The sequence below is a fragment of the Hirundo rustica genome, chromosome 10 (genome assembly GCF_015227805.2).
Source record: "Hirundo rustica isolate bHirRus1 chromosome 10, bHirRus1.pri.v3, whole genome shotgun sequence".
In the NCBI taxonomy this organism is placed as follows: domain Eukaryota; kingdom Metazoa; phylum Chordata; class Aves; order Passeriformes; family Hirundinidae; genus Hirundo; species Hirundo rustica.
In genome coordinates this window covers 12,385,670-12,491,485 of record NC_053459.1, presented here as the reverse complement: position 1 = coordinate 12,491,485, position 105,816 = coordinate 12,385,670, and the positions used below count along the sequence as shown (strand labels likewise).

Here is a 105,816-nt window from a genome sequence, read left to right as displayed (position 1 = left end):
CATAGAACGGGGCTCAGGAGAGGGCTTGCTCTGCTCCCCAGCCTCAGGAATTCAAAGTCCACTAATGAAAGAGTGCAGGTCTGAGGTGCCTTGAGTGCTTGTCTTGGTAAAGTGCTCAGCTACCTCCATGCATAGGAAGGGGCAGTAAAATACATCACTTAGGATTTACTCTTCAGGTGCATGGCTAGGAAGGTCAAGATGTTGTAAAACATTTGTTGCATCTCTCTGGAGATGTATGGCACAGTCATTCTGGGTGTTAAATTTTGTTTAGCACACTAATGTATCTCTAACTCTGGTGGACAGTGCCTGTAATCCTTATTTTTCCCAGCAATAGGAATAGATTTCTTTCACTTTTGGTTACGGAGATGTTGATCAGCCATTCATAAACAACAGTGAAGAGAAAGAAGGATGCTAAGGATTGCATCAGTGGTCTCTTATGGAACAGCCTATAGAGCTCCCAAAGGAAGATGCCAACAGAGGGCTTCAAGGCTTATTAAGCAGACCTGTAGAATTAAATACAGAAAAAGAATAATTGGCACAAACGCAAGATATCCTCTTTTTGAGGAATAAGGATTTATATATTTCTCCTCTTCCTCTTGGGGAAAAAAGAGGGCTACAAGTTAAATTTCCTTGGACTTTCTTGTGCTCTGGAAGGTGCAGAGAAGAAGGATTTGCAGAGCTCAGGGAACCCAGGAGTGCCCAAGACTTACAGCCTTGTAACTGATGAAGCAGCTTCTCTGGTCTATGACCATATTTATGTATATGTCTGTTACTAATAAGGACAAAATACAGCAAGAAGGAAAAAAAAGGATCATTTCATCAGTGACTGTTTTTCTGTCTGTTGCTGTCTGAAGCAAATAAAGCAGCAGTGAACGTTAGAGGCCTGTTATACAGATTAACCATCTAACATTTCTTTCCCCTTTTCCCATATGTGCCTCATATATTTCTCTTGTGGCTGGTAGTGTGGCATATAGTGTAACAAGAAGGTGTGCTACAGGATTTGTTTGCTGGCCACCTCCAGGAGAACATAATAAGCATAACAAAGACAGCAGAACATGACACACAGCTTTCTGCACACCATTGTGTTGATCCAGCATCTGTCAGTTTCTGAGAAATTAAAGCCAAGCACCAGAATTTGAATTGGAGCTCAGAACTACAGCAAAATACATGATTTTGGGTCTCATTGTGCTCAGCAGGGATCATGCTCCACAGCAGATGTACCAGAGGGAAAAGAAAACAGATGTAGGTGTGGAGAGACTCGAATCTCTGCACAGTGAAGCTGCTCCACATTGCTGGTGTTATATGGTGTTATATATGGTGTTACAACAACATTATGGGGGGGTGTTGTAGTTCAGTTGTTATTAGTAAGTGTCATTGTGTGCTGATTGCAAGCACTCAAGTGTTCAGAAGGGGGAATCAAGGATACCGAATGGGGAAAAACAATACACAGGAGTCTAATACCCTTAAGAGGATAAATTATCTTTTCCTTGAGAAAGCAGAAAATGTTAATGGCTAAATCTGCCAAGACATTTTCTAATAGAAGTAAATAAAGATGCAAAAGATCATTCCAGTCCTTTTATGCGTAATTATAAAATATCACTTCTTACTGATCCTGGCATGACAAACTGATTGACTCACTGCAGAATATTCTGGTGGTTTTATGGCTGGTGAATCAGGGGAAATGTTATTTTTGGTTTTACAAAGAGTAGAAATGAAACAAGAATGAGCTGATAAGCATGTGCCTTTTGGGATGTTACAGGGGTTGGTTTGTCACTGTATGTGGAACCATAAGTACAGTCAGTACAGATTGTAACCCAAATGTTGCTGAGGACAGAGACCTGTGCTGTGGGGCTGCAGCCCCTCACTGCCAGCCATTTGGAGACCTGGGAGATGATAAACACAGCTTCTGTCAGGGTAGCCTTTCCATATACACCACAGTGGCAGGTCTCACCACAGAGCAAGTAAAAGATCAGCTTTTGAACAACTTTAACTTATTCACCTTCCTCTTCAGCTGTTTCAACAAGGCTGTGGCCAGGCTGGTGAGATGCTCTATTCCACTAGTCCCAGGTAGCTGAAATGGCCTCTGGGGTTTTGGAACAAATCTGATGTGCTCCTCACAGCAATCTGCTGGCTGTGTAACCCTCCTTTGGTGGTTGCTTTGAAAACACTTTTCCACGAGCATGGAAACTCTGCTATCAGGATAAGCACCTAACCCAGAAGTGTAAAACATTTACTGACTGGAGAAGACACACAAAACATAGTCAATATCAACACCCTACCAGGCTGAAAATGAGTTTTCTCAATGCTTGCTGTAAGACATGAGAGAGTCTCTATGAAGTAAGCAAGGAAAGACTCGGGAGCTGGTCTGAACCAGAGAGGGGACTGCAGCAGGGCAGGCACACAGGCCAGGGCAGCCCAAAGGTGGAGCTTGAAATATGGCTGCATATTTTATTCCTGGGTCCAGAGCTCAAATTCACCACTGATGAGAATACTGAGGCATGTGCTAAGCTCTCCCAGGAGAACCTGCTGGGTCTTTTCACCTGCTGGGTGGTTGATGCAGCAGGTAAAGATGATTTATTATATGTAAAATAAAGCTCCAGATTTTTTGCTATTAAAAAAATCTACCTTAAATGGAAGGAAGTGGCAGAGGTTTTGAGGTGTGCCATATTTTGACTCTAACAAGAAGATGAATTCCTATGTCTTTGCTGTAAGGTGCCAGTAATCTGTTCCTGAGCAGGGGAAGTTGGCAGAGGTTACTGGTGGCAAGATTTGCACAGTAGTTTTATCAGTAGCTCAATAAGCCCCTTTCCTATCTCACCCCACTGAAGCTGTGTCAAACAGGGAGAAACAGTGAGGTAGAACAAGAAACCCCAAACCACTGATTATGCTATAAGACGTAGATTTTAATGACAAGAAGTGGGAATTTGAGTTTCCATCAGCTCGACTGAATAATATTTCATATGAATTCCAACACTTTAAAATCTTCTGTCACAGCCTCTTTGTCCCGTGTCAGGCAACACAAAGCTTGTGACCACTGTAGAGCTTCTGAACAAGAGAGCAAGGACTCACTAAATGGAAAGAGCTTGAGGGAAGGGGCAGAATTGTGTGAAAAGCATTTATGAAGCAGAAACTCTCCTAAGGAGGTTGCTAATGTTAGAAAGCCTCTCTGCAGTCTCAGAGGGATTGTACAAATGTTCGTACTAGTTGCTTGTCTGTTTTGATTCCTAAACGCAATTAACCACGCAGTCTGGGGACTGGAAGCCTTATGTGTTGCATTTTTCTCTGGGATGCTTTTCCAAAGATACATTTCTTGCTGCAAGGAGGAAAAGCTCTGGAGCTGCTTTGCTCCTAGAACAGTGTAAAGTAGAAAAGATCAAGCTGGACCACACCTGGCCTCTCCTGGAAATTTGTGAAGTGGTCAAAACTCAGATTTAAAAAAAATGCAAATAATCCCGTAGCTCCTTTTTCTGTAGAGGAGTCATGTAAGGGACTTTTCAAAGAGTAAGTACAATCCAGATTGCTCCTAAAGTGAATGTTAAAATAGCAGATGATTTCAAAATGGACCCAGTTTTGTAGTAGGTGGAGTTTTTCAGGACTGGGTTTGGTGATCCAGGCTTAATTTGGATTTTATTTTAGTTTACTTAAAACATTCAAATGCAAAGGAAAGAAAAAAGAAAAAGGTTGTAATATACTCAATCTCATGCTGATAAGCAAAACAAATTCTCTTTTCAGCAAAGTGGACACAACATATTCCTGCACCATCAGAATATAGTTGAAATATCTGGCTGTAAATATGGCTTTGTATATTGTTCATGCATTGAATGAGGATGTTTTTCCCACAGCCCTTCAGCTGCAGAGCTTTTTGAAGGCAGACTGTCATGTCCTGCAATGAAAGAGCCAAGGTAAATGGAATATGAGGCTAAACAGATGTCCAAGAAGGATGTTGGTGACAGCAAGGCAAGGCAAGTCAGAGGAACTTTTGGATAATACAGGAAGTTTGGTGTCAGAGCAGCATGAAAAAGAAAGGAAAAAGGGCAGTGCTATTTCATGGTCAGGTAGTTTACCCTGAGGGCTATGTCCAGAAGAGGAATGTGTAGGAGAGGTAAGGAAATGTGAGGAAAGTACCAGTAGTGCCTTGTGAGTTAACTGAGCTGGCCTGTGGTGAGGCTGGCAGGGACCCAAGCTACAGTGAGGAGCTCTTCTCTTGTGTGTCACTGATAAAGCAGTTTGATGTTCCATGGCATGTCCAAGGTACCTCCTCACATCGTCTTTCCTTTTAGAAGCATGTCAGAAATGCTGTGTTGGACTGTGCCTAAAATGTTTCATATGTTTTGAATCCAGCATGCTCAGTCTGAATCTTCAGTTGGCAGCACAGCCTGAAACCAAGTTTAATGCCTGTCAGAATTTAATATGATCCAAGTAAATAACCTTCTGTCTTGTGTAGAGTTTTCTTGTCTCATGGACGCTGTGAACATTCAGAGGAGCTGTAACCCATCTGGACGTTCCCATGACCACAATTCTGACCATGATGTAATTCCCCTGAGAGATGCTAAAACTTGTTTTTTACAAACTAGGTTCTTACAGTAGGATTTTAAATTCACATCTGAGTGCCCATGAGCCATAACCTAGTTCTAAATTTCTTTTGTGGAAGGTTGTAATTTGATAAAAACTAAAGTTAATCAAATAAGATGCCAAAATCTGTATTTAGGTGGCAAATTTTAGACAGTGCTGAGTAAATAAGCAGTTTTAAATCTTAATGTGGCCTTGAACTATATAAAAAGATAGTTCTATAAGCATGTGTTCAGACTTATCAGCTGAATAATACCTAAGGAGCACCTTATGTAACCTTCTAAAGTCTCTTTATGTAACCTTCTTGCAAGAGTATTGCTCCTTGCTTGCCCATAACCTCATTGCTAAAATCACTAGTGTGACATCACTACTTGAGAATGATATAAGTCTTTGGATTAATGGTGATCCACATAAAGAGCACTGTTACCAGAAGTGTAGATAATTATCTGTTTCATTGCATTATAGCAACACAAACAAATACTTTTTGGCTACTGAAATGCTATCAAGTGCGGATCATTAGTTTATGCAGTGTTTATGAGATCACCACAAATACCAATTAGTATGGCTGATGAAGAGGACATTATCTGTGGAACAGTGTTTGCCACCCCTATTCACAATCCATAATGGTCTAATCAGTCAGTCTGAAGTGCTGTGAATAAAAGAGCAGATCCTGGTTCTGTTTCAATGGGTTTGTATTGTTTTCAGAGTTGCACGGCACTATCACAGTTAATGGAGCTATACCAATTTACGCTGGTTGAAGAACTGGTAAATGCAATATAGGAGAAGTAGGTACTTTTAAAGTTCTTCTGCTGTTGTCCTGAAACTGGCTTAAAGTTTCTTGGTATGAGAATGTCAGCCATGAATATACAAGTTAAGGTCAGACAATGGCCAGAAGAGCAGATGTACAGGTTTTGGCAATTTCACTGGTTCTTCTTCAAATATGATTTCCAGATGTACTCCCTTTGCTTTAATTCTTCCAAGAGCTATTTGGAGAAGTTTTAAAAATATTTTATTGTCTTAGTTTTTCTGGTTCCAGTAGATAAAAACAGTCCATCTTTGTGAAGAGTACATTGTAATATCTGACTATGTTGTGGCAAAGTGCTGCAGCTTTATTTTTATTGCCTTTTCTAAAATTGGTATAAACCAGAGAAACTGAAAAGCCTTCTTGGGAGAGAGGGTGATAAAGATAAAAGAAAGCAGCTTTTAGTTTTCTCTCCAACCAGTTCCAAATGTGCCACTGTGCCTATTACATCCCATAAACACCAGGGCAAAAGCACCAGCTGCTCATTACTCTCAGAGGAAATGCTATTTCCTCTCATTTTGGCAGAAACTACCCCCCAAAAGGAAAACAGGCCTAGTGAACTGCAGCTAAACATCGAGTCTTTGTAATAGTGTTATATATAAACAATGGGATGCGAGATGTCTCTTCCGACAGCCAATCCCTGTAAAAATATAAAATACAAATGCTAAACCAAAGGGCGTAAAAGGTGTTTGCACATGAATCTGTTCCTGAAAGGAATTTCCATGAGCTCAGCCATAACTGTTACTCATTGGGTGGCTGGGATGCAGACAGGCAGGGAACTAAGCGCCCTTAATATGTTAATGCCACTCGGAGGTCTCCTGCTAATGCCAGTTAGAGAGCAAAATCTATTTTAAAAAATAGAATCAGCTGAAAAGCGCTATGTGCTGCTTTACGTTAAATAGGAGGCACATTGAAACATCATTAATATTTGAGATGCTCTTTGATTTAAAACACTCATTAGTGCTTCCAAAGTATTGGAAAGCAAACCAGAGGGGGAATCAGCACTCTCTTAAGCGAGGACTCCTGAGGATCTTTGAGTTGTTGCTCATCCAAACACCAACCGAAAGCAGCTAGAATCCATCCCACACCAGCATCATCCATTTTTATTAGATAAATTAAAAAGGTGAATGTTCTAAGCTTTTTGTTGTTCAAGGACCACAGCTGTTGCCTGCTGCTTTCATAGTTGAATGCAATTCCCTGTGACTGTTTTTGCTATCACCTCTTTTCCCAGCTTGGTCTGCCCAGGAAGATCTGAAGTACGGGTCTGGAAAGAAAAAGGGTAAATCCAGCAATTTCTCTGGTGCCAGTTGATAAATAGGAGAGACTGGCATCTGCTAATGAAAAGCTCAGGGAATAAAAGTCATAGAGCAAGGAGGATACATCAGTGAAAGGTCTTTTGCAGAATGATGTGCTTGTGGGCTAGGAAGAAAAGGCATTAAGTGACTAAGGACATGACCACAGACTGGGAAGGAAAGGTGTCAACACAGGCAAAGATCAAATAGAACTGGAATAGAACTTAAGAGATATTACCTCTGTGGCACTTAGATTATAATGTTCGGAGGCATGGGTACTCATACTAGAAAGCAAACCTCAAACTAAAAAACCAAAATGTCAAATCAAATGAACAGGATGGACCCATTTGTAGCAGAGTTCCATACAAAGTCTGCTGCCTTTTCACACTGGGGGAGGGAAAAGTGGAAAAAAAGTGAAATCACAGTTGTTACTTGCTAATAATCCAAGTAACCCGTCTAAAAGATTGTGAAAACAATAGCAGATGTTACTAGATAGAAATTAAAACACATTCAACTCAGAATGCAAATAGTTCTGAGACCGTAAGGTTTCCCTAAAGCTCTGGCAAACATTTGGCTGGATTGATATTTTGGGCACTGATCTGCATAGCATCTGATTGTGAGCTGAATATGAGCAATGCATAAAGGCAGATTTTTACTGAAGAAAAAAAAGGCTGCCTATTGCCTTCTGTGAGGCTGAGAGACGAGTTATAAAAAAGCCTTATGGCACACTGCCTCGATTTGTGTCAGCGTGTGGAGCCTCCAGCCCCACTTTCCATCCCGGAGCGCCCAGCAGCACGGTGCAGTGGGATGAGGGCTGCCCTCCAGCCTCCCAGCCTGTCAAACCCTGCCCTTGGAGGGCAGTGCCAAAGGCCCTGGGTCAGGCACAGAGCTGATGTAAACCAGGATAATCCCAATTCCCGTCAGCCTGAAAGTTTTGCTCTGCCAAAACACACACTGGCTTTTGGTTCTGGGGCTGTCAGAAATATAGTGGAAAATTCTGGTATTGCTGGTTTGCTTCTCTTCTTCTCTCCCTCAATTTACTGTAGCACATCAATGAAAGACTGGAATGAGTTCAACACTAAAATTTTGAATAGCAGTAGAAGTCGCTCCAATTTTTGGTAGTCATAAAGGCTGTGGGTTAATAAGTTGTTGCGTTTTTGTTACGGAACTAAGTCCTCTGCTGTCTGGTGAGTAGAGAGAGCATGGGCACATTTTAATGTCTTGTGTGAACGTGTGTCCTTCTCCCTTGGTCACAGTCCTTCAAACAACATTTTATAGAATTATCTCACTGTCAGACTTGATTCTCATTTCCTTGACCTTGTGCTGCTGATGCCATATTTAGCTTATACTGTATGAAAGTCCCTCTGAAAAGATTCCTGTCCCTTCTAATTATAAATGTGATAGTATAAATAACAATTTTATATTGTCTTTATATTTATAGGGTGTTGATATCAAATACATAGTTGAACTTTTATTCACAGAAAATTGCACTGCTAGAGCTTAGTGCCTATTTTATTTTTGCTTATTGACTTTAAAAATATGCTCAATTTTAATAAAAATGGTTCATACAACAATATTAATTTTGAAAATGTGTTAAAATATGTAGATTTTAAAATCAAAATAACAACTAAAACGGGCTAAACCCTCAAAATTTCATTGAAAAAAAATCAAGATTTTATCCACATTGTAGGAGAGGTTACAGTTTTTGCAAAAATGAAAATATGAAATATTTCAAGTAATGCAAACATTGGTTTTTGAGTCTTATGTTAAAAGGTTCGGATTAAAAACAGAACCTGTATGAACTGGTAATTATCCATGTACTGTGTCTGGTGCAATTTGTGTCAAAAGCCAGTCAAACATCCAGCAACATTATGGTCTTATTGCCTAAGTATATAAGACTGAAGAAGCAGGGTGTTAAATTCTCCTGTCTGATGTAAGAAAGTGTTTCCTAGCGCCGAAATCCACTGACATGGAAAGACAGAGAGGCTTTCATTGCAGCTAATGGCAGTGTACCTATCCTGTGAGTAATTACCAGGCTCCGGTCTTTGGGGCTTCTCTGCTCGTGAGACTAATGTTTATTCAGAACAATAAATATAAGGTCTATGACACTTTTAAAGTAATGTTCAGATGTGTCTGTGTAACCATGGATGAGTGGTGCTAGTAGTTTTATGCTTTAGTAAACATATTTGACTCTCTGAGTGCTCCAGGGACAGTAGTGGAGTGTGGCAGATGCTGGAGAAGCTGTAATGATTTGCAATTTTGGATGAACTTGTGGTAATAGAGAGTGTAATGACAAGGTAGCAGGATCAGCTTTCATCGACTTCTTTTTTTCTGCTTCACACAGAATATTAATGATTCATTTAACATTGATCTGTACAGATTCAGAGCACAGATTTGTATCTATAATCTAGGAGATTGGTTAATTTTTATATCCTCATGCTAAGTAAATCTTACTAGTGCTCACAGCTGTCTCTGCGTAGTTAATGACCCTGAATAAATTCCATTATAATTCCTGGATGATGCAAAGGTTTTTCATGTTCAGGAACTGAAACCTGGCCCACCACCAGCCATCAGCCCAGGTGTAAATGAGCACTCCTGTCCCTAGACTGAGTAACTTCCACAAGGTGTTGAACATTATCCACTACCAGATACTTGAAATGGGAATTTAATGCATTCATTTCCCCAGAAACAGGGCCAGTTTTCCCCTAGTCCTATGCAACACTCATGAATGTGTACTTAGCAGGATTTTTAAACATTCGCCAGCTTTATAAGAATCCCAGTCAAAATCAACTTTACTCATCATACACGTACCTCTTAGCTTGATTTTTAAACTTTTGCCAAATCCAGACTTATGTTTTCAATTTTGCACAGAAGGAAGAATTTAATTTATTTCTCTCAGTGTGTGATGATTTTGGAAGCTCTGTTCTTTTGACTTGATAAAAGTACTTTTACTAGAAGTAACCATTTAATCTGGGCAGAGCACCCGTGTGCCAAACACAGAGGGCTGGAAGAAATGTTTACTTTTCTTTGTCACAGGTGAACAGGAACATTTTTGCAGGGGGTTATTTAAGGCACTTTCAAGTTCCAAGTAAAAGGATTGTTTCTTTATTTGAAATTTTAGATACTTAACAATCAGATCCAGTAAAGTAAGAAAATGACTGTGGTTTTTGGAAAACAGCTTTCTAACCAGTAAGTGTAAACGTGATACTGATAGAATGGAGGAAAGATCTGTATTTAATCAATTTGATCAAATCTAACCTTTACAAAATTGAGCTTTGCCTGCATAAGTCATGCATACACCTGCTGTGCAAAAGGAGGAAATCTTCTGTATCTAGGAGACTACAGCCAGCTAATCAACTTTAACAGTATATTATTTTCATGTTTTAAAAAATTTTTCCTGTCTAAATCTTAGGGACTGGCTAACAAGAACACAGAGTACCTGTGGTGCCTTTTGATTTACAAGCTTCTAGGTTTGGTCCATCACTCAAATTTATCTTGTTCATAACTGCATGAACAATGAGAAATTTAGAGTTGCTATCACAAATTTATAGTAGAAGTAGCTGAAATTTTCCCTTTAGTGATAACAGTAAAGCAAAATAAATATAAAAATGGTGACTACCAAAAAAAAAAAAAAAAGGAATAATAAATGTGTTTCCTTTTGTATTATAAAAGAATAGTCTTCTTCATGTGCTAGAATTGTATTTAGGGCCAGGTTTAGGTCTTAGTTTCATATTGTCTAGCACCTGACTCTACAGCAGGAGCTGCTGATGTCAGTGGCACCATCTGTAGAGCAAGGAGTTACTCAGTGTGATCAAAGATGTAGAAACAAGCTCTCCATAATTTTGAAATGTTTTCCCATCTGGAGCTGCTGTCATAAGAACTCTAGTGGAGGACTCTGGTTGTTTTTCCTACCCAAAGTGGGGAGTCTTCAAGTCTGGTGTAATAGTGAAGCTGGACTGGGGTAGTTGTTCTGCGACAGCTGTTGAAGATATGTCCAGTGCATAAAACACTGACTTAAGTCAATGGAATCATCTTATTACACCCAAAACCTATACATTTCTAGAATAAACTAAATAAGAATCTTAAAACTATACAGAGATGATATCCACTTTTTAATTAAATGCTTAATTAAATACTGTGTTCTTTTATTTCAGAATAATTTCAGTGAAAATGCATGCCATTCTCCAAAGGAAATAGAGAACATGGAAAGAGGAGATTAAATTCTCATTTGGGATTGATTTTTTAAAATAAAAAATTGTCTAGACAGCTCCAAGTCATACAGGTAACTTGGCTAGTATGAATAACCACTGGTGGGGAGCCAGTCAGGCACTTCAGGAAGACTGGATATGTTTATTTTATCCTGAGGTTGCACAGAGAATGGAGAATAACTATTTTACTATATCTGGAGCATCTTGCTAGTGCATTCCCTACTGCTCCTTCGGCTGGTTTTGCTGGGTGTGTAGATGGATCTCTTTTTTTTGTTTACCTCTCTATGAACAGCCCCCAAGCAAGTAAATGAGAGCCATTTCATTTACTATTTCATAATTCACCTGAGTATCAGTATTTTTCATATAATGTTTGTCCTGCACTGGCTCATTAATATATCCTGTAGTGCTTTACAAAAAAAAGTGGATACATTCCTCTATTTGACACATCTAAGGGGGTAAATGATGCATTGACTAGACAGAAATGGAATTCTGATTTATCACTTCTTTACCTAAGTTTACTCTTTAATTCTTTGCTGCAGTCATTGCCTTGCCCCTGCTTGGGAGATTTCAAACCATATATTAAATAATAATAATAATAATAACGAAAAAGAGCTGGACAGACCTTTCACAGATGAATTTGTTACACTTTTTGTAAAAGTCAGAACCCAAATACTTTGACATGTGAACACATCATGAGCATTTTTCTCCTGTGCTTTTATGTTACTAGGACTGGAAAGGATACATTAGATAACATAGCTCCTCTGATAGTCCAAAAGCACCACCAGTATTTTACAGAAAATCTATTCTTACAGGCTTTCAAATAACCTGATCTAAATACATGTTTAAACCATGAACGCTTATTCAGAATGAAACAATGCTGCCTTGGTCCATCTCATGAGGAGTCTCAGTTTAAACCAGTGTGAGCCATTAGAAGTTCAATATTAAAGCAAAATTGAATTAACTTGGGATAGTCTGTTTTTCTTTTTGAGGACGTTGCCTAAAAACTCTTAAAAATGCTTCAGAAGGCTTTGCAGTTCATATACATGCAAAAAACAGGATTAGTGTATGGATGAGTTTGGGGATTTTGCATGGCAATTGCTTCTCCCCTTAACTCTTTCACATTGCCTATAAAAATACTTGGAAAACAACAGGTGCTTGAGCATTTTCAAGGCTTTTTTTGTTTTGTTTTGTTTTAAAGCATGAGAAAGCAACCACAAGACTTTTTGTTAGTTCGTTTGTTTTTCTCACAAATAGAACCAGCCTTAAAGCCACTCTTTATCATTAATAAATCAAAGAAAATAGGAAAACTCCTCGGGGCCAACAGCAACCTCCTGTAGCTCATTTCCCTAACACCAATGTAGATCTATCATTAATATATTGTCTAACATTAATTGCCTTGGTAGAAGCAACAAGAGCTATGGGTGAGCGATAGAAAAATGAGATATATTGACAGTCTGATCTAATTGCCATCAAAGCCAGGGAGTAAAGAAGCAATTCACGGACTGTATGGAGAGGTAGGGCTGCTGTATCAGAAGTGCTGTATTTGATGGGGGAAAGGGTTTGCCAGCGACGTCTCACAGAAGTGAAAGATTTATATTGCTCTTACTTTTACTCCAAACATAAACTATGGCAGAGATTAATTAGGGCTGCCATACTGCCTCTTCCATGATTTTCTTTCAGATTCTTGATTATTTTTTTTGTACAGAAAGTCACAGTAAAGCAAAATTATTTCCTAATGTTTAAATTTTGTTAGTGTTCAGAGTCAGCAAAGCAATGTGTGATCCCTGTGCAACAGCTGGAACACCTCTTGCTGTGCCGTCCCCATGACTGCCAGCAAAACCTGCGTTGGGAAATCCTGCTCACCTGTGAGGTGATGTTGGGGCAGCATGGCCTGGCATAAACTGCAGCTTGCTTAGCTCTCCAGCAGAACCTTTCTCTATTGAAACTCCATGTCTCATAAACCCAGCATTTTTAAGGGGACAGTTTGGATTTTTCACTTTGGCTTTGCCTGTAAGTGTGCAGGATGGGGGGAGCTGGGCAAAGCCACCTCTAGTCCCCTGCAGCCTCTTCCCTGGAGCTCCAGCCCAGAGCTCCTAGTGTGGTTATAGATCTGTTCACTTTGAGCTTGGTGGCTTGGTGGAAACGCCTCTTTATCCCAGGATTCTGTACTATTTAGATAAAAAAAATCAGTATTTCAGAGTTCTCCACCGTGGTCCAATACTTTCAGAGGTTTGGCACTGCATTTTTCATCTATCTTCGAAATAGAAGTCAAAGTTTCAGTGCCCAATGGAACAAGAATTCTGGGTGTAAATCAGATCAGCTGTAGTGCTGGTATTGCCTCTGTAGGCTATTGAGAAAAGTGAGATGTTTTCCATTCATGTTCTAATTAAAGCTTTTTCATTCATGCATGTAGATTCAGCATTATTGCTACCCTTGCTTGGCACTGTAGTACAGAGTGTGTTATTGCTGATCAGATGACTGGTTTACAATTCATAAAATAATTTATGAAACAGCTCAGATCTCTTGAGCCTGAAGCCTGGTGTTAGAAATAACTTTAACATAACTAGAATAGCTGGGTGCTTTTGAGATAGAAAAACTCTGAAACCCTCAGGCTTCATTATTGAAAGAATATATTTTTTCATTCAGCTGTCCTGTTAGAGTATTTTGGTGGTCTATGACTACTGTGATGGAATGATAGCAATAGCATGACAAAATCCATAAGACTGGTTAGAGTAAATTTTTAGGCCACATAAGATATTGCGGAAATGATAGAATGCTAAGCAGACAAAATAAATTAGAGTATCATCTAATGGCTGACTCCATTTGATATCTGTATACATTTAAATGTCATTTTGGGTACACAAGCAATTTGTGGAACAAGCAGATCAAGGCATTTGCAATAGTGTTTTTTGAAAATAAAATGCACTACAAGAATTTGACAGTGTTTTACGCTGTCATTTTTAATGATGTTTTAACAGTGTCAGTTTTCACTTCAGTTTTGAATATTATTTATTAATTTAGCATCCTTATTGCATATGGTGAGCCAATTTTACTTTGAAATGAAAATGAAAAACTTCTATTTCAAATATGTTCTTAAAAGATTCTTTTTTTCTTAACATAGATTCTTTCTTGTTGTTTTCACAATGTCTACACTGATGTGATGAGGTAAAAAGCTCATTTCTTTCCAAATGAATATATAATGATGCTAGTACTAAAACAGTTAACTGGATAGCTGATATTTACAAAAATCTTCAAATGTAATGACTTCAAGTTCTTTGTTGAATATTCATTAAATATCCTTTTCTCATAGGGCTTATAAATCCTCTGAAATGCAATACATACACACTGTAAAATTTGACAGAAAATACTCGTATTTCTAAGATAAAGGGTTTTTTCTACTTTAAGCACTCTCTCAAATCATATATAATCAGGAACATTGGCAACACTGCTGCTCAGAGAAGGACAGAGTGAACATCAAGAAATCCAAATGAATTCAATCCCATTAAATGTAATGGTGTGGTAAATCTCACTATACCATCTGCTGTAGAAGGCTGAGACACTATTGGAATTCCACATCTTATTTACATAGCAGATAAGAATGTGTTGGGAGATTTATATGGTGAATGAATACCCAGAGACAAAACTAAGTTTCTAGTCTGTTCACATCTGGGGAACATCTACATCTGTAGAGCATTATACAGAAACTACTGTAAGTTAGCCTTTCTCTGAAAGGCCCTGCCACTTCATTCCAACATTACCCATTAAAGAAAAAAAACTCCAGCACAAAGTAGTGAGAAAGTTCCAGCAAACACTGGTGGGAGCTGAGCTATTTCATCACAAGAAAACATAGCCTCCCCTAATTTAGTACATATTTCCGAAAGAATTAGCTCTGAACATTGGAACAAATAGGTTGTATCATATTTAAAACATCTGTGCTGTGAGTTCAGAAATGAACCTGTGGCAAAACATTAAGGAAAATATGCCACAGATTTATTTTTTCCCTCTCTTGAGTACTCAGGTTGACACTCCATTTTAACGATTCAAAGCTTTCATTTACTTAATACTGAAACAGAGCTGAGCTGCAGCCCAGTTTTAAACCAGATGATATCACAGATGTAATTGCACAATATATGAACTACAGAGGAACAAAACACTGTACAGTAGCCTCCACCTGACATGCTCCTCTTTATCATTATATTTAATAAATCCTGAGCTTGCTTGGGAATGGCATGTCCTTTGTGCACATTGATTGTAAAACCCATCACTTGTCAATTCAGCTGAACATTAAAGTTCTAATACATCAAAAGTGCATAGGGGAGCTGACCTGGGCTAAGAAAGCATTTTATGCAGGAATATTAATAGAGTTCTTCTGCAGCTGCCTCATGTACTTCAGATTGGAAACCTCTGAACCAAAGCCAATTGACAGTAACATATTTGGAAAGGAAGATGCTTTTAAATTACCTCCTTTCCATTTAATCAGACAAGCAACCTCTGAATCCCAAGCCGTGGGTGAATGTTTAAGAGAACATTCTTTATATAGTTAGCTGAACCATGCCCAAGAGCACCCACTGACAGCTTTCCTATTACCAGAAGGACAATGAATCATGTGAACTTTGCTGACACACATGCCATAATAATTGTTACATTTTCTTTTAGAATATATCCTTGGGCTCGCTTTTGGCTTCACCTTAAAGGTGACAGCTTGTAAGCTACATAACCTAGCCTGCCACTAAATCATCAATAACAGTTCATAAAATATCCTGTGATAATTTAGCAGTGCATTGGTTCTGATCCTAATGGAATCAGACATCAGTAGTTATGCTATTTCCTCCTTGGATTCTGGATACTTCTATTGAACATTTGTTAAAACAGTTGTTCATCTACAGTGTAAATATTCCTGCCAAGCTTCATGGAAATATTTCTATCCATTATTTTTTAACGTCAGCTCTCAGCAGAAGTTTGTCTTTTCTGTTTGGAACTCACTTTGCTGCTACATAGACATCTTTGTTTCATAAAGCAGACAGAGTTATAAACATTAAAACAGACACATTTGTATTCCCTGTAGGATAATGGCAAAATTTTCCCAACAGCTTTCCAAGTAGGAACACACAAACAAGAACAACTTCTGTATTTTTCTGTCATAGCCCTGTTAGTTAAGTCTTTTGTTTTCAAAAGCATATCTTAGGCAATCCACATTCATATCTACTTAATTTTTCTGCGCTGAATGCTCTCCAAAGGATTTCCGGGCAGTATTACCATATTTTGGATGCTAAGACAGTACTAATATTGTGATTTTATGATTTTGATATATGTACTGTTACAATGTTACAAAAAAAAATCTTACTGAAATAATAAGTTTTTTACTTTTTTCTTGATCATGGTAAACATTTATCAGTAGAACCAGTGATGTTATTAACCAATAATGTTAGCACAGAAGAGATATCAATGGACTTTAGGCAGTATTTGCTATGTGGTACCCCTTTTGTACTGGATTCCTTCTGGGTTTTTCCCAGTTTGGCAGAGCCCTGGCGGGTGCTGGTGGTGGAGGTGTTGCCTGCAGGGACCCTCCTGTCCCTGCCACACCTGGCCCGTGGGGTGGGCACGTCTCTGCAGGCTCTGCCCGAGGGCTGGGGAGTGCCCAGGGCTGTGTCTGGCGGGGCAGGTGCCACACAGGGACCTGTCACCGACTGCCACCAAACCCAGCCAAGGAGGCACAAAACCTGACTGAGATGAGGCTCACCAGAGGATTTCCCTATGGGTTTGTGCAGCTGATTTAACCAGTGAACTTCTAACCCATTTAGCTGGGCTGCTTGTGCAGTCAGTAAACTGGAACGGCTCTCTCACTTCTGTGTTTCTGTATCAAAGACTTCTCTGATTAGCCCTAGATGTCTAAAAACTATTAATTTTAAATCCCTTCTTCACATTTAGAAATGCTGGGATTTGCCTCCTAAAATAATTGTAGTTAAAGACAGTGGTGTTGTCAGATACCAGTTCTATAAATAAAATTTTGGATTTCTTACTGTGCAGATTATTCTCTGAATTAATTTTTGCATAATTTTATGAGTTCCTGTAATATTTTAACTTTTGAAGTAGCTATTTTATTTTATTTCAATTTTATAATAAAAAAGAATATTTTTATTATAGACACACACACACACATTTATATATATATATTTTTATATATATATATAAAAATATCATTTTGCTGTGACAAAACATTATAATAGAATGCACAAGTCATAACTTCTTTGAGTGATCCCACTGTGTCCCATTTATATCTTTCAAAGGCGACATCATTTCTAGGTCTACCCAACAAGGAAAAAGCTATGGCTTACAGAAGAGTGTTTCTCTTGAGCATCTCCAAGAACTCTGTAGATGCCCTGTCTGGGGCTGCAGATGCAGTGGGTGTGTGGAATGATTAGAATAGGACTCCTTCTTGCTGCTGTGAGGTTTGAGACCTCCACAGTTTCATCCTGAGAGAATATGTTACCTTTTCTTTCTCCATCTCCCCAGAAGGTCTTCCAAGAAAAATCGCCATGTCTTTCCTGATTTCTCCAAATCTCTGGTCTCCACAAAAGCTTCAGTACCAGTGTTTTACCAACCATTCAGGAGTTTTTGACTTCCTGAGCCAACACCCGGCCTTCTCTGAGAACTTTTTCACTCTCTGACCAAACTCTGAGCAGCAGCAAACACCTGATGGCTCTGTCCCTTGTCACTAGGCCAATTATCTTTCACCCTCTGATCTTCCACTTTCTCCTCCTCACATTCTGTCATTTCCCTTGTGTGAGCGTCTTGTCTTCATCTTCTTTCTTTCATAACAATCTGTTTCAGATCTAATTTCACATTTCCTCAGCTTTGTCCTTGGGATAACTTACTGTATCTCATGTATGAATAAATACATATATAAATAACTGTAAAAGCACGAATAAAGAGGCCAAATGGTAACTGCAAGACTCACTGTGACCTCTTTTTTTCCTAACTTTTCCTATTGCCTTTTTTTCTTCTGCTTTTTGCTTATGTTACTTCATAATAGTGTCTTGTCCTCTTTACCTCACAAAGGCACGAAACACCTGATTTATTTGGCAATTCTATGAAAACAAAAATGATTTGATGATTTAACAATTTAATCCCATGAAAATGGAGCTCTTGTATTCACTTGAGATACCCCTTGTTTCCTTAGCCAAAATGAAGGGAAATGGTTGAGCTGCCTTCTCTAGAAAATGTGTTAAGTCCTAATGAACATTATGCAACAGGGAAACACAGGAGTTCTAAAGCCTTTCCAAGACTCAACTCCTGTTACTCTCTCTGAAGGGGTCCATCGCTGCCATTCTGGTAAGGGTAGCAAAGACTGCTTGAGAATTATACAACTTTCTGATTTATTTCTAAGACATGAATTTTTGCCTCTCTCTGGTTTGGATTTTTTTCCTCCTTTTTATAAAAGTGTCAATATGATTCACATAGTCTGATCTTTTTCAGTCTACAGAATGATGCCGATAACAAACACAGTTATCATTTAGATAGAGGTTGTTTTGAACTCTTGATCACAGGTGGAATATTTTGATGTGTTTTGATAATATTCAATATCTTTCTATTTCACAAATTTTCTGGTATTTTGATAACATCCCACTTATGCAATTGCATGTTTTCCCCAAACATCAGTAAATGTTTACTTTGCAGGAGGAAAACTTGCTTCGTAGTTTTTAGTTCCTCCAATATGAACCATGGAAGCAACTGGACTCTGTAACTTCTCTTTCAAACTGTTTTATTTGTTTAGAACTGTTTTATTTACAAACACTCAACACCACCGAGGTCTGAAAATACCAGAGTACCTTTCAACAGCTAAGGTGGAATTCAATAAACATGAGCTTTAATTTACTTCACAGCACTTTCAGTTGCTGGTGTAACCCACCACCTGAGCTCACAATGTTTAAGAAATCCTCTGTGGTCACAGAAGCACGCTGAGAACTACTGAGCACACTAAAGAGCCTGTGGAAGATCTTACTGCAAGGGGGGAAGAGAAGCAGACAGACAAAAACAAACTATGTTTGTACAGTCAGGAGGTATACTATCTATGTTTTTATAAATTTAATTTAGTTTGCAACTACTCGTGTACTCGTTTTCCCAGATGAATTATCAGACTTTTATCTTAGCTGTCCCTTACAACAAAGACAGTAACTGTTGTCTGACTTTTGACTAATCACTGTAGAACATACCCTCTAATGAAAATTATTTTGTGTGTGTACCGGAAATAATGGTGACTAGTCAAAATACTGAAGTTTTCACAAAAAATGGTCAGAAAACATCGATATATAAGTGTATTTATGCTTTATCAACAGATTTTTTTTTTGCTTTGTCTATTCTCAGAACACTGGAAAAAATTACAAAAAGTCCTGTGATAGGACTGTGTGCACCGTAGTGAACCATAGGTCAAACCTAGTGTTAATCAGAGTCCATTATGAGTTCAAGTGGTATTCATTCATCAAGGTTGTTTCTCATTTTTATGCTTCTAATATCCTTCTCTACATGCAAACTTACAGATTTTGCTTTAGGTCAGTGAGAGGATGGCCAGTGTTTTATGCTTAACCCCACCTATCCTGAGTCATGGAAATGACACGGAAGACGCTATTTTCTGTCTTTGTGGTTGCAAAAATATATCACTGTACGGTCCTGATCCTTCAGAGTTACCCTTTCAGAACAAGAGAAGGTTGGTGGTGCAGCACAGCCTCAGGACCAGGAACATTTGTAGCTCCACCCACACCATATGTGGGGTGGCTCCTTTTTGAAGAGAAAAACAGCATCAGAGATTTTGTAAGGCAGGCTGAGTACTCTGAAGTGTTCTGCAGCTATTCCAATTGCTCAATGTGGCTGAAGATGCCTGTCAGTAAAGACACTGTCAGACAGTGGAGCAGACAAGAACCCTGTTCTGCTCTGGAATATTTTCAGGTAGAAAGCCAAAGTGATTTAAAAAAATAGAAAGCATAAATTCTTCAAAACCAATACTGAGTGTAATCTTGCTTCTGAACACAACCAAAAGATAGTTTCTTCTACAGAGCAGAAGGCCACTCTTGTCCTCTTTACAGTCTCTCCTTCCTAGTGAGGATAGTGATGTTAGCTCAGAAGTGTCACTGTTGAGTAATAAAAATGTGTTTCAAGACACACAATTTTTCTTTAGTTACTATTCCACAGATTTACAAATGTTTTGTATGCCTATGAAAAATGCAATGCTCTATTCTACCTAGCCAAGAAGCACAAAACTTCTATTTTATTGATTGAGAGATGTCAGCAGTAAGCATATTAATACTTATTTGCTGTGTTTTTCCTATGGCATTCTGACATTAACTATGATGGAAAAAATCTTAGGGTATTCCTAGTGAAATAGCACAAAATAAATAGAATTCTTAATGGAAACTTAGATCTCACCAGAACCCTTTTTTTATCCTGAGATTTTAGCCATTCAGGATGGAGCCCATTAAGCAGAAGAAGAATATTGCAGAACAGTGCATGTTTACTCATTAATGAGAAGTTCTCATATAAAACTGGACATTTCTTGCAGGGTGGAATCTTTTCATTCCTGGTTTTGGGAGGGAGGAAGACAGCAGAGAGGAGGGGGAGGAATCCTTTAATTGTTAGTGCAGGTTTTAAACTGACAAGCCTCAAAGGCAGAATACTGACTCTTTGATCTTAAAAGGGTTGTTAAAGGATGGTCTCACTTGTGTTTATTCAAATGTTTGCAGGTAAATGCTGATAATCTAAACTGAGTCAGAGCTGCAGAATTTAGCATAAGTGATTTGCATATCAAGAGCCTCAAAATAAATACCAATTCAGAGATCTTAAACGTTGTCAAAAACTAATCATGAACTTGAAATTAACTTGGGGCTTGTCTGTGTGTGAAAGTCTGTGCTCAGGAAACTAAAACATCCATTGGCAACCAGAGGTCTAATAGATGTGCTTAATCCTCACTAAGGGGCTGTGGTGGCTGCAGGTATCTGCAGTGACACACCTGGTGGTTTGGGGCACACCCAGCCAGAGGGAGACCCGGCAGGGCAAAGAGCTGAGCTGTGTGTCCTCCCCACCAGACCTGCTCCGCTGGAGACATCCTCGGGAGACAACCTTTAGCTGATCCTAGCTAACAGCTGGGAGAAATGCTTCTAGTGAGTGTTCTTCTAGTCAATTTGCATTTTGCTGTTTCTGGGCAGAGTTGTTGATTCTTGAGCTACTGGATTCTTGACAAGTTTTTTTTTTTACTATTTGTAATTAGTTGTATCAAGTAAAAGTATCATAGTTTCTAAATTACTTGATTGTCTTCAAAATCTATTTTTAGCACCTGGTTCCTGCTACTTGTTTAACAGCTAATGACTTCTTGGCAAAATTTTTGTTCCCTGTTTCTTGACTGAAGGAATGTACATCCTGCAGGAGCACAGAGCAACCCGTTTGGAAGTACAGATCCTTCATACTTCCTCTCTGAGAGTTAACAAAAATTGTCTGTGTTTTGGAAGTCTTCTCTGTGCACAGATGCTGCAACTGATAAAATGAGATACTAATAATTAACATTTATCAAGTCTCATCAGCCATAAACCCAATTTAATAATATAAGATTAAAGTTTCAGCCTCTTGATTCCCTTGGAGGAATGTTTAGGGTATGAGCAAGTACAAAAGAGAACTAGGAAATTGTTTCAATTTGTGCAAAAATTTGCAAACTGCTTCAGTCTGACAGATACCTCGTTGTGTGGGAAGATTGCAGCGTCACAGAGTTGGGTCAGCATTTCAGTCCTTCTCCTTCTGTACATTTCTGTGCATTCTCAGTTTGCACCTTACATAGACAACAGCGATCTGTAACACTAACACCACTTCTGGGCATTAGAATTGTACTAATGACAGACTCCCACGAAAGGAAAAATTAGGAGCAAGAAATGGACTTTTCCAGCTGGCCATTGCTTACTCAATTCCCTCTTCAGATGTTTGTCACCTACAAGTTCTTTCTATTTTGATGTGCCTGAAGTTCGAGCTGCTGACATTACAGGTTACTCTTCAGGGAATAAAAGTGGCATGTTCAATCAATCAATCAATATAGCAACTTAGTAAATCATAAAGGGTAGGTTTAGAACAGGGTCTCCATGAAAAGTGTCTGCTGGATCCAGCTATGGGTCTTGGGCTGAGATTTTCATAGGAAAATAGGCTTTACAAAGTAGATTTGTTACCTTTTTAAAGACCTAAGTCTTAAGAAGCCTGAAGTCCTTTCTTTTGATCTAATGTCCTTAGTTGAAGTTTGATGTTAGTAGTTATGTTAAGCCACAATTTAATCTGAAATTATTTAGAATAAGAATGATTCTGAGTAACAAATAGGCTGCTTTTATAGTAGGAAAGCAATTTTTGAGAATTTGTGAAAATTCAGATTATTATTCCCCTTTTTCTGGAAGGAAGGTCTGCCAGGACCAGGGCAAAGCAGGAGTGCTAACAGAAGCACTCAGCACCTACCTAACACCAGCCCTGCCCTCTGGAGATGGCGCGAAATTCTGGCATTCGGAAAACTTTTCTGCTGGTGTTGCCATTGTTCCCTGAGCTCAGCACCTGCAATCCAGCTGCCTCCCACTGACATGACTCATTGACATTTCAACACTCTGCTTCATCCACCTTATTGACTCTACAACTGCACTGCTTTATTCTCTGCCCACTTTCCCCCGTCCCATTCTGCGCACCCTGTACACAGCTCATCTGACTCTGAAATATTCATTTGCTTTATAGGATGTCTTACTATTGCTTTTCTACTGCTCTTCCAACACCTTTTTTCTTCCCCACAACTCCTGTCCACAGAACACACAGAGTGGTTTGAATATCTGGACATTACTCCAAGTTCTTGTAAATGTAAAGCAGAATAATAACTAAGCAACAAGCTGCCACACCTGGTCATTAACAACAGCTAGTTTAAGCCTATTGCTATTTAACCATGGGTCTAATCTTAGTGTTTCTTGAGCTACTTGAGCCTTTATTTTTAATAAAGATGTTTATATTTTTGAAATAGAAGTATATATGGTATAGTTTTTCACCCAAATCGAGTGCTGTCCTCAAGTTCGGCACAATTATGTGCTCACTGTGTACAAAAAATTACTTAGAAGTTGTTTTTTCTTAATTTGTGCTAATATTTTTTCTAATCCGGTGGTCCCATTTTTGTTTAAAGTTCATAAAAACACAAAGTGAGTAATTTTGTATTTCAAAATCCAAAGCATGCTTTCAAAGATTAGGCTAAAGCTTCCTGGAATGTTCACACTAACACCATAGGGTTTTTTACATCATAGCAAGTTAGGTGCTCAAAAGAAAAGGAGAATTAGTTTGGTGTGTGACTGAAGGAAGGTCAGATTGTGGGCTGCAGTGTCTGCGTGGCAGTAGGAAGGGTTTTAGATATTACATGGCCTTCATCTGTATCCCCAAGAGTGGTTCTAGTGCAGTAATTTGTTTCGTTTCTTCCTAATATGGAATTGTAGGCTTAATACATGACTCTAGAAGAACATGATCTTTTGACAGATTTATTTTACACGTCACAGCACTGTAAATTTTATTTCAGCTGCAGTCTGATCCTATATTGCAACAAATCCCACTGGGAGATGCCGAAAATCTCAAATTCTGATACATTAAGAATTCTGAACACCTCAAGAAATTCTGCGTAGGAGCCTTAATGACATTTCTTGGGCTAAATACAAATGTGAGAAGAATATGAATAGCCAGTTGCTGGCTTTGCAGACTCACGAAACATAAGTGAAGTTATAATGTCTGGACGTCAGAAGTTTTAGTCCCAAGCACTAAGTCTCGGGAGAGTCAACAACAAAGTCTTACAGTTTTGATCCTGCCAGTATATGATTACCTTAAATACATAAGGAATTCAGCTGGCTTAATTGGTACTGCTCAACCCCCCACAGTTGGCAGTATAGTTGTAGGATCATGGCCTTAACATGGGGGAGAAATATTTCTGTGTGGGATTTCTCATTTCAGTTCAGGAGCATGGGAATTAAAAGTCCTCGTGAGTGAAACTAAGACTGTACTACCAGGTTTATGGCATTGCTTCACTTAACAGTCACTGTCATAAACCCCAGACCAGTGTGGTTCCATTGAGGATATTTTACACACTCTTTCCTAAGAATGAGTTTGTGATAAGCTAATTTCTCGCTTTTTTTTTCCGTAACTGTTTACATTAAATGATTTCCAAATTTTAATGCCTAATATGATCTTTGCTATGAGGTTTTAACAGACTCTAAATACAAAATGAGTGAATAAATTGCTAGGGAGTCTGTGGTTTGATCCCAGGAAATCCTGATTAATAGCCTTTAGTTTTTTTCTAGACCACCCTGACTACATTGTGAAAAACAGTTGACTTTTTTTATTGCTATTTAGACTGTAATTCGAGCTACTAAATTTATAACATTTTTTTTAAAACATTAAATGAAGACATAAGAATTTGTAGTTTTTCATGTGAGACCATATGCTGAACACATTTCTTGCTCTATTTAGTTCAGTCCTGTTAAAATATAATTCTCTATATTTGCTAAACATATAATATCTTTTTTTGGTATGAAGGGGTCCAGTCATAACTAGTGTAATTACTGTTTTAATAATAGTATTTATAATATTCCTATTGATTTTCATTGATCAGGACTTGCATATTTAAAAGTGAAACTAATTTACATGTGGAGCTTCCCAAAATAGGAAGTGGAAAATTAATGTTGCAGGAGAATTTGTTTGATAATATTTTTTTTTTCTCTTTAATTAATGTAACAAGAAAAAAAATATATAAACAGTATTTTAAGAACAGGGTAGTTGCACGTTATTCTTTGTTGGTTATAATATCAAATTAAAAAAATAAAAGACATACTTATTGTTGGTCTAAATATTGACGTTACCAGTCAAGGACAAGGCTTAGAGCTAAACGGAGTCCTTTGATTTTAATGACTTGTGAATCTTCAGCGCTGATCACCTTGTAGAAACTTAATTGCTGCATATACCAGATTTCCAGAAACCTGAATGGTTGTTGATGCTGGTATGGGTCTGAACAAAGGTGGGGAAACATGGCCTGTGATGTGAAACTGCTGTACAAAAAGGCTCTGTACAGAGGGTGTTTTCATTACACGTCCTGTGATCATGTGCACACAGAAAGGATGGATTTTTTCCTTATTAAAAAGGGAACTCTTTTGGTCATAGTATTTGTAGTAATAATGGATGCAAAAGAAAAGAATTAATCTTCTACAATGCTACCACAGAAGTTCGATTATTTATAAAATAATTTCCGTAGTGTGCAAAATATAACAAATCTTGTTGAGTAAAAAGTACACTATATATATATTTATAAACCTCTGACAGATTGGTAGCAATAAACAGAATAAATTTGCATTGTCTTTTCAATATGCTCAGATTTCCTTTTTTTCAAGAAGAAATAAATGATTTTCCACATAATAGAAAATTGAGTTTACTATTTCTAAAGTGCTCCTAACACAGAAAAAGGAAACATATTTTAATATTAGTGCTTATCACAGCATTTAAGGCAACACCATCCCCCCTCAAGCTTTCTACCCTTAAATAAAAAAGGAAAAATCCCATTGTTTTCCTAGGTTTGCTTTGCTTCTAGTGATTGATGTAGAATTTTACTGCCATCCAATGGCAAGGACCTATTATAGCCTAAGTAAATGTCTAATGCTTTTTGATCAAATTGCAGTCTAGGGAATTTAACTTATGCTGTACACTTGGAACTTACATCAATACATCTCTGTTCCTTACACAGTGAGAAAGAAATATGACTACAGTTTCAATTTATTCTGTGTTTCCCAATTCAATTTTACTCTGAATTACTAATATTGTGGTACATAATTACCTAAATGAATAAATCAACCTAAGCTACTCACTAAAAAGAACATTAGCGTATAATATTAATTTTTGCCTGTACCTTGTCATGTTAGTTTAAAAGATTAAAAGATTCCTTTTGCTACAATTAAGGGCATTTTCTGAGTTGTTAAAATATCCTTTTGCTAAAATACTTCTCTCCACTTTATTTACTGTGTTTGGAGATTTCACAGTTGTTATTGTACCCTAAAGAATTGCTTTATGATTCTCAAATATGCTATAGGGTTTTTTTTTGTGCATTTTTCCCCTTTTAACTCTCATACAGAAACCTCTAGAAGAGAAAGATAACTGCTTAAAACTATAATCTGAAATATATGGATTTTGGTTTACTTTTACCCTCTGTGCTTTCCAGATTCACCTTCAACTGTTAGTCCAACACAACAGTCATTCTTTAGGCTTCTAAGAAGAAATCTAAAGTTAACACATTTCATTTTTCAAGTGTTTATTTTACAGAGGAAACTACATAGATACGTCTAAAGGAAATAACTTCAGAATAAACTTGGCCAGAATATAAAGCTAAGCCTCCATCTTGTACTGCTAACTAAAACTTACAATAATTAGTGGTTGTTAAAAGGAAAAAGAAGACCTACCAGGATGAAGGATAATACATGTTTAGAATTAAAAACAAACAAACAAACAAAAAAACCCCCAAACAAACAAACAAAAAAACCCAAAAAACCCCACAAAAAACAAAAAAAACCAAAAAAACATGCTGGTATTTCTGTAGTTTCATTTTATCTGGAAGACTCCTCATGTACTATCCAAGCCAAAGGATACATTTCCAGTGACATAAAGGAGACCTAAACTATGTCCTAATTGTACTTCCTCTCACAGAGGGCTGCCTGATGTGCCACAGGTGTATTTCAATTCAATTTTTTAAAAAGCATTTTTGGCTTCTCACAAAGATGCAAACAGTGGATTTCCACTTCCAGAGTCAGAACACGTAGGAGCACTTTTGAAGTGATGTTGATCTCTTGCCATTATTTCAAGTCCTTTTAACAACTCCATTGCCATAATCTTTGACTATTACCATGACTGCTTAGAAAGAATAATCTTTGATTAAATTACATCATTAACCTGCAGCACTCCAAACCATGTAAGATTACAGGAGATGGAGCAAGAAACAGAATAAAGAGCACATTCCCAAAAGGCTCCAACAAACACCCAATGTGTTCATGCCTTAGACAAATTCTACACTTACTAAAACAACTGCAAAATTTAAACTTTCCTTTTCAAATTGAAATACATGGACATTAATCAGCACAAAGTCTTTGGGGTGCATGTGCAAAGAAAAGAGTACCATGTTTAAATATATCAAAATTAAAGTAGGTATGTATATATTGTTTGCTACTGTAGTTCTTTAATACTAAAATAATGGGTATAATAGGAAAACACAATATGAAAATTATGATAATGAGAAGTTTTTTGTGTCACTGTATTTATTTTGTAATTAATATCAGGACACCACAACTGCACCTGGAAAAGCGCTTAATTCTCTCAGTATTGTTATATTAGCAGTTTATTGGAAAATTAGGGAAACACTTCTCTATACTTTTAAATTTGAAAATAAAATTCCATGTAACGTAGATATTAATAAAATTTATAACTGGTAGAAAGCAGGGATAGATTGTCATGATATCATGACATAAAAACGTGTTTGGTTCCCTCCACCTCTCTGAATTTGGATTGTCAAAGAGCACCAGTCTTAGAAAAGCAGCGTGGGTGAGTACATGATCCTCCTTGGGAATATCCATTTATTGTTAGGTAAGTTGCTAATTATTGCTCGTTATTGTTAGTTAAGTTGCTAATTCATTCTCTAAAGTATTCCTATTGCCATAGTTCTCAAAATTTTGTGTATGTGCTTATGCAAATTTATCGAGCGAAATGTTTTAAAATTAATTTGTGCAAAATGCTAAACTTTAACTTCAATTTTAATACTTCAAGTAAATATACCTTTCATGAAGCAGATACTTTCTCTTATTCCTCAAAAGTCACTTAATCTGTTTCTATAAATGGCCAGGAGGAAAAATTTAATTTCAACCAATTCCTCTTTCATGTTTTGAATAGAATAGGTTGTTTTGGTTTTTTCTTCTTCCCTGTGCTTTGAAGGAAAGGTCTGTGTGACAGCTAACAAAGCTGCTTTGGCTTTGTAGCCCTCATTTTATGAGACATGAGATAAGCTTCTCTCTGCATGGGTCTCCACGAGTTCAGCTGGCCACAGCACACGGCCAGGCTTCAGGAAATGGAGCCTTCCCCCTGCTTCTGCACACAGATGTGTGCACGGGGAGATATCTGCTGGGGAGGGGCCCTGCAGGACACGGGCACAGAACAAAAAGGGAATGTTGGAGCTGGGTGATGTGTTCTTGGGTGAATTTGGGTCATTCCACTGCTCCTGCCAACAGAAGCAGAGCTGGTAAAGTGGAGGCCACGGAGAATGCAGCATGTAGCATTTATTAATGGCTAGAGTTGCCTCTATTCAGCTATTTCCCCCACTGCAGGAAATATCATCAGTCTATTCATCCATGATTTCCTGTGGCCAACAAGGGTGGAGAGCCTTGCAGTGACAAGAGGAGGCCCTGCCACCAGCAAGAGGGAAACCCAGCCACCAACCTTACCCTGGGAGAACTTTCTGCTCATCACCTCCCTCCTTTCACTTTCTCCATGTTAATGCATATTCAAACAATTCATCATAATAACCAGAAGGCAAACCGCCACTGAATCGCCAGCCCTCAGTCCTGAATAAGCTGCTCACAGTCAATTGCCTTTTTCCTAGTTTAATTTTCTTTGTGCATTTTATAGTGCTGTGTGCTCAGTGACAATCACTTCTGCAAAGCTGCATTTCATTTCCTCTGACCACTAAATCTGTGATCTGCTTTACTTGCCTGAAACAAGTATCATGCACAGATTTTAATTATTTAGTCATGATTTAGCACGCATGATATATGGGCATCATTATCAATGGCTGCAATATCTCTTCTTTTGGCTATTTAACATGGGGAAGATGCTCTTTGTTATTAACATCTGTTCATCAGGGACACAGACCTTCACAGCATTACTAGCACCTTCTGTTTTTGTCAGGAGAAAGGAAAGTGATCAAGAGCCTCATCAGAGCCTAATTTGGCACTGATGTGTTTTCCTTTCTCTTAACGTAGCCTAGATCTAAATTGTTCCTTAAAATTACCTTAGCTGTTAAAATGCTGCTCAATAACTAGATCTGACTAGGAGTAGACTAAGATGGTACAGATACCAGTGTATCATTATTTAAATGTTATGGTTGGGGGGGAGGGTGGGGGGTGGTTTACAAGATGAAAAATAACTTAATAAAATATGTGGTGGAATTAGAAAATAAGATTAGTGAAGTGCTTTAGCCGTGAAACCATCTTCTAGCTATGAAAAAATGGTTAATCTTATTTTTCCCCCACTAAACTCATTCCTGCTTTTCTGCAGCCCAGTGAAGACCTCACAGCAGAAATGTCCCCTTTACTTTTGCCTTGTTATTGTAGCAGTCACTTTGTTAAGCTTTTAAGGACGGATCCGGGGTTCCCAGTGAAACAAGGCTCTGGTCCTTGGCTGCTGCTCTCCAGGGCTGCTCCTGCAGCCTCTGCAGAAGGGTTTCCCTGCTCAGCTGCTTCCCAGGTGGGTCGAACCCAAAGGGATGGGTGTAACTCAAGGACAAACTGAACTGGAACTTTTTTTGCACATCCTTCTTAAGGCAAAGGTAAACAAAAAACCGGATTTCTACAAAAGCGTTTCATTCTGTGAGTGCTGCCAATACTAAGGGAATATAACAACGTTTGTGCTCCAGAGTAGGATCTTATTTCTTCCCAAAAGAAAGCATCAAAATCTGATCATGTAGATAAAAGAGGAAACTTCTCATGAATATACTCTATGTGATTAAAAGCCCAGCTCCCTATGGTTTAGACCTGGAAGACATTTTAATTATCTAACATCTTGCTATTTCTGGAATTTTTGACTGCAAATGTGTCTGACATAGTGTTTCATGGAATATCCTTTTCTCATATAACGCTTTTTTAATACTCCAGATGTACAGTAAACAACAAAAGCCTGTTTTATCTCTTATCCTTCATCAGATGAAAGATAACTAAAGGAAAAAACATTTAAAGAATATATTTTAATCATAGATGTCCTGCTTATAATCTAAAATCCCCTAACAATCACAAGTATGCTTTATCAACTGGACCCAAACTACACAGAACTGAGAAATTCAAATATTAAAAAGTACTATTAAAAAAAGCAATTAAAAATAAGCAAAGAAAAGCCTTACATTATTCTCATTTTTCCAGGCAAAAAATATTCAGATTTTTTCACATAATTACTATTTTTAATCAATTTTAACAAATATCAGTCCCATCCTGTCACAAATTAGTAGCACAGAGAGAAAAAAATTACCATGATAATCATAAACATGTTTTGGTTCTGAATACTTAAGTAAGAGCAACTTAATCACCAGGGTGATTTTCCAAATGTAATCCAGCCTATCAGATAAAACTGCTGCTAATAGTTTGCAAATCAGAATATAAATGCAGCATATGAACAGCAGATATCAAGCTTACAGTGGAATGCCTTTATATTATATTGACCATGTAAATGGTGTTTTGAAATCAGGGAATTACTATATACTACATGAGAAATATGAAGGAACTCAGACAGACTCAGCCTGTGCCAAGGGTTTGAGTGGTTTCTAAAATTACCTTATCACTTCTTAAAAGTAAGCATTTGAGTAATGTTTTAATTTAGCTAAAATATTATCAAATATTTTCTATTTCCTAGATTAGTCCCTGAGTTTAAGCGATATGAAGCAAATGAGTGACATCTATCAGGCCAGGTTTTGTTGCACAGAAGGTGCCTGTGCTGTGGCGGTGAGCGCAGTGACCGTGAGCGGGCTGGCGGAGCTGGCAGGGCTGTGCAGGGCGGGCAGGGCTCACCTGTGCTGCCCAGGCAGGATCTGCTGCTGCTCTGGGCAGACCCTGGCAGGGCAGGCTCGCTGCTGGCTCCTGCTCTGGGAGCCCTTGGCAGCTGGCACCCAGAGCTGTGCCAGCACGGGCCGTGTGTGCCCTGGGACTCCTCACTGCTGCCGTGGCCATTATCTCCAGCCGGAGCAGTAATTAATTCAGGATTTGTAAAAAAGTTTGTGAAAGAAGTCTCTGAACTGGGGGTGGGGGGATGTAAGGCAGGACTATATTCCAAGAAGAAATCACGAGTGAATTCGTATGCATTTTGTAAAACCAGATGAACCACTTTGATGATAACATAGCTTGTCATTGTGCACATATGTACATCTATACATTCATCCACCGATTCCACAGTGTTTCTTTAGTAAACCTGCTTTTTTAAAAACATTCATGTCAGACTCATTTTATATGATGGGCTTCATCTGATATCCTGGTACTTGGCAGCAAACACCTTCAGAAGTTATTAAGTTAAACATTATTAACATAAAATATTATTCTATTTGCATTGTCAATGAATAGATGCCTGCTAATAAGTAGAAAGAAGGCTGGCAGGAAATTATTCCTTTCTCTTTTGTCTGCTTCCTTTTTTCTGTTCACGTAAGGAGGAAGGGGCTTTTAGAGGCTGATGTGGTCAGCTTTCAGTCAGACAAATTTGGGTTATTTGTGCCATGGGTGTAGGGACAGGTCAGGACCAACCACCCAGGTGCAGCACCCAGGTGCAGCAACACTGATGCTGCTCTCAGGAGCAGGCAAGTCCAGCTGGTCTCCTGTCATACAGGGCCTGAGCCAATAAACCATCCAGATCTATGATGGCTGTGTCTGTGCTCATCTCCTGCCTTGTCTGGCTGTGTTTCCATGGCAGGAGGTGGAGGTGAGATAAGTTATCTTAAAGCCAGTGAGATCCAGCGGGGGTCTTCTAAGTCCACTCAGGCTACGCCCATTGAACTGAGCATGTGGAAATACTTTTTTTGGTAAGTCAGATTTCCAAAAGGCTATTTTGGACCTGAATATAATAAACTCCATGCAACCAGGTGCTTAGAGCATAATGCAAGTATACCAAATAGCTCTGCAGGAGACAGCTTTGATACAGCAAAACTCATCCTGTTTTGGAGCTACTTGGTTAGTCTAAGTGAACCAAGCCTGATTTCTCACAGAGGTGCCGTGAGATAACATGTGAACCGTGCTGGATTTGAATTCTGTAACACTTCTCTGTTTCTCTGAGCATTTGCATCAAATGTCACCAAGCCCCTCATTCTCAGTGAGGAGGGGACTGTGGAGAGTTGCTGGCACGCACACACGACACGCAACCCGCTGGGGGCTGCTGCTGAACTGCTCTAACCAATACAAACTGTGGTAGCAGTGCCTCCAAGATGAGTGAAAACAGAGGGTCTGGAGCAGCTTTTGCAAGCATCATGTTCAATAAAAATACTTACCTACTGCTTCTTACCCAAAGCACCATCCAAACTCTGTACACCTCGGAGAACGGGAATGTTTAAACATGCATTGGGGGCAAAGTGAGCTTTCAAAAACGTCTTACTTGCTAAACTCTGATTCTGATCCATAATTTCCCCCTACACTTACACAAGTTTTGCTAATTTGTGCAATAAGAGTTTTCTGAGGGACCATTCTACTTAACATTTCAGTCCACATACAAAAATCATTCACACACTGTTTTGACAATAATGCTCTGATCAGGTAACAAGTCTTTCAGCTATAAAACTTACTGTTACTTCTTAGCAAGGCACACTTATGTTAGCAAAAACCAAAAAGCAGGGCACTGAATTTATGGGGTTTTTTTCCAATAAACTTTAAGTTAATAGACTAATGACAGTCAGCTATGGAAGTGCCCAAAAAAATCTTGGGTAACCCATACCACATTTCATGTTGAAGAATTAAACTTACTTCTGAACCTGGGTGGAGAAGGTTTGGGCTGTCACTGTGCTACCCATGAAGGGTTAACAGCAGCACTGACCCTGTGCAGCTGAGGGGCAACCCCACTCTGGGTGGGGCTACTAAGCTCTGCAGGCTGGGCTTGCCTGACTAGTTGCAGGAGCAAAGGAAGGAAGTAATTCTAGGTATTGGGGAAAACCCGGCCAATTTGGAGGCTTTCCTTCTGTTCCTTTGGCTTGGAAACTGGAGGTGTTGGCTGGAAGTGGTAAGTGATTTACATGGATGTTATGGTCACAAACTTGTGCTGGGTAAAGGAAAATGGTGCTGTTTTGAAGAGGGTTGGAAATAAGGTTGAGATGTTTTTAAAGAAGAGAGTTCCTGTTACCAGGTTATCCAGTTGAAGTGGTTATCCCTGTGGCTCTCAACTTCTCTCACCTCAGGGATTCTGAGTAGTTTTAAGCTGGTTTAGTGAGAAGGGCTGTTTGGCAGAGTGGAGGGTATTCATTCAGTCATCATGAATAAGAACAGGCAGGTGTGGACCTTTGAAAGCTTGTTGGCTGATTCCCTGAAACCAGTTTTCGAAAAGCAAGTAGCCTTATATTATTGAAAGACAAAACACTCAGTCAAGACACAAATAATTGCTCTAAAATGCTTTATGTGGATACTGCAGATGTAGTGGAGATGTGGAAATGTAGGATTACAGTTTGGCAAGGGTAGAAATACGTCAGTTCCTGAATTTTGACACAACTTTGGATAAATGCTGCACAGTGTTGCAAATCAAATGGCGTTACCATGATGGGAGGCTAGTTTTCTGGTATTGGATGATGGAGCTGGGTTGACGTCATTCTTTCATTCAAAACTGAGTTGTGACAGGTGACAAAATAACATCAAAACAACAAAGTTTGTGAAGTGCAAGCAATAGTAGGTCATGTGTCAACATACTGTCTTCTGTGTGTTTTCTCTCTGCTTTGGAAGCAGCTTTAGAGCTTGAAGGGCAGCGCAGTCTACTTAATCATTGCTAATCCAAGAATTTAAAACACAGAAAAGTGTTATTTATGCCATGAAATTGCTCCAAAGGTTCAAATGTCTTATGTGCCAGCACAGCAAGTTTCCCTTGAGGTTCTGTCAAGACTGAATTTAAATGGCTTTGAGTCCAGGTAATTCCAGGCAAATTAGCTTCAACCACACTGAACCTGGAAAATTGCCTCGTTCAGGAAGTGGTGAGATTCATGCCTAGAAAATCCCACTTGTATTCTGCTCCAGGGGCCGGGTATAAATCTTTAGTATTCTCATTAATCTTTTAAGCTGGGGAACATAAACATCTGGAAGCTTGCACTTTCAGAGTCCTGTAACAACATCTCCAACTGGTTATTTCACTTCTTTTGTCTATAATAATGCCCCATTTTATTCCCCATGTATTATTCATATATACCTTAAATTTAATCACCAGCCCACTAAAGTTAAACTCACACTACACCTGAGATATAAACACCATCACACTGGAGTTGAGAACACATTATGCCTTATCCATAATTACTCCCATGCTGAGGGAAGGTTCACACCATTATTTTGTGATACCACCAAAACTTTTCTGGTTAGCAGAGCGTTTTTTCATACCTGTACAAAAAATGAAAAATGTTCTTTTTCTCCTGGGTCTTTTCTATGCAGGGAAATGCTTTTTTCATTTCATGTTCACCCTTCTAGTTAGCTGTTTTCTGCCACATCTGAAAGTGGAGTTAGGGGTGCTGGAAGCACTCAGGGTGTGTCCTCTGTGTTCCCCATGCAAAAGCACTGCTGGAGGCTCCTTGTGCTCCACAGGGAACATCCTTTGCCCCAGCCAGCAGTTTGTGCCCTGTGGTCATCCCACCTGGCAGTCCCTGTCTTCATTGGCTCCCTGCACAATTTGGTGACTTCAGCAGTGAGAAAAGACCCCACTGTAGACTTGGCAGAGTATTTTTTGAGACAGCTCTTTGGTATTGTTGGGAAGAGTTTACACCAGTGCCTAGTGCAGCAGGGTGCTGTGCAGGCCTGGCACTGTGCCTGTGCCTGCAGGGCAGAGGACTTTTCCAAAGCCCTGAACATCCCATGGCACCATGCAATCAAGCTGGCCTTGTAGTTGGATGTTCTGTCTAATTATTGGAACTTACCTGAAAGTCTTCGAGTGTTATCTGTCTCTTCTCTAGTTTTCCGAGGAGCATTTTTTTAATTTTTTTTTTTTTTTTTTTCTTGGTTCTCTGCTCTGTTCAAGTCACCATGTGTTACCCAGCTGTCTTGAGTTTTGCCTCCCTGTAATAATTACACATTTATGTGGATGTGGTGCATAGGGACACAATTTAATGGTGGACTCGGCAATGCTGGCTCAGTGCTGGACTCAATCTTAGAGGTATTTTCCAACCCAAATGATCTTTCAGTCTATGTATTATATATAACATAATCTTAGAATTCTAGAATGGCCTAGGTTGGAAGGAACCTTAAACATCATTCAGTTTCAATCTACTACCATGGGTAGGGAATCTTCCACTAGATCATGTTGCTGAAATCCCTGTCCACCCTGCCCTTGCAAACTTCCAGGGATGGGGCATCCACAGCTTCTCTGGACAACCTATGCCAGGGCCTCACCACTAAAGAATTTCTTCCTCATACTTAATCTAAATCTACTTTCTTTAAATTAAAACCATCCCCCTTGTCCTATTGCTCTCTGCCTGAGGAAAAAATAATTCTCCTTTTTTTGTAAGCCCCCTTTAAGTGTAGGAAGGCTGCAGCAATATAGAATAATAAGCAATAAATCTTGGGTTGACAATTATTGCAGGATTCACATTTATCTTTTTTCAACTCAAATTTTTGTCAGGCCACCTAAAAAACCCCTGGGTTTGAGAATGAAACAAAGGACACAAAAATTTGGGCATGAAGTAATCACCCATAAGTGGCCTAAAACCTGGCTTAGGTGCAACAGTTTTCAGTGTCTAATTAGTAAGTTTCATATTTATGCAGCTAAAAAGTGCTAGGAGTTTGAACATTCTTTGACTTTTTTTTTTTTTTTTTAATGGGAAGCAAAACTAAGTTAAATGCAGGGAAAAAAAAAAAAAAAGCTTGTGTCTGTGATAAACATGAAAATATTTGTGCTTTATTCAGCTTCCCTGTGTTTTCACTTGCTTTATATGGGGGTCATGTATGTACTTGCTGCTTTATACAGAGGTCCAAAGCTTTCTCCAATCTTTTGTGATACCTGGAATCAGTAATGCATAAATTGAGTGAGAAAGTTTATTTGAATTTGTTGTCTGGCCATAATTAAATCCACTAATATTATTCTAATGCTGCCTTTGTTACAGAAATCAGTGTGCTGAGTGCTACATCTCACCTTATGTTATCTTCAAGAAAAGCCTTTCATGCTAATGTATTTAATTATCTAGCATTCTTTTAATGTATTTGTCAAGCAATCTGAAATATATTATTGCAATACCATATCTGCAGTAGTATCTACACATAAACAAATGTTCTTCTTAACTACAGCATTGAGAATTCCCTCTGGTAGGATTCCCAAACTGCTCTGCAGGTAGCTGGCTACAGCAGACTACCAAAACAAATCTCTTACCATGATCAAGGTCAAAGCCAGGTCAGTCATTCACAGAATATTACATCTCTTCTTGGAAGCAGGAAGCATTTGATATTTGATTTCCCCATGCACCGTTCTTTGATGGATTTTCCTTTTCTTTCCTGCAGAGGGAAGAAACTGTTATGTTAAAACTGTTATATGTATTTAAATGTAATGACTGATATTTATTTAATATTGATAGTGTCCTGGAAAACCATTAAGGAAATGCATCTTGTGGCTCTGCTAAAGTATGTAGTGTGCTGATCTCCTGGAGTCTAAGCTAATCCTTTGTGGGAAAAGTGCGTTCACCTGAGGACACTACTCGAGGTGGTTTGCAATCACATCATTTATTTCAGTAAATGTTTAATCCCCAAGCAGACTTTGGCAATGATTTATGAAGGATTGAGGAGAGGAATGCTGCTACCACTTTAGATGGCCAGGTAACCTGGCTAGGCTCATTTTCCAGGATAAGAGCAAAGTTTCATTTTCTCTATTTGTATGTATCTACAGCTATGGAAAACTAACTTACTGATACTGATACTGTGGCTGAAAACTGAGCATTCTGTGTCTATGCTTCAAAATTCTTTAAATCCTATCGTTCTGGTATCAAAAATAGCAAAGAGATTACTCAATCTATGGAAGGAATCCTGTTTTTCATTTAATCATCTTCTCCCTTTTATATTCAGAGTTTATAAAATGTTTATTTTACATTGATTTTGTGATGTGTGGATTTTTATTGTTGTATAATTTCTTTATTTTTTTGTCTTGTTCTGTTTTTTTTTTTTTTGTCTTGAGTTCTACCTCCTTCACTTTCCCCTTCCCTGGTTCGTGAATGCTAGGGCTACGATGTCTTCTGATAAAAGGAATAACTAAAAATCTGGATAGGTTGTTGCTTATCTTTCATCTTCCTTAAGAAAGTGGTCCCTTGTTAGCGTGCTGCAAGTGTTACAGCAGCGGAATGGAGGGAAAACATCAGGTTTATGAGGTTAGAAATGATGAAAGACTGAGTTAATTGAAGTCATATTCCTGTCTGTGACAAGACTGGGCAGCTGTGTGTTACAGAAAGGAAAGGTGGGAAGTCTGATGAAGACTGAATTAGTGTGAATCGTGTCATACTGGATGCATTACATGAGAGCGAAGCCAAATACCTCACTGTTGCTGGTCATCCTAATCTTGCTGTGTGGAAATCCTGGGTCATGCAAATAGAAATACCGAAGATTCTTCTCCTAGCTTGACAGAGTGTGTAATCAATGATAAATTGTACTTATCTTGGCATTTTTGCCTTGTTATTCATGAGAGATGAAGACTGAAATATGAAGTAAATCCCAATACAGAGCGCCTGTGATGGATGGTTGGCTTTCTCTTATTGTTGCTTATAGTTCTTTAACTGCTAGTCATTAAAGACTAAGATGGTAGAAGAAGGAAACTGCTTTGGAAGTTTTTATGGCTCATTACCTTTCTATTTATTCTCTTAGCCTCCAGTGTCCTGGGCAAGATATTAAAAATCTTTGTTGTTCTTGGAAAAAAAGCCTAAAACCAATCTTCACTAATTTCTTTGCAATCAGTTTTATAGTTTAACTAGCCAGGAAGCTGAGGTTGAGTTCATGGATGCCAGTCGCTTTCCACAGTTATTTTTGGATAGAGAGCCCAATATTAGGGATGGGCACTTGTGCTAGTCTTTCATGAGGATGGTGAGTGTCACTCACAAAACTGTGTGCAATTTTCATCACTTGCATTAAATCAGAACCTGAAAAGGTAGAGACTTTCTTCTGTTGAGGGAACCTGTAGGTGCTGGATTAGTGCAATAAATACAGTGGTCTTTTATCCAAACAGCCTCCCTCACTGAAAGAGAAACACATAGATGCACATAATGTACCTTTTTGGTTTCTTCTCTCCAATTATGCTAACAAGCTTCATGCTGAGAAAGGATTAGGGCTGATGGACAATCAAAGACAATACTTCCTTCTTGGTAAAAAGGTGTGAAAAGATATAGGCACTGGAGTTATTAGGCATACCTGCAGGAGGCCATATGACTAAGTTAGGTCTTGAGAGACTGAAGTATAGAAATTGCTTAGTCACTAATCTAAGCTCTTCAATGACATCTTTAACACCTTTTGATTCGAAGGCAAAGCCACAATGCAAACATTCCCCTGGCAGGTTCTGCTCAGTGTTTGTAGCTCAGCGGGGCAGCAGGACACCTGGCTGAGTAAAATTCCCAGTGGGAGACCTGCACTCGCCCTGCCAGCAGGGCACGGGCACCTGCAGGTGCTGGGAAAGCAAAGCTGCAGATTAAAGAGGCAGGAAGGTCCTATGGAATAAACCCTCTGCTAATTTCATTTGGTATTCCATAGAAGGAGAGGAGCAAATTAAAAGGTAGAATCAAAGGAAATGTTAGGTAAGTCCCTCTCATACTTTTTATTAACTGTACTATTGCTTCTTTGGAGCACTTCAAAAAGCCAAGGCAAGATGATGAGGGAGAGACAAAATTTATTGCTCAATTGTATTACTAAGCAATTATGACTTACTTTTAAAAAATGAAATGCCTCTGCCATTTCAGCCTCTTTATCTTTACTCAGGCTTTCCTGAAGATACTTTACTTTAATTTCAATAAGAAAGATTTAAAGATTGAATCAATTTTACCAATTTTATCTCTTCTTTGTAGCTGGCTGTTTATTATCCCTTTTAAATGTATTCCTGACCTTTTGTGTGCAGTTCTTTTGGAGCTCCGTAATTATATCTTGCCTGCTTTCTGCCTTTGTTACTAACCTGTGAAACCCAGTGGTCTCCAACTGAACTAATCATAAAATACTATGTAAACATCTCCCTGCATCAAGGATATATATTAAGTTACATTCCACACAGACAATGCGAAATAAAAATATTGTAACTGAGAAATGGGTATCTAATACAAATGTTATTAATGTACCTCCCAAAGACTGCTCAGAGGCAAAGGTGACCGCAGGGGCGGAGGTGGATGGTTACAGGCTGCCTTCTCTAACATCTGTGTAAATACTGGAGTGGTGGCCCCTCTAAGTTACAAGGGCTGCAGTTTCAAATATTAAACTACAAAAAAGTCTGTCTGTGACTCTACTAAAGAAATTGCCTTTAGTATCTTTTCTTTTTTTCTTTTTGGCTGCTGGTATTAAGAAAAATACCAGAAGACCACCAAGGAAGAAAGGCAGGAAAAGGACATAGGCATAATGAATGAATGCCAAGATTTAATTGACACAGTAGTGGCTCATACTCTGTGTTCTCTTTGTGGAGATGTTACCCTTTGGATGTCGATAACAATAATCTTCCAAAGAACCCTATTCAATGGACTTGTAACCCCTCCAATTATTATTAAAAGGGATAAAAATGTCTTCTTTAAATCATTTTCTTTTCCCCAAAAGCCAAATGTCCTGAACATTAAAACAGCAAGGCAGAATGTTTAGAATAAGTTTTGATATCAAGGAGAGACAGTTAACTGGTAAAAATAGCTTTAAAATGATCATTCCTGTAGAGGCACCAATAGCCTAGAGGAAGGGACAAGGAGGTTTAAAATGGAAAACTGGGATGCTGAAGCCCTATGTTTCATTCTTTCTCTTGGTCTCTTCCAATTTTCCTGGCAGACTTCTCTGTAAGATTTTTTAAAATTCACATAAGTCTGACGTTTTCACCCCCAACTTCAGGCACAGTTTGCAAAGTGGTGTCACAATACCCATGTAAAAATGCAAATATGAGTGTGTGCTACAATTTATAAATTGCGTTATGTTTTTGTATAATTGTGTTGTTTTAAGAATATATGGAAGGAAAATGTAGTTGAATATAGATTCAATCTGCTATATATGTATAGGCTGGAAATCACCACTTCTAAATTTCAACATTCTGTTTTCTCTTCAATGGAAAGAAATGTTGGCACAAGGAGATGTTATGATGAGTCCAAATGCATTAATATCAGTAAAAACAAAATTAGAGAAGACTCAAAGTTTTCCACTGCAATCACTTATATGAGCTTAATATCAATTACAACTTCTGATTATACTTAATCTAGGTAAAAACTGCTTTTTAAACCAGTATTCTTAATAAATTTGGTTGAAGTGTAAGAAAAACATTAGATTGAACCAGAACTCTCTTGCTGAGCATAGGCAGTATTGTGGCATTATTTTGGAAGTTCCCTTAAATAAAGTGGCTCCGTGGTGCATGTGGAATTTTTATAAGGAAATTGTGAGGTCTGGTACTGATCTAGAGAGATTTTCAATTGACACCTAATTCTCTCTAAGACCTGAACCCACTGTGATTTTATCCATAAATACCACTTCGAATATTTTCATGTCACTCTCCTTGTGTTTTTATATTTACCTGAAAAGCATATATGGGTTTAAGTTCCAGTCTAAACTGAAGTTTTTATCTTCTGGTTTCTTTCTGTGGTGAGAGGGAAGGAACACAAGGACAGGGAAAGAAGTACAGTACAGAATTGCTCATACCCCAGTGGTAAGGTAATTTACCTGGTTAATGCAGAGGCTGTTGTTTTTTAAAAATTGGAGGTAAAAGGCAAAAAATTAGAAAGTTCACAACCATGCAGATAAACCCAATTTATGCACAGCATGTGGTTCTGTCTAGAGCTCCTGTAAGTTGTATTGATCATGGTCTCCCCTGTGACAGTGGAATAATTTATATAAAAACCCCAAACAAACAAAAGAAAAATCAACCTCAAGACGCTAAGAGAGCCCCCAAACCTTAATTTTTATGATGGCTGAATCAGTTTGTGTTTTGACAAATGAAGATCAGTAAGTTTGACTTTAATTTTAAGAATTTGTCTCCAGAAGAAGTCCAAATACTCTTAAAAAAAATAAAAAAATCTCCAACAACCCCTTCTTTCTGTACTGTGGTCTGTCAGAGGAGCCCTGGGTGGCACAGGGCAGTTCAGTGGTGATGTATTTGTGTCAGACAGGCAGGATATCCTGGTAAGTGCATCTCTTGTGCAGTGATGCTGCCTGCAGATCCCCAAACAGATCATCCAACACTGTACCACACAAAACTGACCTGGTTTTGCCTCTGAAAAAGACATTTTAATCACACCTCATTAGGTTATTTTAAACATCTGGGTCCAGAAAGGTACAAAATTACATATGCAGCTGCAACAGTGCCAGTGCTGTGTATGTATGTGATGATTTTGATTGCCACACTGGCAGAACGTTGTACTCAATTTTGGTACAATATCTTTAAGTCCATGTACAATACAGCTATTGACTTGATATTGGAGATGAGGCTCATTGCTTAGCTTTAGCATCACAGTTATTTTCCTTCCACTGTTGGCTAGCTCTGATTTCAGTGAAGCAGGTCCTGACTATTCACGGTGTTATTCAAATGAAAGTTTTTAGGCAACTCAGCTGGTATCCAACTCAGCCACAGCCAACCTAAGGAGGCAGAGAGTAAGATTTGAAATTAATCCCCTTGTGTTTTGGAATAAGTCAATCTAGTCACTGGGCTATTGCATAAAAAAGTGGCTGGCTTTTTGCAGGATGCTTTTATTGGAAGGATAATTGTTCTGGCTTATTCTGAGCTCAGCAGTCAGTGCCAGCCTGGTGTGGGACATGGGATGAGAAGCAGGAGCACTGGAGTCGAATGGCACAGAAGTGCTGTGCTGCCATTGGATGCCTCTTCCCAATGACTTTCAGACACGTAACAGGATCTCTTCTTCCTTGCTCATGAAAGAGCTGGAGAAGCCTGGTAGTGGATGAACCTCCTGCTTTCAGTGGAAATGAAGGCAATATTTTTACAGCAGTATACTGCTTTATTGACAAGGATATAAGCATACTTTTTATTGTATCAGCATTTTCCATTTCCCAAATTTTTAATTGGAAGTTAATGATGTATGGCTTTTCTAGTAACTAAATGAATATTTGAACCACTGCGAGTCGCTTTAATAATTGTTCAGCTAATCGTTTAAATTGTCTTTACTTGTGCAAAGTCATATAAATGGGAAAAATTAAAAATTAATCAGCTTGATTTACGTAACTAAAAGCTGCCATCTAATGGATATTTTTCAATAGAAGACAGCAGTAATTATGCCAAAAAAAATTCATTCCTGTAGTTTGAACGATTATAGCAATTTCCACCGGGGGATTTCGCAGTCAGGTTCCAGTTCTGGGCAACAGTGATTAATATAATGGTTATTAATGAGAATTCATTTTTGTACATCGAGGGGTGTTTGGGTGTCACTGTTCCAAAAGCAATGTGGTTAGCATATTAATTATAAAAGATAGCATTGGGCTGGTGACTAAGTAACTATATTGATTTTTTTCTCGTTTTCTGTGATGTGAAAGGTCAATTAGACTTATAGAAACAATGGAGCCTTCACAGCAGGAACCATCGTTTCGCTGTGCTGACATCTTTTTAGCCATGTACAAAGTTCATTAAATGTGCAAAGGTAGTAATGTTAAAAGGAAGCAAGTGATTGGGTCAGAGGTCACCAGCCATGGCAGGCTGACAGCCGCTTGTGGATTACGCCACGGGAGCTAAGTAATAGTGAGAATTGCCTTTCAGGTTGCCCACTGGGACTGAGGGGAATGAAGTCATAAGCAGCTAATACTATTGGGTTAATTAAAAGGAATATTGACAGCAGCTTTGTTTGTCTTGCCCAGAACGGGATGCTGTTAACCCAGTATTTCATTGGGTTACATAACATTAGCGAGTTTTTTGTCTTTAATAACAGATTGCCAAATTTTAACATCCACAGTGTTCCAGGAAACAGGTATTGAACCAAACATGTCTGACACTTGTACAGTCTTCTATTTCACTGTCTGTGTTCACACTGTTGTGTTGTTAGATGTGACCCATTCAGGTTATTTTCCACTGGAGTCAGCTCTCCCAAGTGCTCATGCCCAGGCGTTTTCACAAGATGCTTACAGGGAGCTGAAGGTCTCCCCTTCCCAGGATATCAGGTATTACTAAATATAACTGTGGTGTTTGGTGTTCTATTCACTTGGTCAAACATCTATAAAGCTTTTAACTCTTTAGCTTCAGTCACATTTACCAAAGTGAGATTCAAAGCATGCCAGGCAAAACCAAAATTACTGCACAAAGGACAAGTTTCGTAATTTAGGACTTGATTTGGTTTGTATTGTTCTAACGTTTGTGGAACAGCTGAGTAAAGCATTCATAATCATCCTGGTGACATTAATAACTTTAAGAGCACATCTGTGAAGGTTTCAAAATTGATTACCATCGCCACATAAAAATGACAGGTTTTCCTACTAAATGTTCAGGAGAATAAACCTACATTTTAATAAGTTTTCAAAGTGTTTTTCCTCACTGTTATGCTGAAGACATTATTTATATGCTAGATGTGACTAATTTGCTTGTACTCTTCATCTCAAAACAACAGGGTTTTTACTTTTCCATGCTAAAAAGAAAGGACTTGATGTGAAGTCTCCATGTAGCAATATATGTCTGATTGCTTCGAATTTTGTGTGATCGTTCTTTGATTTCAAAATGAGCTCAGAGCTGGCAGTGCAGAGATGTACAGGTAGACTTCAAAGCTGACTTTCTTCTTCCATTTTCCGTTCTGACATTACTGTCCCTTTGGTTTGTTTTGCAGAAGCCTAAAGTAATACATACTTCATTATCTGACAGTGTTAGCAGAAAATGGAAGCAGAAATATAATGATTGTCTTTATTAACCAAGATGTGGAAAGAACAGTGAAGATGGATTCACTCCTGGCATATACAAGAGAGGCACATTATCGACTGTATTTATATAAGAAAAATGTAAAAGCATGCACTATTGTGTTATAACCAGATTGCTATGAAATAGTAATTTCTGCATTTTGAAAACAGTTCTTACTGCCAATCAGAATTGCTGGGAATGGTAGGAGATGCAAAAGGAATCGTACATCCAGATTATTAGAACATCTTGTTTATGTTATAGGGGCTGGATGACTTAAACTGTGAGAAGGACAAGTTTGACGTCTGACAGAAGCTTGCTTGCCTTCTGATAAACAAAATGATCTTGCCTTTCTGCATTGCATCAATAACATAGGTGTACAGCTGCAGTCAGCTCTGTGTTGGTAGTGAGACAGCTGAGGGTGTGTACTTTGCACATTGAGCTCAGGTCATTAATGACAGTCACCTCGTTATTTCATTCAGCGACTCTTCTCCAATACCTTTCTGTGGCAATGTATGAATTAAAACCCTCACTCTGGGCTGTAATCATTGTCTTGTAAAAATCTTTACAGTCAAAGCATCTAGGGATGCCCTATAATAACAATTTTTTTTGTGGTATGTTATGTTAGGAAATAAAACCTCTCATCTTAAAGGAAGTGTCCAAGCTCTTCAGAGTTGTTAAGACCCCATAGCCCTGTGAGATTCTGAAATTTCACACACGGTCTTTGAGCAATCTTATCCAACAGCTGCACAGTTCAATGGGTATCTCAGGGCAGGGCCCTCATGTTCTAGCTTAGCATCCCAATTGTAAATTCACCTGCTCTTTTCCAAGAAATTAGTGCTGTGTTGGTGGAGGCAGGGTCCATCAAGCAATAAAACTGCTTGCTTCTGTAAAAACTGCATAGTAATTGCTCAATGGAAGCCTCAGCAGACATGGAGAAGGTGAGATGTGAAAGCAGCTTCTGTTCACAAATATTGAGTCTCTGAGGTAAAGCAATATATGCACATTCAGTGGATGAGCACTGTGCTCCAGAGAGACAACTTGACACTTGTGTTCACATCTTTCACAGTTCTCATCTGCAAGTGATAACTTTTGACACCACTGCCTGTGCGTGAAGGGTACTGATGGCCAGAGTAATGCACGGCTCCTGGCCTCGTGGTGTAAGGCTGGCACCTGAAACCAGTGCAGCCCTTCTAATGAAATACCTCCATGGGTTTGCACTCCAAGCTTACGTGATCTAATCTGAAGGCAGGTAAGTGGGTCATATCTAGTACCTAAGCATGAGCCTTCATCATTAGTGTGCCTGTTATCCAGTGTTGTGTAGCATATCTGCAGGGGTGCAATCTTGCCGCTGGGTGTCCCTGATATTTGTGGTTACTGATTAGTTTCTGCCACTGGCTCTTCTTGATAAATTCCACATGAGGAGGCAAAGACTTGCAGTAGCCTGATGTCTTGATGCACTGAAAGTATGTAATGAGTAGCTTCTTCAGGAGCACTAATTTGTATGTTTTTTCATAGATTTTTTTAAAGGATCTGTGTCTGACTTGTTGACCGAGATTTATGTACAAAAGCAGCATTACCCAAACTCTATCTGCAGCATGGGTTATACTTCAAAGCTGATGCTGCTTACAAAGCATTCTTTTGTCTCCACAGTGGATTTATTACCTGAATATCAAGCTGGCTAAAAAAAGCAATGGAGAGTGAAGGATTTTAAAGTTAATCACATTAATTCATCTCCCTTTGCAGTGACCACAAATGAAATATATTCTCAAAGTGACAAGTTTTTATTCTGAAGCAATGAGAAGGTTTTGCCCCATTGTGTGTCAATTCACTAAAAAATAACGGGTGGATGCGTGGTCTCGGTTGAGCACAGACCCCTGCACACCAGCACCGTGCGGGTCCCCATGGCTGGGCAAAAGCCAGCTCCAAAACGCGTGCTGGAGCTGCCTGGCAGATGTCCCCGTGTGCCAACGTGTCACTGCTGCTTCCAGACACGCGCTGGCCCCCAGCTGCCCTTCCGAGCCACGGCCGGCTCTGCGCTGGCTCCTCGGCCAAGGCATGAAATAGTTCTAGTTCGCTTAAGTCTGATAAATGCCTGACATCTGACAGGGAGAACCCTTTGACATCCCATGGCAGCCTGCCTTTCAAGCAGTCTGTAGATTTACAGCCTTCAGCAGATATGTTTCTGTGAGGGAATGTGGAGATCTTCTGCACTTCCCACTCTTCCATGTCATATTTCTGAAGCTCCTTCTGAACTGAATATTTTATTATTATTATTATTTTCCTCTTTTTTTTTTTTAAAAAAAAATTTTATTTTATTATTATTTTTTTTTTCCCTTTTTCTCACCACAAAGAATGGTTGGATCTTGTAAGCTGAACTCATCACTTAATTTCTCTGGACATTGTCTGGTCTAGATATTCCAGATTTTTTCTCCCCTCTTTCACAGAGTATTCATGGAGAAAGTGCTCCTTAAGTAGAAAGATCTGTTACTAAGATTACAGCTTAGGTGTAAGGTACAAAAGTTGGACAAAAATTATTCTGCTTCTTCAGACATGGTTGCTTCTCTGTGTGCCTTTCTTCTGCCCTTCAGGGTGATGTAACAATTTTTTCACCTACAAGTAACTGCCTTATTTCAGTGTTATATGAGAAATAAAGAAATTATGCAAATTACCTCCCCACTCGATTACAATGTCATGAGCTTGAGGAGAAATTAACTCATTTATTTGGGAGAAATATGCCATCTCAACAAAAGTGAATGGTGAATGGCTGCCTGTTACTTTTCTATGAAAAGATAATGGTGTAAGAAGTAAAGGGAAAATTCAGTAAATATTTTTTCTTTAAATTTCTGTTTCAGAAATGCTGTCTTAGAAATGGCATTTCTTCACATCCACAAGCCTTCTTATTGAATCTGTAAAAACCAATAGGGTTAAAGTATGTGATTTAAGCTGTTCATGTGCCTGGTGGTCCCAGGCCTCTTCACCTTCATCATAAAGATGTTTGGTGCCAAATCTTGATTTGCTGTTCTGATAAGCTTAGTGGCTTGTACAATTCTTGAGCCAGATCCTCAGGTTTATATTGGTTTCTAAATTATTCAATGGAATATGACCCAGTGTTAGATTTTTGAAAAGCAAACTCGATCTGGTTATCATCATGCTCTGGGGGAAAAGAAAAAAAGGTTGTGCTATTCATGTATGTTATGAATCTATACAATTAAAAAAATTAATTGTGAACCTCTGCAATGGTGAAACACAGGCCTATCCTCTTCAGGCTGGGTATCAATTTTCAGGTTCTCTCCACTAACCTTTACCACTATTTGTGAAAATAGAGTGGTAAAAGCTGCAAACTTCAAAAGTAAAAAAAATGTACACATTAGTAACCAAAAGTCAACAGAAGGTCTTCCCCTTGTCTTTATGAAAAGTGATACCAGAAAACAGAGATTCTGGCATTCTAAAATACTGCCTTTAAACCCTAAGAAAACTAAAATTTACATTTATCTTTTCCTTTAAATTTGAAAATTAAACTGCTTTGAATTACTTCCAGATACTTAGACCTACATACAAATGCAAACTATCATACCATTCCCCTTGACTTGGTATCCTGGCTGTAATCAAGGCTGGTATTTAAAATAAATGTCTGAGTTATGGAGTTAACTGTCCACAGGGACAGTTTTTCTCTAACCCTCATTATTTAGATTTGGCTTATATTCCACAGCATGATGTTAAGCAACTAAGATACATCATCAATGGAGGGGACATCTCAGTTCTGAAAAGCAAATTATTTAGGTATGTTTTTCAAAACTTATTATAAATCAATCTGCATTTCTTAAATGGAAAACCCATGAAATTCTGGAACAAGTTCCTTTCAAATGTGTATAGTATTGCAGCATAAAAATTCTATAGGAAACAAACTTACTCTTATTAAAGTCAGGTTTAATGTAATAGCTTCCACATACTTCAGGGTGGAAAAAAGTTATATACAAATGTCCTCAGTCTTTTGGAAAGGCTGTGACCTGCATGATATTTGAAAGTCCACAGGAGTATATAGGAATGAACACAGCAGTTGTTCCCTCATAGTATGTTATTACAAAGAGAACTGGGGGTCAAATTGCATGAATGATAAATGGAAGGTGCTTGAAATGAGTTGGTTCTTTTTTGAACATTATACATTGACCTTGGCAGTTTTGACAATTACATCCATCATTTCCAAGAATCCATTCCAGAACACCCGTCTGTTCTCTAATGTGGCCAAGTAAACAGGATTTGTGAATACACGAATCAAAGATTGATCTCCTGTACCTATACACTGATTAACAGTTGGTTTCTTGGTGCAACTTTTTCATTCTATGAATTATGCGAAGATCATAATTCACCATGGCACACCTGTAGACAAGCATGTTGGAATGCTTTAATCTTCACTCACAAGGTCTTGGTAGAATCAATAGCTGGAATAGCTGACTTCTGAGTTTCATAAGCAAAATGGAATAAAACCATTAGAAAGCCCATTGTACGCAGCAAAAATGATGTTTCACTGCCTTAGTGTTCCCCCTGGCAACAGAAATTGCTGAAGACAAAGGTGGAACAAACCAGGGTGGAACAACCTAGCTGCCCTCAAAAATGAGTCTTCTCAGGCACCAAAAAGCAAACATCAGCATTTCTCCTTGGAATTTGCAGCTTTTCCATGTCAGACTGACCATGTAACCAGGCCTTGTAATCCCCAAAGGGATCCATGCTTAGAGCAGAGTGTTTAAGAGGGCTGTATTCTCGAGTAATACCTTTCTCTTCATCAGAACATCTTGATTCATTTGAAAGATGCTGAGCTGAATCAGCACTGGTCCGTAACTCATTGGAGCAGTGCCACTCACAGAATCACCAGGGCACACTTGCTGTGTTCCTTCCAGGCCCCTTCTGCAGATTCTCTAATAAGAAGCATGGGAAGCAGTGCAAACCTTCACTGAAGATGTGAGGGGTAAGATGACTGAAAGCTTGCTCAAAATATAAATGGATGCACACTGATTCCGAAGTCCCAGAAAGGGGGCACCCAAAACTCTGTTGCCTTGGAAGGGAGCCAAGTAGGGGCCATCCAATCATAGTTTTTTAAATGGCAAAATCTGAGTTCATGGAATTAATGTAAAGGCATCAGCTATGGAGGCTAAAGTGGAGCTTTGTCTTTCTTTCTTTTTGTTTTTCTCAGAAGAGAGTCTCACTTTTGTTCCAACGAGAACTCTAATACCTAAGTAGGTGCTGGTGACAGGGTTCAGGCTTTGTGGAGATGTGCTTATTGCAAGAGGTAGACACAAGAAAGTACAATATTCTATCTCCTTAGCTATGATGAAAAGGTTTAGTAACTTCTGTATTCTGACAGGTAATTGTGATACTGGTAATACTTGATTTATTTATTTATTTACAAAATAACTTAGACTTTGAATAGATTAGTAAAATCAAAGGGAGGTTTCACTCTGCAAACCTTGTTCTTTCTTAATTTAGCCTACTATTCTTTCACAGTAATTTTTCTTACGCTTATGTGTAAAGCATTTTAGTGTCTTAAAATGTCTACAAAAAAATGGTTTGACTGGAGATTAAAACCCTAGAAAGTATGTAAAGTGGCCTTTTGGCCACTGACCTTGTGTTGTTGCAGGTTAACTGCAGATTTATATTGCATTTGTAAATGGAAACCTTCCCCTTTTTTTTGTAAGCAAAGCATTTTTTTCAGCCAGTTTTGCTCCTTAATAGAAACGTACCATTCCTTTGCCTGGGAATTTAGACTAGGTAATGCAGAGATAAAACTCTATTAAAAATACTTTCTCTTCTTTTTGACTCCTATCTGCCCTTGCATATTCTAATACCCTTTCATTTTCACAATTTTATGATGTGCCTTTAGAAAAACTTGCACAAAATCCATCCACTGTAAGTAGATCTATTATTAATTTTGTTATTAATTTCATACTATGTCCCAGGAATTGAAAATCCACTACATTTATAGTAAATGCCAGTCCTCCCCTCCTCCTCTTGCACTGAATGAACTATAAAAAGACCAAAATGGTTTTGTGACAAAGAATTAAATGGATTGCAGCAGGTGGTATCACAGGTGCCTGCTTAATTCCTGTTGTCACCGTCTGTAGCTCAGGGATGGGGAAGGATGGAGATTCCCTGACTGCTGGTCAGAATTAGGGTAGGGACAGGAGAGTCAGATTAATGGCTCTAGCTCAAGCCATGAGCCTATTACAGGGGATTGTTATTTTTAGTGGAATTAAATACATGGGGAAACACCACAGGTCCTTCCAGTCGAGAATCCCGTGACGAGAAGAGGTCTGTGCTGATGGTTTAAACAAAGATCTGTGGCATTCATTTGCACTCCCCTTGATAAAGGCAGACTGGTCAGATCAGTGTTGTCTCTCTCTTGCTGGGACAGACAGAGGCAAGGCTTCAGCAGTGAGCTCGCAGTTACTGAAGCAAGCCCGACAAGTTCAGGCTGAGACGAGCTCAGTGTGGGCCCTGCCCTGGGTGGGGCGAGTCCCTGAGCAGCTCTCCAGCAGCGCTGCGGAGTTGGGGCCAGAAGGCTCCCACTGGGAGCGTCAGGTGTCGGTGCACGAAGGACCTGCTTGGAGCCCTCCTACCAGATGGGGTGTTCTGCTAATCACTTAAATCTGCTTTAGCTGATCTTCTCATGGCATGGATGGAAACCAGATTTTTGAGTTCATTTGAGCGCGATGGGAATATCTAGCAGCCAAGTACAAAGGCTTCCCTTTAGGCTGCACGGCTGAAACAGGAAATATAGATAAATTAATTAGCCAAATCATGGCAAAGGGATGCATTTAATGTAAGTGTACCTTTTTGTGAGGATTGTTTTCATTCATATCTATCTAGGCTAAAAATAGCCAATTAAATGTGCTGTGGTCCGGTGTAAACAGCTCCCACCTTTGTACCTTAATCTCTAATAGTGATGGCTTCCAGAAAACTGATTAGTCTTTGCTGAAAGGCTGCAATAACCATCCTTGAAGCCAAAATCATCTACGATGGGCAGGGCAGCTCCCTTTGTGAGAATGTTCCAGTGTGCAGTGGTTCTGGCTGACTGGTGAAGGCCCCTTGTTCTCCGCAGGCGCTGCCCTGCCTGTGCCCCGCGCTCTGTGCCCCTGCCCGGACACGAGCCCGGGCACGGCTGCCCTTGGCTGTGTGGGCTGGGATGAGCTGCATGCAGCACGGCTCAGCCTGCCCAGGAGGCACAGCTGGGCTCCTGTTTGCTCCTGTCCTTCAGTGACTGCTGCAGGTAGGACACAGGACACCGCCACTCCCCTGTGTGCCCTGAGATTTGTGCAGGCAAAAATCATCAAGAAAATGCCCCAAACCACATGTCTGAGGATGTCTGGAGATCGAAATTTAACTGTTATTGCGCCATCTGAATCTTTAGGTCTGAGTCTGTGTGCCTTGTCACAAAGACTAAGCTATACCTAGATCCTAATTTATGTATTTGATGGAAAGTTGCTTAAGACATATATGTCGTCTGTTTTAAAGGGATTGCTCTTTATTGCATGATGGACTTGTAATCCATGAAGAAAAGAAAGAGTAATAAATAAACACACTATGCACTTTAATCCGTTCTGATCGAATTATGCCCCACATGGCTATGCAAGGAGGTTATTTAGGTAAAAATCCGAGAAAATTTTGTTTTATAATTCACTTGATTATAAATTATCTATGTATACTGTTGTATTAATATTTTGTGAAGAATGAATGGGCTTATGTTTGCATTATAACCAGGAGTCTTGCTTTAAAGTGTTCTAAATGTTTTCCCTATGCTTGGTTATTAAGGTCAAATTTTACTATGCTTCATTTTCCTGCTTTGTACATTGCAAATTGTGAAGAAATGCACTAAGCAGGAAATGTGAATACTGACTGAATACTAATTTTATTGTTCTTCTGCATTGTGGCAAAACCTATCTCCTTCAAGAGACTATTTAATTAGTTATTAATGTGTAGCTGTCTTTTTTACTAATTAAGACTCTTTGGCTTGCTCCCTTGTAATTGGGAGCTGGTTTTAAAGGGGAGGAAAGTTTTCAGTAGCTCCTATCTTGGCCTTCTTGCCTTAACACTGGTGATTAAGTTAAAATCATGCCTACAATGAAGGAATTTTATACACATGACGGAGGTACTAATAGGTAAATTCCTTAGTGTTACTAGCTGAGTGTCTTTGGTGTTAAACTCAATATGGATCAGCAGTTTGAGGACTTGGCATCTCAGGCTGAGTCTGCTGATGGATGTCCCCATCCAGGTGATGTCAGAGCTGCGTAGCTCCAAGCAGCTCAGCCCTGCCTGTGTAGGCTGCAGCCACAGTAGACAGAGAACCTGGAAAATGCTGGCTGGATTTTATGAAAACATTTGTCTGTGTCAGCTTCAGCCTCAAGCCAGTTGCTGGGCAGACATCTGAATTAAGCTAAATCATGTGTAATTTTGCATAAGAAAGCCCCAGTGATTTTGTGTAAAACTTGAAGGCCTGACTTCTCACTTAATTCATGCATTTCCAGTTTGCTCTGTAGTGCCTGTTATTGTTGGTGTTGCCCATGTGATAATGGCTCAATGCAAGATATGGGTGCTCCTTTTTGCTTGCGTGCATGTTACGTTACATATGCACAGGGATGGATTATGCTAAAGCCTATCCACTTGAGAACTTCCACCTTTTGTGGTGAGGGAGGCATCTAGAGGAATTTGGAGCATGGTGATTTGGCTCTGTTTGTTCCAACAGAAATATCGAAAGTTTAACAATGTACTGTCATATGTACAGTTGCTGCAACATAAAGAAAATTCTTTGCCTAGTAGATAGCACACCTTACATTAAAGAAAAGTTGTTTTCATACTTTTATGATGATACCTGGTATCATCATACCAGTGTGAAAGCACATACTGTTACTATTTTTTTTGCCTGCTAACTCTGTGTTAGAGTAGCTGTACCCTAAAAATACAGAAGGGCCATCTGCCTGCACAAGGACTTTCTAAAATATGTGATGTGAGTTGTGTTTTTATGCATATGCTAATCTGGATTTGGTAAATGCTGGACAGAGTTTTCTGTGCTACGTGAAGCACTGTGTTAAGTACAGAAACATTTCTTGGTTGAATTGAATTTGATGTAGCATCTAGTGAAAAGTGAGTTTAAAGCATCACTTCTAAGGCTATGCAGTGCCACTGGGCAGGGGTTAGTATTTTGAGGATGAGTTTAGAGTTCCCATGCCAATGTAGCCCTGATAATTAGATTTTTATCATTTTTCACTTCTGAAGGTAACAGCTCTTGATGACCTTACACTTCACACACATACTAGGAAATGCTGTTATGTTTTGTCTTCATACAACTTAGCACCTATATATGATTTAAGTATTTATTTACAACTACATAGCATGTCTGGAGTCTGTGGGTTCAAATATATAATATAATAGGTGATATATTTGGAGAATATAATGAAAGCAAAGAAAGCAATGATTGCAGTGCCATAATAATATTTTTTGACAAGCTGTAGATTTAAACTTTAAATTTCAGTAAATTTTCAGGTCTGGCTGTTGTTGGTAGCTAACAGCACAAGATAAAAAAGATCAATCCATGGAAAGTTTCTTTAGGTTAATACATATTATTTTATTGTGATGTTTGAAACAATGGGTTGCTTTCAATCTGTACATAGAGCAAAAATCTTTGTCAGGGATTCATTCCTCAGCTGCTGCAAGTTTGCATAGTTTACCTAAACTTGATGATGACATGAGAGTAATAATTTAGTCAGAATCCATCGTTGTAACAGTACATGTGTGACTCTCAAAAACAAATTCCAGGCAGGTTTCCTCTTTCACTAAAGCAGGCAGTTACCATGGTGATGGGAAGTGAGCAGGAGCTAGAAGAGACAGAACAATGCATGACTTCAAAGTGTTCCCCTTCCCACCAAAAATGTCACTGCTCCCCATTCCCCAGCAATTCCTGTACATCAAATAGCATGTGCCATAACACCAAGGAGTTCTAAAAAAGCAGAAAGAATAACCCTGCCTTCTGCTAAGCCAAGTGGTGCCATTCTCCATTTTGCCTTCTAAACCTTCCAGTGCCTTGGAAAGTCTTCTGCCAAAACCAACCATCTTTATTAAGAGATCAGAATTAATGTAACTCACTGCTCACTGCATTTCAATTTTAAATAACTCAGAACAATAGTATAATTAATATAAAGACAAAAGAGACAAACTAAAAGGAAGAAACTATTTTTTTGGTTTCGAACTTGATCCTTCCGACTCTGATTTACACATTAGTGCAGGCATAGAAGTAATGATAAAACTATGCAGAAATAATACTTGTTCTCAAAGGAATAGATCTTTACTATGAGATTTAAGACTAACCTTTTTCCAGACTTGCCTACAATGACGTCAAAGAGGAAGAAACATGATGGGAGCCAGGGAAGAGATTGCCCTGAGAGAGAAGCTTTGAACAAAGAGAGGAGGCCTGGGGCCTTGCAACAAAGAAAGAACTGCCTGTGAATAGATGTGGAACCCTGTGGGCAGTGGTAGGCATGGAATTTCATTCAAACATGGAAAATACGCAGTGAGCTCTTGAGAAGGTGGTGTGAGTGTACAGTGGTTGTGCTCTCTTCCACTTTGATTCCTACCAGCAGTGGGAACAGATGGTGCATTGCACCTCCTCCCCAGAAGGAACCATCCTCTGCGCTCCCACCCACCAATCCCAGCGCTGCAGAAGAGGCAGGGACCTTGGAACAAAGCTGCTTCATGCTGATTTTGTCTTGGTTTATTTCCACTGAAATGATTTGCATAACACTAATGTAAAAGGGCTAGAAAATGATCACATTGTCTTTGGGAGAGGGAAGAAAGTCTCAGGGCAAGTATGGGAGGGTATATTGAAGATGTATCCAGTTTCAGAAGCTGAGCCAGTCAAAAAGGTTAACTTCAAAACTGTCAGAAAGTCTTGCTGTAGCAGATATCACCAAATAAGTTACTTAGGGGTAAATAGATCTTTGAAAATCAAGCAATTTCTCTTGAGGATGTATGTTTTAAGGCATGCATACCAGGAGACTTCAGAAGTCAAAACCATTCACCCAGCTCCTCCATATAAAGAGTCTCTCTGACTCTAACAGAAATTTTGCATTAAACAGGAGTACACTCCTGTCAGTGTCATGAAATTATCCTGGCCACAAACACATTGGCTAGCCTGGAAGTGAACTGGATCCTGGATCAATGCCCATTCAAGTTAATGTGAATATACTGGAGACTTTGGTTTGAATGTAAGTGAACATCTAGACAGATTTGTTTTTTTTCCAGAAGTCTTTATTGTCCAGAACCTTAAGTAGAATTCAAGAGATTATCAGGCTCTTTTGCCTTATAGAGCCTTTTTCCATGGTTGTACTGATGTTTTCTAATCAACTTGTTCTCGCTATCTCTGTTCTGGTATGTGTGTGATACCAGCTCACAAGAAATGCAGTAGCAAATGGTTAATAGAGAAATATTATACACAGTGCCTAGCAAATAACTAGCAAGTTTTTTGTTTGTTTGTTTTCTTTTTTTTTTTAGACTTTATACAACTGCATAGTGGAAAAAAACATCAGAGAAGCACTTGCCCTGTGTATGACAATGAAGAGCAGATTAGCAACTGGCTGTTTGTCGTGAGGGCAGCAAACTGATCATCCTCTTTCTCGTTGTTTTCATACTGTTCTGTTTTGTGAGCTGGCTTAGCTGGGTGCAGTGGATACCTGTGTTGCACTGCACGATTTTGGGTTGTACAATGGGTGTAGAGCACCCTCTGCTTTCTTTTGCTCAAATGACACTCCTGGGCTTGAAGAGAAGGGTGTGTAGGGGGGATGTCGAGGCTGTTTTCCTGTAGATTTTTGTACTGAAATCAGAAGAAAGAATTTGTCTATAGGGTTCATTAACTGTTGGCCTCTGCTGGCAGTAACCCATGTTATATAGGCCACCATTGTGCCATCCTCAAAAGAACTCCCTGAAGGAGGCAAAGTCTAGAAGGAGAATATCTACTCTGAAGTTTCCCACCTTCCCTGAACTGTATCTCCAGAGCCACCCCAGGAGGGGAGACTGTGGCTTTGAAAAATAACACCTTTGTTATTCCAAGTGTTAGAGATGAAGCAGAGTTTTCAGATGGCCCCAAGGTTTTTGCACCCTTCACCAAACACAGATGGAAACTGGACTCTTTGAACTGCTTTGAAAATCTGTTACCATGCATTGCTGTGGGGCCTGTGAAGCAGCCACTGCTAACTTCTGTCTGCCTGCAATTTTTATGACCATGTGATGACAAGGGATTAAATAGCTTCATTTTAGAAGCAGACAGCTTTTAAATGTAAAAATGAAAAACAAAATAAAACAAAAAGCCCAATAATTCCTTGCTCAAGGCAAAACCTTAATAGATGCTGAGGTAACATTTCAATGAATGAGGTGAATTCCGAAGTAAAAATGTGAGCAGTTTAGAATTTAAAATTGTATCTTAGGCAATAGTTTCAAAACCTTTATGACATTATGATCTTAGTAGATTGGAATCCAGAAAATATCCTTTGTTTCCCAATTTAGGAGCTGTTGGAATTATGGTATATGATACCATCACTGTTCCTTATAGTGTTTTCTGTTTAGTGCCTGTAATTTACATGGTGTTATTATACAGGTGCAGAAAAAATTGTTAATTTATTCATATAATGAAAACTTCTTTGACTTATCTGAATTATCTGAGTAGTTGATGGCAAAGAGTGTAGAGCTTTCTATAGAGAAACACGTTCTTTAAATTTTTTATTGCATTTTATTCATTCATTGAGATTATCAGAAATATGTGTGTTTATTACAGCTACTCTTGGTTTATTAAAAAAAGTGATAGCCTTTATTCCAACATGATTTTACATGTTGGGTTTAACTAGCAACAGATTGGTTTTTTTCATATTTTTTCTTTAATCAAGAAGCATTTAGTTCATCTATCATGAAATTTTAAAAAAAAAAGTTTTTTATAGATGCAGAGCAATCATTCAAGTTTTGTTTCTCTAGTTCATTCGGTTGGACTGATCTCAGTTGCATGAGCCAGGAGATGTAAAGAGCTACAGGTTTCATCTACTTTTCATAAGCATGTCTGCTTTGGGCAGATTCAGTGGTGTGCTAAGCAGCTGAATTTTGTGGGCAAACACAGACCTCCGACAACGTGTGCCCCACTCTGCTCTCTCCTCATCCATCAAAGACACAAAACTCCTGTGCAGCAGCTTTTCTAGTGGGACAGCCTCAGAGGAGACCAAGTGGGACCTTTTCTGCCAGCTGTGTCCCTGCAGCCAGGGCAGTGGGCACAGGAGCCTCTGGGCTCTGCCGCTGCATCCTTCGGGCTGGGCTTTCCTAAAGTCCCTTGACTCCAGATCCTTGTCTTTTCCACTCTGTAGGGTTTGAGGATTGTCTTTCCCTCAGCTGAGAATGTTTTCTAAGTTGATATGATGACCTGATTTTCTCTCCAGAAGGTGAAAGTTGGGACATTCTGTGTTGGCAGCGTTTTGTTGTAAGAGCTTCAAACGCTGTAAAATGTCTTTGTTAGTGAAGCGCTTCGTGCTGAAGCGGCTGATTGTGCTCTTATACCAGCAAAATAATGTGTTTTTATACCATGTAAATGTCTTTTACAATGATCAATTTTTCTTGAAGCACTCTGTTTTTTAGGGTACTGGAATATACTGGCAGTTTGAGAAATCTTTGTCTAAAAGTTGTAGAAGCTTGAATTAGATTTGCTGAGGAAACTCTGCTTTTATTCATGTCACTACAGCAGCACTGGCCCTGTCAAATGTTAATTTTTAGTTCAAAGTGCCTTACTGCATAAAATATGACATATGCAACTGCAGAATATAAATTAGTTAAAACTATAAATAAATATTTTAGTCTGTCATCTGTTATGAACTTTTGTGGTGACTTTGGAGGAGGTAGAGAAGTGGCCTAGAACATGAACTGGCCGGAGAGGGGAAGGGAGTACTGCTCTGCAACTTCTCTGCACGTTCCTCATCCCAGAGATGACAAAGGGCTTTTGCCTCTCTCTGCTGAAGGTTTCCTTTCCCCAGGAACTGGTACTAAGAATTACCAGTGTGAGAAGCCAATTTGAGTCTACTGCCTTTCTAGATGGCATCGTTTATTTTGGAATGAGGTGGTACCGAGGGCAAGTGCTGGAAGGCACATGGGAATTTAATGCACCCTGAGGTTGGAGCAGCAGTCCTGTGGGTAATTTCCAGCTCAGTGCTGAAGTGGCAGAATTTATCTGTTACCACAGTGAGGCCGTAAAGTTCACTGCAGCTTTCCTCTGTGTTTAGTGCAACTTAAGCATGTGCATGTTTAGGATAAAAGAGGCGTGCACGGCATCGAATTGCATCACGTGAAGTGTCAGTAATGACAGGAAATTTCATTGCAATTCAAGGAACCTTGCTGTCGTAGTTGCAGCTTACACGGAAAACTTAGCTTACAACAGATCTGTCATATGTAGTAGAAATTTTCCCTCTGGAAATAATTTTTCAGCCTTATTTTAAGTGATGCTATGCAAACAAAAAGGCACACACAGGGTCTTGCACCTTATTTTTTTTCAGATTAGCACAAGTGCTGAAAGTGTGCGCGTGACTATAGAGTAAGATTAACTTTAGTAATTACTAAGGAAGATTACAGAAAAAAATTTACCATGCAAGCGTCTTTTTTAACTTACTGAAAAAAGCAGGGAGAGTTTAAGCTGCAAACTGGGCAGTCAGTGACACGAGATGTGGAGGCATGGGCACTGTGAGCAGTGATAAGCTGATAACAAATCTTTAGTACTTGCCTGTCATTAATCTTGCTGGGATTTCTTTATACACTAATTGAAATATTTCTTCTAATTAAGCAAAGTTTGAACTTCAGCACAAGTAATTTTACCTCTGAGGAGACCTCAGGAACATTTTTATGTAAGATCACAAATTTAAGCTAATATTGGAAACATAAGGACTTATATTTTCTTTAATAGAGGTCCTTCTGCAATAGAAGGGGATACTCTTTCTATGCGGAATTTGATCAGTAATTTTAAAAGCTCCAAGAGACAAGAATCTTCAAAGACGATTTTCTAGATCATTATTAATTAACTTTTTATCTCCTTATAGAGTAAGGGTTACTAAATCATATGTCACTAAAATCAGTAAAATTGTCTAACACTTTTTGGAACAGTACCAAATATGCAGGCAATGGCATAAACCCATTTTTTTTTTTCCTTCGGGGTAAGTCATTTTTGTACTTTTTAAATGTTACAGGAAATGTTTTTAAGAGCTTATTTTGCAAATGTGGAATATTCCAGGTGGAGCCTTTACTCCATCTTTGCTGAGGTATAGACAAATACTATACTGCACATATTCGTTCTTTGCATGGCCAAAACCTTTTGTAGCATTTGAAGATTGGTTCATAAGCTTTTCCCCCCATGAACTTCATGCACATGTAGTCATTGTGCCTTTGCAGTATAACTACCTTGATCACATCCAAACACTAGATCAATTGTTCTTTCAGCAGATGATGCACCTATGTCTTAAAGGAGGAGAGACCTGGAATTTGCAGCTTGGATCAGAAAACATTGGGTTTGCTAAATATGTCACATATTTTGGGGAAGCAGCAGATCCACCATTCCCCTTGTTCAGCCCTGCTTGGCAGCCCGTGTATTTCTCTTGTAGCATATTTGTGATACTTTGAAAGAGATTTTAAACTAATAAAAGGTCATATTAAGGCAGCTCAGTTGGTATTTAGCACAAGAGCTCGATGGCTTGACTACAAAGGGACAGTTGGGGAAGGCTTAGTTTAATAAGATACTTGTAGCTTACTAATGCACATTACTACAATCCCTTCTCCCTGGTGAATACTCCACTCAGAGTAAATTGATCTTGCTTACTGAGACTTTGTTCTCCTCTTTGGCCCCAGCACAGAAACTGGTTCTTGCAAAGTGTAATATATTTTAGACTCTCTGCACTGACCCCCAGTTGACTCCTGAACTCTGAGTGCCTTTCTGTGGCTGGGACCCATGCTGCGTGCCTCGAGCCACTCTGCGTGCAGAAGCCAGTGCCCCCACCTCCTCCTCCATCCTGCGGGCAGGGACAGATTCTTCCCTTTGTACTCCTGGGAAAGTGACCCCACTTCTTGGCTGCATGGAGAAGGCCAAGACCAGCATTGTGGGATGTCCTTGCCAGGCTGGAACTGTCAGCTCCTGGGTGAGAGAAGGCACCAGCAATCATCTCTCTAGAGCAGTTGAGGCATTTAGTGGGATGGTTCCTGCTGATCACACAGAAAATTGCTGCTGGTGTAAGGCATTACTGGCCTGTAGGTAGGTGATATGCTTATGTGGGTATGAAATATGACATACACCTTGGATACATCCTCAATACATGCCCAAAGAGAGACAGAAAACAAATGGAAAGCAGCAGATACTCTTTTTGAGGCTCTCGGTTTTAAATGTAGGAAGGGAACAGGAATGAGCATCTTTTCAGCCAGCACTGACATATTAATCCTCTGAGCAATAATGGTATTTTTGCCACTATACTGTGAACAAGCATTGTCTAATCTACAGATAGAGAAGCCTCCGGTGAAACAGTGTTCATTCAGCCCTGCCTCTTCACAATCAGAGACACTCTCATAAGTCTGGGAAGAGATTATATATGTAAGCCGGAGTGAAATGCTTACTTTTTGGAGACAGTGTGCAATCAGAATCACTCTTCCCATGTTACACTATACCTTTCAATTCCAACACGCTTTTAAATAAAATGAGATTGAGCTAGGCAAGTCTTTCCTACTGTTCACATTCCAAGACTACGATTGCCCTTTTCTCCAGGGAAGCGATGAAATGTGTTCTATGTTGTTACAATCCTGGAGAAACATTCATTTTTCATAAATAGCTAATGAATGCTGACACTTGTATCTTGGAGGTTACCAGACATGCAACAGAGAGTAAAATTGGTCATTGTGATCGAAGTAGTGGGAAGCAATTATTTTGAATCTTTCTCTTTAGCTCTCTAATGAATCTGCAATATCCGCTGCTGTAAATGACAAGAAATGCAACATCTGAACTAAAATTCCCTGGTGTGGCCCTGCAAGATTTAGACATAGCCAAACAATACCTTTCAGTACATGAACAAAAATAACTCCATGTTTTGTTTTTTCACCTTAGTGCTGAAAATGTCCCAGAAATTTGCAGGTAAAACACTTGCTGTACTGGCAGATGTCTTTGCTTTGGCTTCTCAGAAGTGAGTTAAGCCAGACTTTTAAACAGTTGATAACTGAATAACTTTTAGATCTTGATGCTTCATATAATCCATCACAGAAATATGAATTATGTTGGAATTTGTACTCTGCAATGATGAGATGGACCTGAGAGCCTTGTTAACTTGAAATAATTCACTGGCGCCTTTATAATGTCTTGTGTATTGTATACAAAATGTGGAAGCAAGTGAAAATAGCATTTGTTGGATAGTATTTAAGACAATACAACATGTGTTAAGTTTTTAAAGAAATTAGCTATACTATTCTGAAATGAGGTATTTTTGAAACAAGTTTCAAAAGTTAACATTTTGGTATTGAGAAAGGTTTATGCTAAACTTCCAAGAAACTGAATTTTAGTAAGCAAAAAGAAAAAATTCAGATTAAATTTAGTCAGCACATTTATCAACAGCTGTCATCAAGGAAGATCAATAAGAGTTCTTGGGGGCAGCTGTAGTCAAACTGATCACTTTAGTCTGAATGTGTGTGTGTCAAACTATTCCAAAATTGCTTTTATGGAAGAAGTTCAGATTTAATTCACATTCCTTAAAATGGAGGAAATCTGCCTATTCTTACGGGTTTCTGATTAGGAATGTTGGTTATACAGAAGCTGAATCTGTTGGTATCTTTTCATGGTCTTAGAGTATTTACATACTATTTTTTCCACATTTTTGCATAGTGCAATTTTAGTTCAATGTCTCATTTTTCACTTTTTTTATATTAAATGCTTAGTTATTCCTTGAGGCACTTTTCTGTTGAAGCATTTGGAATGCTCCACTCTCAGCTGGTTGAAGCTTCTGAACTCCCTGTTTCGATATATTCGTGTTTATTTTTTCACATCAGCTTAGGATCAGGGCTTGGTGTAATAGAAGGTTATTTTCTTTTTTTAAATATGAACTTGATATGTAAATGTTCTGGCATCTCTTAATGCTAAAGGTCATCTGGCTGGATTGCAGCAACACTTTGAGGAGTGTTAATTGATTGTAATTGTTTTAGTCAATCAATTTCAGAGGATCAGGAACCTGTTTAAGATGCTGGAGTTGTTTGCTTCCAGGCGGTTCACAGAAGTGATGAAAACTACCTTGGGTCAATTGTTCCTTTATTTTAGGAGATTTAGGGGTTTATGTGTTCTGGGTGACACTGGGTTTGGAATATATTAGAGGTGAGCTATGAGGAGAGTATGGATCCTTCATATACAAGTTGGACAAAAATATCTAAAACCTGTTTATCCCCTACCATTTTTTTTCTTTTAATTGAAGAGAAATAAAAGCGTGAAAGAGAGGAACCATCTCTGAACTTGATACCTCCAGCAGCACTGAAGGTTACTTTCCTGATAAAGGTGTCAGTGTCTTCCCGCTGGATTTCTGTGCAGGAAAACTCTCATTTATCTACATAGGGTTGTTTATTTATTAAGGACGGTACTTCGAAGTGCTTGTGGGAAGAGTTTGTGAAGTGTGGTCATGTAGTAAACTGGAAGGGTAACTTAGGAAATTCTTGATAAACAGACTTCCTCGCCTCAAAACTTTTTGAGGTAAAATCTGTCCTCTCCTACATCTTTTCCATTACAATTTAATTTTCCCTGTCTCGCAGTCAAATAAGGTACATTGTTTACGGGCCAGTTAATGCATTGGATGTATCTTACTGTGTATGGAATGAAAGCAGAATTTCATTATAATCGGAACATAATGTGGGTTTTAGGAACCTTTGTCAAGTAAACATTTAAATCCAGCAAAATTATGTGTCCCATTAGAAAGAAGAAGGAACTTACGGTTTCATCCCTGAGTTCCTAACATAGCCTATAGTATAATTTCATGGTCTGCATGTCTTAAGCAAACACTATGCACATTAGAACATAAAGTGGGTTATTATTTTCCTAAATCTGAAGTTGACTTTTGTTTCATGAAATTGATATAAGCTGCAAGACTGTCCTTTTTCTCTCCTGGATGTGTATTTTTCTGGATTTCAGAAACTTGCTGTTTTTTCCCATGACTCTTGCTATCTGTGAAGTAACACTCAAAATTAGCAGATGTTCAGATGGATTAAATAGAAGAATTCTGAGAGGAAATAGAAAAGGCTCCTGACCCAGAGGTATGGGTGGCTTACAGAGGGAAATGCTGTTAGCAGAAAGTGGCAAGGAAGGTAAGCTAATGTGAATCCCAGATTTCTGCTAGGAAGAGAAAAACAGAACTGCCAATGAAATGAAATTACCTAAATGAAGAAATCTGCATTTTTAGGATAAATAGTACAAAGATCAGGCAAGGGGAACTAGGAATTAAAGTAATTGTGCATAAATTTGACCACATAATTGGAAACTCTGCAGATGGAAGTGGAGGGAAAGAAAGAAATAATTAACATTCAGTTTAAAATAACGAGAGAAAATTTAAAGTATACAATATAAATGGAGGAGCAACTGCAGCATGGTTGCTTCTTTCCTGGGCTCCTGGATTTCTTCATCCTGCCCTTGTTGTCCCCCTCAGAGCCCTGTCTATGCTTTGACCTGTCTGCTCACATGAACTCATGGACAAGTGTTTGCTCCGGTGCTGCTGGGACCACTGGGAATACATGATGTTGCTGTTGCACCCACGAAACTGGGCAGAAATCAAGCATGGATACCAGTTCTGCCTATGTGCTTAAGCCTTAAAGCATGAATGATGGTTTTATATCTAATTGCAAATCAACTAAATTTAAGAGTCCTAGTAGTTGAGTTTCTAACCAGAGAAACTCAACAGTGAAAATCTTTCTGCTCAAATAAAGAACATGTGGTGGGGGTGGAAAATACAGCCAGAGAGAAGAAAAAGTAGTAGCAGTTAGGCTGGGTTTTGTGTCAGGCACTAAATGTTATCCTTTACTGTGTGTATTTTGAAGGGGAGTAGGTCTATCCCTGGGACACATCCCAATCCCTTTTCTCTTGGGTGAAGTACCACTGCAATCCCTAAATCTGTTAGGGGATATACAGAGCACAATAATAATAGAGCAAAATTTTCAGGAGAGGAAAAAAACCCCACCTGAATGCAGTTTAAAAAAAAATATTTTAAAATTTATTTGTAGGAAAAAATTAGACTTGTTCCAGGCTGCTAACTTCCGGAAAGAAAGAGGATTTAAACTACAGCACATTCCTTCTGATTTCATCTGCGTCAAAAAAATCGCAGATGCCTGACTCATTTTATATACCTTTCTGTTGTTAAGACAGGCAGGAAATTCGAGAACAATATAATTGTCAGTATGATAAATGAGAAGGCAAAATACTGTTGAACAGTAGAGGACACCGGGTGTTATTATGGCCTATTGTTGCTATGAATAGAACCACCCAGACACCAATTAACATCTCATTGCTATGATTACTTGCTACAGTATCTGTTCCACTAATCAAACTTGCACCTTTTTAGTCCATATTTTGATTTCAAAAAGTTATACCAAGAAGAGATTACATTTATCTCAAATGCAAATAAATGTGAAGCTTAAGAAGCTAATTAAGTTTATAACCACTGAGAATAACATTAAAAAGAAAATTAAATTGCTTGGTTTGGAGGAAAACCTTTTAGGAAACATTTGTTGAATAAACATAAAAGAAATTCTCCTAATGTACTCTTATGCAAATAGTGTTCTGTTTATATTTTCCATATGCCAATCATATATAACTCTTATGATTTTTCCTTCACTAAACCTTCCTCTTCATAGGAATATTTACTACCAAGCACACAATATGTAGTGAGCACAATAGATGTATTACAGCAGTCTACTATAGCTTCCCAAACTTTTTGAGAAAAGAACTTGTTTTAGGAAAATGACAATGCCATTACAAATATTTGTAAATAATTGTTTTTGGCAAAGAGGCGGAACTGAAGGATAAAGCCTGTAAGATGTTAATTCCCTAATCTTTTTTTTTTTTTTTAATGGTCGTAAAAGGTACCAGATAGAAAGCTCTGAAAAAAGGAAATTTCTGCTTATGTATCAGGCAGCAGCACTGCAGGCTGGGCTCTGCCAAAGCACAGTGGTGTTGTCCCTGTTCTAAAAGACTGCTAAGACGCACTTGCTGTCTGAAGTCAACAAGAAATCAAGGTTAGCTGAGCAGACCCTCAAGTGTTTTGCTGGATCAGGCTGCTCAGCTCCTCAACAGGCTGAGCTGGTGGCCCAGCAGTGCCTCAGCCAAGGGCTGCCCGTGCTGCCCTCTGCCAGGAGCAGCCTGGCTGGCAGAGGGCTTGCCGCAGCTTGCTACCCAGCCCAGAGCTCCTCTCAACCCAGATGGATTAGCTGTGCTGGTAAAAGATAAGATTGCTGGCTACGAACCATTCCTCTGCTTGGTTTAAGGAAAAACAACTTTGGAAGGAGAATTCATAGTCCACGAGGCAAAAGCAAGGGTGATGTGATTGCTGCTGGAAGAGTCCTGTGAATAGCCTTGGCTTGCCTTGTGCTGCTCCTGGGTCTCTGTCCCAGTCTCCTCGCTGGAGCACAGGCTCTGAGTGCATCCTGCACCACCTTTCCTTGCAGCCAGCTCTGCCTTTGCCTGGGTGTGGAGGAGCAAGGCGCAGTTCCTTTGCCCTTGTGCGAGTAAATCTGGAGAGGAGGCTGAGGCAGACTTTTGTTCTTGACTCCCAGGTACCGTGCTTAAGATTTGACAGTAGCAAAGTCGGGGGGACTCACAGGGAGTGATGTCAGTAAATCCTGGAAGGACTTGCCCGTGGATGTTCTGGCTGGGTGAGCTGTGTTCTGCACTCTGCTGGCTACAGCTTCGTTCCTGTGAACACAACAGATATGGGGAGGAAGTTGTTCTGATGGAAATGGTGGATATGATGTCATTTCTGAGGCCTTAAATTTGTTATTTTAGTTAATCTTTAATACGTGTCTTTATCTTGCTAGTGCTGAGAGAACATCACTTTGCCTGCAAGGGTTTCAATTATGACTGGAATGTTTTGAAATGTGCCCCAGATGATCCATCACGATTTTTTTTAAAGGCTTTGGACATGGAAGAGCAGTATTGAACTTGGAGCTTGAATTTAGATATAATTTTTTTATAAAGCAGCTGACAGGTTTGCTGGATTAGTGTTTATAATACTTATTGACATCCCATGATACCTTTCCATAGCTGAGCAGAGTTTAGATTGACTCTGGAGTATTAGTACTTGATGAAGGTAATCTGTTTTCTTGGCTGAAGCTCGCAAACAAAGCAGTTAAATCCCCATTACAAATGGCTAAACAGGGACCCATTAAACTTCTTATAGGCCTGTCTCATTTCTATAGCCCTGAAACATTTATAAAGGGCACTGTTAAAAATTTACAGAACCTTGAGACAGCGTCTTAAGCAAAGCTACTCTCTGTACACTACCTGAAATACTCAGTCTTCCTTTAAAGAGTAAAGTAAAAGTAGGAAAAAACTTTTTTCATATACTTTGACCTACAGTAACTGTTTTGGTTTTTCTTGATTTATTTTCAAAGTTTCCGAGAAAAATAGATGTTACAGGTAGAAAATCAATTCATGCGTAAACTACCATAGGAAGGTGCCCGGTTGGTTATTAATAATCAAACTGTCTTCGTTAATGTCTGTTTCAATTATTAGTTCTCCAATCAACCTTTTTATATGGGAAGTCACTCTGGAAATTGTTGGCACCGAATTTGAGATGAATATGGTAATAGTGGATGTATCATGTTAATGAGAATTCTCATATTAAGAAATATAAGACACATTATTTTAATGATTCTACTGGCATCAAACCATGGAAGCCACAAAGTTATTTTTTAATGAATCAATCCCCACAGGCCTAAAGTAATTGTGTGAAAAGTGTTGGGTTTTTTGGTTTCTTTTTTTTTTTTTTTTTAATTCCAGTAAAAGACAGCCCCAAACTGAAATTATACTTTTCACTGGCTTAGCTGATGTTTTTCAATAGTACCAGGCATTTTGTAAACCTCAGAAGAAAGGAAAAAGCTTTAGAAGAGCACTGGAGTGGGGAGGTTGAGTCATGCCTCCCATTGCATGTCAATAAAGATGTGATAATTAGAGGGAGAAAAAGCAGAGCCTTCATTAGGCCACAGATTTGCATGGGCAAAGTGTCAGACTGAGCTCACCGGGGATGTGCCTGAGAGAGAGCCTGTGCCCAGAGCATGGGGACAGTGGCATTTGGGGCACAGCCTGTGCCCAGAGCATGGGGACAGTGGCATTTGGGGCACAGCCTGTGCCCAGAGCATGGGGACAGTGGCATTGTGAGAGAGCCTGTGCCCAGAGCATGGGGACAGTGGCATTTGGGGGAGAGCCTGTGCCCAGAGCATGGGGACAGTGGCATTTGGGGCACAGCCTGTGCCCAGAGCATGGGGACAGTGGCATTTGGGGGAGAGCCTGTGCCCAGAGCATGGGGACAGTGGCATTTGGGGGAGAGCCTGTGCCCAGAGCATGGGGACAGTGGCATTTGGGGGAGAGCCTGTGCCCAGAGCATGGGGACAGTGGCATTTGGGGCACAGCCTGTGCCCAGAGCATGGGGACAGTGGCATTTGGGGGAGAGCCTGTGCCCAGAGCATGGGGACAGTGGCATTTGGGGGACAGCCTGTGCCCAGAGCATGGGGACAGTGGCATTTGGGGGAGAGCCTGTGCCCAGAGCATGGGGACAGTGGCATTTGGGGCACAGCCTGTGCCCAGAGCACGGTGACAATGGCATTTGGGGGAGAGCCTGTGCCCAGAGCATGGGGACAGTGGCATTTGGGGGACAGCCTGTGCCCAGAGCATGGGGACAGTGGCATTTGGGGGACAGCCTGTGCCCAGAGCATGGGGACAGTGGCATTTGGGGGAGAGCCTGTGCCCAGAGCATGGGGACAGTGGCATTGTGAGAGAGCCTGTGTCCAGTGGCATTTGTTTGTGTAATAGCGGTGTGGTACTGGAAGGAGGAGGAGATGGCCAAGAGTAGAAAAGCCCTATTGTCTGGTTTGGTTCATTATATTCTTCTTCTAGTCATCCTCTCTAAGAGTTTAATCTGCTCAAGAATTTTAAAAATAAATAAATGAGCCATTTTATCTTTCTAAATATGGAAGATAATGTGGGAGTGTGGGGAATAATGAAACCACACTGTGTATATATTTTCTAGTTCCTGTGAATTCTGATAATTTCCAGATGGTCACTTTTAAGTGTGTTCATCAAATGTGAAGAATGGTTTTATAGTCTGCAGAATATATTCTAGGACACCCCTAAAACGTCTAGAAAATTTAAATCTTTAGGTCTTGTTTTTCTCCCTAACCAACCGTTGATGCTGCAAGGAGTAATAATACAGAAGTTCATATGATAGTGTGCTTTTCATTTTCGTGGATCCTGGAAATATATGCTAAGCCATGTACACCATCTGCTCCTCTAAGGTCAAAGTCCCAGCTGTACAAGCTTTAGGAGTAAATGCTGAAGAGCTGATATTTTATATGGGCTGAAGTTGGTGTTTTAAGTAGTTTCAAGCAAGCCTTTTCAGCAGTGCAACTGGCACTTGTAAGTATGCACCTTCTTTTTGCATTTTTAACTGAAATAATGAGAGTTCTTTACTGGTGTCTTAAGCAAGGTACAAAACTATGCCTCTCAGCTGGGATCAGAGAAACAGGAAGGGACCTCTTCCCTCTGTAGATGGGGCAGGAAGTATTCTTCAAAGAGACAGTTCAATGCACACCATAATTTAATTGAGCAGTCTTCCAGTTTAGTAGTTTGTACTTCCCTGGTTCCAAAATGCAGCCCCATTATAAAATGCCACCCCAAGCTGCTTTTCCTTCTCTTCCTTTTTCGGGCTGTTCTTTACCAGTTACTTGTTCTCTGAGCACAGAACACTAAGGAATCATACAAACCCTCCTGGTGCTTATTCATGGTCCAGATACTTGGTTTAGACCTGTGTCCTTTTAAAGCGGGGAAGAGAATCATTCGACACAGGACAAGGAGTGGAGGAAATTAGCAGCAGCCTCCTTACCCTTGGATGGTCAAATATCCTAGGATATCCTAGTAGGGTAGTCCAGGTTGCTAAGCAGCTTGTGTTATCTTGACTCTTTTCAACTTATTTAGATAAATATAACAGAAGAAGAGGATTGCAGAGCTTCACACCAGAATTTGGCCTTCACTTCTACTTACTTGGCTGTCTTCCTAGAATGTCCCATTCCCTTGTTATACTTGCTTCTGCATCCTTATTAATCTAAACTAATTTTTTTTTATTTGCTGGGTGAAGTAGTTTTAAATATAAAAATATTTCCCACTCTGTGCATTCTAGCCATACAATGAATCTTTTATAATTTAAAATAAAAAAGTGCATCTGTGGAATATGACTGAGTTGACCCTACAGCCACAAGGGATAATATACTACCTTTGTTGCCTCTCATTCTTCTCAAACATTAGTTCTCAATGCCAGAATTTGAAGGCAAGCCAGAAATTTTTACACATTTTTGTCCATCTCCTTAAGCAGACACTTCTAGATATCATCAAATATCTCAGAGGTTACATCCAGCAGCCTATGCTTAAAGGCAGTGATGAAAATAGGATGAAAAAGCAAACATATTTAGAAATACTGCTGAGGGAGACAAGGAAAAAGGAGTCCTCCCAAACCACATTTCTGCTGCTCTGTTGTTTAGCAGTTACACCAGTATCACATACCAGAATGTCTCAGTCATTAAATTATTGTTACTGGTTATTACCAAGTAAAGAATTTTAAACCCATGACTCAATTCACTTCTTTAAATGCCATCTGATGCACCTCTGATGAAGTGCTATTTTGCTTGACGCAAGATCACACAAACCCTTCTGGGAGCTGAGGTTGCCCATGGAAGTGTTATTTTGTTAGTGCCAGTAGTTTGGAATAAGCCACTTAGGGAGTCCTCTGTGCGTTCTTCTGCAAATCAAATTATCTGCTTGCTAACTGGGAAAGCAATAAGATGCTTTCTTTTTTCACAATTTGTGCGAAGAAAGGAAAGCAATGGGAAGGGAAGCAGTAACACCTCTGGTTACTTCACTTGATATAACCCTGGAAGAAAGGGATGTTTGCCCATAAACACCGACCCAAGTGCAGTGGTACGGGTCTGTCTTGCTCCGTTCCTGTTTGCTGCAAGTCTCTGCAATAGTGCTCCAGAGCAGCCTTGATATCAGTTATTGAAGGGCCATAGAGAAGGTCTGCTGTAAGATCCCTCAATTACTGGGAGTTGGTTTTATTTTTCCCTCTGAAAAAGTTGTGTCTTTCTCTACTTTGGAACCAACACTGGATACTGAACTTGGGTGGGTGAATTTAGGCAGTAGCATTGAGGATTTTCTGTGGAGTCTGCAGTGGTCTTTCTGGATAGATTTTTAGTGACTGTGTGACCCCAATTTATCAAAGCATTTACATAAGCAAACTACTGTTGTAACCCTCGGTGCTTTTTTGCCAATAGAAGTTTTAAATTTGTGGTACTTTGGCCAAATTTTACTACAAACTAGACAACATTTCATATGAGTTTTAACTATGCGTGTGATACCATGAGGAGGCTGCCAGATTATTCTCTGACTCAGATCAATCTTTATGTGGACAGAATAAATTGCTTTGGTAGGAAGGACCTCATATTGAGCAATATCATCTCTGTTAGAACTAAGGGTGATCATGACAAACCCTTTTAGTTTCCGTTTCATGTGGAAGGCAGTTCTGTTTCAGAATTTTTGATCCTTTTTAAAATTTCATGCCATAGATAACTTTTCAAACATCAAGCATTTGTAGGAACATGGTATAGTTGTGCCAATACTTTTTGGAAAATCTTTGTACCTCTAGGATGGAATTTAATGAGACTTGGCAGTGCTCTCCTAAAAGGTCACAACCCAGGTGGTTGTGTCATCCTGCTCAGGAGGAGAACTCAGCATCTTAAATTCTTCTCTTCCTATTCAGGTTGGGATTAGATTGAGGGTTTTTCATGTCTCCTCTGTTGTACTCTCTGAGCCCTCAGAAATGGCTGTAACCACATAGGATACTGAACTCCTTGTCCTGATCCAGATTAGGAATAGCTCTGGGCTGTCACAGCCATGGATACAAGCACAGGAGGGGAGGGGTTCTTCCTTCAGCTCATTTGGAAAAGGGTTTGGTCTTTACCTCCTTGCAGGACAGGAAGATTATTTCCTACCTGTTCTCGTTTCTTTGACATGGTTATTTCTCTGTAGGAGATAATGTATTCACAAAGGAATTTCTGCAGCGTAGTTCTGTCTGGGCTGCTTCTCTCTGTGTGGAGTTAGGGAGTGAACACCTTGTTTAACTTGTTACTGGAAAATGCTTCAAGGTGGCGTTGTAGGAGCACTTCTGTAAAGTGTTGTGTGTGTTACCCTACATTTCCTGAGCCCACCAGGATATATCCCAAGCCTCCCAAGCCATGTATTTGCACCTCTGATTTGCATACTGATACCGTGGGAGTTTTGTCTGGGCTGCAGATTAATCTTGCTGTGAATTCGAAGAAGCCACAGTGAAGCTGCACTGGGCACTGGGCTGGGAGCTCACTGCCCTCCCTGGGTGGTGCTGGGGGCCAGCACAGCTGAGCAGGGGATAATGCAGCCACTGCCCAGTCTGCACTGTCTGCCTGCGATGTCTTCAGCAGGTTACCCAAGTTTTTTGGTTATTCAGAGTAACCTCCCCTTGCCATTACCCTTTATAATGGGCAAGTGGTTCATTTTTGTGATTGTAATTAATATTGTCTGCCGTTCTGTAGGGTTCTCTAGATGTTTTAGGAGTAGGAATAGTCTTTCCTTTACAAATTATGTCTGCAGGTGCTGTGAAGTAGTGGGTCTTTTCAGATTACAAGGTATCTATTTTGTATGAGAAATGTGTATCTTTGGCAGACTGCTAAATATTACTGCTTAAATCCATTACAAGGAACTACAATTTTCTGTAACTTAATTTCCTAAGCCTAATGAACCCAGTAAATTTCCTCTGATGTCTTCCCAAGTTAATATATTAAATCTAATTTATTTGGCAAAAAATTGGACAAATTTCCTCTTAATTCAATTAACCTAGGAGAAAAAAATGTATTGTTGTGGAAATCTGGGACTAATAATTCACAGATGCGAAAGTCCTGGGTTTGGTTCCATTCGTTTACTAGCTTACAATTGCTATTTTTGTTGCCTATAATTTAACTCAAAAAAGTCCATTGTACCCTGTATGTATTTGAAAAGCTTGATAAATGACAACAAATTAATTTCTTGTCAGTTAATGTTGCAGAAGATTTTTCTGTCCTAAGTGATAATTTGCATACTTATTGAGTATTATATTCTCCAATTGATTTCCTTGATAAGTTACTGATATTTTGTGGGCACTGCTAATGAGTGGATGATGCATTTTCATCAGCAACAGTGTATCCCAGGCAATTTTGCTAGAACTCAAAAGTGGTACAAAAAGAGTTCTCATTGTTCATGTCTTGGTGCTGCAAAAACCAAAGCTCTAAGTCCCCACAAAAGCCAAAGCAAAGCTGCGAGTGGGAGTGGGTTCAGCAGCACCACACAAACGTAAGCTCATCTGTGCTGCTACTTTGATTTTATGTGGACAGGATATGGATAAGAGGGATATAGTTGCATATACTCTGGGAAAATAATTCATATTCCTCGTGCCAACAGCTATAGTCCTCCTTTTCTGCCACTTCCTTAATATATGTGGAGAGGTCTAATGTAAACAATGGAACCAAACCTCTGACAAATAAATTACAAGGGCCACTAATGAGTGCAAATCCATGTATGACCTTTAGAGCATTCGTGCAGCTGTCTCCATGCTCTGATGTGGCTTGTGCTGGAAGAAACCTTTGGATACCCAGGATTTCAAAATGCCTGTGTACATCAGCATAATAGAGTTGGTTTCTTTCTGTTTGTGTGCCTCGATCAATTTCAGAATTGCTCAGGACAGGATTTGGCTTTAAATCTGTAGGGCAAAGATCTTTAACATTCCTGCATTTAAAGTGACTATTAGTGATATCCAAGATTATTTTACAAATGGTCCAGTTTTCCTGCTATAAATTTTCATCCACACATTTACGTCTTTTCTGGCACAACAGCAATCTTATGAAAAATAGTTAGGAAGCTGTAATACTAAGGTCAACATTTTTAGTATTAAAATCAGTTTACAGTATGTTTGCTTGAAGTGCACATAAATTCAAAGAGGCAAGAAGTATAAACAGAATAGCTGGTTTCTTGGATGCACTCCAATATAATTATAGCTATTCACCCTTGTGACTATTTGTGTGTGTAGCTTAAAGCTATTTGCCTGCCCTAAGGTACAGTAGCAGTATTTTTATACATCTTCGTATCTGATTGAAATGCAAAACTCAGTAAACCTGGAAAGGATGCTAACAAGCTTAAAGAAATGTATGAGTAAAATTAACCAGCAGATTGAATGTGCCTTTTGACATTTGTTAGCAGCACCACCCCGTTCCTAGCACAGGTACTTCTCATTCTCTTCAGTTTTGAAACTGAGATATCCCTTAAGGATTTGTCACCAAAATAGTGTATTTCTAATAGGCAATTATGAAAAAAAAATCATCATCAATCACATTTATTGCAAACATCTCATAAAACAGTAAAACATTTATGTGGCTATGGAAGGCAAGTATGTTGCCATGTAATATATTAAGATTTGCATATAAAGAACAGCAGGCAGCAAACAAGTCTCTTTCCCTTTCTTATGCCATTTATACAAATGTCTTTGATGCAATGTATCTATTTAATTTCCATCAAAATGTTATTGCTGCAACACCTGAGTGATATTGCCTGTCGTTAGGTCCCAGAAGCACGCCCTGGGAAGGGGGGGAGATGCTGCTTCCTCCAGGTAGGGTCCATCAGCCGTGTCACACCTTGTCACAACCTATCTGTCACCCACGAGGCAGGGTTTGCCTCAAGCTGATGTGCACCTGTCACTGATATATATATATATATATATATACACACACATATATATACACACACACATATACATATATATATATATATTTAAATTTCCCTCCTCCCCAATATTGGTTCTTCACCAAGATCAACAATATCAGTATTTAGCGTTCAGACAGATTGTAGGGGTATTGGGACTCCATATTGTTTCAGTGTGAACAGGAATAACATGGAGTTGCTTGGAAAGGAGCACAGCTCTTTTTGTGAGGGACATGTCACCTCCCTGTCTATACCAACACCTGCTAATCTTCTACATAATCATCTGTACCTTGTGCTCAGCAAACACTCAGAAATAATTTCCTTGAAACTTTTTTTAATAGCTCAGAGTGCATCTACTGGGAGGCTGTAGGATATAAAATGACTAATAAAATGTAGGGTTATTTCCATGTCAGAGTTGGTAACAACTGTCTTTATCTGGGTTTTTCCACAAGCCTCAAGGTAAAATGAAGCAGGCAGCATTGCAGAGAAGAGAGAAATGAATGACAACACATTGTACAAATCTGTGGGATTTTTTTTGACACTTGACTTTGTACTATCATTTAAAAAAAATCTGCCTTCTATTTACTTGTCAGAACTGGATTTAATTCTTATATGCTGCAAGGAATTCACCGTGTTAAGATATTGATATAACAAATTGCCAAATGTTTAAAGATTGATTCTTGCTGACCAAAATGGGCTTTCAGATTGGAAGTCTTTTTTTCCAGAAAACACCTGCTGAGATAGAAGTCTGACAGCTGCACAAAAGAAATGTACAGTTTGTTTAGTCTGCTCCTATCTAGCAATTGGCAGACGCTATCAAAAATTGTGTTTTTAAAATGAAAATTACCTAAGGATTTGGCAAACTACCTTGGTTAAAAGGGGCTGAGCGGCCAGTGTCAGGTGAGTATTACCAGACTGATTGGTTGTTACTTCTGTCAGTCTTTCTTCAAAATTATGACAGGCCACCCAGCAGGGAGCAAATGATCATTAATACTTCATCCCCTGGGACACAATAAACTGCCATTCACTTGCATACAAATAAAATACACAAAGCTTGTCAGACAAGGTGACAGAAAAAGGTGCCTTTTCAAAATTATTTTATACTACAGTGGGATGTGATCAGTTAAGACACATTTCTGTATTGTGTGGTGTATGATCTTGACAGCAGCACCTTTGAATTCATTCTGGTTTAAAAATATATTTCAGTGCTTTTCCCTGATGCTTATTTTATTTCATTAGAAGTACATAAGATTTTGAGCACTCCTCAGCTCTGCAGTGGAAATTTAAGAATAGGTTTTGCAGGAAAATATCCCTCTGGAGCCAGTGCTGCTTCTGCCATCTCCCCCCAGAGCAGAACAATCCAGGCTCTCTCTCCATGTGTGAGCCCCGGATCAAGAGATGGCCACTGCTCATGATAAAATACGAGCTGTTCTAAACTTGAATGAGCTACTCTCACAGTATTTTTGCAAGCAAAAGATCTTAAAAAAAAAAACAAAAACAAAACCAAAAAAACCCAACAAAAACAAAACAAACAAAAAAAACCCCACAAAAACAAAACACCACCAAAAAACCACTCAACAAAAAACTGTTATGCTGTATTATGCTTTAGTTAAGGTCAGAAAGAGGCCAGAATGTGAGGTATTTGCTTAGCCACTGCTTCCAGTAATGCTCTTCTGTTCTGGGAAGTGCACTGAGAAAGATAATTACTGATTTATGAGGAGACTTAACATATTCTGCCTATAGGGGGGTTTGGGTTTGGGTTTGTTTGTTTTTTGACACATCTATCAATGAATTATTAGGTGGTTACTGCACTAAAAGTTTTGTGTAGGCAAGGCTCATAGAGTTGCCTAACTAGTCACTGTGGAGCTTCATAATCTCACTGTATTGGCAATGAATTCCTTTGTCTTTTACTGGAAAAACAAGTTTTCTGTCATGCTCTTTATGCTTCAACCCCCTTTACTCCTTTAATATTTCCTAGGGAAATATATGGGATGTACTGCGTAACACTTTGTGCAAGTTTTGTTTGAAATATTTCAATTTCAGTGAAACTACACCTTTTTAGGAAGCCAAAGATGTGTTATCAAACATTTTGTCTGCTTCTTGAGACTTCAGCAGTCTCTATCATACTTAACAGATCTCATTTACAGAATTTTGATGCCATACTTCGTTGCTTATTTCATTTTCAGGGCAGGTGAAGATATTTTGCCTTTTCCTTTGCCAAAACTGATTCTGAATCATTGTTTTCACAGCTTGGTTCCGCTTGTTTTGTTCCTTCTCACAGTCTTGATGACAAAGAGAGAACTGACTAATGAACGCTGTCTCATGACTGAGATAAAGAAATACTGGAAGTTTCACATGAAATCCTGGTAGATCTGCCTGTGTTCTCTTGGTTTCTGTCCCCTCTATGTCCCAGTGTCTCTCTTGGTATTTTAATCTCACCTACTTTGAAGATCTATCAATGACAATACTATTTAGTACCTGAGAACCAGTTGATTGAAAGGTTTTGGTGAGGAATTTGCCAGTATTGTGTAAGAGGAAAAGTTGAATGTTTGTGAATCCACAGCACCACTATCCATATGTATGACTGGGCAGAGAGGAAAGTAAAAATGCTAGCAGGAAATACTTCTTACATCACTCCTGCCACAGCTCTCATTTCTGTTCTTCCTTTGTACACTGAATTACCCTGGTTCTAGACAACCACTACAAAATTTGAAAATGGAGCATTAAAATTAAGTAACACCCTGGAAAAAATATGAGGAGGAGACTGAAGCAATGTGATTTTTTCCCTTTTATTCACATGCACTAAAGCAGTTGCGGGTTATTGTTTTTTGATCATTGAAGAAATTGAAAAACACCTGCTGATTTCCAGCTAAACAGAAGAGTAAATAGTATATTTAATAAATAAATGTTCTTTTGGCAGAAGTTTAATATAAAGATGGACTTTCTAATAGAATTCCAAAATAGACTTTTTATATGAAAGTCTATATTAAGGAAACATTCCATAGAGCAAACCTGGAGACTTGAGAGCAGATTGGTTAAGGTAATGACTGCTTTGAATTCAGTGTAAAATGTCGTTACGTATCATGGTTCACGTTGCTTGGGGATTGTGAAGTTCAGTGATGAAATCAGGATGGGATTTTTTTGGGCATAGTAATTCACTTCACCTTCTTAAGTCCTATTCCTTCTGCTTTGAGCATGCACAAGCATGAAAGCTAGGACTGATTAGGTGGCACTGGCATTGCAAAATCCCCAGAAAAATACTACTGTTAATGAGAATTGTATGTATAACCCCCTGCTTACTGCAGTGACAATTCACTCTTATGATTCTGTCAAAGATTGCAAAAACCAAATAAACCTGATAGCCCAATAATAAATAACTGCTCAAGAAGCCTCCTTTTTTGCTTTAAAATGAAATAGCTAAATCCTTAGCTAGATTGAATTCACCTCTCTCCGTTGAGTTCATTGCTGCTAAACTGATTTGCAGTGGTTGGGGAATTTGGCAGTTGTGAATCAAGCTGCAGAGCATGCAAAAGTTTTGTCAAATCTGTTCGGGGCATGGATAGAAATAAATATGGGGTTTCAAATGTTAAAAAGCAGCACTGGTTAGAAAAACTCCCAACAACTCAAATCCCTACTTGAAAATCCTAAACTACCACTCATATGTTCCAGTAATTTGCTCAGCCATGCAGTATGTTGTACTCGCTGGATGAAGAAAACTTCTCATGAGAATGTTTAAAGTGTCACCGAGGTTCAGTCTGGATCAGGGTGCAGGTGGCTCTACAAAGGCTTTGCTGAGGGGAAGTGTTTATACAGTTGCTGCTGACGGATGGTATTGATAGGCCAGGCGACTCATAAAACAAGCGACCTCACTTTCATCTTTGTGCTTTCTGTTCCTTCAGTAGATAGAAAAGTGGTTTTAATTATTCACATCATCCATTTTAATATTTTTTTTTACTCTTATCCACCCACTCTCTTACAACCAAGTAATATTCTCATATTCTCATTGTGGAAAACTTGCAAAGGGGGCAAGAGTGGGGAGATACATAAGAATTTTTTTAGAATTAAACGTTGGTGCTGCCTCACTGGTGAGATTAACAGAAGTCAAAATATGCTGAAATCTTTGAGATTGCCTGAGTCACTTTCAGGATGACAGAGCACATGGCAGCAGCTGAGATGTGGGTATTGTCCCATTGTCTCTGGCGTTCATTCCCGTGTCTCAGGGTTCTGTACAGCACTTCCCTCCAGCAGCAGCCCTTGCAGCCTGGGAATACCCCCTGCATGGGCACAGACATGTGCTCGCAGCACTGCAGCATTACAGGCTGCACTGCTCTCCACCAGAGAATGCACTTTTCTCCCATGACGAATTTCAGCTTTTGTGTAGCTTGGGAGTTGTGATAAGAGCTTGAGGTCTTTTAATGCTGGTGGGTTTTGCAGTTTGTTCATCCTTAGAACAGCGAGATGTGATCCGTACTGTAATGGGAATTTTGATGATGTTAATTACAATTGTCCATTTTTAATGTATTAATGGCTAATGAAGAGAAGGTGATATCACATGGGTATGTGCATATCTGAAGACAGTGCCCAAGTTGACAAAACTAGAAGGAAAAATCGTTAGTTTTGGGGACAAAATATTCTTTGGCTGATTTACAGTTGCCAGCTTTAGTTAACATGTGAGCTAGTTAGTAGATGCATGCTGTCATCAGGATCTGTATGTTCTACTCATCATCTTCCCAGACAGATTTACTAAGGAGTACTGCATGGGCTACCTGCTAATTCTGTCACACCACGGGCTTAAGTCAGGCTTTCTGATGAAAGAGACCTTGAAATTTCAGGGGTTTATACTTTGTGCATGCTTCCCTGGAACTGCTCTTTCTAAAAATTTGCTCTTGGAGCTGTGAGTTACTCCACAGTTGAATTTTTTTAAACGCTCACTTTTAACAAGCATATGTAAAAATTATGAAAGCTACAAGGTCTTTGCTGTTTTCTGGCTTCATAAAAAAAGAAAAATGCATGAAATAAAGAAATGAGTTATGCAAGAGCAACGAGTTTTTAGATGGACTGGTTGACAACTCCAAGGAAAAGCAGCAGGTAGAGAAAGAGCATTGCCCCTGTCCCTGGAATGGCCTTACACCAAGCTCTAAAGCAGTAACAGTCTCAGCTACAGTAAATAAGAATACACAGGTGTGTTTGCATTCAGCTTCCTATATATGGCGCAACAGTGAAATGAGATGGGAGAGTTCCTTAGTCAGCTCATGGAAGTGATTGTTCAGACAAAGTTGTAGGGAGGGTGACTTTTCTGCGTTTTTTTTTTTTTTTTTTTTTTTTCTTTTTGAGCTGCTCCATTTTCCTTCAAGCTAATTTTAACTCTAAACCAGCTGTGATTATTTTCTTTTTAAATCAAGCTGAGCCTTAAGGAGAAAGGGGCAGGGAGGAAACAAGAACTAAAAGCTGCAAGGTAGGAGCCCTCCCTCCTGAGCATGGTGTCTGCTGGAAAGCACAATTGCAGAGTCCTGTTGAATGGTAGGAGAAGCTGCCGCAGTCTTCCATGACAAATATACAATTTAAAGGATGAGAATACCCAAAACCAAACAAACCTTCCCCTCCCCCCAAAAAAACCCCAAACCAAAGAGAACAGCTTTGCAAAACCTTATTTTATGCCTCCTTCATATGCATGCAATCCTGAATGTATAGTACTGATTTAGGGTACTGTATATTCTTTTTATGCTTCTTTGGTTCCCCTATCACTTCAGACTGTCTGTCAGAAGTAATAACTTGTGAGTGGGAGAAAAAAAAAGTTGAGCTGCTAAGAGAGGATGCATATTCCCCATCCTCAGTAAAATAACCCAGGAACCCATGTAAATGAAGCATAAGGTTTGTAATGAATTGGGCTGATGGTGATGATGTGTTCAAGTGTATCTCCCAGAGTTCATTAACTTAATGTAATATACACTGGCAAGAATGATACCTATGATCACTCCAATTAAAATTATAGTTTTGTGCTTCTCTTTGATGCAAGTGAAAACATGAAACACACCTCATAAATGCCACCCAGCTGCAGAAGTGACAAAGGGAGTCTGCCAGCTTTTCCTAGTGGCAGCGAGAATAATAGGAATGGCTGCAACTGGCTTTTGTTACTGCTGGAAGCTCTGGCAGCTCACCAAGCATGGTAAGACCTAGGCAGTCAGACTGTGATAGCATTGCTCAACAAGTGATTAAAATACACTAGGGAAAGCGTGAAAAATATACTCTTAAATGGAAATGAAAATAAAGTAAATATCGCTGTAAGTATATGGTATGTGGATATCACTAAGAGAAGGCTGTAACAAGTGAGGATAGCACACCATCCTGCTCAAAAGAAGTATAGGATTAAAGCTTTGTTCTGTTTTGAGCTCACTGCTTATTAATAAAGAGTGGATGGTAACTGAGGAGATGAAGAGACTGTATTGTGAGATACCACAGAGCACGGCATGTGTGATGTTCCTTCTGAAGCCATAATAACCATTTGATTTCTGACCCTGAGGTGAATTTTGTGTACTCATATGCATGAAGGAGGTGAAAGGATATGCACTGAGCTGTGCCCTTCTTTCCAAACTGTGTTTTTAGAAGTAATATAATTGAGGCATAAATAAAATAACAAAGAAGGCTTTTGTAGACATGTATTATTATTTCAAACTACCAACAGTTGTCTTTGCACTTGCTGGTATTTTAGAATCCTGAATTTAAAATGGCACAGCTCTCCTTACCATCTCCTGTAAAAAACACTCAATAGGGAATACATCTTTAGGGAAAATCCCAGAAGCCGGGTCTGTATAGCCAACAGTCCTAGGAACTCTGAGTTCCTTGCTCCATCTCCTATTCATCCTGTGCCATCTCTGAAAATTAAGAATACAAGCCTAAAACTGGCACTAGATGAGTCCATATCCTTTCTCCAAAATTAAAACGGGGGCCTAGGGCACGGTAGTTGCTTGAAGTGTCTGCCATTTTATGGGATGCCAGGGGCCCACCCCCTCCTGCTTTACATTCAGAGGAATGGGAAACCTCTGGATAAATCTCATCCTGCAGCGCGTGGTGTGGACGCTGTACGCAGCAGTCACAGGCTCTCTGTAATTGTGCAAGTATTCTACTAATACGGTAACATCAGATGGCCCCGTCTCCCTTTCTCTCTCAGGATGGTGTTTCTGTAGGTGTCAGGAGCACTGAGCTCTCCCCTTGTTCAGTCACCTGTGTCTTTGTGCAGCACAAGCAGCACTTTCCCAATGCTCCTGGAGCTGGCACTCTTCCTGTGCTGGAGCCGGTCTGCTGCTGCTTGTTCAGTGCTGCGTTACTGGTTTGTGTTGTGAGCCGTCCAAAGCCGTGGTCACCGCTCTCAGTACCCACACCTTCTGTCTATTGGAGATTTCAGGCACTGTTTGATGTCAGGAAGGTGCAGCTGGCTCTGTTCTCTTCAGCAGAAGCTTTTTGCCAGCATTTTGTGGCTGAGATGTGATGTGAGACCAAGGATGATCAGTGCATCCTTTCTGCATCTGAGGGATCTCTGTGCTGAAAGGAACGGGAGAGAAACTGGGTGGTGTGACGCACTGCCAGCTCTTTCAGAATTAAACACAGAGCGCAGTTCTGGAGAACCACCATAGAAACAAATTGTTAGTTTGTTCCTAGAAATGGTTCAGAAAAATACATTTTACCACAAAATGTTCCTGCCTTTCTCATTATATTATCCTTCTCAGGATCGCAGTTTACAATAAGCAGTATTTTTATGAATACTAAAAACTTGAAATTTCCTAAATATTCTTAATAATCATGGCTGATATTTAATTTTTTTTTCCCTTGCAAAACCGGAGCCTCAGTGCCATTTTACAATCTAATGTTTAGGTTTTGTCCATTACTCCTTTTTTTTTTTTTTTTTTTTTTTTTTTTTTTTTTTTTTTTTTTTTTTTGGCAAGCCTTTATTTGAACAAGGAACTAGGCAGACCTCCTGATACCATAGGGGGTATCAAATCTTACCCTGAGAGGTTGGTATTTGTTCTGAAGTGGTCTAAATATTTTTTGTTGAAACAATCTACAAAAGATGCCTTCCCCCCCCCATATTTCTTAAAGGAAACAAGAGGAGGACCTGTTCTTCAATTAACCTTTTCCTGTCATACTAAAGTTTAAAATAAGTTTAAATTCAACACAAAGCCTGCTAATTAATACCTGCTTTTTTAACCTAAATTTGGGTTAAATCACAGTGACTTGTATGCTTTAAAGGCTTCCTGAAAGATAATTCCTGTAAGTAAAAATTATTGGAATTACCTTTATTTCTGCTGTTTGCAGGATCCTCAAACGCCCTTACTGCAGAAAGCATGGGAAGGTTATGAATTATGCTTCGGGAGCACACCTATAGCCACGAGCCCTTAACCCTCCCTCCGTGGACCCAGGCACTGGCTGTGGGAGCTGAACTGGGGCGCACACTGGGAAAGGTTTGTGGAACCCACTGTTTTAGAGACCTGCTTGTTTGTGCAAGCTGCAGTTGCATTTCCGCTCCAGTAAACAATGAAGGAATACTTCCATGCTCTGCAGAGCCCAGGACTGTTCAATGGCCTTTCTCATCTCTTCCTGAAGGTTAGTCCCTTGCTTTGTACATTCACTCAGTAACAGATTTATGACACTTTGCAGATTAATCTGCACATTTCAGAGCGTGTAAATGGATCTCAATGAAAATGCAGATAAAAACACACATATCCCATGCTTTGAACATCCTGAAAGGACTTTTGAAACAGCAAATTATGTAGAACATATTTTTCTGTGTTTATTTCTTACATTGGTGTAAAGACGGGGATTTTGAGAGTTGGATGAATATGACAATAGCAGAACATAATTTTAAATTGATAAATGAGAAGAACAAACCATGGTAACATAATGCCCCCTATGGTTTGTAAGGCAGTATTTACCACAGCTTTAAGGGCAATGCTTTCCTGCATACCTTCTCTTAGCAGAATCAGAATTATGTTACACTCTTTAGCTAGAGAGGAAAAAAAAAATACCTGGTTGGATTTTATTGATAAATAGGTCAGATACCGTTAATTTAGATACTTTAAATGTCCTCCTCCTTTTTGGAGATTCAAAACAATTGGGATCAAAAGTGGTTTTGAGTAATGTAGAAGCGCCGAGCTGCTGCAGTCGCTCAGCAGGGAGCTCAGGGTGGGAACGATCCCGGAGCGGCCCGGAGGGAAGCGCTGTGTAACTGAGGGAGCGGCCGCTGGATGGCAACATCCTCCCGCGCATGGGGACGTGGGGACACACATGGGGACATACACGGGGACATACACGGGGACATACATGGGGACACGGGGACATACATGGGGACATACATGGGGACATACATGGGGACATACACGGGGACACGGGGACATACATGGGGACACGGGGACACAGGCACCGCCGCAGCGCCGGCAGCGGGGACAGCAGCTCCGCACGGGAGGCTCTCATGGCCCAGCCGGGCGGATCCGACGGAACGGGCCCTCAGTAATTCCTTGCTGGAGGGTTTCGTTCCGCCTGCTGGGAGCCCTTCAGAGAGCCGGCCCTTGCCGGCAGCCTGGGCACGGCAGGTCTGCAGAGCGGGGAGTCACCCCAGCAGTAAATTGTGCAGGAGATAATGTGTGAATAACGACGGGACGTTTTGCTGATAAATTGCTGCTCGTTTTTTACCCTGCTACCCCATGTCCCATCTAAAGGCAAGCCTTCCCTCTTGCGCCCGGCGTCCCTTTATGGTCTCATGGTGCCGGGGAGGGCAGAAGCTGCCCCTCCCAGCCCTGTGGGGTGAGGGCAGTGCCCGGCCTGGCTGCCCCGCCCTGCCCCACCCTGCCCCGCCCTGCCCCGCCCCGCTCTGCCCCGCCCTGCCCCGCCCTGCCCTGCTCTGCCCCGCCCTGCCCCGCCCCGCTCCGCCCTGCCCCGCCCCGCTCTGCCCTGCCCCGCCCTGCCCCGCCCTGCCCCGCCCTGCCCCGCCCCGCCCTGCCCTGCCCTGCCCTGCCCTGCCCTGCCCTGCCCTGCATGCCCAGGGAGCTCCATGGAGAGTGCTGAAGTGGTCCAGCACCTACACTGGATTGAATGAATTATGCATGCCCACCTTTGAGCTGTGGATTGGGAAACAGACCAGGGCTGGCTCTCTTTCGGTTCCCACAGAGCTCACAAATTCACTTCTAAGCCTTACCAGTGCAAAAACAAATGGCTGATCCTTGTATGGTGGAAAGCTCAGAGGAGACCCACAGGTGCCTGCCAATGCGCACGTAAAATGAGAAAAAATCCCTGAGGGTTGTTGCAGGTCTCCAAGGAGGCCTGGAACAAATGTGTACCAGTTTAACATTTGAGCAAGTTGGCTTTGTTGTCGTGTGATGGAGGAGACGTCTCCAAGGCCCAATGTTTGAAGATTACGTCTTGGGTAGTTTTGTGTTTCAAGGTTTAATAACGTTGATTACGCATTTCTGTTTCAGTAATTACTGAAGAAGTCATGGTTATCATATATTTATGTCTTTGCAACCTGGGGGCTCGGAGGCAGGGCAAAATACAAGGACAAAGTGGGAGTCACTCACCGGCAATAGCTGTTGCTTGTTGCCAGAACATAATGAAAATCGCTTTGGTCTTCTGCTTTTAAAATGGACTCCTGCTAGTAAACTGTAGTCAGACTGATTAAACAGTTAGATTAAAAAATTGCAACTCTTAAAAACCCCAGACATTTAGCTTCACTGACAGTTTATGATAATATGACAGTAATAATGTATAATAATATAATATAGTAATTATTATGATAATAATCCTCTTGTTGCCTTCCAGTTGCTGCCAAGCCCATACCTGGAGCAGGGAATGACTCTTTCTGCAACGCTCATTTATGTATTGGACTGGGATGGAAAATACATTTCACAGCTAAAGCTGCCCCAGCTAAGGTTGTACGAGTGGTTATTTGTTATTTCAGCTACTGGTCCATGGGCATATATATGGTTAAAGTTTAAAATCCACGAAAAGACATATTCAGAGGGTTTGTGAAAAATGAGACAGTTTTCCTTCCCTTAATGACAGGGATCTCAAATGTGTTGTGCTGTCAATGGGAGAGCAAGAGGTTATATAGTTTTCTCTAATCTATAAAGCTTCTTTAGAATCATGTCATTAGCTTTCCTGTGGTAGAGCACAGCAGAGCTAATAATGCAATTATGGTTCATGTAGTTAAACTATGCTATTGATATTTTTTTTTTCCCAGGAGGCCTTCATTTCTGGCAATTCTAATCATCTTCATTGTACAGCTGTATGGATTCCATGTTTCACTCTGAGGGAAATAAAACTGCAAATAAATACCATCTTTCCTAATGTCTCTGTAAATGCCAGATTTAGTAACCATTAACCAAATGTTGGAGTCCATAAAACGTAATGTATAGTTCTGTATGTGTGTGTGTGTGTGTGTGTATATATATATACACACACACACACACATATATATGCATATATATATATATGTGTGAGTGTGTGTGTATAGAGGCCACATAGCAGTCACCAGAACAAACTATTATGCTGGAATAAACTTCTTCCAGTATTTCATTATTCTCATTTCTTGCTGCTGTAGTTAATAAAATTTTCTGGTTTTGGCACGCTAAGTCTCTCCCCGTCTTTCTACCGTATTCAAACTGTAAGTATTAGGGTAAAATAATATAATTACCACATAAAATGGTGTGTATGTGTGTGTTTAGGAGGAGGGGGATTCTTCTTTTACTTCCCATTCTTCTGAACAAATCTGGAACCTGGAGTTCTGCATCTGGTATTGTATTACCTGATATACAATAAGGATGAGAGCTGGCAAGCACAGGCTAATTAAAGATGTTGTCTAGTCTATTATTAAGCATTAATTTAGTACTCCTATTAATGAAAAACTGCCTTTTAAAAAATCTATCTGTGCCAATCCTCATTACAGAAAAAATACCAATCCTGAGATGTTGAAACCCTAATTAAAAAACGTAAAATATGAAATAAGGATATTCCCTGCTTCTGTGGTCTCAGTCTTTCATGATTCATATTCTTCTGCGAAGATAAATCTTTAGAACAATGAATCTCCGAAAGCACTGCTCTGTTTTCTTGTGTGGAGAGGAAAGTTTCTCTAAACTTCTATATTTTTCTAAGTAAACTACCAAACACATTACAAAGCCTTTCTAAAAGACACATAATCAAGTGGTGATAAGGCGTGTTAATCATTTTGCTGACAATCATCCTTCCTTAACATGCCTGGGACATAAACAGTAGGAGATAAACACAGACAATAATTGCTATTAGGTGCCTGAAGAAAAAACAAAGATATGAGAGGGACATGCTAATTAGGCTTCCTCGATGGACCACATGGAGATGAAAAGGAGATAAAAATAAGAATAAAGCAAACAAAGCTGAAGTGTTTAGACAGCCTTGCAAGACATTGTTGTCTATGACAATGAACCGTTCATGGTCTTAAAGTCTTTAGAGACAATATCTGAGACAATATCTGTCATTTTCCTGCATACATCAGAAGCAGGGTAGCACCAGGGTGTCACTGTGGGATCTCGTGGGATATGCAACAGAATGGATCTATCCTAAGGGAGCTGAGATGGAGAGCCAGCAGGACCAGCTTCCTACCAGAGCATCTTCTTATGGGAATAGAGCAGCTCCTGCCATTTCCCTCTCTGTGACTGCTGGAGGAGAGAGGAGCTCTGCAGCCATGGGGCTGGCAGATGTGGTAGGGAAGTTCACATGGCTTTTCCATTACGACATGTATTTTTGAGTTGTTCAGCTCTTGACAAACTCTGTTTTTGATATTTGTCTTTCTGCTACATGGCAACTGTTTTGGCATCTGTACTTCAGTAAAGCATTGAAAATAGTCAGCCTAGGAGTTTGAAATATGTAAGCAAAATGCTGTCAAGACATACTAATTAGAAAAATTGCGCGCACGCAACCTCCTAGTGTTCTCTTTTGCTCTCATTTGTTTTGCAGATGGTGCTGGGTCAAAGAAGCAGCCTGTCTTTGCAGGACAAGCAGTTCTGAAGTTCTGAGCATCTCTACGTTTTCATGTACGCACAAGTTTTCTCCTTAGCTTTTTTTGCTTACCTAAGCCATTGGCAATTTGCTAACATTTTCCCCTTCCTTTTACTTCGCATAACAGGAAATCTGCAAAGTGTTTTCCAGGAATCAAAAGTATGGATTTGTTGCTTTGGGGATCAAAAACAAATTGAAAAACTTGTGCGTTTTGGTTGTTTTGTTGGTTTTTTTTTTTTTCCCTTTGCCAGTAATTAACCTGTGATACAGGTGGACAAGAATATAAAACAAACCTGAGAAAAAAGAATCAGGTTTCCAGATCTGCTTTAAGCAGACTAATCCATGAACATGTCTATAAAAATGAGTGATTGGACCAGTAGTAAAGCAGCTACTCGGTGACCACTGAATGGTCCAGGCCAACTGAGGCACAAAGCACTTACTGTATAGCTTGGTGTCCCAGATAAGTTCCTAGGATCTTATTTGACCCAGCTGGGATGCTAATAGGTAACTGTTACTGTATGTAAATGTTCTGTATGTAAATCCACTGTAGACAAATATTGTAATGAATTCTATGTTTCCCCTATTGGTTATCAGTAGGAAACAATATGAAAAATAAAATTTGAATCCTACAAGGATTACTTTTCCTAGTGGGCCACCACCACCCCTTCAGTAGGTAGAATGTCATAAGTACCATAAATGTAAAACAAAAACATTTTCACATTAAAAGAAAACACTAATATTTGTGCTGTATTATTGGGTAGAATTTTAAAACATTGATACTAAGTATAGAAAACAAATTGGATTGAGATTCTTAATTCCTTTTATTATTTTTTTTAGGGGATGAAAAGCTTTATCAGAACTAAGCTCATCTAAAACTTATTATTCTTCCAGTATGCTAATTAATAGAGCAGGATCATGAATTTGTTAATTAAAATAAGATACCTCAGGGAAACTGAAATTAATTTTGCTCTCCTAATAGAGTTACCATTATGCCATTAAATCTTATGGATGTCTTATCTACTTCTCTTTCTTTTCTTCCCTGAAAAAGTAAAAAAAATAAATTGTTTTATTTAGTTTGAATTTAGAATCAGAATATTGAATGGTGACTTTCTGAAAATGTGGAGAAGAACAACAAATAATCGTGAATAGCTTGGATTTCCAAAAATCTTGGAATGTGGCTTTCATGTGAGTATCAAGACTAATCCCCTCATGTGTTCACCTTTGGATCACCAGGTCTGACCTGCTCTGTGTAACTTGTAAACAGCTACTCCAGCAGCCTGAATTTTAGAGATTATTAAAAAAAACATAAAAACCTCAGTGCAGCAGAGATCTACATCTGAAAAAAAAACAAACCCCGACAAAACCAAAAACCAAACACACCTGTTCCTCTCAACAGACCGACCCCATGCCAGTCTTTTTTTCCTGTGTCAAGATTTGGTATGGAAGCTGCTTTGTGAATTTCCAGTGGATTGTTGCATTTTGCTGACATCTGTATTTAGTTTCTGATCCACATCAATACTTGCTGGGGGAAGCTTTAAAACTTCTGATATGTTGCAGTACCATGTGCCATCTCTAAACACAAAAGAGTTTCTTTCCTTACACCGTCACTTTAGGATTGCTATTTTGATCTCATTTCTCCCATAGGAATGAAATGCAAAATAAAGATCGGGTTGCTGGAGAGCTGTTATTTTAAAGCTTGCATTTAGCAGTTAGTTGGTGCACCACAGACACCTTGTGTAGCAGGTACCTGGCAGTGCCACCTCAGGAGGCAGCTCCGCAGTGCGCGCTCCGTGCGCTGCCGGCACCTGCCTGCGGAATTCCAGCGGGATTGCAGACGTCCTTGCAGGGGAGGAGCTCCTGCAGGCACCAGATGAAGCAAGACGCCTCACAAACAAAAGTTCAAGGTGAGAACCCTACTAGGTGCCGGCTGATTTAAGAAATTGTTTAGTTGTTTCTTTTCTTTCCGGTGCAGAGAGCAATACTGGGTGAAATAATGTGACTTGGGGCTTGTAAATGCACAGGGTCACAGTCTGATAGTTCTGATCATGCTCAGCATTTCTCCCTGTGCTAAAGGGAAGACAAGAACAGGAAAGAAAGGGCTATAATATTTCCTATTTTAAAAGTGGCAATAACAATGCATTTTAATGCTGGTCACAATTGATATTTTGCAGAAAGGAAATTTGGAATGCAAACAGTGCTGATGACCCCTCTGAGCAGCAGGGAAGCTCAGGCTTTGCCTGGTGATGCCCAGGTGTGTTTTCTGGTGCCTGTGTGCTGCTCTTTGCCTGCTCCCTGGCTGCCTGGAGCTCAGGATGAGCAGGTGGGGAGGGCTGAGCTCTCTTCCCCGAACTTGTGGAGGTTGTGGGGACATGGGCAGAGGCAGTTTCTTACCTGGAGGAGTTCATAGTGGTACAGCGGGGAAAGGGGAGTGCCATCTTCTCCTGCTGAGTACAAGGACAAATACCTCACACCAGGCTCACGGAGCAGTTTTCTGGACAGCAGGGAGCAGGACAAGAAATCAAACAGCTTTTCCTAATACTTTGAAATTTGTTACTGTCTCCTGTTTTCCTCTTGTGAAGGTGTTTTCTGTTGCCGTACTCCTGCTGTTGTGCCTGTAGAAAATGGAACCGTGATTAGGTTCCAGAGAAATGGCACCTATGCTGAGCCATATGACATTTTTGCTCCCTTGATCCACCTGATTGATTGTTACTACATGCTTTCTGGAGGAAAATCTCTGTTCTGTTTCTGTGCTGAGGACAAGCAAGTCTTAGTCCATGTATATGTTTCCTACAGGCTGTAGTAATTTATGTAATAACCATTAACTGCCGTGGTACTTGGGTATCAGCTTAGCAGGGATGGATCTCTGGGCCTTTGTGGAAGCGATAGTTATAGAAAAGATGCAATTTTTCTTTAAGGAAAAAAGGAATGCCTTAGATGTATAAACTCCTCCAGCCAAGCACTGCTTGCCCTGATCTGGGTAGGCTCATTGATTTTGATGGATCCATGCTAACTTATGCCTTCTAAGGATTTGCCCATCAATTTTTATCAGCTTTACAGCAAAAGATGGAGCAAGAGTATTTTAGAGGTAGCAGGAATATATCTATGTAGACGCAATTTTATTATTATTTTTTTTTTTAATAGTTGTGAATGTGTTTCAGATGCCCAACATCTTCACGCAGAGGAAGGCAGTGTACTCTGCCTTAGTGCTGAGACTCTGACTGGTAGAGTCAGTGTAGGCAGTGATATTCCTTCCCTGGACCTTCTTCAAGGGGCAGAGGCAGCCAGTTCGGTGTCATAGTAAAATTCTCCTTTGGGTGCTGCTGCTCTGCTTCCTGAAAGGCCGTAAAATATGGTTAGAGTAGCACTACACAATTCTGTAAGTGATTGTCCTCATTTCTTGAGTGTTCTTCCTGTGCATATCTAAAGGGCACCGAAGAATGGCTGTCCTTGTGCCTGAATAAATATGATTAAATCTTCTGTACCTGATGTCATAGTGAGAATGCTTTTAATCATGGCAGCAGCCTATTTGGACCAATATATGAGTATTTATTAAAAAAAAAATCAGACTAAAGAAATTATTAAATATGTGGCTTTACCTGTAAGGACTTATGCCAGTGCTCTTGTTTACAAATCCTTCTGAAATCTGCTGATATAATCTACTAAAATTATTTCTTTGGAATAAAACTATAGGAATGGGGTAAAAGGGGGCATTGTAAAATATGTGGAAATTTGTGGGGGGGGAAAAAAACCCACCAAAAAACCCCCACCAAAATGCCAACTTAAAGCCAAGTTGTGTTTCTTTCTGTTACCTATTTATTGCAATTTTGCAAATATTGTCAGAAAAATTAGTTCTTTGGGATAGAACTATTTCAGGGAAATGTTTATTTAGTGAGTGGCAGGAAAGTGAAACCTGGCTCCTGCAGGGAGGGGAGCCTGCCCATGCTGCCAGGGCAGCAGCAGCAGCTCCAGCACAGCCAGCCTGGCCTGGCCCCTGCTGCAGGCAAAGTGCAGCACAGGCTGTGCCTGAGTCCTCCTCTGGGTCAGCAAATGGATCACTTGGGCTTCTCAAAAAATGCTTTTTAACGTTTGAAATGTCTTTTTTCAGCACTTTTTTTTTTTTTTTCCAGTGTATTTTGTCTGTTTGAGGCACTTTTAATGTATTATGATTGTGTTATGCATTGACAGAGTTACTGGGACTTCTTTTTCCCTGTAATTTTCTTGGAGGTAAAATAAGTCTTTATTCATTTTTAGAGGTATATGAGTGCCATCACATTTGAATTTTCATCTATCATTTTTAAAGATAGGTTTACTATATTTATGCAGAGCTTTCCCTGTACTTTTTCTTCTTTTTTCAGGCTTTTTGTCTGTTCTCTGAACTAGAGCCTCTGCTCCAAAGAAGCCCATCCTTGACAGGGAGAAAGGAAGCAAAAACTTTTGGTTCATTCTTAATTTTTATTTGCAGTTAGGTCAAACTTCTCCTAATCCAGAAGGATTTGTTTAGTACGCATTTTTCAGTCACCGCAATTTTTGTCTCTGCCACTTCCCTGGTTGTTTCCAGGTTGAGCACAGCAGAGTCTGGCTCCTGCCTGGCCTGTGCTTGCCACGGTACCCAGGGAGTTCTCAAGTAGGCAGTGATAAACCCCTGGGAAATTTCACATTGCCAAATCCATAACCAGATCTGAGCCTCTGGCATTTGCTACTTTAGTCTATAAAAATTAACTTCCATATAATTTGGTGGTTTTTTTGGTTTGGGTTTTCTGTATTCTTCCTCCAGAGAAGCCTCACCAGCATCTTCCTGAGCTGTAAACTCTGGAATTTAATCTGCTCAATCATACTTCAGAGGGATTCAAACCAGTGGAACTTGCAGCAGCAAAGAGGACAGAAGATGGTTCCCAGCACCTCCCTCTGCTCTGCTGGGCTCTGTGCATAGGCTCAGCCATTCTCGCAGCCATGCATCACAGCTGCCTGCAGATCACATCTGCCTGATGATTTCCACAGCAGCTTGGGCACTCAAGGCAGGAATATGACTGGTAAGTCAAGGTTACTCTCCCTTCTTCTCATCTTTTCCTCCCAATGCAATCGGGGCAATTATATATGTCATGATTTTGGTCTAGGACAAAGCACTGCCAGACTGTTTCAGGTCTCCAACTCAGCAGAACCATGCGTGGATGTCAGTGCTGGGGGGCATGGTGGTGGGAGAATGTACAGGATGATTTTCTGGGACTGAATGTAGGCATGGCATCCCTTGGAGAACATCCTCTGGCTGATGTTACATGGATGGAATACAGTGGGAAATTCAAGGCAGCCTTTCCTGCTTTGTGCACGGAAAATGTTGACTGGGGTCAGCTGTAGGGAATTCATAGAAACCATAGAATAGCCTGGGTTGGAAGGGACCTTAAAGATGGTCTAGTTGCAAACCCCCTGACTTGGACAGGCACTCCTTTCCCTAGACAGAGGGCTCAGAGCTCCATCCAGCCATTTACACACTTCAGGAACGGGCCATCCACGACTTCATTAGCTCCTCTGTCTCTCCTGGACAGCCTGAGGAAGCGGAAACGCAAACACTGAACTAAAACCATAGAATCTTTGTACTCTCAGAACAAACACACACATTATGAAGCAGGATTTTAGGTCTAATGTGTTCATTAAGCGGTGTGTACACTGCAGCTTTGTCTCTCGGGGCTGGCTACACTCCTTTCCCTCTCTCCATGGGTGCACTCGCCTGGCACGGATCGGTGTTCCCGGTCCCCGCAGCCTCTCCCCCCGTGGCCCGGCTCAGCCAGCGCAGCCCGTGAGCTCCTCCCGTGCTCTGCCAGCCGAGAGCGAGCAGACAGACGCCTTCTGAAGTTTTGTGCATGCTGTGCGCCTTTTTTTATTTGCTGCAACAAGAAGAGCCTTTTCTTTTAACTCGGCTTCCTTTGAAGAAGTAACTCAGGAAGCTTCATGGCCTCTCAAGGTAAGTGCATCTATAGTCTGTATTTTTATATCGTGTTTACAGAAAACCAGAGTTTTGTGCATTCCCAGCAATCAGCAGTCTGATGAAATGAGTGTTTCAGGCTAAAATCACATCAGTCAAAGCACAGTTGTTTTGTCTTCCTTTAATTTTTCAGCATCTGAGAGGCTCCTAAGGAGACTAAAATCTATACTAGGATATTATTTGAATAAAATATATTATAAAATGTTAGCTTCTGCATTCAGTCAGAAAATTTAGTGTTGATATTTTTGTGTTTAAACCTGTCAGTAGAGAATGCCTGGGAAGGGTGGGTACTATTTTTGCACACTTCTTCCCTATTTCACTTTGAAAAAACTTCATCAGCAAATGTTTTTCACATTCAAAACTGGCCATAGACCTGATAACCCCATATGAAGAATAATAACTGAATTTAATCAGATTACTCCTATCTGGGTGTGTCTTTGTCACGTACTGACTTTAGCTCTAGCCAGTTGAGTACTTAGGGCAATGGGCAAACACGCAGCATCTGATCTAATCAGCCTTCTCCATTAATTTCCTCCAGGTTTTAGAGTGCTTAAACTAAGCAGAAATCTCTTTTTCTCTTAACATGAGTGGAACTCCATGGAGGTCATTCTGTTGGCATGTGCAGAGGCATGTGTTGGCCCAGGGAGTTTCAGCCACGGCTGTCTCTGTTTGCCAAATGTTTATCCCTCTTTCTTGTCCTCAAAACACTCAAGACATTCTGCATTAGAGCACTGAAAAGTACACAGGAGCAAGAAGGTTTTACAGCATTGTTGCACTCCTGAAAATAGGGTTTTTTTATTATTTTGTTTGGCTTTAGCCATGTAAGAGAAATAAGGTTTTGCATATTTTTGATGTATATCAGTTAAGAGAAACAAATAGTAATGGTGTGGAATACAGTTTCTAGTATGAAGAAACTTGACAATACACCTCTTTCAGGAACATGTAACTCTACAAATTGTGTTTGTACAAAATACTCACTGTATCATACGGTAACTTTAAGGATTTTTCATACTATTAATGAAATGGGAATCATACACAAAAATAGACAGTGTCAGACTAGCTCAAATTGTCATTAATATTTAATGTATTTACTGTTTGATTTTTGTATAGCTTAAAATTTGACAGGTAGAACTGCAATTTGTTGTCTTTTTTCCTCTTTATTATTCAAGAATAACACCAACACTGGGCTACTTCGTGGCATTTCATGTAACAACAAGAGTTACGGCAGTAACAGAACCCTGTGAGGTAAAATGATGCAGAAGAGCATATAAAATATTTATTACCCTGTTATACATTTTTAAAAGCCAGCAACAAATTCAAAGGGGTTACTTCTTCCTGTGGTCTCAGACTTTGAAAGAAAGCAGTGGCTGCAAAGACAAATTAAGATCAAAATATGATTGAATGATGAATCTTTCACAGTGAGTTCAAATAATACTAAAGGATCTCATTTAAACCCGCAGCAGCAAAAGAAAGATCCAGACTTAGAGCCAAAATTCCTTCTGGACCTCAAACTCCATTGTGTCTAGGTATTGTCACATGTGAGATAAAAATTATCAGTTTGGGGACTGCTTTCCTGCCAAATCACGGGGGCTTAGCTCAATACAAAGATTTGCTATTTGTATGGGGAGAGCTTCTGTTTGCTCCTCCTGGTTCCTGCAGAACCAGTGTTGCTGAAGGCCAAGGAACAATGCACCTGGAAGAAACCAGCTGGAGTTTTTCGGAAATCCAGTGTTTAAGGTGGTCACTGAGCTGTAGGAGACGGTGCCTGTGCAGGAGTGTGGATATACAGGTGCCTGTGGCAGTGAATGCTCTCCTTACCTTCACAGCACTGCCAAGGTCACCATCACTGTGCCCTAAAGGACTTCTTTGTGATAGCAAACCAGGAAACACAGCATAGTGATATCTGATCTATTCATTAAGATAATAATGAATAATACACTATAAGAGGCTGTGTAGACTTTGATATCAGGGTTGTAATATCCAGCCTGGGGAATGTGAGATCCCTGGAAAGGTTATCTCTAATTAAGAGAAATTATGGGTGCCCACAGGATGCTGGAAAGCATCTTGCTGGGAGCCAGCCCTCAGCAGCTCAGGGCACACTGGCACACAGGGCAGCTCACAGGGAGCAGGGCTGGCAACCTGTGCAGAGGGGCTTCTGGCCACCCTGTGTGTGAGTTCAGGCCAGCTCCAGCCTTGCCACACGGGCTCTGTGCTCACCAGCTGTCAGAGCAGATCAGGTGCCCTCCAAGACCACATCTCCTGATTTAACTTCATCTGCAGTGATTCCTGTTTGCATATTCTAAGGCAGCTTCATAATCAGAGCGCTCCATCTGTGGAACAATCGGGATGTTCCTTTTGGGTCCTCACTCCTGACCTCAAGTACTGATAGAGTCACATGCAGAATGATGTTATTGTTCCAGCTTTGATCCAAGAAGTTAGCTGCTCCTTGGTCCTGAAGTTTCTGGGTTTTTCTCTCTTCTTTTTTTTTTTTTTTTTTTTTTTTTTTTTTTTCCTGCAGAATCTCAGGGACAAACCAACCCAATCTTTAAGGATTACCTCCCTGGTTCTTCTGATGTTCCTCAGGAGAATTACCTCCCTGGTTCTTCTGATGTTCCTCAGGAGAATACACCTGTTGAACCAAGTCTCTGGAAGCAAACGTCACACACTCATAATTTGCCACCTGGTCTGGAGTACCTGAACCAGGTCCTGAATCTTTCTGAATGTTAGAATTGCTATGTTTTCATTTTATGTTGCTTTGATACCCTGGAGGATGAGGTTGTTTGGGTTTGTCTCCTTGGGGAAGGGTTAGGTTGGGACGAAGAGGCTTTTTTGTTGTTTGGTATTACTATGAGATAAGAACATAGGAGAAAGAAGCTTTTCCTTCATTGCTGACATTAATTTAATAGAAATTAGGTGAACGTAAGTCTGAGTGGCTGCAAACTTGCATTAACCCTGTGTGGGGAAGAAGGTGCTAATGCCTGAGAGAGGAAAATGCTTGAAAATGGAAGCAGATGTGGGTCGTAGGTGGGGAAGAAAAACGAGTGCTTAGGCCTTCTCCATCCTAGTGCTAAACACGTGGCTGTCCCTTTTGTTCTGTGAAACCTCTCACCTCGTGCAGCTCGGAGCACTGATGGTCTGTAGCTCTGCTCCAGAAGTTTCATCTTTTCCTGAACCTTTTTACCAGGAGGGTCGCTCCCTGCTGTTGCTTTGACACTGACTGAGGTTTCCATTTTACATGTGACTGGATTGTGTCACTCTTACATGCTGAGTAAGGTGTCACACACCCTGCCTGGTATGGGCAGGGACAGAATCAGGCCCCCAGCATAGTCAGATCATGATTCTGATACATCTCGGCTGTGTTTGCTTTTTGGTGATGCTGGGAAATATTTACTTCACTTAAAATGTGTATTTTAGGAACATATTTCTGCTAGTTTTGTATAGAAGCAGAAGTTGAATGTACTTTATATTTGGAGCTAAGTTACTTAGGTAGCTAATGAAATGGGGAGACTCTTCAGAAGCAGTCTTTCATGTGGAGTGATGACTTTCATTTCAAGATGCCTGAACCCAAAATGATACGTGTTGTCAATGATACATGAGCATTTGCTTACAGACCGCGGAAGCTACATTTTTAGTCTAAAAGTGATTGTGATAGTAAGTACTTGGCAGGTTACATATTCAGGCTCCTGTACAAACATGAATTACACCTCAGAATTACCCAGAAATGTAGGCAAGCAAATACCATCACTCAGTTTTATAGAAGCTTTGCATCTGACATTAAGGCAAAAGAGCAGGCTGCTCTCAGAGCTACAACTGGATCTGAAGACCTCATTCATCCTTATTCTTGGCCTGTGCTGCAGCCCTTGCTAATTATTCTTTATTTTCTCTGCAGTCTGAAAAGTGGGAAGCATGTGTGCAGTGCTGATTGTTGGCATGTACCCACAGCTCGAGTTTCTGTTGCAGAACGTGTCAGTGTGTGATGCTGGAGCCATACCGGCTGTGTGGCAAATGAAAGGGGCTCGTTCAGGATAGATGGGAGCAGAAGGGATGTCCCACAGCAGGGAGAGGGCTGCCTGCAGAATGCATGTGGGATTCCCTGCTGCCAGGGTAATCCCTTGGGATTTATCCTCATGGACTGAGAGATTTTCACGTAATTAAATGCTCAAATGAAGTTGATTCTAGCAGAATTTGGAGTTATTTATACCACTGGGAAGACTTCTAGAAGTCTGTGGGTCATTCTGGTGCTGTGCGCATTGGGGAAGTGGGTCCAAACTGAAACAGGCACAGAGAGGTGCTACTGGAAGTGCATGGGGAATAGAGAACCTCCTTTAAAACGAGACTCTATCTGTTTTATCTGTAGACTAAAAACAACACTCTTGGAGAGGAAACTATACTGAGTGCCTAGGAGAGTAAGCAAACTGTGAAAAAGAGATGTATTTAATTTATAGAATTACATTACTGGAAGAAAGCTTATATACAGAGTGGTTGTGAATAAATACAGAATAACAAATAGAAATTACATTCTCCAGCAGGCGTGGCCAAGATAACTGGATAGATTTGAGAAAGCTGATTGTATGTCCTCAGTTAGACCATGGCATGTTTGACTCTGATACAAGGATCCAAATTTAGTCAGTCTCAGGGAGATCCCTACAATCTTATTATAAATAGCAACCCAAGGATTGGATGAGAGGAAAGGAAAATGTGTGTCCTGTAGGTAAAAGCCAGCCAGCAATGCTTCACTCTGCAGATCCACACCCAGAGTGAGTTCAGGTGAAGGAACAATTCCAATTGGCTGTTTGCATGCATCAGAGAAGGGCAAAAAACTGCTCTGCCTCAGCAAACACATCAGTTTTCTAGGACTATCACTCTTTAATAACTTCTTACCTAAAAAAAAGTCACTTAAACCTCACTACTGTCTTCCAGATTACAAAGAGTACTTCTGTGTCCATAACAAAAATCAAATTAACCTTTTCCCATAGAAGGAATAGACAGGTGAAGCCTTGGAGAAGAATTTTCTGAGTACCTCAGCTGCATGTTGTGCCACCACTCAGGTTTAACTACTTTTGTGGAAAGTTTCTTTGTTTAACTTGGTTAGACTGATCAGATGCAAATTTGATGCCCACGGAACTGAATACTGAGAATTAACTGTGTATAAGGAGTTTTAACATATGAGCTCAAGGGGACCAGACCCTTGTTAAGCCAAAGGGCTTTGGGTGCTTTCAAATGCAGGTGCAGAATTCCCTCAATCTACAAGTGCCCCAATAAAAACACAACAGAATAACTGCCCTGCAGAAACCAGTGACAGGCAAAACAAGGATAACAAGTGGTACTGCTGTGTTGTCTCAATATTGTTTATACTCTGTGCACAGCAAACCAATACATAGACCAAAATCACTCCAAGCTTTTAACAGTTCAGGCTTATTAATTTTCTTTTCCCTGTAAAAGTCTACACAGGGCAAAGGAATCCATATTAAAATAAATCCTAAAATATTAAAATAGCTCTTCCATCTTTAACTTGTTTATTCTCTTTCCATCAGCAGAGTCCTTCCCATGAGCTCCAAGAGCTCTCACATGAGACCCAAACAACAAACAGCAAAGATTCTTGGGAGAATATTTTTACGTCTAAATATTTTTTATTATTTCAATTACTGGCATGCACATTTCAGAGATTAATCAAAGAGATAAAGAAGTTCCTCTTTTTACCAGCTTCTCTCTGCAGCCTAAACTAGCTGCAGGAGCTGACTAGAAGTGACAAATGGCTGCAACAGTTGGAATACGTACCAGGCGAGATTTATCAGTTTTAAAATATCCAGGCGCTGGAGAGCTGTGACAGGCTGGTCTCAGAAGGTCGCTGTGTGCTTTGTGTCTGCAGCTGTGAGTAATGGCAGAACCTGTGCCAAGCGTTTGCCCATCAGGAATTTACAGAAAAATTACGGAAAAAAGCTAGGTAAAGCCTAAACTGTCACATAAAACAGGCATAAAAAGTCACATAAAACTGAAAGGTAGACTGAAATTAAGTCTTGCTGGTTTTATAATGCTAACAACCGCTCTCCAAGAAAGAATAATGTCAGAGGGATGATAAGCACAGCGTAGCTGGGTATCATGGCAAGCAGTTTTTCTCCTGAATTTGTAACTGGCTCATGGGGGAAGGCATTTTCAGCCAACTGAGCATTTCATTATTGTTTTCCTCATTCTGGTACCCTGGCATGACCATGTGCCAGTTTTAAGGTGCAGGGCTCCCGAGATCAGAGGGTTAAAGCCACTGTGTGCCATCATTGGCATCCCCTGACTGCCTTGCTGGGCTGCTCCAGCAGGATCCTTTGGGATGTGGCCACTGCACATTCTGTGCTTGAGCCCAGGCTCACTGACTCCTGCACTGCCATGGTGCCCAGCACCAACCTTGGATTTGGGGTAAGGAGCTTCCCCTCTGACAAAGAGGAGCAGAAGGAGCAAGAAGTGGATTCTGCTTCTTGCACACAGCTTTCTGTTGCTGTTGTCTTTCTCATTCCCCCAGGGAAGATTATTTTTTTTCAATGTGTGGGTGAATTAGATGGCCATAGCACTTAATGTCACATTCCTCAGCCATAATTTCAGGGAGAAGTCCAAAGTGTGACTTCTGATATCTTTCAGGCAACCAACCTGTGCACTTCAGTAAGGTAAGAAACTTTAATTACAGTGAGAAGAGCAATAAAAGTAGGCAGGTGACCACTGGCAGCCCCAGACCTATCCAATACCCACCATCTTGTTTATTCTTTTGAAACAGCTGGACCAGATAATTATTCATCAGCAAGTGGAGCTTCTGGAAGGTATGATGCAATCCTTGTCACCCTTTAACAGTGCTGGGGTACCTTTAACAGTACATGGGTGTCTCCAAAAGGCATCCAAGCCTTGCCCCAGTTCAGTAAAGTCACTGTGAACCCGCCTGCTGCCCTTGTGTCAGGTTGTTATGCAGTGATAGTGTGGGGAAGTCTCACTTTGTTGTTTGCCTGTTCTGCAGCAAACCGCTGAGGGGTGAGTGATCTCTACAACAGTCCTAAATCCTCTCCTCAGACACCTCCCTCTCAGTGTTATTAAAGTTGAACCATCTTTTCAATCCGTGGAAAAAATGATTGCTTTTAACAATAACTATGAGAAACAAAGCAAATAGAGAAAGGAATGTCAGAAAACATAAAAATGAAACAAAAGATTTTCTAATTACTTAGTTTCTCAGAATTTCAAAGTACTGAACAAGTATTAAGTTCTGCCAGTTAAACCCTCTAAAATACATTTCTCCCATTCAAAGTGGTTTTGACCTGATTTTCGAATGACCTGCTGGGTGAAAGCTTTGTCACTGAAATGGGATGGTCTCAGGACACTACTTTTCACAGATGATAAAGCCAGAAAAAGCTCAGACTAAAACTCAGAATCTGAATTCTCTTTCTTGATATGTACTTTAGTGTACAGCAAATCAAAGTCTGAATTAATTCCTTCAAAATACAGACCTGACACTATTATTTCCATATACTTGTATATTTTCTTTGCATTGCTACTTCAAAACAGTTTTTAAAACAATGTGTCTCATAGACTTTTAGAATAAATGCTCAAATATGTATATACATACACTAACATTATACTAAGGTAATAACAAACGTAAGTTAATGTTCCGCTTGTTTTGCTTTATTAGCCATACTTGGCACAGAGACTTCCAGCAAATACGAGATAAAAAACCCCTTGGGCCAAAGAGTTTACTTTGCAGTGGAAGAGAACGGCTGCTTTGACCGCAAGCTGTGCTCGCCCATCAGGGCTTTCACCATCAGGATTGCGGATACCGCGGGCCGGGAGGTGATCCGAGTCGTCAGGCCCTTGCGGTGCAACAGCTGCTGGTTCCCCTGCTTCCTGCAGGAGGTGAGGGAATCCCAAAGGCCCTTTGTCCCGGCATCTTGCTGTGCAGCTCCTCACAGGAGGGTGGCAGGGGGGAATTCAGGAATCCACGGGCCCCTCTCAGCCCGGGGACTGCAGGGAGGCCTTTGAGTAGACACGAGTATCGATAAACGAGTTCTGTTCCCTGTGTGCCTCCTGGGTTCCCTGGGTCCCTTCCACGGGACCGGGCTTTGCTCACACCCCGCACAACGCTTTGGTGTCTGGTGATGTCTCTGAGGTCAAGTGATGCCCCAAAACACGTCTTGGCCTGACACAGGGAGAGAACTCTCACTGGACAGGAGGGTGGAGGGTGGAAACTCCCTGGAGGCCACTGGGGTCTGTGGGTTGACTTGGGAGCAGCTCTGTGGGGAGGCTGAGCCTTCGCTCCATGGATCAGCCTCTTCAGGGCCATATATATCTGGGAAATTGCAGAACGTGGAAGTAAGCTGCTTGGAGTGAAAAACGCAGATCCCATTGAGCATCAGATCTTTCCTCCTCAGACATTGATTTTCTTTTATTCAGATATCCTTCTTGTGTTATGAAAATGTTTTGCAGGTTATCTCATCCATGTACATTCTTAGCACTTACCCTTGTCAGGATTCTTAAAGAAAAGGTCCTTTGGTAGTACAGCTACTTAAAAAAAGATTGTAGGATACTCACTGAATACAGTAACATTTTTTTCTCCTAGTTTATAGCTTTTATAAAGTCTTTTATTGTATGTAAGGTCTTGGTTTCTGGTGCAGCTTCTGAGCTTCCTATTGTCCACTGTATTTAACAACACCATTAGACAGTGCTGAAACATCCAGTTCCACGTTTGGTAAAATGATATTTTACTGTATTCAGTACATACATACTTTGTCATTGTATAAACAATATACTATCACAGAAAAAATATATTAATATAAAATCAGCTTGTTGTTTTCTTTTGTTTGCTAGTTAGAAGTTCAGTCCCCACCAGGTACAATAGCTGGGTATGTTGTACAAAACTGGGACCCTTTTCTGCCAAAGTTTACTATACAGAATGAAAGTAAAGAAGATGTGCTAAAAATAATCGGCCCATGTGCAACGTGTGGCTGTTTTGAAGATGTTGACTTTGAGGTATGTTTCGTGTAAGTCTTAACGATTTAAAAGTTTTACTACTTGGAATAAATTTCTCAGATGAGAGGGAGAATGGGAGACGCTTTTAGAAATCCTGAGCAGGGTTTTCTGATGTGAGCAAAGTGCTTTGCCTTAGTTAAGAATCATAAAGGAATTTTTGGGTTTATCAACTTATCAACTCATTAGCCAAATCAGAAGACTCCAGTGGGTATTGTCTAAAATTTCAGTATACTGTGAGAAACATGCAGATGGCTGCATAATTGAGAATATGCCTGTCCCCTGAGGGGACAATGGTCCACAGCAGTGGGGCTAGGAGAACGTAAAAAACATGAGAGAGGAAAAAACCCCACGACTCTGTGAAATAAAGGCAAAACTGGCATAAACTTTCAAGATTGCTTCCTCCCACTTTTCGTCGGCTCTAAAGATGCTGATGTTTCCAAACTTGAGACCCTTTCTTGCGTGCCACTCGTAAAGGGAAATTTGACACTAATAGAACATTGCAGCATTAAGAATAAAAGAAGAACCTGACAACTGTAGCATACTCTGCATGTCAGGACACAGTCATTAATTCTGTGGAGATGTCGTCAGTGTGCACTTGATTTGTTTACATTTATGTCTCTTCCTGTTTTTTCTTTGTGCAGGTAAAAGCTCTCAATGAGATGACAACGATTGGCAAAATTTCCAAGTATTGGTCTGGATTTGTCAACAATGTCTTTACCAACACGGCCAACTTTGGGATCCAGGTCCCTGTAGATCTTGATGTGAGGATCAAGGCAGTAATGATTGGTGCTTGTTTCCTCATTGTAAGTGTGCAAGGTGGAGAGGCAGACCCACAGAGACGTGCAGATCGGGGCCAAAGGGGCCCTTGCTGTCAGCTGAGAACTACAGAAGTGCAAGTGCACTGGAAAATGAAACCCTACATAACAGATAAATCAATTAAAACCTTTTAACTTTTATGTCCGCTTTTTTTTTTTTATGTTAAATTTTTTACTAATAAGCTGTTTAAATAGTATTACACGTGCAGTTCAAGATTTTGTATGGCAGAATCAAATCTCAACATACATGTCAAACCTACCAAACTCCCCCAAACCCTTTATTTTGTTTGAACAAGTGTATGAACAAAAAAAAAAAAAAAAAAAAAAAAGTCATTTCTAATGGTAATTTCCAACCAATTCGATAATTCTGTTGAGTGTTGTATGTAAGACCTTCAGGCCACATGAAAATTCCTAGAAAAATTCTCTCGTGAAGATAACCATAGGAATTATGAGAGAGAATGCTCAGTGCTAGGGGTAATGATGAAGTTAAGATGAACGTTTTCTACAATTAGAAATTGATACTTCCTATGTAGCTCTTTTGCCAAAATAACTGTGTTAGCATGAAATGGTTTCAAAATCATCTGTGATACTTACATCGGAGTCTATAAACCAAAACTACAGTACTATTTAAATTATTCACTGAAAACTGTTAGCTTTAAAATTCCAACAACAATTCCGAAATTTTGCTTTTAGCAGGATAGAAATGACAGTTAAGATTGTTGGATTGTCCCCTCCAAAACTCCTGCTTCTCAGCAGCAATGATAAAAAGTGATTGACTAATATACTTTATGTAACAAAAATCTACAAGTAAGACTTTTGGTAGTAATTGTTGCATTTTTGTGCCTTCTGTATCTAATTCACAGTTTGTTTATTTGTAGGACTTAATGTTCTTTGAAAGCTCTTTGGATGGATTATAACAAGATGACAGAAACAATGAAATATGCAGAATGTGTTTCAGTAGGTAAAAATGAACATAAATTGATCTTCTTGCTTTGAAGGCTTATACATTTCTAATTCTTTTTCATTTTCTTCCAGAAATCGCTTGAGCTTTGGACATGATTTTGAGCTGCAAAAATCCTTGTTCCTTATAGGGAAAGACAGGGAGCTAATGATGATATTTATTAAAATATGTCTCATGTAAATAATAATTTCCCACTTACATTTTATATGTGCTGTAGCTAAACACGTACTTTTCACACAGAGCACTGTTGCTTTGGAACAGTGCTATTCTCTTCTTTCTCTTTTGATGTTCCTGCATGGGAAATCATGAAAGATTAGATGAAGGCTTACAGCATCACTGATGAAAGTCTATGTTTAGAGAAGCCTTTGATGTTTTGCAAGTGCTGGTACCAGTTACTAACCACATGAGGGTGTGTTCTGGGGTTTTTGATTTTTTTATAATTTTAGAAGTAATTTTCTGATTTGTTATTTAATTAATAGTAGCAAACTGATTTGAAAGTAACAAATATAAAGACATACCCGATGGGAAGTTCAAGATGTTATCTGTTTCAGTGAGTTGGAAGAAGGGAAGTTTGCTGGTAAATTAATTTTGTGACAGAGATTGTTTTAATGAGTGACAGCCAGAAATTAGGCTTCCAGCCCTAGACTTGGGAATTCTGAAATAGTCTTCCACTATTTTCACTGAAGGCAGGCCACAGATAAAGTTTGAGAGATGGTCCTCGGTGTGCTAGAGGCTCACAAATCACTTTTCTTTGTACTTGCCAGTGTTATGGATCCTTGCTGCCCTCTACTCAAGGCTTTCCTTAAAAGGTTTGTTCCTCTTTGTAATATCTGCTGGCTGATGATTTTTCCTTCAGACTTGCCTGAGGCCATCCTAGAACAAAATTACTTTTTTCCTTTGGCAAGCTCAAGTATTTTCTATGATGACTGTGCAGAAGGAGCTTTTTGCAGTTCAGCAGTTTTACGTAGCTGTTCATTCCTGCAGCCACACCTCGTACTGTTCCAAAACATTTCCATCAATAGGCTTTTGCTAATAAAAACTTCCTTTGTAGGAATGATATATATACAAGACATAAATAGATTTTTTGCTGTTGTTACAAAATATTTGCTGTACGAACTTGCTTATGCCTCTCAAAAACTCCCTTCAAGAAGCAAACCAGCACCATAAAATACTGGTGGCAAACCCAATTGCTCTCACAGTCGCCAGTCAAGGGGAACATTTTACAAATCACTAGAAATGCTGGATTTTTTTTTTTTTTTTTTAGTGTCAAATAGTAATTCAATTCTTGCAAACAACCAACACATCAACGGAAAGAGAGGAGATAATGAATAATTCATAAAAATGAAAAAGAGCTAAATTTATCAGGTGATTAATTCTCAACAAATATTTAGACTAATTTTAAATTAATGTTCATGGATATGAATTCAAACACAGTGAAGTCAGGAAGTTGCAACTAACGTTCCCATAGTGAAATTAACTGGGGGATGCTTATAGATTTAAACAGTATGTTTTAGATTATATACCACACTTAGGTAGTTATACAGATTTACATATGTCTTGAAAATAATTGTGGTTAACAAGCTCTGACAATCATCATTATCTGTTAACCGCTTCGCTCCTGGCTCTCGCTGTGACTCGAGCGGCGCAATCAGGCTGCCGGGGCTGGGAGCTCCCCGGGAGCCGCTGCCGCCGCCTTTCCCAGGAGGAAGCGCCCTCTCAGCTTCGTGGGCAAGATGCTCCCTCGTGTGGAAACTCAGGAATTTGCAGAGGAACGCGGGATGCTTTCTGCTAGTCTCGCTCATCACACACCGGTAGACTGAGAAAAAGAACCAGAATGTTTTTTCCGTCTTTAAACCCCTTTGCCCTTTTAGACAGAAGTCGCTGCTGTTGTAGCCCATAATCTTGGCTCTCGTGCACTGTTACGGGGCTCTGTGCGTCTGAACACTCGACTGTATTCAGTGCCTTAAGATCAGCAGGATCCCTGCCTATCTCCTAGTTTTCCTCTGCAATTTCCCATCTTCTTGTGGACTTTAACAAGCCAAAGACGTCTCTATGCAAGTGTGGTTTTAAAATGAGGTTTTATTTAGCACAGGGATGAATTAGGCTGTGTGTGTCCA

The 105,816-nt window shown here is 39.8% G+C and overlaps 1 protein-coding gene across 2 annotated transcripts; it reads left to right on the top strand.

Moving 5' to 3' along the window:
* The first annotated feature begins 32,742 nt into the window (after positions 1-32,742).
* LOC120757431 (phospholipid scramblase family member 5) lies at positions 32,743-105,008 on the top strand. Of its 2 annotated transcripts, none has more exons than XM_058421922.1 (14): positions 32,743-32,882; positions 82,246-82,533; positions 84,742-84,851; positions 86,911-86,987; positions 88,027-88,137; positions 88,597-88,856; positions 91,727-91,982; positions 95,448-95,632; positions 99,690-99,732; positions 100,590-100,810; positions 101,762-101,923; positions 102,565-102,684; positions 103,617-103,695; positions 103,774-105,008. In XM_058421922.1, the coding sequence occupies exons 7-13, from the start codon at positions 91,976-91,978 to the stop codon at positions 103,653-103,655; spliced, it is 777 nt and encodes a 258-aa protein (XP_058277905.1). In that variant the 5' UTR covers positions 32,743-32,882; positions 82,246-82,533; positions 84,742-84,851; positions 86,911-86,987; positions 88,027-88,137; positions 88,597-88,856; positions 91,727-91,975; the 3' UTR covers positions 103,656-103,695; positions 103,774-105,008. The 2 variants fall into 2 exon arrangements, with proteins under 2 accessions (XP_058277905.1, XP_058277904.1); XM_058421921.1 differs by having other exon boundaries at positions 102,565-102,726.
* The last annotated feature ends 808 nt before the right edge of the window (positions 105,009-105,816 follow it).

What these genes read in the sequence shown, in the direction of transcription:
- LOC120757431 (XM_058421921.1), top strand. An exon ending in GTCTGGAGTACCTGAACCAG is followed by an intron (nt 95,633 to 99,689) that starts GTCCTGAATCTT and finishes CTTTTGAAACAG; the next exon opens with CTGGACCAGATAATTATTCA. An exon ending in TCCCCTGCTTCCTGCAGGAG is followed by an intron (nt 100,811 to 101,761) that starts GTGAGGGAATCC and finishes TTTGTTTGCTAG; the next exon opens with TTAGAAGTTCAGTCCCCACC.